Raw genomic sequence first — 131107 nt, forward strand, 5'->3', positions numbered from 1 at the left:
TTGTCTCAGACCCATTAACAGCCAACAACTACAAATTAAAAAAAAAAATAAAAGCAGAGCAGCTGAGAGGCTCCAGCCAACCTGCTTTTCCAGTTCACAGTGTCAACTTTTGTTCATTGAGAGCCAAGACTGGGGAAGGTGAGAAACACCTCCTGCCCCTATAGCATCCCGCTGCCTTTAGTTTCCCCCTGTGGGGGGCAAGCAGGGGAGGGCTCCAGCCCCCACTGGCAGCCCTTGGCTGGTGCTGCTCCAGCTGAAGGCAAGGAGGCAATGTAGGGCCTCGCACTCCCTGCCAAGGACACAGAGGGCTGTGTTTCCTCAGGGTTTGGCAGGTGGAAGGTTTGGATTTGTTGGCACGTGAGTGCCACACGGAGGAGAAGAGACGCATGCACATTTCTGGGAGCTGGGCTCTCCCACTTCTAAGGCAAAAGCGGAGAACAAAACCGGTTTGACAGAGAACAAATTAATTCAGCATGAAGACTTGCTAAAACAAAGTTTATGTCGTTGACACATGAAAAATAGATAAATCCTTGCAGGAGATAACTTTAACCAGGCTGAATATCCATCACAATGCTGAAGATAGGAAGCTTTAAAATGCACGCAATATTCTTACACCCTTAGCTTCAGGAAAGCAGCACAGTTCAGAGACAACAGCAGGGATCCAGCCAGGACTCCTGGCCTCCCCCAGGCTTTGGGGGGATTGCTGTCACCAGAATAGAAGCCCTCCACCTGAGGCTTCATCCTCACCCCTTTGCCCAGCACCCCTCCTCGCTGGGAGCACAGCCCTGTGGCCCTACACACCAACACCATGGGCAACCCTCTTCTGCCATGCTCTGCCTTCTTGGCTATACTGGTCTAGGGTTTGACCTTGAAGCTGCTTCTCTCAGCACCGACATTCTATTGTAACTTTTTAAATGCACACTTAACAAAAAGGACTCTGCCCATCTCCTCAGCAGAGCTCTTCAGATTTTCTATTGGCTCCTTCGGGATCCCACAACCCTGCTCGGTTTGCAGGCTGCCCCTCCACCTCGCAGCTTGCGCAGGTCCCATAGTTAGCCAGGCTCTACCAACCACTGCAGCTGTGACTTCTAACACAGCCCTTGTTTCCTCCTTTCCCCCTGGGGAATTTGCAGCCTCTGTCCCATGCTCTGGCCTCAGACAACCAAGTCCCTCCAGCATAGCCTTTAGCAAGTCCTCTTGCCTTCATCCTATTGCCAGAACAGAGATGTTTCAGGTTCACAGCCTCTGGGAGAGTTTTGTAGCTGCTTTCAAGCAGGGCACATGTTGTGACACTTTGCATCCATATTTATAGCTATCAAAATGTTTTACGTATGTATTCACAGCCTCATTATACAACCAAGGGCACTGAAGGGCAGCACAGGTGCAGGAGATTCATCCAAGAATCAAACAGCAAGACAGCAGAACTGTGAGTGGAAGATAAAGCCTCAGCTTCCAGACCCAAAAAGAGCACCCACGAGCGGGCTGTGCAGGTTATTGAATTGTACAGGCTGCAGTGCATTGTATATGCCACATCCAAGGACTCTCCTATTGTTCAATTACAGTGTTTAGCCTCACATTACAGAAATCCAAGATACCTTAGTAACAGCCCAAAGCCTCCATCTCCCAAACCCAAGTGTAGATCTCATCTGACCTTTGCAGGCATTCTAAATCTGTACTGTGAAGTGCACATTGTATTTTGTTAGGCTCCTGTATGTGTTTTCCATAGACACAATGACACAAAAGAAGCAGAGTCTGAGAGCCAAGCCGTGGAAAGACGGTGGCTTTAAATAGCCTCTTTGTCTCGCTTTTCCTTGCTGAAATATTGCATGTTTAGAATCAAGCTGCAGTTTTATCAGAAACCCTGAAATAGAGACAATAGAGGGCTGGGGGAATTTCAGCATCGTTTTAGCTCTTGAAGTTTCTCATTGCTTTCTCCCCTCACCCCATTTCACCCTCCTTGCAGGATTTGTGCTCACATCCCAGCAGCCAGCTCCAGACCTTCCACGGTCCCAGAGCCCAAGGAGCAATCTCTGCCAGAAAGGGAAGAGGTGCACACAGGAGAAACTGCACCTCTGCAAACCCAGGGCTGGATTGCAAAACCAAAGCTGCTGTCCTTGACGGGGGAAATTCCACAGCTTTAACAGACTTTCAGGCTGGTACCCAGATGAAGTCAGAAAGGGAAGGTTTTCTAAGCACTAAATTAATGGGAAAACTGTCAGGAGAGTAACAGAAGCAATAAACATTTATGTTCCAGTCCAAGGCAAGAGCAGACATTTATAACGGTGCTATTTGAATGTCAAACTCCGTGAGAACTGGAGTCTTCTCTGGTCAGGGCACGGGGATGCTCCTTTTTAGGAATGTGCAGCAGCCTGCAGAGAAGATAAGGTACTTGCCCTGAGCGAAGAGCCCCAGATAGGGGCACACTGGGGTGACATAATGGGAATGCCCTTCTTGGTGTGTTCCCATCTCCTTCAGGGGCTGTAATTAGTCATTTCATCTGGGTCCTGGTACACTTGCCTGTGCACTGACAAGGAAACACGGCATGTATTCCCTCACTACCTCTGTGATAAATGAACAATGGTTATGCAGATTTATCAGGAAAAATACATCTAAGGCTACCATGTACAGCAAGGGCCCAAGGTGCCAGGTGACCTGAACTCGGCACAGCATTTTGTAGAGTGCTGAACTGCAGCTCTGCAGCAGTCTGTTAACATATGGTGCAAAACGACAGCACTGAGCTTAACACAATGAGAATTATCTATTTTCCCCACAGCTAAGTGAGCCCACCTGCAGCCCAGCGTGTGCAGGTTAGCTCAGAAATGGAACTGCTGCTAATCCATGCGCGACAGGCAATGGATGGAAACACAGTTTGTGCAGGAATTAACTATGACACACATTATTTGGGCAGCTGGGTACAACGACTTGAAGTTAGCACAGCCGTGAGGACAAAACATGTGCAAATAAGTCCCCAGCCATGAGTGCAAGACATCAGTCAAACGCTATGCTTAAAAGCACACAGCTTAGCCAGCTTCCCTCTGCTCACCTCATGCGTAGGCCACACAGGTGAGGAAGGAGCACCCGGGACCATGGAGAGGATTTGGGGGGTCTGGTGACACCCAAACACAGGAATGCTTCCTTCACTCTGGCTGTACAGCTTCGCTCAGAGCAAGGGGAGAACAAAACCTTCAGAGACAAAACTCCCTGGCTTCTGCAGCACCAGGTCTATTGCAAGCATCTTCAACAGAAGGAATGTGGGAGATGCAAAAAGCTCCTGCCATGCTGCAAGGCTTCCAGCTGTCCTGAAGGATGCACATTGCTCCTGGAGGACGCTGCATTTGGTCAGTTGCACAGAAGGAAGACTTAGAACAAAAATATATTAAAAAGAAGAGAAAAAAAGAAAAAGGGAAGAGACAGGTGGCATACATGGTGAGCCAGAAGCTCTTTGGACTCTTGCTGAAAGGAGTGTGTCTCTGGATCAAGAGATAATTACTCCCTGGGGACCCGTCTGCCCATTGCAGGCTCTTTTCCAGGAACTAAACCAGACAGTGGTAACGGACCTTCCTGAACAGATCTCAACCCAACCGTCTCATTCAGGCATCAGCCCACAGCCACTTCCATTAGACACCACCCCACGTAAGCATCCAGCATGAGATGCCAAGAAAGGCCCTGCGCTCCGGGCTGAAGAATTAAACATCCCCCCCCAGATGCAACCAGTGCTCACTCCATGAGAGCAGCGAGGCTGCCACAAGCTGCCAACCACCTCATGCAGGCGTAGACACAAGAAATAAGCACCCACTCTCGGGTGTGCCCTCTCCAGGTAGCAGGTGAGATCTCCTCTCGTGGGGACCGGCTGCTGGGTGGCATTTGCTCTCCAGCGATAGCAACCCCTCAAGCGACTGCTTCTCAACGCCCTTCTCCGGGTGTTGATGAAGCTGCTCCTTCCCCTCCCGTCTGGTCCAGTTACACAGCAGCAGAGCTGATATTCCTTTTCTTAATGTCGGCTGCCCTCTAGTGAGAATTGCCACCGTGGCACCTTGCTGTCACCGGGCCTCTCCCAGCCACAACCAGGGAGTCCGGGCCAGCCGTCCCCTGACCTTGCCACCCAAACCTATGGTCTGCACAAGCATCGTGCAAAGCCATATTTATAAATGGTCCCTCGTACCTTAGTGACAGCTCCAGCTCTTATGGGAAATCCATACGAAAGACAGCAAATGTCAAATAGGCACCGACACGCCAAGCTCTACACAGCTGGGGCAGACACACTGCTGGCCAGAGCCTCTCCTTGCACACTTCAGCTCAGAACAAGAATGGCACCAGCAGCCCAGGATCACAAGAGAAGGAGATGCCAGCAGCTGGGATGCGTTAGGTAAACCTTAAAATCTCTCTAACAGAGCTCAGGCTGCAGGAGCCACAGCACACAGCCCCCGTGGAAGCTGTATTACATGAAGGTGGCACAGCTGGAACTTCCGCTATGGGAAAGGTATAGAAAGCAGCTGGAAGTCATGCAGTCTGGGCACGAGCAGCGCTGCTGGCTTTGGAAAGTTTGATGTATTGGTCAAGGGGAGAAATTACTGCATGTTGAGAGTAGGCTGAGAGTTTTATGTATTCTTTCTTTCTCAGTCCTTGACAATTAATTCCATCTTTGTTCTGATATCCAGTACTGGAACTAAATGCATTTATTTATCTTCCCCGTTGAAAAAACAGGAGTGCAGCAATAACTGTTGACACAATGTATTACTGAGGTCTGACTTGCCTGACAGCGCATTAACTTCAAAAACGTTATCTCAGGTGCTGCTTTGCAAAACTGGCTGTATAATCAGGACTTTGGATTTCAAATCAAAACCCAGCATTAGGGAGCACAGTTACATACCAGTTAGAAATAATCTCCTATTATATAGCAAGCAGGTAAATCTAATGGGGACTGACTACCCCAGAAAACAAACACAGCATCGGCAGCTCTCAGGAGAAAGAACTACAAGAAGCAGGGGAACCAGACACCGATTATTGCCCACACCCAAGGCACACATTCACTGGGAATGCAATCAGCACCTAATCCCTGGCGCTAGCAACACCCTGCAGCACAGCAAAGGCCCTCCCTTAGCATACATACATACCTGAACTCAGTATTGTCCCACACACCTGGGAGCAATAAGAGTAGAAAACAAGGATGTTCAGAACATTGGTTCTGTTTCTCGTTCTGCACTGCCTGCAGTCACACATTTCCTGGGGTGAGGAATCTAAATCCACAATAGCTCTCCCAAATCCTGCTCTGCATTCCTTTTTCTTCTGCAGCAGGTGGCACTCAGCATCATGTGAACCTGCCTAACGCAGGACACCTGGACCTCTGCAAATTTGCTATTGAGCAGAGAGGAGAGCAGTGTGACCTCAGGCTCCCAGTTCCTGGCACAGCCCCAGGGTGACCGTTCTCTTTTGTCTTCCCACATACCACACACACTCAGGTGAGAGCATCCAGCTCCGCATCACTACAGAACTTGCATGTTTTCAGTAAATCACAACACTGGCATATTCCCAGTAACCAAATATTTCATTTTCCCTGGAGGAAAATAAAACAGGAGATACTTAAAACTTTTTGAAAGAAGTCATTAAGCCACATTGCCCTGTGAACCCCTGAAAAATCACTCACGTTCCTAACAGTGCAATCAAGAGTCGGGTGTGAAGAATGGCAACACTTCATTTAGAAACGAGCTCATAGCAGGTCACACGCATCTGGAAGCGATATGCCCATCCCAAGGGCACAAAGCCAGGGGGACGTTAAGGAGAAACAAGTTCGGTCTTGTTGAAGTTCGCTGCTTGACAGGAGCAGCAGCAGCAGCGACAAGGCGCAGATTGCACACACGTTACCCGAGGCTTCCCTCCTTCCACCCCGCGTTATTTGCGATATGGAGCGCGGGTTGGCTGAGCTCAGTTATCTGCTCCCTTCAAATCCAGCCAACCAGGCTGCCGGCCTTCTTGGCCGCGCTCAGGACTCATAAAAGGCAACAAAACCTGACACCCGCCGCACAGACAGCGCAAGTCCGAGCGCTTTGCCAGGTCCGTTTCCCAACCGGCAGCTGGGCTTGGCGGGCGGTTTGGGAGGGGAGGACTTTGAATCGCAGCGGGCGGGCTCGGCAGCGGGATGTCACTGCTGCTCCCAACGGGGGGGGGGGGGGCACGGGAACCCCACGCAGGGCAGTCCGGGGGCGACAAGCAAGGACGAACACGAGTACTCGGACAGCAGCACGCCTGCTCTCTTGGCAACGCACGCACAGCTCTCCCGGTCTCTCGGCAGGCACTCTACCCGCCGCCGGCACGAGCGTCACGTCGCGCATCCCCGCTGCCGCGGTCACCGTCCCAGCCCACGCTCTGACGGACCGCGCGGGGCGGCTCCTTCAGCTCCTCGCCCCCAGCCCGCGGCCAGACCCACCCCGAGCGACGCAGGGGCGGCCGCCCCGCACTTACCGATGCTGACAGCAGCGCCGTGCAGGACGGACTCGGCGTTCCCCATGGCGGGACGGGACGGGACGGCGAGCAGCGCGGTGTTCCTCCCGCGCCGCGGGTTCGAAGCTGCCGCCCGCCCCGCCCCGCGCCGCCACCGCCAACCGCAGCTCGCGGGCGGGGCTCGGGGCCGATCGGGGCCGGCCCGTGTCCTCGCGTCAGCTGTTGGCACGGCGGTACCCGCTGCAGTCGCTTCTCTAGCCCAGCCGCACAGCGCGCTGGATGCTTTGGATGCCCGGGCGCCGAGCACGGGAGTGCACGAGGGCTTCTCTGCAATCACCGCACGGTGGCGGTGAAAGTAATAGAGCTGCTTAGAAGTAGAAGGAAAGACGTTCAAAAAGAGCGGTCTGGCAGCAGCCGGCTCTGAGGCGTGGCAGCTTCTAGGACAGGAGAAGGTCGCTGTCACAGAGCAGGGCAAGGATTTCTTCCCGTCTCTGACAGCGTGGTTCTCCCGTGCCAGAAAGCGGGAAGGTTTACAACAGGGACGCTGTTCCCCGTTATCTGATTTGCTCTTAAGTTTTGCACAGGACTGTTGTGGGGTTTGGAGGCAGTAAAAGAGCAAAACAGAAGGCGTGAGATTCCTGAGCGTTTCTCCTGTCACCGCTGCCAGGCCGCCCCGGGAGACAACAGAGAGAATGAAGGAAACGGCAGCAGAGAGGCCACCACGTACCCCAGCGCCGATTTCTGGTTATAGCTGCATCCACACCATGGCTGGATGCCAGCAGCTTCGAATTCCTTAGACGCGGATAAAGACACATCCTGCCCTGAAGACCGAAGACGCGATAACGAGAACACAGCGTGCAGATGAGTGCGCTGCTGCCTTGAGCCAGGGAAAGGGCCGAGTCCTGGAGGATGGGAACGGCAATGTGTTCACAGGAGCACCGCTGCCATCGTCCCCCCAGCATCCCAGTGCCCCTTATCAGACAACGCGGTTACGTGATGAGAGCCCCCCGAGGCACGGATGTCTTGTTTGAGTGTGAGCAGGCACTGCCTGGGACGCGCAGATGCTCCTTATCTGCTAATGCACTTCTTATCTTCTCCATTAGGTGGGAGCAACACGGCAAGGTGCCTATAGCTCCAGCAACCTGCAGGGCTCCTGGCGCTGTTCTCACGCAGCAGTTACAGCCCTCTCACCGCCAGGTTTGGGCTCAGTCGCGCGGTTTGGGTTTCTAATAATAGCGCTTGGAACAGCACTACTAGCAGCAGCAAGACGCAGAACTGCTGATCCTGCAGCGTCCCCAGCAAGCCCGGACTAGCAGCAGGAGGCGAGCTGGAGCCCTGAGTAACTGCAGCAGCGACAGCAAAAGTGTGCTTGGTTCTCAGACTTTCTCAAAGCAAAAGAGACATCTTTCTCTCTTTGTTCCCAGAAGACACTTAGACACGCTCTCATTCCTGAGGAGGGTGAGTAGCACCCTGAGAAGCTTTCCCAGCCCTCTAATAACAGGGAAGTTGCAGCTACCTAAGCAGGTGCAATGGGAACCTGAATTCAGAAGCAGCAAGACCGTGGCTGCCTACCACAAGGCACTACCTCACTGCCAGGGAAATGGGCCCTGAAGCCATCAGCCTGGCATGCTCAGCATGCTTCGTTACTCAGCCATCTCGTTTCCTGCAGTTTAGCCAGAGCCTCAGCCTCTGCAGCCCCAGCGAGTATTTCCAGGTGGATCAGAACAGCCTCCTTTTATCTCCAGCTTGTCCCAGTCCTGCTGGAGCAGCCGGCGGGCTGTCCCTAGGAGGAGCAGGAACCTGGGCAAGCCACTCTCTGCCCGTCTCCGGGCACTCGGGGCAAACTGAAGGGAGCCCAGCACTCTGCTCTGCTCTGAGGACAGAGCCAGAAACCATCAGGGGAGGATGCAACACCCATCTCCACTTAGCTCCATCGCTGACGGAACCGCTGCTGGGACACAGGGTTGCCAGGAGGTTCAGCCACACCTGAGGGTCCTGGCAGAGCTACAGTCTGGAAAGTGATGTTGCAGCTCAGACAAAGGGCTGTCCAGCATCACACTGCCCAAAACAGCCCCCCTGCCATTCTGCGCAGTTCCTGTGTCAGTGTTGTGCTCTGGAAGAAGGCCTGATTAGGGTAAATTTTCATAATGTTTTTCCACAGTTACAATATCACAAAGAGAGCAGATTTCCCGTGCAGATCTGGAGCCAAAATGCATTGATCCTGACCTTTTTTTAATTCTTCTGTGCTTATTCAAGCTCTGACCTTCCTGCTGTTGCCAAGAAGCAGTCTGGCTAGTAAAGACCACAGTAATGATATTTTAAAACATGAACATCTGTCCCCATCGGGATCCAAGCTGAAGTTCACCGGCTCATTTCATACCAAGACCACCAAGCAGCTGTCAGGCAGTGCTGGCCCTCAGCACACATGACTGGACTGGAACCGAAAGCCTTCAGAAAGGCAAGCTTTAGGTCCCATAAGCAATCACACCTCAGCTCTAGGGAAGCAGCATCTGCACCACAAGTCAGCCAGCTATTCCAGCTGCATGGTGCAGCCCACAGCTTTCCCAGCAAAAACCGAGGGGGTTTTGGAGCTCACTCACACACCCAGCCACTTCAGTGCTGCAGAAGCAGGAGGATGTGATCTGTGGGTTATGTGAGGCCAGATCCCCTGAGCAGCAGGACAGTGAATTACCTCAGCGAGTAACTAAACATGCCCTTTGCATTCTTCTCCCCTTAAGCCCTTGCTCTGGAAGCACTGGAAGAATGACACAGTACGCCAGATGAACAGAAAAGAGAGCAGAGCTTACATAAGCAGAGCACTGCAGCTACCGCCCAGAGCGCATCCGTGTTCTCTGTCCAGTCCCTGCAGTTGTGTATGGTTGCACACAGTGTCACTGTGTTGCCTGTCCTTGGGTGCCCATGAACTGGCATGTAGTTGTGGAGAAGTCCTCTTCATTCCTTGTCGCATTGTCCTGCAAGGAGAAATTTTTGGTTCTGTCACGCTACAATCCTGGAAAAAAAAATGCCTATCTTCCATTCTGAAACACTGAAAGCTGTATATACAATAATGATACGAACGCTTAGCTTCTGACATAACAATTTTGTTAGCAGATGTCAAAGCACTCTGCAAATCCTGACCCCCAAACTGCAGAGAGGATACTCCATCCCTAGGGGACAGGAGGAGTAATGCTTCCACTGAGGTCTCCCAGCAGCAAACCCGGTTCAAAGCCCCGTGTCTCCGTGTTGTGGTGTCAGGGCACGCTGTTGCTCAGATCTTCTGCACTACTCCCCCACGCTCTCAGTAAGATGCTGCTGAAGAGCAAAGAGTATACGTTAAGTCACTTTCCATTTTTCAGGGTGAAACTCTGTTAAGGGCCACTTGCAGAATGACAAGAAATTGTTCTTTCCGTGAACACCAGCTGAGTGATGTGACAGATCAGCCTCCCTCCAGCACCTCTTGACCTCCAGCTGACCTCCAGCACCTCCTAACCTCAGACAACTTCACCGGGCAAAGTCCTTCCAGCATTTTCTCCCTCCGAAAGCGCAAAATAACGATAACAAAGAATTCTGCGCTCAGGGTGCTGTGGGAATTCAACAGACACTTATCTTTAAGAACAAAAAGGGAAAACTAAAAACACTCTGCGAGCATTGTTAGAGCTCCATTACATCACCGTTACCCTCCTCGCTGCAGAACGCGGCGATGCGGGGAGCCGGGCCGGGCAGAGCCCCGCACCGGGCTGTGCCGGCAGCTGCCGGGATCGCCGCTAGAGGGGAGCTTGTCCCTACGAACCCGCTGCGAAGTTCTCTAGGTACGAACCGAGCCTGGGATTTACGGGGTGAGTTTGCACTGACAGCCGTCCCGGCCAGCTCTCCGGCAAGTGAGTTTCTCTCCCAGCTTAGCTGATGTCGCTTGGGAGTGGGCTGGTTACATCTGCTGCTCGCCCACAGCTCTGCGAACGCCTCAGGCGTCGCCTCTGCACGTGGACATTGCTGCCCTGCATGCACAGAACCGATGGCAGGACGGCCAGCCCCAGGGAAAGGATGGCATCCTGCCAGCCAGCCAGCCCTCCTCGAAGCCAGACACTTTCACAGTGGTACAGCGTTTTGCAAGAGGGCAAAAACTCGGGGGAAGGTTTCAGTCTGGGGCTGCATTCTGGGTAACCACAGAGCCTGGTGAGAGGACGAAAGACACCGTGTCAGGCAGACGTGCCTTCCCTTCTGCAAACAGTCTGCCCTAGCAGAGGAGAGGGCAGGAAGGAAGGAGACTTCCTTGCTGAGAACACAGCAAACTTTTCAGACATCTCTGGTAGGTCACGCATCTTCACACTTCTAAATGTCATCTGATAAAAGCATGGAAAAACAACAAAAAAAGACCAAACAACCCCACGCGGCTGTAGGCCACGTGGAATGAAGTCATTGGCAGTTCCCTGCTGGTGGTCCCAGGGCTTTGCCCCCCAGACACCAAGCAAGCCAGCCTCTGCCAGCCGCATGGAGTCATCCTCTTCTGTGCCTCGGATCCAGCAGATGGCAGAAAGACATACAGGGATGCAGAAGAACACGCTGCTAATTGCACATGTGGTTATTACTTGTAGAGCAGTACCCCAGACCAGATCCCAATCACAGCTGCAAGTTTTATGGGGCTGAGCATGGCAGGATGATATTTCTATGGTGCTTTTCATCCTAGAGATATTTCAAGGGTGGACATGCATATTCCTGGCCTGGGACATGTGCACTGTGAAATAAATGCTTTTTGAGTCCCATAGCACTGGGGAATATGTGCTGCACGGAGGACTAACATGCCCCGTGCAGGATGTCCTCAGTGAGAGCTGCTCCCTGGACCCATTCATCCTGTTCCCCCTGTCCCCAGCTGCCCACAGCCCCCTCAGTTACATTGTTCTGGCCTAACGACATCCAGGAATCGCAGATGAGCGTCCTCAAATTCAGCATGGAAAAAGATGTCTGTGTAGGAAAGAAGCTACTTCTAAAAAACACCATGAGCAAGGTAGCCGCATTTAAACTCTTGGCAGCTATTTATTTATTCATTCTGCCGCAGCTATTTTAGAGAGTGTTGTATGAGAAGGAAACTAAAAAAAAACCCCTCTCAGCTAATGTGACAGCAAAGCTGGACAAGACAAACCTCTCTGCAGGAGGGATCATGTCCTCTGTGGGTGTGCTGGCTTCCACCCACCGCTTTGGTTTGAAAAGGAACCATGGTTTGGCAGTAACAGCAGTACCGTACAAGAGTCTATGGTAGGAGATAAAAAACCCCAAGTCAAATTACAAGCACTAGGGTTCCCACACGTCTTTCTCCAAGACTGAAAACCAGGGGACGGCATTTTCCTCAGTGCACCTTGAAGACAAACTGTTTACGACTGTTCATCCATCCCTTGATGCCATGAAACAGCGGCGTAACGTTGCAGGTTTCAGAGCAACCCCCAAGAAGTATCAGAAGTTTGACACAGGGCTGGAAGTCCAGATGTGTAAGGTATGTGGCAGCAACTTCTGCTTTGGCTTAGCGTGAATCATTCGGACTTAGTGGCCTCTCTTTTAGAATGGAAAAAAAGTAGTGGAAAATGTGCTGAGGAACATTTCATGGTGTGTGGGAGCTGATAAAAGCAGTGGCAGCTGGTGCCTGGACCTGGCAGGTGGACTCAGGAGACACGAGCCCCGTTTCTCTCTCTCCCCCCAAACACCATTGACTCTGGATGATTTTTCACAGGTTACTTCATGACTCAGTCACCTCTTTCCTCTGTGTAAAGCTGGTGGAGACTCACCTCAACAAAGTACGTCAAGATCTACATTGATGTGACTACTGTCTGAATAAGAGCTTGAGATCACCGTAACTTGCCGTATCTCTGCGGTGGTCACTGTGCTGACGCAATGTCTAACAGAGTGGCTACGTGTCTGCTGGCAAATCAGGTGCATGCACACCAGGTGTAGTCACTCAGCAGTGCTGCTCTGTGGTGACACTGCTGGGGGACCTGCACACCGCCAAGGTTTCCTCCCCAGATTGCCAAATTTGGGCTAAAAACAGTTACCTGACTTGTTTTTGTTTCATTAGCAGGCTCCAGGTGTCCTGTCAGTATCTCAGCATCATCCTCTTAATGTCTCAGCATGGCTTCTGACTGCAGCCCATGAGCCATAATCTGCTTTTCTCCCCTTAGCTCTTTCTGCAGTCTGCATTTGCTTCTAGATTCCAACCATAAAACCCTTGAGTCGTCCTAGCACATGTCTCCCGGTGTCCTGGGACCAGGCAGCTCTGAGACCACACAGATCAGAGCTTTTCGGTGACACAGGTGACATGGGCAATGGCACCACGGGGACAAGTCTCACCCCAAGCTATGTGCTCCTCCTGGGTAGGGGGAGCATATAGCAGGAAGGGGCCCTGCCTTGCAACAGGCACCTGTAAAATCCAAAAACAAAGATCAAGCAGCAAGTAAGATTAGCACTGTGGGCTGCACTTGCTGAGCTGTGAGAGCTTATTTTGTGTGGGAAGGAGAAGTGCTGGAGGTTCTGTGACCAAGGCGTGTGGGAGGAGGCAGAGAAGGAAAGCTAAGCAGTCCTGCTCTGTCTTGCTGCTTCAAAATATGAGACCTAGCCGACTGAGGTGGAAGTTATAAATGGCTGGGCAGCTGGGGTGCAGCGAAAGGAAACACTGTGTCCTGCAGGACTCAGGGAGCCAGAGAATATATGGCCAGAAGGGTCAAGACAGCCAAATTGTGCAAGTGGATTCCGAAAGGCCAGCCTGTTTTGCTAACTACTAATAGCACTGGAAGTTACAATAGCATTAATCTCAGCTCTTGCATCAGCCGATCCATCTGCCTCCCGCTGCCCAGCACCATGTTAGGAGGTGGGCTGGGGCTGGTCATGGTTTCCGTCTGTCCTGTGCCGGATGAGCAGAGGGCAGGACAGTGCTGTGGGTGGCTGGGACCCGCAGCAGTGCTCCATTGGCCAGCTGTGGGTTGGGGCTGGCACAAGAGCTCTACCCTCTGCCCCAGATGTGGGTTTGGATCCCCGCTCTGGAGCTCCCTCAGCACCACGCAGGCATTGCCATGGCTGCTGCCAGGGCCCAGCACTGCCTCAGGCCTCCGCTGAGAGGGCCCGGAGCCTTCAGAGCACCCAGCCCGGCCCACCCTTTGCCTTCTTTCGCACTGCAAAGCTCAGGCAAGCCTGAAGAACTGGTTTGGGTTTGCCCCGTGCTGGTTTTGCTGGCGCGGGTGCAGGCCCTGCTGTTGCCGTTGCTATGTTTTGCGGTGGTTAAGCACGGCGTGCTTCCCACTCCAGGCGCTGACGTGAGCCCTGCTAATCTGGAAGGAGTTAAAGCGGCCCTGCCGAGAGGGACAGCACAGGGGCAGCTCCACTGAGCAGCTCCACGCTGCTCAGGAAAGGCTCTGGCCCAAAAAAGACAGAATTGAGCTAGGAACCTTTCAAAAGACAGTGAATTTGGGGATGAGGGGTTGTACACAGCTCCAGGCTGAGGCTGTGAGCCTGCCCCCAGGTCCGACCATGCACAGAAATGGGCCAAAGCTTTCAGGCTGCTTGCTATCATGGCACGGCAGGCGCCGGGGTATAACTGCTGCATGGAAACCCCCAGGCACAGACTGCCTGAGTGGTGGATGTCCACCGCCCCAAGCAGGAATCTCCAGAGAGAGAGCCTCGCAGTAGTTCACCACCCTTGGGATGTGGGGGGAGAGGGAGCGACGGCGGAGGTGTGGACGCGTCACTCTAATGCATTTGTGTTGGAGAGTCTTGGGGGTCCCCCCTGACCTCATCTTCCCTCTTTCTCTAACAGGAGGCTGGAGGACGCTCTGTCCCCCCCACCCCCGGCCCCTCTGCGTGAGCGGGGGGTGGCTGCTGGGATTGCAAAACCTTGAGCTGTGCCATGTTTGAGGCTGGTTTTTGCCAACGTTACCAGGGCACCGGTGACTCATTCTCTCCGAACTTTCAGTTTCAGCCTCAAGCGCTGCCTTCCAGAGGGACCTGGTGTCTGTTGTGTGAGTAAAAACTCTGAGACATCTCAGCATCGTGGCTCTCTAGGGCAGAAATGTCCATATACAGAAATCGTCCCAATAATCGCCAGTGCTGCCTTGACCCAGCAGGAGCGAGCCTGGCCCCAGGAGGCAGATGTGGAAGGGACAAGCATGCGGTCCCATCACAGAAACCTCGCTGCAGCTGCCAAAGATGTTGGCCAAAAAATCATTAGTGTCCTCCTAAGGCAAAGGAAGGAATGAAACAAAACTGCTGCAAAAATGAGAATGTTCGCAAACACAGAAGTGAGCAAAACGCAGCGAGGAGCAAAGCTTTTATGAAACGTTTTCTATGTTCAAAGTGATCTCTGGGCATTATTTCAACCATGACCAGTCCATAGAAAAAGGGGTGAAGGGCACAAGGACACGGGTGCCTTTCCTCATAGGGACCCCGTGTTCAAGCCCAACCCCACACATCTCCTTGTGCACTTTCCCCAAGCCTTCCTTGGAGCTTCAGGTCTCACCCCACCCCACGCTGGAAAAGTACAGCCCATTCGAGAAGGCTCTGGACAAACTCTTCAAGGGGAGGCGGGGGGGGGGGGAGGGAGCTGTTTCCACCCTCCTATGTGAGAAGAAATACAGACCTGGAAGCGTGCCACGGCAACGGGCTTCAATAATAGCCTGAGCGCCCTGCGGGACGCGAGGGGCCCCGCGCAGCTATGGGAGGAATGTCCCCAGCTCCCTCAGGAACCCGCTGTTCCTTCCTGCCCAGCCAACGTCACCACCGGCCGGCAGGAAGGCTCCCCCGCCCCGGACCCTGCGCAAGCAGCCCCCCTCCAGGGGCCGCAGGGGAGAGGGGCACGCGTGGGGCCACGTGGCCGTGCCCCTGGGCTGGGCAGGACAGAAGGAGGTTAGAGCTGCCCAGCCCAGCTGCACCGGGCACCTGTGGGATGCAGAAAGCGCCAAGTGGCACAGGGGGAGTTGGTGGTCTCACACAGCCCTCTCTGAGGTGAAACTTAACCCCTCAAGGGTCATGGAGGGCTTTCTGACACAGCCAGCACCTCCCAGGGTGCACACAGTTTGGTGAGATGTTTCTTCACTGCCACATCCAACCACCCCCTGTTCCTCTTGGACGCATTGGGCTCTAGGAGAAGGGCTGGGTGGGAGGGGGCCATGCAACGGAGTGGTCACTGGCCCAGCTTGACCCCCCCCCGGCTCTGTGCCCAGCCCCACATGCTGCTCCCTGTCGTGACACGGGGCTGGGGTCACTGCACTCCCCATACATCAGCCATGTGCAAGGACAGCTCAACAAGGAGAGCAGTGATGACACCTTCCATGCAGACAGTGATGCTGGTACAGTCACTGCAAAGGAGGAGCTGGCTGCTCAGCTGACAAGCAGGACCTGCAGCCACCCAGGTATCCTTCACACTTTGCATGAGCTCTGCACCCGTATTGCATAAGCAGCCCCCAGCAGAAGAGTTGGCACAATGGCCAGGCCATCGCTTTTTATAGCCTGTGATCTGTGGGTCCCCATGTGAACTTCGCAGCAGAGGGAACAGCCATTCAGGCAGCTCAGGATGAGGATAAACACATCACAGCAGCTACCAGGCAACGTGGCAAACAGCGCGGTGCATCAATGGCCCAGCCCCACTGCCATGACAAGTGGCAGCTCAGCCATGGCCACTGTGCTCCTGCAGGCAGCCACTGAGCCACTGCTCCTCCAGCACAGCTGAGTCTTGTTTCTTCGCTGCCTCTTGGAGTCCCAGCGCTGTCTTGAAGCGGAATGGGAAAATAAAAAGTTAAAAAAACACAATAGGAGGAGGGTGCAGAACTGGTCAATTTTTCCACTTCCTAGTCCCAGGACAGTTATTTCCCTGTGAAAAAGAGACACAAGAAGAAACTTCTGACATGGTGATATCTTACACCTGCTTTTGCCATAGTGGGAAGGACAAAATGAGAGAGAATCCGTCCACGGGACCCCAGGGGTTAAACTGTCCCTCAGAAGCACCAGGGGGAAACAGAGCAACAATGCAGCCAGGGCTGCAATGGCAGGGAGTGGCTTAGGCAAGCAGTGACGAATTTCTGGCTCTCCAGTGCTGTCAACAGAATCCTTAAATCACCAACGTTAAGATGGCACACGGCTCTGCAATTTTACCTGAACTCAGCTTCACCTTCTGTCTTTATTTCTGCACCTCCCACTTGAATAAGGAATAAATGTCTGGAAAGCTGGAAGTGCTGTGAGACCACGTGCAGCACCTGCCCATGGGAGAGAAACACCAGAGGTAGTTGCAAAGGAGGAATAATCTTGTTGCAGCTGTGCACAGCTGAGCACAGGTCAGTGTAATGCAAATGGAGACAGCCTGGTGGAACAGTCCTTCCCAGGGACCTAGTGGTGCTGGCAGCCCTTGGAGCCAACACATTGCCAAAGCACTCATGCTCAAGGTGCAGGGCAACTTCACACTACAAAGTCAGTTAAGCTGGAGGCAGCAGGCAGAGATCTGGCGCTCAGGAAACACATCTTAGGTCACACAGCTGTTTGTGAAAGGAGATGTCCTAGAAAGGCAACGCACTGCCAGCCTCCGCAGGGCTCTGACACCGAGCAACAGTGATTTTGGTGAGCCTCCCAAAACAGAAGAATAACTTGAAAACAACAGTGCTGCTCACAAGTGCAAAACCCTCTCCCCAAAAGACCCAGCACGACCCAAGTGGTCAGCTCTGAGGGAGAACCCACATTCCCCACCTCTCACCTCGTTATAACCCTTTCTGACCTGATTTAGGTAAGCTGCACTCACCCTTGCAGATTAGAGGCAAGTTTTTTCCCCTTCTGCACAATGGGGATATTTCTTTAAAATACAGGAAAAAAAGCCTTATTTTCTCCTGTCCCTGAGTCCCTGCTCCAACCTGGCAGTGTTGGGAGTTCTCTCTATCACATGTGACCCCCAGCTGCCTGCTCCCAGCTCCATTCTTTCTGCGTCTCTTTCCTTCTCTTTGCCACAAATGTCTTTGATTCATTCATACCACCCCCCCCTCACGTTTCTGCCCTTTCTCCCCCCGTGAGATTCTGCCCAATAATCTTCAAATTTAGCTCACTCTCAGCATCCATTGTGATGGATTTGGCATTCACATTGTGGAGTGTCTCTGGCATCCACAGACTATTTTCTCACTTTGCAGATTCATTCTCCGCTGTACAGTTCTGCCCTCTTCCTAACCCAATGGTTTAATTGCCCCCAGCATCTGCATTTCCCTTGCACTGCACAAACCCTCCTCATTCTCTTATCTGAGCCTCTTTTTCTACTGCCTCACTCCATAGCTCTCCACCTAGGACCTCACTTGACTATGCCAGAGAAAACCACCACCAATAGGAAGCAACCTCCCAGCAAACCAGCCCTCCCCGGCTCCCCTTAAAATACCTAATGGAAAAAGGCTGGTGGGTGTGTGCTGTCACCAGCTGGTCATCTGCCTAATTAAAGCTGACAGCATTAAGGCTTAGCATCTCAGGCTTCACTTCAGAGAAAAGTAAACTGAGTTAGAAAAGCAGGAGGTGTGTTGGTGTAAGTAAACTGCGTTAAGAATCCATGATTTCTGACTGCCCGCTAAAGCACCATCCAAAAATTCTACAAAAATTATATCTCCATCCTTTGACATCTTTCTTCAGAAGTGCCCTTCAGAAGGGCACACATCTTTCGACGTGAAGCTGGGCAGGCCTTAGATTGCATGATCAGAATCGTCTGTTTTGGCCACAGAAGTCAGGCTGTATCTTTACATCTGCTACCACTGGTAACCAGAAAATTCGATGGGAAACATCAGCTCCAGCCCAGCCTGCTGAATCTGCTTGTCTCTGCCTACAAACAGACCTCGTTCTCTTTCTAAATGTTATTATCCCTTCCTTCCTGCTGTTTTTTGGTAGGAGGTGGAAGGAAGTATTGTGCGTCCCTACCTGCAGGAGCCAAGTGATTATATACGAACAGCATTAAATCAGCCCTGATCGGAAATCAGAAAATGGAAACATTCCCTGAGACCATCCGAAAGGAAAAGCTGCCATCAGCCTTTCACTAGGCTTTGGAAATATCAGACGTTTCCACGTGGGATTTATGATTTTGGAAATGATCTTGCTGGTGCACAGGTGAGCGGAGGTGAGAGCAGTGCAGAGCACAGATCTTTGGTCAGCTTTAGTGCAGCAGACACAGCACTGTTGTGCCACCTCCAACCAGGATTGGGTTTGAGGGACATCAGCCTTTCCATGTTAGCTCAAAAATTAAGAAGAATGGCAAAGTCCTGAAAGCCTCAAGGAAAGGAGCTTACATCCTTCTCCATTTTCCCAGATGCCTTTGTGCGCTCAGCAGCCCACATGTGCTGTTAAGAGTAGGAACAATTTCAGACCTCCAGCTTCCAATGTGGGTGCAGGGGTTGTGCTGGCAAAGCACGCAGCCACGGGGCATCGGTCCTTGGCCATGCATGGAGATTTTCACCTGTAGAATAGGTTCCTGCACTGAGCAGGCTGCAGCTTATGGTCTGGTCTATCTGCTCAAGCACCTGGAGGCAGGAGCAGAGCCATTCCCTCCTCTATCCTGTCGACATGACATCCCCACTGTAAAGAAGCCTGCAGCACTATTCAGGGCATCTTGATAGTACTACAAGGCATATAGTAAGCAAACAACTCTTTCTGATTAATTCCTTTAGTGGAATTTCTTTAAGCTCTGGTAAAAAAAAAATAAAATATTCTGCTGCCCTTGAGATTCCGCCAATCTGGAGTGAGATGTGGGTCCTAAATTGGTGAAAGCAACAAGCAAGCTTATGCTCTGCATTTAGCATCCTTGTTCATCCTTTTAGCCCTGCTAAATGTATTGGAATCTGAAGCTCACCCAGCGGCCTGTTTCAAACAAATGCGAAGCCCCATGGTGTCCTCAGTACACTCCAGCTGTAAACCAAACCCAGCGCCTTCTAATTCCTGATCCATGAGCAAATCACTGGCAATGAGCCCCCAATGGTGGCAGCGAGCACCGAGCTCTGGGTAAGACCTCTATAGCCACCAGCCCTCTTTGCTTTTTTTGTCCTTCTCTTCCAGTTGCATCCAGTTGTTTCTCTCCCTGACTGCGTGCCCAAACCCACGCATTTTGTATGAAAAAATCCCTGCATCCCCCACCCAGGAAGATCATTTTGCACCAGAAATAGAGCACGCTATACTTGGGATGCAGCCCAGGCTCCTTAAAAATAGCTTGGCGCGTAGCTCGCAGTGCCACGCGCGGCTCTGCCAGCTGCCTGGACAGACGGACAGGGTGCCAGGGGGCAGGTCCTGCCCACACAAGGCCATAAATGACCATGGTACTCTTCAGCAAACCAATTGGTGCCCAGCAGGGAGAGGTGGTGGGCAGCGTCACGCTGTGTCCCAACACTGCACCTTCCTCCCTCCCATCCCCCATCTGTGTTCCTGCCACTCCTGGAAGGCATCAACAGCAGATAGCAGCCATCGAGCCCAAATGGAGCACCCTGACGTCAGCCAGCCCCAGAGCTTGGAAGGGAAGCTGTACACAGAGGAACAAAGGGCAGTTATAAAAGGCCATCTCCTTTGACGCTGGTGGACAAGAAAAGAGCGAGGGAAGGTGCTGAAACCTGGGGTGTGCTCAGTGCTGTCTGCTGGCAGATATCCTGCAGGGAGGAAGCTCCCCTAAGGGAGCCAGAAGAGCAAAAGACTGGGACCGACAGGGTGGATTTTTCCTCCTTGCAAACAGTTTTGTTCCTTTTGTTCCACCCAGTCGGTAGGAAAGGGTGGGAGCTGTTGTCTGGGGCCGTGCAATGTGCTGCACAGCTGGTTCCTTGCGAGGCCCCGGCAGGACGTCCCATGGCTCCCAGCCCTTGGCAGCAGCAGTCCCACCAGCAGCCACGCTCATGTGCCCGCCCAGCTCCAAGCACCCACTCCACCTGTGCCCATGGCAGCAGAGGTCATCGGGCACCCTCAGCACTCTGCCCGGAGCAAGCCATAGGAGAAGCAGCGGGCACATAGACGTGGCTGTCTGATCCCGCTCAGGCCAGCACACCCTTGTGCTGCGACCGCCAACTGGAAGCTCTGATTTCTTGCAACACCAGAGCAGAGCGCAGCAACGCAGGAGGAAATTCCACATGTGCTCAGACACAGACAGAGTTCGCAACTGCTGCTGTCACAGCCGACATGTGTAGGACTGCTGACTTCATGTTTTGACAGCGAGCAAGAAGAAAACGTCGTCTAACGAAACATTTAAACCAGCACTCGCCCAATAAAAAACGCAACCCGCCAGACATGGTTACTTAGTTCATGCCACTTGCTCATAGGAAGAGTGACCCCATTGCCCGGGCAATGGAAGTGAGAGATGGGCACTCTAAACCAGTAAGAAGCAGAAAAGTTCTCACCTTGCTGGTGAGCGTTTTATATGTACAGGTTGTTTTCAATCCTGTGTGTGTTTGCAATCACATACAATAAATGGCAGATGCAGTTCTAAAACTTTTGTCATGCAGAAGCCTCTGAAAAGTGCCTACAGTCAGCAAGATTTCACTGCAGAAAGCAATAGAGAAATCACTACTTGGTCTGCAAGTTAATCAATTAGTTAATGAACATCTGCTGTTTGTATCCTCCCTGAATTAGAGAAACCTGCCACCAGAACCACACGGTGGTCGACTCCGTGGCCAGGTAATAAAACCATGACAAGATTTAAAAGAATAAGATACTGATGCAGAAACAAATCTACCAGAGGTGATCTTTCAACAAGACGACACTGAAAAGAAATTCCCTCTTTCCAGTATATCAAAGAGCCAAAAATGTTATTTATTTCAGCTGCGTTCACCACAATTACTGGTGGAAGAAAAACACAACCATCCAAACAAAATCAATTAATATCAGAAGTTAGAACTCTAAATCACACTGTAGTTTATTTTCTTTCAGTACAAGTGAGACTTATGTTTGGCTCTAGGAAAGACATATATTTATATACTGCTTTTCAAGTGTCCATATTTGTAGACAAGCGGTTACCAAGTTAGACAGTGACTACATCATATCAAAGCCCTCTGGGACTTCATTTTTAGTATGCCCCATGGTTTGGGAACCAAAAGGTACTGAAATGAGGAGGACTGGTGTCATACACGGCCAGTTTTTGAGAAATGAAGCGTTTTCTGTGGCATTTGGGATAGTCCCTGCATGGATTTAGGAACAAACCAGCTGATGAAGCGGCCGTTCCCACAGACCTCACTCATCCACCCTGAGCACACAGCAAGCCCCAGGTCAGCCAGGGAAATGCGACGGGGATGTTAAAATCTGGACTTAGTAGCTGTGCTCCATCCCCATTTCCACACGACGTACACGAGCATCCCCTCTTTTGGCTCCCTCTGCTAAACGCCCTCAGCCCTCCCGACTCCAGCACGGCACGAAGGGCAGGGCCGCTCCCCAGCAGGGTAACAGTGGTGGAAGAGGAGCTGGAAGCCACCTGTGGGCTGCGCCGGGTGTCTCATCGCACCCACTCATCTGCCTCCCAGCAGCGCCAGGGAGGGGAAGCCCAGAGCGAGTCATTTCTGCCTCGCACAGGAAACACGCAAACGCGGGACCTTGAGCTTGCCGTGCAGGAAACCCCCGGCCCGGCGGCGTCCTGGGGCTTGGCCTCATCCCGTGGGCTGCACCGTGTCCTGGCTGTGCCATGGATGCCCGTGGAGCTGGGGGCACGCACAGCCCCGCAGGTGGGATGCTCAGCCCCACGGTAGCTGGAAACCCTGGGAACCACAATCCCCGCATGGGAAATAGCTCTCAAAACAGGAATTCTTCACCCAGCTCAGTGGCAGAGTAACTGCACCTCTTCCTCCTGGCTACTAGGGCTGTCCCACACGTGTTGCCCTCAGCGTTGCACGGCCTCAGTCTGAGCAAGAGCGGGACACGGAGCTGAGCCAGGTCCCCTGGAGTTCCCTGGCCAGGCTGACATCCTTGCAGCAATATCACATAGCTCAGCAAAGCACTATACCCTACTTCTCTTTCAGCTCTCTCCCTCCAGCTACGCTTTCCTTCCTTTAACACCTTGGTCCCACTTACCCCTAATGAGTACTAACCGTGCCCACCTGTCCTTGGCTGTGCTCTGCACATAGCAAAGAGCACGTAGAGGGGAGGCCACACGTGTCTGCATGCAGTACAGAGCTCAAATCGTTTGTTCTTTCAGCACGAGTGAGTTTGAGCCTGGGCTTTAACTGTTTCCCTGACCTCTCTCCAGCCTTGGATTGGAGCGGATTTGGGGAAGCCAGGATTGCACTGAGATGCAATTTCCAAATGACTCTCAGCGTCCTATCTGCTGCTTGGAGCCAGACTGTGAAAAAAAAACAGGTGCTAAGCGGGCAAACTAGATTTGCCTGTGGAGATCAGGATGTAATGTTCTTTTTCGACTTAAACGCAGAACAGCCTTGTGGCCCCGCTGCTCTGATACCAGGGTGACTAATGCAGGATAGTCCCTAAGCTTCAGCGCACCCAGCGCCTTTCACAGTGCTGATTACAACAGAAAGGCAAAAGCCCTGAGACAAGGGGATTACCCCAGCGCTCTAATCTGGAGCTCTGTCTGTTTGTCATGCGATAACCGGGCACTCCGCATCCCCTAGCACTGCCTTTTACTGCGGGCGTTACGTGCCGCGTCCCCGCGGGGCTCTTGTGCTGCCCCTGGGTCACTGGGACCGTCCATGGGTCCGTGCTGGTGGGAGATGTTGTGGGACAGCTGCGTGGGGCTGCCCTTGCTGCTCTCTGTATGCGCTGCCTTGACATGGGGGTCCCGTCTGTGCCTGCCGGCTGCTGCTTGACTTCAGGGAGAGCCAGCAGCTCTGGCCTGGGAGGAACAAAGCCCAGAGCTGGTTCCTGCAACCACGGAGCGTGCCTTTCTATCACTTTGTGACAAATTGGTTTGTCAGCAGCAGGAAGTGATGTTAGTGCCGTCTCCAGCGAAGGGAAACTCCTCGTGGTTTCCATGGGGACATAAGCAAGTGTATAATGACAGGTTTATATAAGCTGGATCTCTACACACATTTGCTGTGTGCTCAGTTCTGGGGGTCTCAGGCTGGAGAGGAGGGCAGGAGCTCGGCTGAGCCTGGCTCACACGCAGAGAGCCAGGGAAACGGGAGTTCCAAGTTGTAACAGCCACACAGGGTGAATGAAAGAGGGAAAGAAGAGGGAAAATGTCCCTCCAGCACATTCACAGAGAGCTCAGCTCGGCTGTATCCATCCACCTACCTCTCCCAGTGCTGTGGCACTGGTGAGGAGCTCAGCGTCCCGCTCCCACCCTCCTGCTTCTGCTGCTTGTCCTGACCGGGAGCAGCTCAAGCTCTGGGCACGATCCTACCCACAAACAGTCTGCAGGAACCGGGGGCACCGCAGCACTGGGGGCAGAGGGAGGTCACTGCACAGCCCATGAAGGTCACACCGAGCTGGAGGGGCTGTGCCCTCGCTGGTACGGGGCTGTGCTTTGTGCTGCTGCAGCCCTGCCCCCCCGTCAGGTGCCTGCTTAGGTTATAAAAGCTGATCGGCTGCCAGGTAATGAGTTTTATTGTTCCAAGAAACACATAAACAAGCTCCCCCAGCTGACGGGGAGCGGATTTCTGTTTGAACTGTGATTAACAGGCAGGATTTTTTATCAGTTGCGCAGCCAGGGCTGCCAAGGTTGTATTTTTCCACTGAATAAGCTCTGCTTTGCTTTGAAGGTAAAAGTTTGTTCCACAGGTGCAGAAAGGCTCACGTTTTCAGAAAAAGCCTCGTGCACCTTACAGGGAGCGCAGCCCCACGGAGCAGCTCAACGTGCCCAGGGACCTCCACAGGGGGAGGAAAGGGCTTTGCAGGATGGGAGAGACCTGGGAGGACAACGCACTTTGAGATTCTGCACGCTGCAGAAAGATGACTTTCTTACTTTCAGCCCTGGTGCCTGGGGAACATTCCTTGCACCCCTTTGGCTGCTCCGTGCGCTCTATCCCCAGCGTCAGGCTGGAGCTCGCTGGCTGCCAGCAGCTGCTGACGGCAGAGCTGCGCATGTGGTTGTGCTTCCGACGCAGCAGCCCAGCCTTCAAGGGCACCTTGTCCTGCTGGAAGGCTCCTGGGCTTAGCGCTGTCAGTGCTCTGGGTAACGTGCAGGGTTTCAGCAGGAGTTGCACTCAGAGCATCCTCAGTTATGCGATGAGACCGCAGCTGCCTCATGCTTAACAACTCCCACCTATAAGCTTGGACTTTGGATTGTAACTACTAAGCTGCCTTGATTTTACACAAAGAACCGTAACCTGCTGTTGTCTGCCTCAGCAAATCTGTTTTTGATGGGGCAAGCGTAGCACACTGCCCACAAGCTGCCAGCAGCACACACCTGGCTTTGGTTACACTGGATACAACTCCTCACATTGCCTCAACTTAAGCACTGGGTGAAAGCCAGCCCAGTGGGAAGCTGTGGCAAGAGAGTTTATTCCAGTCTGGGTACAAAATTAGGTGACTGCAGGTTACCTGATCTGCTGTCACACCCTGGTTTATTTACAGATAGTACAGTAAGCCAAATATCTCACTGTAGGGATCAGAGGGAGTTTGGGCTCCAAAAAGGAATTAAGAGGCAAGGCAGAAAAAGAAAACACCCTGGCACAACCTCATACATGCTGGAGATCAGTTAGCAACAGGTTAATTTTTAGACTTAACCTTCAAAGCATCCAAAGTAAACAAGCAATAAGGAAGCTTCTTCCTTCCTGGGAGAGGACGCTTTTAAACCCACTGTAGTCCATGCTCAGGTGGTTCCAACTCTGACAGCTCTGTGGCCACCACTACAGCCAGAGCCACCCTACAGCTGAGATCTGGCCCTGGCTGTCTGCCACAGCATGCAATTATGGAGGGACAAAGGGCTCAGGTTAGCAAGCAGCAGAAGTTTCTAGTCAACTATGAAGTTTTTAAAACCCATTTTTCTATCTAGTTACAGCCCTACTTAATTGCATTGCCTGAGGTCAAACTCCATCAGAAATTCAGACTTCTTTCATCTGGAAGCTTCTGAAGTTAAGTTCTGGGATAGTAAAACACACAAGATTTTAAGTATATCCAGCTTTCACTAGAAATATCATAATTTATTCTGTTTGTATAAAAAGTTATAATCATGTAACAAAACTATGTCTTCCTAAGAAGAAATATATTATTTCACATCATAAATAAATCAAACATACAACCCTTGGCAACTCAAGAAGCACTCGCCTGGTGCTTTCGTGTCAGTGCTTGGAAACAAGAAGAGCTGACAGATATATACACACAGGATTACAGTACCAAAAAAATACTGAGGTATTTGGTTTCTCTAGAAATGCAACTTCAGGTTCATGAAGGCAAAACAATGCACTAACGTAAAAATAAATAAATAGGACTGTCATGAAAGGGGACAACATCAGTGTTGCTTTAAGTGTCCAGGAATGGGAATACTGGTGAGCATGCTACTGAACATGCAGCAGGCTTAGGACAAACAGAAGACAAGGGGAACAGCTCAGGAAAACGCAGCGTCCTCTGATCTCTGCATAGGCATCCAGATATTGGCTTCAGGAGTCAGCAATGCACGGAATACTGGTGAGCTCCTCTGTGTACAGCAGCGTTCTAGGATGCATGGATGGTTCCCCACAAGACAAGTGGCTGACGATACTGTCCCCATAGTTATTGCACTTCTGAGACAAGAATTCTGAGTTCTGGCCGTGCTTCCGCCTTTCAGCAGCTCGGGGAGGTGGTGATGGGGCTCTGAAGGTAGCTTAAAGCACTGGATGAGGTGTGAACAGGGATGGAAACTGGAAAGTTAAAGACCGTGGTGGTAGATGCTCCTCTGTCCAATACTGACATAGCAGGGCTCCCAGCTTCCGCTGAGCAGTTGGGGGCAAGGACCTGCGACTCGAACTGCAGCAGCTGCCCCATGAAGCTGAAGTTTGGGGAGATGATGCTTCTTCTCTGCTTCACAAACTCAAAGGCTTCATCCAGCTTGACTCTGTTGGTCCTCATGAGATAAGCAAGGCAGATGGTCGCCGACCGGGAAATGCCAGCCTGGCAGTGCACAAATACCCTTCCTCCATCATTTTTAACAGAATCTGAAAAAATGAAAACACCCAGTTAACAAACGAGTCCCACTGCCTCCGGAGGTGGGAAAGCACAGGCTGCTGCTTTACATCTCTTTGTTTCATCCCCTCCTTAGGAGCCTAATAGGTAAGCCCTGCGCTTCGGAGACAAAGAGCCTTTGTCCTGAGGGAAGCGGCAGTCTAGCTATTCTCATTCTGGGCTCCAATTATACTAATAGCTCCTCCGGGTCACTTTAGCAGTCTTGCAAGATTACTTTAATGCCGATCCGCTTAAATTCACTAGCGCTTTTCAAGAGGACTCATTTCTCTTGATTCAAGATTTGTAACAGATTTGTAAAGCCAAGATTATCTCTCTCTCAGCACAGAGAGGATGATGGGCACATCCCACGAGCACACCTAAATGTGCAACAAAGGTTTCCCCGATCCCAAATGCAGGCTGCGCTGGGGACAACAATGCCCTAACAATCACTCCCGAGGGGACGTTATCCGAGACAAAAGGAACGCAGGGAGAGCTCATTTACCTATGAAATCAATCGCCTCGTTAAACCAGGAGCTGATATCCGCTTTGTGGTTGTCCTCCACCGGGATGCTTTTGTACTGGTAGTGCCCCTCGAAGTGGTTGGGGCAGTTGGCCGACACGTTGATGAGCGCCGTAATGCCCAGCGCGTCCAGCATGTCTTTGCGGGAGGCGTGGTACGCGCTGCCCAGGTACAGGAACGGCAGGATCTCCACCGGCCCACCCTGCAACAAGAGGGGCAGATCCCCGGTTAACACCGCCCGGGGATTTACCGCTCCCTTCCCTCCGCCCGCGAGAGGCAGGGCAGCGCCCGCCAGGAGCCCGCACTCACCTGGTCGTACAGTGGGGTACCGCAGGAGCTGCATCCCGAGTCCGCGCTGCCGGGCGCGCTGCTGGCGCTCAGGGGCAGGCTGAGGCCGGTAGGGGCGGCGGGTTTGGTGCACAGCTCGGAGCAGGCGGCCGAGAACGCTTCGTAACCTCCTGCGGGGCACAGGGGAGAGAGGCGCGGGGTGAGCGCGGCGCGGAGCGGAGCGGGCAGAGCCCTCGGCCGGCGGCGGGGCCGGCTCCGTACCGCGGCGGCTCCCGGGGCCGCGCACTCACCCTTGAGGAAGCAGATGCGGGCTCCGCGGGCCTCTCTGCACAGCGTGCCGAGGGCCAGCAGCAGCGTGCTGTCGCGCTTGGGCAGCTCCAGGTCGGCGCTGCGCTCGTCCAGCAGCACCACGGTGTGGATCTGCCCCTGGCGCAGCCGGGTGCGGAGTTCCTCGTTGGGGACAACGTGCTCCAGGGCCAGCACGCCCTTGGCGCGGCGGCGGACGATAGTGCTGAGGCGCACGTTGCAGGAGCCGCGGATGTGCGCGGCGTTGAAAGAGAAGAAGGAGCGGCAGTCGAGGACGAGGCACTGCGCGGCGCGCTCCTGCAGCAACCCCCGCAGCGCCTCGCACTCCAGCGCGCACACTCGCAGGTTCACCATGGCCCCGCCGCTCGGCTCCGTTCGGCTCGGATCGCTGGGCCCGGAGGGAAGCAAGGCTCTGTGGGTCGCGAAACAGCGGGGCTCAGAAACGGCTCGACGCGGCTCAGCACGGCCCCGTGTGCCCGAGCCCGCCTTATATAGTGGCGCGCCGCGCGGCTGCCGTTTTCTCAATGGGGCCGGGTCACGTGCTTCTCGGGGCAGACGTCACCTTGGCGGCGCGCCAAACAGGGCGCGCCCAGCCCCGCTGGCATGACGTCATCTGCCGCGGGGCCGCTGGAGCGCGCCGGAGCGCTCTGAGTGGGGCGGCCGCGCGCTGTTTCGTGTGTAAGCGTACACACAGACACAGACACACACACACACACACACACACACACACACACACACACACACACACAGACACACACACACACACACACACACACACACACACACACACACACACACAGATAGGGTTACCCGTTACGCGCGCACACACGGCTGAACATACACAGATATACACACATATGAATACCTATAGCTAACACATTTGTCTGTAGACATGCACATGCACACACCGTAGGTGTATACGTACGCAGGGACATAAACACACCTATATGTGTGTGCATTCACATGTACGTGTACGAGCAACAGCAGCGTGAGTGGACACGGGCGTGGGAGCAGGCAGGCTGGTTCTCCTGCAGCACATGCATAAAGATAAGCATACACAGACAGGTACAGGTGCTTGTGCATATGCACGTATTCGTGTACAGACACATCTACACATCAACATATGCACATGTATGCATATATTTGCATATATATGGATAATGTAAACATAGTTGAGAGCTGTTCTCGTGTTTCATATGTAAGGAAAATATTGCAGCAGACCTGCGGAGGTTCATTTTCCGCACAGCAAGTTCCCCAGAAGTCAGGGCAGCCCAGTAACCGGCAGTGAAGCAGCTGGAGCTCTGTTTTTCCCCCCTTGGTAGTGTATCAGCACTTCCCAAAAGTTTTCTTTTCCCCGTGGGCGCCCAGCTTCCACCAAAGCACTCAGCTGTTTCTTGCTTACCGCTTCCCGTCAGCGCTCACTTCCCCTGCCTCCCCGACACTTCTCCCCCGCCTCACGTGCCTGCCCCCAGCACCACCCCTGGCTTCAGCCCTTCTCCCCCAGCCCCTTCTCAGCAATTCCTCTTCCCCTGCACCACCTGCGTTGCTCCTTCCTCTCACCGTTCAGCATCTCCCTGCTCAGCAGCTTTCTCTCATCACTTCCTTTCAGAAGACATCTCGCCAACCACCCCTTTGCCCCAGGTCCCCCCCCAGCCATCCTCTCCCCCCACCACGGTGGTTCCCCAGCCCCCAGCCCAGCAGCCTCCCGGCTCTCAGCCTTCTCAAATTTTCCAGTTGCTTCCCCACCAGTTTCCGCCAGTCTTCAGCCATCCCGAACTAAAACCAGCCCGGCTCCTGATCGAGTCGAGTGCTGCAGGGCTTTCCAGGCTCCCCATGGATGTCAGGAGAAGGGGACACAGGGAAGGATGTGAGTGAGTGAACACCAGCTCCGGGAACCCACTTACTGCAGAGATGTCTCTGCTCTGCAGAGCAGCGTCGGGGTGTTATTTGCCAGAACTGCAGTCTCGAAGCAAATCTGTTTTTCCAATGCATTCTTTAAAAATAAACACTGGATTGTGCTTTTTGTTCTATTTATTTATTAGTGTTCTTTTAACAGCAGGTTGGAAACAGACTGTGGGAGAAATATCCATATGCTTTCAGTGCTGGGAAATGACTTTGCCTGACCACACAGTCACTGCTCTGTTACGGGACACATTGCTGGGTGTGAGTGGTGGGACCCTGGCGGCCAGATGGGTGACACATGTCCCTCCACACCATGGGGACACGGGAGGACCTGCGTGTTCCCCTGTGATGCTCCAAGGCAAACCTTCCCAAAGATGTGATGTCCCTGTGACAGCACATGGCCAGGTTCTGTTGACCTCAAACACCCATCCCAGATTTCTCCAAGGACCAGAACAGTAGGAATTACCAGTGATAGACTGCTTGCCAGATTTTCCAGAAGAAAATGGGGCAGCAGATGGCCACAAGACTGGCCTTTATTCATCAACTTTTCCTACAGAAAATGTCCTCTTGTTGCTGTGGGCCTCAGAGTGGTGTGTAAGCTCACACCAGAACCACATCGCTATCCTGCAGTGCTGTGACATGGGCACAATGTCAGGTGTCACCCCACAGGGACAGCTCATCCGTGGGGTCAGGAGCCGTGTCCTTCTCCCAGGGGATCCCACCAGGATGCTGAGCTCCTCCAGCGAACCCACAGCTCTGTGTTCCATAAGCGGGAGCGTGGGCTGGAAGAGGGCATTCGATGCCTTAATGGAAAGTGGTAACTTAATGGTGCAGTGCCAGCGGTGCCTTGTTGGTGCAAACCAGCCATGGCTCACGGATGCAGGTATCCCTGTGCTGCTGACCATGTTTTCTCTCATAGTCCCAAGCTCTTCTCAGTATCCCATACAGGAAAGCAAACTAAAGGACTGAGATTTTTTTTCCCATTTGGCAACCTCAGTTTCTCCCAAGTTTAAAGCAGCTGCCATATCTGGCACCTGCACAGCAAAGCACGGTGCCTTCAGCAGCTGCCACCATCCAGTTGTGCTGCCAAGCACCCTTGTCCTGACACCATACAAACTGTGGAACAGACACCCCAGGCCAGGTACCCAGGCTGGCGTGTGTCAGCACAGGAGGTGTTCAGCTGTGGCCTTTGCAAAGGGGAATCTGCCTCCATGAGAGTGCACAGCAATGGTTGCCACTCCGGGATGGACTTATTAAACCATGGGACTTTTGTGTCTGCTCTTGTTTACACCCAGCACAAATCAGGAAGAAAATTAATCACATGTGGCAGTGTGTACCTAATCACTTATAACCCTGGACTAGCTATTTCCTTGCTTTACTCTATTTTTGTTTTCTTTTCTTAAATAAACCTGCCATAAGAATGAAAGAAAGGAAAATACAAACCAGGACCAAAGAGGCTTTTAGGAGCTCAGCCTGACCCGAGTGACTTTCTTAAGGGTTTGATTTCCTGTCTTAACAAAAGCCAGGAAACACAAAATTAACCCCTTCCTCCAAAACAAATCCGTGTTTGCTCTCAGGCCACAATGCCATTGTGAGGGTAATAATAGCAGCAGCAGCACGAGGCTGCGCTCGGGCCGGGATGCAGGCAATGCTTTTTCTCAGCAGGTGGGACCCACGGTTGGTGTTGCCCTGGGCCTCCACTATTCCCTGTAAGATCATCCAGTCCAACCATCCACCTACCACCAGTATTGCTCACTGACTATGTCCCTCAGCGCCACATCTCCATGATTCTTGAACACCTCCAGGGACGGTGACTGCACCACCTCCCTGGGCAGCCTGTGTCAGTGCTTGACCACTCTTTCAGAGAAGCTGAAGTTCCCATGTTGCTCTGCCAAAATATTTACATGCCCGCAATGACATGAGAGGCCCATAAGCGTGATCCTCCGCTCATGGGATTCTGGTCATCTTGGGAAACCCCCTCAGTGATGCTGAGCGCCGTCATTGTCTCAGCAGGAGTAGGACCTCGCTGGCTTTGCTCATGGTCTCCTAATGTTTGTCTGTGAGGGGAAGAGAAGGCTGCCCATAGCTTCTGCACCAACATAGTGGTGCCAATTTGTCAGCAGCGTGGTGACAAGCACAGATAAGCCCTAGCGAGGAACTGGCCTATTGCACTAGCCCAGTAAAACTGGCTGGTCAGGCTTTTAACCACTCAACCAAGGCCAAAATCAGCCCTGGACCGTTCCAGCAAACGCGGCGTTACTGCACCGTTGGAGCCGACCCGAGCCTGCGCCTCGCTGCCCGCAGTGTGAGTTCTGCCTCAATGGAGATGCCGAGCTTCGGCCTCAGCCCTTGAGACAGAGCACAAAAATGCACGTGGGAACACTTGGAAAGCGTGCGGGATGCATTTCTTCTGCATGTGTAACATTTTCTCCGAATTCAGTTTCACAACCCAGCATTTCCTTTTGTAAATATTTGGACAGTTTTCACAGAGGCGCAAATGCAGAAGAAACAGAAGGAAAAAAGATGGGAAAGATAGGACAGAGAAAGAAGAGAAAACGGGAAAGAGGAGACAAAGAGAAGGATCAGCCATGGAAGGTCACAGCAAGCCGTGTATGAGCAGCATAGAATTACCGATGAGTCACACAATAATGAAAACAGTATTTTTAATGCATTTAAATCCCAAAATAGAACCTTTTTGCCGGAGTTTGTTGAGCTCAAAGTGCCTCGGGTTCTTGAGTGCGAAAGGACGGTGTACTTGCATCGAGGACAAACCCTGGGTACGGCTGTGGAAAGGGAAAACACGTGGCACCGCCTGGCCTGAAAGCCAAGGGATGGAGAGCTCTGCTGCGGACCGACCCAGGCACAGCTCTGCGAGACGCCAGGCAGGAGCTCTGCTTTCTCCTCTCCCAGTGACTCACCGCAGCGCCTGGGGCAAGTTGCTTAGTGCTGCGCCTTAACGTGATTACAGGCATTAGGCAGCCAGGCTGGGATACCACGGGTTTGATATTCCAAATCATTAACTACCTGCTTCCAAAGGAAAATCGCTGGGAATTAGTGGCACTGATATACTCCTCGGCACCAGGCTCGGCTTAGTAGGGCAAGTGGTTTAAGCAATTTAATCTTACGCTTAATTGACTCTATTAATCTGCTATGAATCATGACATGCACCAAGCATAAGAGTATTTATTCAATAAAATCATTGTATTTGTTAGGCTCTCATACTTCAAGATGAAAGGTATAAGGTATATAATAAAATACACTTATGGGAAATTATTCTTCCTTCTGCCAGAGCGGGTGTTTTCTCACCAGCATTGTCTGATGGCCAGCACAGCAAGGCAGGGCTTCCGTGGGAGGAGGGTGAATTTGAATAGAAAACAAGTGACGTACCCTGCACTGAGAGCAGGGAGAGGAGTGCTCTGCTACCCAGAGCTGAGCCGCGGGGTTATTGCTTGCCATGTGATGTCAGTGTTTTGTGGGCGCAGTGACTATGTATGAGCTTCCAATTCCCAGAACCATCAGCTCTCATAAAGATTGCGATAAGGGCTGCGGAGGCACTGTGACTGGCAGGTGGTTCTGCTGCTCTTATCTATGGGATCTTTATGGGGAGATGGAGGCTTCGCGAGCGTGCGTGGCACACAGCAACCAGCAGAGGCAGGTTGGGTGGATAGAGGTGGCTTGGAAGAACTTGGGACTTTGAGGGCTAAGGCTGTAGGTTTAGCAGTAGGCTCTCACAGTGTGCTCTCAGCACCAATTTTGCCTTACAAGTGGCACTGAAAGGGGTCATTATCTGAGAATCACAGAATAGAGTTGGAAGAGACCCTTACAGGCCATCTGGTCCAATTCCTCTGCAGTGAACAGGGACACCCACAGCTCCATCAGGTGCTCACAGCCCCTCCAGCCTGACCATGGGTGTCTGCAGGGACGGGGCATCACCACCTCTGGGCAACCTGTGCCAGTGCCTCACCTCCCTAGTCGTAAAGAATTTTTTTCTTATATCCAGTCTAAATCTCCCCCCTTTTAGTTTGAAACCATTTCCCCATGTCCTATCACAACAGACCCTACTCAAGAGCCTGTCCCCTTCTTTCTTACAGTCCCCCATTAGTCACTGAAAAGCCACTCTCCAGTCTACCTGGAGCCTTCTCTCCTCCAAGCTGAACAGCCCCAGCTCCCTCAGCCTGTCCTCATAGGGGAGGTTTTCCATCCCTTGGGTCATTTTTGTGGCCCTCCTCTGGACAACTGGTCCACATGTCTCCAGTACTGAGGACTCCACATCTGGATGCAGTGCACCAGGTGAGGTCTCACCAGCACAGAGCAGAGGGGCCACAATTCTCATGTTCTCCGACTACGGAGTAACCCTGTGAGGAGCCTAAAGAGTACACTTCGTAAGAGGATATAAAAAATACAGAACCATATAAAGGAAGCCAAGCATGAAGAAGTGCCAGTGTACACTACATTAACACGCTCCATCTGAGCCTCTCAGCATTCATCTATTTTCCGTGCCTTCTTAGAATGAGCTTCTAAACTGTTTATAGCCGATCTTCGTGTTTAATATCTAACTGTTAAAAAATATCCCCCTATCAGTAAATACAGAACTGCTTATTCATTTTCTGCTATGCAGTTTGTTAAAATATTTGCAATATGACACGATTCTCTCATGTGATAGAGTGAGGTGATGCTTGTGTGTAATAGCGGTTAGTGAAAACACACTATTAGTCATAGCAGAGAATAACACTTGACTGTTTTGAATGTGAAAACCTTTAGGCTGTGGAAAAAAGACCAACTTTGGTCCACTGTGTTGTTTTCAGAAGTACATGAGAACCTATAGGGCAGAGTGAGTCATGGAGTGGTGTCCCAAGTGCCACTTCAGCGGGGACAGCTGTGACACCCAGGGGGGGCACGCACAGACACGCTTCTTAGAGAGAGACACATTGGCTGCCACAGTGTGGAAAAAAAAAAAAAAAAAAATCAGGAAGCCCCCTGGGTTTTAAAGCTGTGCTGAGATGCGCGTTTTTGCGGAGCCTCAAGCGGGACGCAGGAATGAAAATTCAGGTGTTTTCCAGAGCCCGGCCATGAAGATTTCCTCGTGTTCTTATGCACTCCTGCTGCGAGCAGCCAGCCCTCTGCTGCAGCCAGATGAGCCACGATCAGCTCCCAGTGCGCAGCCTGAGACACAGCTGTAACAGGCTTCCTGGGAAACGTTAGGGCTGGGCAACTAAATAGAATGAGGGACTCCTTCAAAACAAGCTCTCTTGGAGTTATCTCTGGACACAATTCCTCACTTGAATGCACTGATTTTTGAAAGCACATGAAATGTAGGCCAGGGGTTGAACTCACAGTCTGGGCTCGGATGGATTTCATAATTCAAAGTCTTCTCCTCTTTTTCTCTCTGTTGGATCAGGCCCAGTTCACACACGGGGTCCCCCAGCGGGGTAGGTGACATCGATCCTCCACTCTGCCGTTTCTTAAAAAAGGGGAACAAGAAGTGAAATTAGCTGGAGGAATCAGGCGCATTCTCAGATGGTAAATACAAGAGGAGCATGAATCATCTTATAGAAATGACGAGAAGGGATGGAAAAGGTAGCGGTTTGGGAGAAGAAAGTTGTGCTCTACATGGCTGATTCAGCTCGCCGGACCGAAAATGAATCATCAGAATATTTAAATCATATTACCAGTATGAACACACACAAAACCCCCAAGCTCTGGAAGCTTTGTTATGAAACAAAGTTGGTAACGGGTAAGAAGAGAACAGAAGGGCAACCCCGTACCGGCACCGCTCTCGGGTCACTGCATGCAGGACCCCAGCAGAGGTGGCTTCACAGCCATTGCAGCAGCTGTGTCCTGGCCATGGCAGAGCCTCACAGCCCCCAGGCTCTTCTTCACCCTCTGGAGCTCCTACACTTCAGCAGTGGCAAAGGTTTTTGAAACAAATGATTTGCCCAATGGAGAGAACAATGTAAGGGCTCCCTGGGATCGTGCCATGGGCTGGGGTGCATCGCGGAATGGACCTGAGTGGGAGGTTTGACACTGGAAACATGGCTCTTCTGGTCTAATCGTGCTTGAACCCAAGGTACGGTGTTAATGAAGCTGTGAGACATCAGATTTCAGGCAGGCTGTGGCAAAGATAACAGATAGATTAAGGATGGTTTAAATCCCGTTGTTTTCCTTCCTATGGCACAGCCGTGCTCATGTGGGATAGAAGAGCCCTGGTGTGGGGATGTTCCATTCCATAGGGAAGGCAGCACCTCCTGCACACAGCACAGCAGAGGCAGCAAAGCAAACCACAGGATTCTTTTACATAACCAGTTGCAAAGGTTTTGCAGGAAGCGTCTGGTTGCTATAAAGTACATCTGTGTATTCCATAACAGTTTGTCATGTTAAAAACTCTCAATACAAAAATAAATGTATCTGCTCAATAGCTGGAAACCTCAGAGGGATCACAATGAGGTAGAAATCCATCTCCAAATATTTTTAGTGTGTTTTCTTGTCTGAATCTGCTAAGTTCCTTTTCACGTACCCGGTTTAGCCTTCGAGCATTAACACTAAGGAACTACAGCTTTCAATCTCCGCTAGCAAGCAAGAATCATAATGAAGATTAGCCAAAATTCTGACAAGCTATTTTTAACATAAACTGTTTTAATGAAAGAATGTATATTACTGAAGTAAACATGGACAGGAAAGGCAGAAAGCGAGAGTGGCAGGCAGAGAGACAAACACTGCTTTGCAAAGCGGCCTTTGGAACATCTGGAACGTTGCAGAGCAATGTTATTTACCGGGGACGTCAGCCAGTCCCCGCGCAGATGGTTCCCATTAGTGTAAGATCAAGAGACCAGCAAGGCTAAAAATATGTGTTTGCTTTTTTAGAAACTGGTCTTCGTTTTTTGCGCCTTAAAAATAATAATCACTGTTACGCAACTTCTGTAACTTGGAACTATTTTCTTGGAATATTGTTTGGCATGCTGGCTGGGCTCAGGCCCCGTGCCATTTCTATTACTCACAACCCTGCTCCCTAAGGACTTCATGACCTGTCTTTTACTTAGAAACAGGAGGATGGCACATGAAGCTGATGCCGATGACTTTTGGTTATAATGTGTCATTGACAAAATGCTGAATTGCTGCTGAGGCCAGATTCTTGCCTGGCGGTAGCGTGTGCAGCTCTCCTGGGGCCCATCCAAGCACACACCAAGCCATCAGGGGACTGTGGGGACCACAGGGCCGTGTCCCCATCACCAGAGCAGCAGAGAAGAGAATGCTGATAAAGAATTATAGAATCTTTAAGGTTGGAAAAGACCACTAAGATCATCAGGTCCAATCCCAACCCATCCCCACCATTCCCACTGACCATGTCACCCAGTGCCCCATCTCCACGGCTCTTGGACACCTCCAGGGACAGTGACTCCACCACCTCCCTGGGCATACGTACGAGCCAGTCTGTGATTTCACAAAAATGACACAACTGAAACAGTGAAACTTTCAGGATTGTTGAGAAGATGCCTCGAGCTCTTCACGTTTAGTGTTTCAAAGCACTTTACACACAGCAGCTGCCTGTATGAAACAAAGAGCTGAAATGTGAATGTAGTCTAATGAAAAATTGTTCACTGAAAGATCTGATCTCTCAGTGGAAATGCTAAAGGAAATTGTTCTTTCCTATGGGCCCCAAAAGAAAATCAGGTTTTGGAAGAATACCTTTGATAAAGCAGTTCCCACTATCATCACAGCTAGAAACCTGCTGGAGCTGTAGGTGTCCCTGTTCATCACAGGGGAGTTGGACCAGATGATTTTTAAGGGTCCTTTCCAATTCAGACGATTCTATGATTTTGTCATTGGTCTTCCAGTGTCACCAGCTCTAAGCAGAAGCAACAGGAATGTGTTCAGCTCACGGGAACTTGTACTAAAGGCAGTGATTTCAGCTGGGAAAGGTCAGGAGGACCCAGAGCCGGGGACATGGGGCAGCACTGTGCTCCCACAGAACCCCAGCAGCCCAGGACTGGTGCAAGAACAGCAAGCAGTGTGGCACAGCCATTGCCCCCAGCCTTGGCCTCAGCCATGGAGCGGCGCAGCAGCGTGACCGCCAGCAAGAGCTGCCCGATGGTGAGCTGAGTGACCCTGTCAGCTCGTTTTGCATCACATCCCTTTTTTAAATTTTATTTTACTGGCACTGCTGACAAGGGAAAAAAGAATACATTTTGATGTGATCAGCATTCCTTTTGTTAAAACATTAATGTATCCAAGATGGTTTCTCAGAAATGCCAACTGCGATGTGAGCACAGAGGATCAGATCCCGCCCCGATCTCCTTCTGTCCTGGACAGGTGCTCTGCAAACATGAGTCTGGGGGTCTTCCTCAGCCTTTTCTGAGCAGAGCAGTGCAGACTGCACCTGCTGGTCTCCTTGTCTCAGAGGAAACCCAATCCAGCGGCCTGCAGTGATGGCAGAGGCATCCTGTCTCGCTGTGATGAAGCAGAGGCAGCCTCAGCAGGCACAGGGAAGCACTTGAGCATATCAGGATGATGTGTGGCCCGCATCCATAGCATCAGATTCACCACAGGACAAGAAACCAAAAGTTCGAGCTAGCAGGAGGGTGGTGCAGAATGAGTAAATGAATCCCAAAAGCATTCAGTGACAAATTCCAAGTCCTCTCGTGGATGAAGCTCTTTCTTTTTGAACCACCACTAAGCGCTTCTCGAAATAACCTCAGCCCCACTGCCGAGAGCCATCCAGGCTCTGCTCTTGCTCAGCAAGTGGGCGACCTCCTGTGCCATGTATAATTCAAGTATCCAATACACAAATGATTGCAGCGAACATGCAAATGATGTCCCACATCCTGCTGTTAGTCATCCTCTGGGGGGAACTCACCCCTACAAAGCCAGCATCCCAGAGCATACTGTTTCCTAAGCTTCACTTTCTAAATGTTTCAACAGCAGCAGAAATCTCACAGCTCTTCTCTTGACAATGACTCTCACTTAGAGCTGCCAGGGTGAAATACTCCAGTGGTTTTCCCCTAAAAATAGCAAATGAATTATCTATGTTTCATTTTACTGCTGCCTAACAATTAGAGGTATTAGTTTAAAATATTACAGCAAATTACATTGAATCTTTCATCAAAAGGGATTAAAGCAGTTTGCAGATTAATTAAATCTCAAAGTAAGACTCAGCTAAGCTTTATTATGGGAGATAGTGAGTTCTGGGGATTCAGACGGGCAGGAGGAAATCAGGACACCTGGCGATTTGGGACACGGGGCTTGTACAATCCCTGCAGGGTCTGTGCCTCAGCTCATCTGTCTGTAGGAGAAGGATACTTAGCTTTGTTTGCAAAGTATAAAAAAAAATTCCTCTGGCAAAAGCGATGCTGATTGTTTATGTGGCAATTACAGTGCCTGGGCGTAGCGCGTGGGCAGGGATGAGCTGACAGACGCATCCAGGAGTCGTGAAGCTTCTCTGTCTCCCATCCAGTTTCCCAGGTGTGACAGGCTGCAGCCAGCACCCTTCCCCAGACTTTTTAAACGCTGGCACTGAGCAGTGCCCACCATTGCAGCCCTGACATCTCACAGCCTTGGGAAGCTGCTCCGTTCACAGCGGCTTCCCAAGATATCATCCGCTGTTCCCGTCTGACAGTTCAGTGCAGTTAAGGTGTTCAGGAGCTGCCAACAGGAATTAGGTGGCAAAGTTCCCTTTCCATTTCAGTTAAGAGGGACCTACAGTGCCGAATTTCATCCATGCTGTCCTGCCAGTGCCATTCACAAAAACTTCTTCCCTTCCCAGGAGAGACTGGAAGGGAAAGCCCACCCAGCTCTTAGCACAGCTCTCTGTGGAGAGCTAACCTAGCGTTAATTTCATCAAGTTATCCCTTTCAGAACACTGACTAATGGCAGCTTATGAAAACAAGGATCAATAACAAATGCCTTAAACAAAGGTCATCTCCAGTTGTACATTATTTAAACAAGCTATGTGGAACCATAAAAGTATCTATGACTAAACCTGAACAGCCCAACGTCACGAGACCAGTGATAAAATTATGAGAATCAGCAACAGAAAAACAACCCCAGAGTGGTGTTGGAGTGGATGGGCCAGCAGCATTTGCTTCTTCGTTGCCAAACACATGAGGAACACACTGAAACACTCAGTCCAACCTCAGGTGCCTGCAGGGCTAGACAGGACAGTGCTTCGCAGAATCAGAGAATCACAGAATCACAGAATGGCTTGGGTTGGAAGGGACCTCGGTCATCCAGCTCCAACCCCCCTGCCGTGGGCAGTGTTAATCTCCATGCAAACATGATTTATAATGTCACTGCTAAAATTTGCTGATTTCTGTTTGCTTTTTAGCAGATGAAGTGGTATTTTGGACAGAGACCTGAGTGCATTGAGGCGTGCCGAATTTTGCTTGCTCTCATACACCAGCAGTACAGGTCCACGTGCTGGGGGAATCTGTGTCTGCCAATGCCTTCTTTTCTCTTTAATGATGTACCCGAATTAAACTCATTTTCCCCTGAAACAATGAAGAAGGGATTCCCATAGCACACTAAGATGCCTCTTGTTCTTCTCTTAGAAACTAGATCTGGCCAGCACCTGGGGAAGGGCAACACTGCTGGTCCCAGTGCACTAGGGCAGAAACGGAGCCTGAGGAGGCGGGTGGCTTTGGGTAGAGCAGCATTTTGGTGTGAAAACACCCTTCTGCAGCCAAAGCAGTGCTCCCCACGGGCTGCCCTCCCTCTTTCCCGGCTGAAGAAGAGGGGCATTGTCAGCAATGCGGCCAACAGAAAAGCCACAAACGTTGCTGCGGCTGTGCTCAGTCACGTTTGGCAACCGTCAGAAAGCCACTTCCCCAGACAACGGTTGTGCAGTTTGGGGCAGCAACGTCCACAAACAAGCCCTTAGTCACACAGGCCTACAGTCCCAGCACCATCCAGAAGCAGCAAGATGTGTCCAGTGACCCTCAGTTCTTCGTGGGACGTGGCAGAGCCCTCTCTCCCTCTTGTCTCATCCTCATGCAAACGAGGCACGGCGTGATGAGCAAAAGCAAAAGCCTGCAAGGCTCTGAACTGCCACTGCCACCACCGTCAGCACTCGGCAGAGCAGTTCTGAGATTTGGCTTGCTAATGTCTGAGGAGCTGAGATGAGAGCGACTATGGAGATCAGAGACAGAAGTCTGGGATGAGTGTTCCTGGATTGCTTCTTATGGTGCATGTTCTCATCGCCGGTCCTTTGTAATTGCAAAAAATGGTGCCTTACAGATACCTTGAAGAGACTGGAGACAGACATATGCATGTCATCATCAGGAAGTCTGTCTTGATAGTCAGCCAAGATCCCAGGGGAGTGTGCATTATTTATTATTATTATCATGATCACTGCCACTAACCTCATTTCCCTAGAGATTTGACTCCAGTATAAATGCTTGAGACAATATCCTGGGGTTCTTACTCTACTTTTTTAAACATTTGCTCATACAAGCCACCTCTGTTGTCTCTGAAAACTTTGTCCACATAAAGAATGGGCTACACACTGGCTAAAGTCCTCTGGACACTGCTCCATCTTTTTTATTGCAAGCTTCACTCAAGAGATGTATGATAGGAATGCAAAAACCTGGATGTGCTGCAAAACGTCTGCAGAGACTGCCTGGCTCCCTACAGACATCAGCTCTATTGGAGAAAAGCAGAACAGCAGAAAATCAATAGCAACAAGCAAAATTGTTTATTTATGCAACCACTGAATTACGAGTCCCAAGCTTTTTGCATATTGCATGTGCAGGAACATGATGTCAACACCGCTGTGCTGCAACAGGAAGCTAAAGATAAGACTTGGAGAACCATCAGCTTCCTGAGCACCAATCTGTCACTATGGTTTTGTTTATGTTTTAGCAAGTACACGTTGGCATTACAGCTGATCTTGGCAACGTTAGTCTTTTTTCTTTTTTTTCTTTTTTTTTTTTAATTTCAGAAACTGTTGGAGCTATTGCAAACACATCTTTTCTTTCAAAATTCTTGCCTCTACGGTTTGTGATGTATGGCCACAACGTAGAAATTCTGACCCTTGAATGGATGACAAAGGGAAATAGATCCCAAAATGAAAAACGATGTGATAGTCCTAATTAGTAGGCATTTCAGAATACATTTCTAGAGATGTTATTTGTCCTAGAGATTCATAGGCCTTCTGCATAATTGTCAGATGACTATGCAAATATTAGCGGTGACATGACAAATCACATTACCTCATGTATGGAAATGAGGCGAAATCTAAATTTACAATCTCTTTGTTTTCATTATTCATCCAACCTTAGTCGCAAGCATGAGAAATGTCGCTGTAAAATCCAGCGAGTGCTTGTTTTTCCTTTTTCTCTAAACCGAATATGAGGGGGCTGTTTCCTTATTCTGACAGCTACCTCAATGTCACACATGCTGCTGGTGGTGTTCTCTCATCCATCACTGCTGAACTGAAACATTCGAGCTCTTGGGGCACTGATGCTTGGCAGCACAGTGACTCCCCACGAGAAGAAGGCCAAGGTGCCCCGCGCTGCTCATCAAAAGGAGCAGCAGCCGGCACAATGGAGCCACTGATTAATGAGAACAATTGCAGAGGATTTCCTATTATGCCAAGCTTCAGAGGAAAACAGTAAGCAACGCAAAGGAAATGAGTGCGTTTGCTCAAAATGAAAAGGTCATCCAGCCACAAATTTTCGGCTCTGATATGCATGTAACATTTTAACTCCCATTTTTATCACAAATTATAGCTTCCCAAGATCTTCAGGAAGTTGACAGAGAGATTGGAAGGTTACTGGGTGGTGTGAGAACGGAACTAACTATGATTTACAAACTTGTCATTGCAGCATATCCACTCTTGTGTGATGAAGAACAAAGCAACCACCCTAATAGCAACCCCTTTGCATCTTCACTTTTAAATAACAGCTTCTGTTGGTGTCAGAGAGACTCGAGCCTTCTCTCCCCAAAATACCCTGCAAAGCCAGTTTAACAGAGCACAGCATGGATATGCAGGAACGGGTACCCTCCTGTGAATTGCAGATTATGTCGCAACTTGACAGAGGTGCTGCCAGATGCTCATTCACACTGACGTCACTCAACGACTGTAATGTGGCAAAATCCTTTAAACAAAATATTGTTCCGTTGAAAAAAAATGTACAGGACTCCTGTGTTTCATCCCCAGTGCTTCCATCGCCTCCCTGTCACCACCTAAACTGCCCCAACCTTAATTCCCCTGTTTATAAAACAGAAATTAATAGCATTTGTCTTTCTGACATGGGACATTGTAAGAACTGGTGAATCTTCACTGAGTGTTTGAAAGATCACCGAATTAGCATTGCTAGAGCAAAAGGACTATATCTACTATTTCAGTAGTACCAATGGGATTAACATTAATTTACATTTGCCCAAGTCCCCTTAGCTTTCATGTAGCCCAGAGAAACAACTGTGAACTATTTGTGTCGGGTGAGAACAGAAGCCAAATGTATCATGATGCAGGTGTAAAGGCAGCTCTGTGTTGTTTTAGATAGGAAGCACACAGCACACAAAGGATGAAAGCACGAAACTATTGCAGTTAGTGGGGATACTCACAGAATATAATAAAATGCAGCTACTAGTACAGCATCTATTGAATCTCACAGGACCTTACTGACACATAACTAAAATTCCAAATTGAAAACTGTATCTCAGGACCAGACTGATAGGACAAAATTTCAGTCTATGGCTCTTGAATTTACAATGAAAATCCATTAGTGACTCACTTTTTCTAAGGATAGAAGACAGCATACCTTATGAGTCAGCCTTCTGCTGAGAAAAAAATAAATGCTAGCTTCAATGGGCAGAGAGATAAACCACTGAAAAGAGAATAATTATCAGCCATTACACTGGGGAGCGGAGTGGAGAACAGGCAATGGAGAGAGCAAAAATATATGAAGGACTTAGCTCATGGAGGAGCTCTTAGCATCACAAGACCGACCTTTAGAGGACTGGTGAGAAATGTGAGCTGAATCAGTTCAGCACCTGTCTGGGAGGTTTAGTGCAGACTTCTCTGGAAGTTGGATTAGTTCTGCAGCTGCCATGCTAGCAGCAGTAGGGCTAAATAGCTAGGACTGGGGGCCACATGCAGAGGCCTGAATCAACTAGAAAAGAAAAGAAAAAAACAGACAGAAGTAAATGAACTAAATATATTCAGCATTATCAAATTAGGATGAGTGTAAAGTATGATCTGTAGTTTTAGTGTCTGCAATGGATTAGAAGAAAAACCATCGAGTTTCAGTCAGACAATACCTTCGGGTAAAGAAACACTCTGAAACGATTTGAGGGAAGCTGCCTATACCTCTCTGAACAGAATGACCCAGAGCATGCAGAGCATCACTCTTCTGTGAACTCGGGGCTAGTGAGAGATGCTTTCCACCTCTCATTTCAGCTACTACATCCTTATCCAAGCAAAACTCCAACTGAAGTCAATTAAATCTTCCTTCTAATTTTAAATGATGTAATGTGCAAGACAAATCCTATCTAGTTAGCATTTTTTTTTTAATATCTTTTGTCTCTGCAGTCCTCTGCAGGAGTTGTGGGTGTGTTTCTATCACTGCGAGCAATATACACGCACATGAGTCATAGCACCCTAGGAATCTAAGGAGGTCGACATTTTGGAGTTTGACATTGTCCTCTCGTATTATTTTCACACCAGATTAATTCCATCATCTTTGGTGAACTTCAGCACGTTTTTTTTTGTGAATGAGTCAGAGAATTTGGCCCTCCACCTGGGCTCCTATTATCTGTGCCTTTGGATAGACACAATTCCACTGCACTGCTTTTTAGGGCTTTCACTCCTCATTGCTCTTGCACAGGATAGCTGCCCATGTGAGGCTGTTGGGAGGGGGCATGCAATATCATGTCACTCAGCAGAAGGGTTTTTTTTTTCATGCTTTGGATAAGCTAAATGAGATGATTAGCTACGTCACAGATGACCCACACATCTTACTAAAAATGACTAAATCCCAAGGAGAGAGCAATCTGCTGAAATTCTTCACTTCCTCCTTATCTGGCTCCCCTTCTAAGTTTACAGTCAGTGGCTCAATCACTTTTGCAACTGACAGCAAAAGGCAGCAGTAAACTTTCTCTAGACATGGCTGCTGGGAAGGAATCTTCAGCCTGGTGTTCCAGGGGTTTCACATTCACATTCACACTCACATTCACTGTTGGTTTTGACCTATTGCCCTCTCTGGGGGAACCACACCGATCTCACCCCACATCCCCACCCTGGCTCAACAACAGAGGGGACATGGGAACGCAGTGTCACTGACGTGAACTTTACGTGGCCTCATTGGTACAACAGGAAGCAACAGAAGATGTTCTTCATTTACATAAAGCTCCAGTCATGAGTCATCTCTATCTTCTACAGCCTGTCACACTGACGAGCCTCGGGACGGTGAGCACACGCACCACGCCATTGCTCAGTCAGATGCCCACAGACGTCGGCCTGGTTGTTTCAGAACATGCACTGGGGAAACAGAAAAATGTAAAATGGGCACAAAAAAATTCCCTGCAGTGTGGGAAACTGGTGTGTCTAGCTTCCCTGCCAGTGGAAGGGAGCTATTTGTTATTTGTTAACCCACGCTGACACAAGTCAATGCCTCAGCTTTAAGCCTTCGGTATCTCCAGCTGAATGCCCATCGGTTGTCCATCTCTGTCCTTCTGGAGGAAAGTCAGATGTTAGTTACTATAATAACATAAATGATTTCCCAAGCAGAAAACTAAGGCCAGAAGGCTGCCTACTCAGAACAGCTTAGAAAATAAGCTGCAGAACTGGGAACAGAATAGAGGGAAGTTGTTCTGTACATCAAACCAGCCATTACCCAGCTGAGAACATCTTTTGCCACATCAGCATAGATGGCCAATACATCTTCAACTGTGTGAATAGATATTTGTCTGCTGTAACTCCTCTGAAGACAAGAATGGATTGCAATCTTTTTAAGATACAGAGTTTTAAGGTCTCTGAATACCCTATGTTTTCTGTGGAGTGAGGTTCCTGCTCTGCACTGCCTATGGAAGAACCCTTCCCTGCACATAGGCTAAGAGAGAAAATCTAGGAAAATTATTAGACTAATGTTAACCTTTGTGAATATCCTTGTAATGTGGTTTTACATCTTCTTGATGCTGTTCATGCTACTGTCTCTAGCAAAAAACATCCACCAATATGGAAAAAGGGCAGCAGGGAAATTCCATTGAAATAAATAGAGTTGGAAACTTCTCTCTTTTTTTGCATAGGGCTGTTCCCATGGTGATTTCAGGGAAGGCAGTGTCTGAGTAAGAAGAAGATGAGGAAGAGGTTGGGAAAAAACAAATAATCTGTTGTACACCCTCAGCGGATGGATAAAATTTGAAAATATTTACCGTAGAATGGAAGCATTTGGGAAACAGAATGGAAGAAACACAAATGCTGATAGACTCATGCTTTAGTGCTGGAAAACTTGTGATGAACAGGACAGTCATCTTTGCTTATGTGTTTCTTGTATCTGTACTTAGAATCTAACCAAAAGCCAAAATATTGTAACCTCGAAGCCAACCAAATACACCAGGTTTATTTCTTTCAGCTTGATACTGTGATAACCAAAACCCATATAGATTTCAGGGTCAGCATAGGCCAAAGAGTTGCCCTGAACATTATCATTTGGGCTGGAAATGTTGTAGGCTGATAAAATATTAATTTCAGGAGCACAGAATATGAATGTTTTCTAGGCCATGTGTTATTACAGAACTTCATCAAATACCAGTAGATTGTACATCAAGTGGTCCCAATCTGCCCTTGTCTCAAACATATTCCCTCTGCCACTAGGGTTGAAAGGGTACAGGCATCTTATTTCACACCATAGGATGCTGCAGAGACAAACTATATTAACATACGGCAGCTAAGATTAATGTTTGGAAGTGGCCCAGTCTCTGAGTCAGACTGATCCTTTCCGTTCATAAACTTTAAAGTGCCAGGAAAAAAGTTAAAAAGCCCAATTAAAATAAAATCCAGATAGCTCCACTACAGGCTTATCATCAGTGCGTGAGGAGGGCAGCATTTTGCTCTTCTTCTGGGACATGCTTGAGCAAGAATCTTGAAGTGGCCTCACAAGAGAAAGGCTGAAAGGGGTCTTCTTTGTTAAGGGTGAGTATGGAGACTGAGGGGCCTGGCTTCCTTTAAAGGTTGGGAGATTTTTCTGTAAGTGTTTGTTGCTTTATTCAGTTTGATTTACTTATTTCTCCTTGTGCACACTTGTTTGAAAGGGCTCTTTTGCTTGAGCTTAGTTTCTGATGAACCAGCTTCCTAGCTCCCCTTCTACATCCCCTGTTAGCTTCTGCCATAGCATGAAACTTCTTATTCTTACCTCTAAGTTCCTGCACAAGCCTGTCTATGTATCTGCTCTCATTTCTTCCCTGTTACCTTCTGATGAATATTGACATCTCAAGCAGTTTCTCTCTTCATTCATTCGTATCTTTCCATGCTGTTTTGTGTGCTCTGTGCATTTACAGCACTTGCTTTTTCACACTATCTCCTTTGACAACAAAAGCCAACCCTTGGAGATTATCACCAGCTTGGAGTCTCTCTTTGGCCAAACAGCAGATTGCTGCAGTCAGCAAGAAAGATTGGATCCCATGACATCTGAAATTGGCCACCCAAAACTAACCCCCCTCCTAATCAGAGGCCCTAACAGTGGTGTTCCAGAGATGCTGAGTCCACAGGCTCCAGGTGCAATCAGTACAAGGCAGAGACAGCCACCTCTGGCTTCATTCTTTAGAGGTTACAAAAGCCTCTTTTTGGAAGATTTTCTCTGGCCACACCCTGACTTCTGCAACAGATTGTTTAGCACTGAGAAAACCTTCCCAATCCACTGACCGTCATCGCGCTGGCAAGCAACCAAAGAAGAGTGATGAAAACACAAGTGTTAGTTGCAGAAGAGGCTGCCTGCTAGCAAATCACAGAAGAAGCAATTAAAAAATCCATATTCTCATGATGACAAAAATGAAAAAGAGTAGGAATCTCTTTTCTGAAGAGTCCCACTGGGCTTATTCAGCTCCCCAAACACTACACAATATCTGGAGGAAACCCCTGAGAAAGCTGATAAGGCAGCACAGACTAGCATGCCAAAAGTAAATTGGTGAAATGCTATTCAACATCTCACGCACATGGCCAGTTCCAATGGATCCTACGATGGATGAGAATGCTAAACTGCAATACCACGACTGAGTGCCCACGGGTTGCTGCAGAAGGATTTGGCAAGTTTTCCAACAAAACATCCCGTGCTTTCTTTGAAAAATTCCTCCTTGCCAAGATTTTGGCTTGTTTAACTTGTTCACTGCCTGGGGGGTCTTTGGGTGGCCTAGTGCTGTTGAATCCTCACATACACGTTCTATTGAAAAATGCCATTTTCCAGGCATTGCAGAGTACAGAATAGCATTCCCTCTTGCTGGGCAGCCACCTGAGCTCAGGCTGACCTCACACGCAGGATGCTCAGTCTGCCTTCCACAGCCCATGCTGAGGACAAACCCACCCACTCTGAGGTCACTCTTAACGCAACAAACCAGGCACTCAGCATCACCGGCCCCCGTTGAGCTCTCACACCAAATCCCCACTGACAGTATGCTGGTACGAGGTCTCTGGGAGACATCCAAAATAGCACTCAGGCACCGAAGTGCAACTTGTGCAGACTGCTGGCGCCGGTGCTCCTGAGAGCAGCCCCGGAAAGCCTGGCCTCCCCTCCTGCAGCGACGTCAGATGCTCTAAGTGCCTACAACTCCTGGTGAAAGCTTCCTCTGGCGCCTAAAGGTCTGCTGCCTTTTTGTGCCCAGAAGCCTCACTGCTCTGCTTGGGCTGAATTCTCATGCCTACTTCTCACCTAAGACCATCCCGAAATAAGGTGGGCTTTTTTGCCAGTAAGGCCTCAAGGACCCAATTTGCTAGGCATGTTGTGACTGAATAGGACACTGAGGATGAGGCTGAAGGGAAGGAACTCTTGGAAGCGCTTATGTGCTTATATCTATTTAACATTAGTAAGTTATGGACCCCCCCCCCAGCCCAGTATCAGCAGTATCCCAGCACCAGTATTACCACTGTTTCCCAGATAAGAGCCCTAACCGGGCAGCGTATTCCAATGCAACAGTTTGCACTCCTGGTTACACAGTGGCTCAGCTTTATGACACTGGACAGAGAGCTCTCTCCTTTCTTCCCCCGAATGCTCGAAGTTTCTCATAGCACTCCCTGTCCCCACAAGTTCAAAGGTCCAGAAGTGGACTAGGGAGTATGTTAAACAGGGGCAGTGGCTTATCTCCCAGGAAAATTTCCACAGAGAACTCTGATTCAAGTGTCTATGCGAAATGTATGACTTACTGTAAGCCACAGACAATCATTTTTGGGTCCCATATCAGGGTTTCATAGGGACATACTCAGACAACCTCTTCTCCCAGGTATTTTCTGCTGGCTGATGCAGACATCTCACCACTCAGAGTACTAGCTATGGCAAAAGTCCTTAGGTTCCAACCTATTCCTCTCCAGTGTACAGGGAATTTAGGCATTCAACTCACTACAGAATATTCCTCCTTTGAATTACTGAATTATTGAATTAATTGAACTCCTTTAGGGGCTAAACTTCAACTCTTCTTTGCTACTAATCGAAATCTCTTTGAGATTTAGCTCTCTGTTTTTGCGTTCAAAGTCCTTGATTACGCTGTTTACCTCTAGTTAATGGTTAACTTGCATCCGGGTAACTCCATCTCCCTTGGCCGTGACCCTGTGCACGATTTCAGTCTCCCGAACTGCACTGGTCACTGATCAGTACAGAGGGGCTGTGTGAGGCAAGGCTGACAGCAGCTGGAACTTGTCCACGAAGTTCATTTCCACAGTGGAAAAGGAAGCAAACACAAAAACTTTCTGTTCACTGTGGTTTTGCCATAGTAAATACCTGACATGCCGAGAAGTAAAGCAAATAAGCAAGCAAAGACAAACTGTATTAAACACAGGGTACATTTTCTGGGGCTTTAAAAGCTGAAGATTTCCACTAGCATTGCCCAGCTCAGTGCTCACTCAATGTCACGGGGCAGGGAAGAGGCAGCGTGGCTGTGTGGGCCCCCTCCCACATACACACACACAGCGGCTGCGGCCAGCCCTGGGATCCATAAAATGATCATGTTGTTACCTCTGTGTACTGAGCAGGAAGAAGAGAGGTGGTTTTTATGTTGTAAGGGAAAAACTCAGACACTCAATGAAGAAGGACCTTTGTATATGTTGAACAAATATGAATTTATTCCACTATCCATTCAAGATGCAGTCTTGTAATAGATTGATAGCTACAGGATATATGATGAGGACAACCACATCCTACACTGCATGAAGACTTAAAGCTCGCTTTTTTGTTCCCTGGTGTTTAGAAAGTGCTATCAACAAGTAGCTTACTAAAACGTTAAGAGGAAGGGCTGAGCTTTCATTACTGATTATACTTAGCACAGCACTTGTATATGAATTCTTCACCTACAGGCGCATCCTGTTCCTTCAGAAATATTTCCTCACATGCTGTTATTTATATTTTTAAATGTTTTATAACTTTTTCTGTTCATTCTCTGAAATGTTTTTTCCTTTTCCTGAACGGCAGTTGTGTTTAATGCTTCATGCAGCCAGAGTCACGCCCTGCAGAATACAACACATAATCAAGTAAACACACCCTGCGAAGCAATGTGCTCACTTAAGTCCCAAACCCACCCTGACACAAGTGCTGCAAACATATCCCGTGAATACATGCACAATGGTAATACGTCGTGGAGTGCATACCCTGTCACACACTGTCCCAAACAAAAAGCTACAGTTCAGCTGTGAGCAAACACCGCTGCGGCAGAAGGGGAGAAGTGAATAAGCACTGCACCTTCCTTAACAGTCACCGCACATTCCCAATTGATGAACGAAATGAAGGTGACCTAAACGATGACTGTATGCACCCTGCTTTACCCTTAGCAAACAATGCTGCTCATGACCCAGTCACAGCACTTGCAATATGTTCCCAGCTCAGGAGTGGTAGCACAACCAGGGGCTAACATAAAGCTCAGCCATGTGTAAGGAATCACAAACAAAACAAAAGAGGAAATCATACAAACGCATTTCAGAATGTTTCATTGTACAACATTATGGTGAATGGGCAAGGCCCTATGTTACTCCTCTTTGGGAACAAGGAAATTTTAACAAGTTAGGGATAAAAAAATCATCACAGATTACTATAAACTACATTAACATGAAGTTAAAAGTAAAGAATAGCATATCACTTAGAAATTGGGAAGATTTAGAAAGACCAGAGAAACAAAATCTTACTCATAAGAGTAAGTTTATAGGCTATCAAGATGATTCAAATAAAGCATGTGTGGGTCACTTGTTCCTAGGAAGGAGGCAGCATTTTTTTCTATGAAGCATGAGTGAGGAATCTTGATAGAGTCATCTATGATCTGATTTATTTGTAAGAAAGTGAACTGAAATCAGGACAATACTCATTTTTGAGAACAGAACTATAAACACAGAATTAGGAATGGGGGGGTGTATTTGCCAATTTTAGAGGTGAATCTGATCTTATTCTGTAGCCTCAGGTCACTCAACTGATCCCTCTGTTTCAGTCTTTTCCCTGGTGAAAGAGTTCTGAAAAATTTTACTTGCTGATTTCAGAGCAGTTGTCTCAATTAATGTTACTAATGCCATTTGAAGAGAAACAGTGGATAAGAAACATTTAGATATAGCGTTGAGAGACATGGTTTAGTGGGGTTATATTGGTGGTAGGTGGCTGGTTGGACTAGATGATCTTGTAGGTCTTTTCCAACCTAGCTAATTCTATGATTCTATGATTCTATGATAATTCTAGGGCTACTCTTACTAGTAAATGTTCATCTATTTCTTACATGAAAAAAAAAATGATAGGCAACTTTTAAATCAGTTGTCAGTATAAGTTTATTTATTCCAGTTCTAATGATATGACAAGCACCTCGAATAAACCCAGGCTTTCAGTTCCCATTCTAATACACAACATGATCTAAGCAGCCGCACCCAGCTGGACTGAGGACAAATTCCTGTGCTTATCTCAGGCTCACTAGAAGTCTTATGTAATTAAACAACATTGTGATGAGGGTCTTATCTCAGGGCATTAACTTCTTCTTCCCCTGGCAAGGATGTAAGTGAGCTGGATCAAATTGGAAAGCTGTCTTGGCGCTGCTCTGGGTCCGTCAGTTTCTTCAGTTTGACCTTTTAGTTGGAAACAAAACTTCCCAGTGTGAGCTTTTACTGCCTTGCATTCTCAAGCCTTGGGCCTGACAGAGGAATGAGTGTTCAAGGCAACCTCCCGATTTGTCTACCCTACAGGTTAAATACTTTTGTAACCACATTAGCACTGCCTTGGCTCCTGAGTTGGTCTTTGCACAAGATGGTTAATAATAGCTAACGACACAGGGGCCTTGCCAGGAGCCCAGACAAGCACTGGGTTGTGTAATTATAACTTGATAGGCACTGTTTTGTTGCTGGGTTTTGGTTTTTTTTGGGGGGAGGGGGTTGGTTTTTTGTTGTTGTTGTTGTTTTGTTTTTCCACTAGATAGAACCCCCCAGCTATGCCTACGTAATTGGTTTGACCTCTTGAGAGATGAGAATTATCTCATTAGTTTCAGCGGGTTGATCAATTTTGGAGCACAATGCACAGTGCAGCAAGGTTTGGTGGCTGACCAGTTTGCAATCTGCTGAATGCACTTGCACAATGCAATTCGAGTAATTTAGATGTCTGAGATCAAAAAGCCAATTAGGCTTCTTTATCTGTTCCCTGAGGGCTTTTGAGGGATTGTGCCTTGTTATCTCACCCCAAGACTCTTCCACTTTATTTTGAAATATTCCCATCAAGAATTATTATATCTTCCTTTGAAAGACTATGGCATTGATTAGCAGCTCTGACTGTTAGATATTTTTCCTCTACTTATTTCAATCTGAATTATTTTTTTTCCAAGTATGAGTCTGGTTTCTGGGTGAAAGGGAAAAAATGGAAAAATGTGAATCTCAAAGCGTGGAGATTATGACAGCAGGTGGAAGAGGACGAAAGCTGCAGAATCAATGTGGAATCAATGGGAGCAGCAGTATGCTTTTCTAAGTATGTATCTAAATATGCACGCAGCATATTTAGATTGCTGCTATTTCCCTCTTTCTTTCTCTTGTTCTCCTTTTAGACTGAGAAGACAATAGTAGCTGTATTCTATCCCCGTGGTATAATCTAACACGCGCAGCATGAAGGCACCATTTCACTCCCTAATGCAATATCGGTCACAGTGTATCTGCAGCAGAGAGTCCCTGACTGATGCTATTACCTGGAGATGTTAAGGGAAGAACCTGTGGCGCAGGATGATGTGTGCAGCAGTGTGAGATTAGCGATGTGCACCGCATTAAATCTGGCAGGGACAGAGTCAGACAAAAGCACTAATGCTACAGGCAAAATGGCAAGACAGCAGATCAGAGGGACTCAGGTGATGGGGAAACGTCTTGCCTGCAAAACAGGGTGTTTTTCTCACTTTAACTCTTTGTCCTCCAATAAAAACGCAGAAAGATTTTCAAAAGAAAGTCAGAGCCATGCTGGCACCAAGGGGGCTCATCCAGCACCTGCGCGGTGCCAGGTGCTCTTCTGACGCGGGTGGGCACTTCGAACCCTGACCCCGGGCCGCGGTGACCTGAAAGGCCGCAGGGGAGCGCGGAAGGCCCGGGCCGAGGCCAGGCGGGACGCGGGGCCGGGGCCGCAGCAGCCCGAGGCCTCGGCTCCCGCCGCTGCCCGTAACCCGGCGGCGGAAGCGGCGGCCGGCCCCAGCCGCCCAATGGGCTGAGCGCGGCGCGGCGGCGGGGCCGTCACTTCCTGGCCCTGCAGCCGGCGGCAGCGAGGCGAGAGCCGGGCCCGGGGGTGGCGGGGCCCTCAGCCTGCCCGGCGCCCGCCGTCACCACCACCAGCACCATGCCCTTTGACTTCAGGAGGTGAGTGCGGCCGGACGGGGACGGGGCCGGGGCCGCCGGCGCCCCACGCCTGGCCCGGCAACCCCCCCTGGCCCTGCGCCGCGGCGGCCTTCGCGCCTCCTGCCCGGGAGCGGCGTGATGTACGGCGGGTGCGGGCTGGGGAGGAGCGGCAGCGAGAAGTGGGTCTGGGCCGGGGCGTGGGAACCCGTGCCCGGCGTGCAATTATCGTTATATAATGGCGTTGTGCAAAGCAGAAGGAGGCGTGAGGAGTTTCGAGCGGCCCCGGGAGCGGGGGGTGGAGCGGCCCCGGGCGGCGGTGGGGCCGTGGGGCGGCGGCGGGGCCTGGGCCTGGCGGGCGGGGTGAGGCCTGCGGGGCGCTGGGGCCCAACCACTCCGTGTCCGCTCCCAGAGCGAAGCCAAGGGACCCCCTGGGCTGCCGTGGGGCTGAAGCAATAACCGTGGGTTTGACCCCTTCCCGATCCAAAGCTGTGTAACTCTCCAGGTTGACGCCTCCCACGTGCAGAATGCGTTCATCTGCAGGAGCCTTTTCACATTGGTTCTACCCGAGCATTAGGATTACCATAAAAATACACTGGACTGGGAACTGAGGTATATGAGACCCCACTTGGGGTATTACATTCATATGTGGAGCCCTCAGAAGAGGAGAGACGTAGACCTGTTTGAGTGTGTCTAGAGGAGGGCCACAAAAATGATCCTGGGGATGGAGCACCTCCACTGCAAAGACAGGCTGAGAGATGGAGCTGTTCAGCCTGGAGGAGAGAAGGCTCCAGGGAGACCGGAGGGCAGCCCTTCAGTATCTAAAGGGGGGATGTAAGAAAGAAGGTGACAGACTGTTCAGCAGAATCTCTTGTGATAGGACAACGGGAAATGGTTTCAAACTAAAAGATTTAGATTAGATATAAGAAAAAAGTCCTTTATGATAAGGATAGTGAGGCACTGGCACAGGTTGCCCAGAGGTGGTGGTGCCCTGTCCCTGCAGACACCCATGGTCAGGCTGGAGGGGCTGTGAGCACCTGATGGAGCTGTGGGCCCCCCTGTTCACTGCAGGGGGGTTGGACCAGATGGCCTGTAAGGGTCCCTTCCAACTCAAATGGTTCTGTGATCACCTGATGTTTTGCAGGACCACCATGAGCCATGCAGAACTGTCCCTTTGAGATGGAGAAAATAGCACAGTTCTGTCATTCTCCCATATAAAAGCTGTGCACTGTGTTTCTGCTGTAACTCTAAACCAGGCCTCTCATTTATACAGGATGGCAGGATCTTGTATGTGATCCGTGAGGCACTGTTGAACATGGAGCAGTTGCTTCTGAATGAAAACTTGCTGAAGCTGGAAACAGCATCTGCTGGATCATGTGGGATCTGGGTCCCAGAGCCCTGTTTCTTCCTTTGTATAAAGCTTGGTAGAAAAACACTTCTCAGCTTCGGAGACATTCTGCCAGCTGCAAGTCCTGTTGCTGTCTGTTTTCAGACTTGTAGAATACATGAACAATGAGGGATCCTGGGTTGTGGCTGTTGCTTTGTAATAGAGAAAATGTTATTTCAGACGTCTTAAAAATGTAATTTCTGTTGGGTCTCAAAATGTGCACGTGGAAAGCAGCTTCACAAAGAGTAATCATCTTAAGAGAAAGCACTGGTGCTTTGCTTCAGAATGGTATAAAGGTGTTGAATAAAAGCTCAGTTAGAGTTTGGATTAATGAGTTACAGAAACATAGAGGCATCAGTTCCCATCTGCATTTAAAGATTCACAGGTGCAAATAAGTTCTTTGTCATCAAGTTGGAGGATTAGAAATAGACATGTCAAAGCACCTACTCATACAGTGTAAGCGTACTGAAGTTCATCTTTTTTTGTAGAGATGAGACTTTAAAGGCTGCACTTGGTGTAAGACAAGAACTTTATTGTACAGAGAAACTAGTGCCGTGTGCAGCAAACTGCTTTCCTCTTTTAGCAACTTGAACAGAGTTCAGGAACAACATTTTTGCAAAGGTTAGAGACGGTCTTTTAGCTAACATGGTTTTTGATCATTGTGCAGTCAGTGGAACAAAATCTGTTGAGGCTGGAAAGTTTTACTCTAGTAGGTGAAGAATGATGCATGCATTAAAAATTTGCAGCTACTTCCTGACAATGATATAACATATAGCACAAGAGGCTTAGAGAAGGGAAGTTTCCACCTGTGGTATGTTTCTGAAGGAAGACATGATGGTTTTTTGTCATTTAAATGCAAGGATTTTCTTTCAGAGATTTCAACTGGATCTTCCCTTTGCAAAGTGTAGTTTGGCACCCTGTCTTTACCACTCACTTTGGAGTGTGTGTTATCCTTATGTATGATTAGAGGGTTAGATTAAAAAAAAAAAATTGCACCGACGTATCTTATAGATTCCAAAATTTAGAGTTTCCAAGTGGAAAGGTAGTTTTTTTCTGAAGGCCTTAGTTTTCACCAGTGACGTCCCTATTCTTCACCATTTAAAGCTGAAGAAAGCATTTCTGGCCATTTGACTAAATCTTTCCTTTCTTGTAGACTTAAGGGTTCAAATTTGCCCCGACTGGAGAACACAAAGTGCTTGGACACATTTCTTGGAAGGTCTCCCTGGGGCAGAGTCTGAGGCATATTGGTTGGTATCAGATGTGGAAACAGCTTGTTTTATTGCTTATGCTGTACTTTTCTTTTTCTGTAAGACTTCTGTTTTCTTGGTTTATCAGCGATTCCTTTGCCAATATAAAATGCATTTAAATTACAAATAAAATAATATTTTTACAGTAAAGTAATTTCAAGTGAATAAATAATTATTTTCTTCTGAGTGTTAGGGTGTTAATAATCCTTAGTACTTGCCCACTGCTTTTCATTTTTCGAAGTGTTTCGCGTGCCCTAATCTCTGCAGTCCTATGATGGTGGTAAGGAGTCAAGTTTTTATTTTGTAGACTGGAGGCTCTGGTTCAGGTTCAGTGCATGTCATGAGACATCAGACATCCTACACAGCTCCTGAATCAGTTTGTATGTATGGAAGGCCTGCTTCCTTCTCAATTTTTAAAACACATTGTTGCTTCTTGCCTTTCCCCTGGTTTGTTAGTGCTCATCTCAGCAAAGCCTCATACCTACTAGAGGATTTTGAGGTGCACACTGAAACAGAGAGGGTACTTTCTCCTCCAGCTCTTAAGACACAGTGTAACCCGTGTATTTGCAGCTTCTGTAGATGCTAAAATCATAATTAGATTAAACAGTATAGCCTGGGTAATCTTGAATGGTGATTGCAGGCCAGAAGGTTTCTCACATGTTACGTGATCTGCTCAGCAGGAAGGCTTAGCTTCAGTGGTGAACGACAGTGCTGGAGTTCAGCTGGCTCTTACACTGGGAGTTACAGGAGTAACAAGTGACTCCTGTGCACTGAAAGCAGACATAGTAGGGAGAAACTTGCTGCAAGTTCAGTTGCTTTTGGATCTAGTGGCTTTTCTTGGCATCTGCCTATTTGCATGACAGAGCTACGGATGGCTTTTTTGCTGTTACTGAAACTTCTCAGCTATTCTGGTAGCTGTAACTGGACTGAGACAAACTAAAATAGACGATTCTGAAATCAAGTTTTTGTTCTAACTGGGGGTAGTTCTCAGTTGTGCCCTGACCACTTTTTCAGCATATTGTAGCAAACATCTGCAAATCCTTATTTTTATATTCAACTAAGCACTTCAGAGTTTATTTCCCACTACTAATCATGTTGTTTTGATTAGGGCTTCTGTTGTACTTTTTTCCCTTATGCCTTGATAGCCTAAATGAAGTACTGTTTTTCACCAGTATTCTGTACCTGGATTTTAGAGGTCAGAAGGAAGGAACCAGGCTTAGAAGGGATTTTGGTTTAAGTGCTGATTTAGAGTGGAAGTGCTTAGTGGCAGACTTATTCCCTCTGCACATTATAACGGGGCCCACAGTCAGCTGTTCTTTGGTAAATCTGCAATAAATGATATTTTCTACATGGATTGAGTGCTAAACAATATTCTAGTTGTTCTGGGCCACGAACAGGTCTTTGCTTTGGTTCCCATTTGTGGGTTGTGTTTTTTTTTTTTTTTGAAGCCCAATCACCTAGTCAACTGAAACTGACACGTGTTCAGCATTATTGCCTTCAGGAGAGGCAGTGTGATTATGAATGTTTTTAATTTCAACCTACGAGGTGTGATGGCTAATAGGCAAACTGATGCCCGAGACAACTGGCCTGGCATAGTTGCGAAACTGGTGATAGAAACTGCTTCAGCAGCATCAGGGAGCTCTGTTTGTCCTCCTTTGATTCCCAGGCAGATTACTGAGATCAAGCTGGCAGATAGTAGGCAATTTGCAGTCTTAAGAGAAAAATCTTTTTCAGCACTAAGCTACCCCTTTGACAACAGTTTCTCAAGCACTTGTAAGCTTAAGAAAAATAGCCTGCTTTCAGTCTTCGGGCTTAAGGAAAGGAGCAAAGCTCTCTCTTATAATCCTACCATTTTTCTTTTGACAGATTTGTGAGGGTCACGACTTAAAAGCTTTCTTGTAACACCTCAAATCTCACTTCAACTTTTAGGGGAGTTGTTCAGCTTATGTGTGAATGTTTGCCAGTTGTAAAGCAAGAGTAGGTGGGATGTTAGGAAGAAATTCTTTACTCAGAGGGCGGTGAGGCACTGGCACTGCTGCCCAGAGCTGTGGGTACCCAAGGCCAGATGGGATGGGGCCTGGGGCAACCTGATCTGGTGGGGGGCAGCTAGCCCATGGCAGGGGTTGGGACTGGGTGTGACCTTTAAGGTTCCTTCCAACCCAACCGTACTGTGATTCTGTGAAAAGTGGTGAGTGACATGCTGGCACTGCCTAATGACTGTCAAATGCTAGTGGAAATGTACATATTTGTTCAGGAGTTTGATTTGCAATCTCTTTGTGAAGTCTCAAGCAGCTCAGTGATTCTCATGGGATCGTAGTGCTCTGTACTCCATCCACCTGCGCTCTCTCTCAGCACATTGTTTAACAAAGCTGTGTTAATACATAGTGGTTCATTTGGCAAAGTTGCTTGCTGAACTTACTTCACAAATGAGCTGTCTCTCCTGTAGAACTACACGCTGGTGATTGCAGCAGGTATCACCTGTTCTTGGCTGAAAGATCGTGGGGAGGACACAAAAGAAGAATACGCAGCCGCAGCCAGCTGGAACGGTTTCTCCTGGTTAGATGAGTTGCGCTTGGAGGTGTGCATGCAGCAGTATCGAGAAGGTTTGCATGTGCCCTGTACTGAGCTGTGCGTGGTCACGCTCGCTTCCACAGCCACAAACCACAGCCATTTATAGCCAGTGGCCGAAACACTGCTCCGTGTTGGTTGGGTAGGTGCCTCTTTACGCTTTGTGGGGACTGCGCTTTTTTGTTCAGCTGCTGAAATGACAGCTGCCAGCCCCTGAGCGACTGGTGGCTCTGCGGGCATGCTCCTGGCGAGCAGCAGCTCTGCCTGGTGAGCGTGTTCCACCTTGCGTGTTGTGCAACGCCGCGGGGAAACAAGGCTTCGTGGGCTGCTGCTGCCTTACGTAACCGCCAGAGCCGGGCTGGTGCCAGGCTGTGCCATGACTAACTGCGTTTCAACAATAGCCCTTTGAGGGCACCTGAAAGATTATTCTGCAGTCACAGCAGTCAGATGGGCACATAGCAGTTGTAAAGACAGAGCCTGTTGATGTCTGTGCCACAAATAGCCAATTATACATAGAATGCATGTGTGTAAATATTTCTTCCTAAGTCTCCTTAATACGTTATTTATCTTAAAATAGCTGGAGTGGAAAATTGTTCTTGAGTCAGTACAGGAGTATTAAATTCTGGCTTTGTAGGAAAGTTTTGTATTGTTCCTTCTGAACTTTAACTGTCCTGCTTTGTTCCCTCATTGATGACACAGATGCTTTCTTCATGGCATCATAGTTCGTTGCTGTGAAAATGACTGAATCACAGTAAACAGAGCTGAAGCAATCCTGCGGAGGGAGAAGCTGTGGAAGCTGTTGAGCTTGTATTTTGAAGTGTTCGTGAATATTTTTTTTTAGGTATGTAATTCAAATGTCAGAGCTGGTAAGAAAAGAGCAGTCTTGCAATGAAGGAAGAAGGAGTGGAATCATCTGTTTTTTTTGTCTTGTATCCAAGCACAAGCTCTGAAATGTTGTCTAGGTATTCCTGTACCAAGCCAGCTGCCCCCGAGATGGAAAATTGTTCTGCCAGAAAACTATTAATGACAATCTTGTTGCGATCTACAGGCCTTCCTTATCCTGAAATGGAATATTTCAGTAGTGATCGTGGCAGATTCACACCAGTGAAGACCGCAGTTAGATGGACTGCTTTTGAACTGAATGTCTTTGGATGTGTTTTGGTTTGCTTTTTTTTTTTTTAGGACATTTGCAAATGTAATGTATCTGGTTTAATCCAGATAAGCCAGAAATACAGATTGCCTTTTAAACAGGAGGCATCAAAGTGCTGTGTTAATGTAGACAGGCATGCAGAGCTACTAGCAGAATTTCAGGCTCTCAGGATTGCTTAGTATTTATTTAATAATCATATCCTAAGGCAGACCACTTGCTTTCTTAATTGCTACCCGTGTCCAGAGACCACTGTGTGCTGTGAATAGAAGGCTGGAGAGCCCACTAAAGCACCAGTGCTGCCAATAATGTAAATAGGACCATATTTTCAGATACAGGTGAAATCTCAGACCTTCACTGATTCCACATCATTAAATCAAATGTGAGCCTACTGAACTGGGCTCTGAATCTGGTTGCTGGAGTGTGGCAAGTTGTATCTTGACCAGCAAGCACTGGTAAACCAGGTCCCAGCTGCATGTTACGGGTGTACATTGTGTCTGTCAGTCACATTTCTCTGGCAGAGTGGGTTCACTATGGCTATTTCTTGACAGCTGAGTCAAAACCAGGAACTTCATTGGGAAGCCAGATGTTACTTTCGAGCTGTACGTACTCGTAAGGAGTACAATTATAAGCATCTAAAAAATAGCACTAAGTTCTAGAAGCATATACAGAAATTCTCTTCTCTTAGATTGGAATATAAATAGGAGAATCTGAACTGGTCATTTTCATGAATTTTCTTGCTGATACAGAAAAATCTGTCACGCAGTAGAGTGTGGACTGGTCTTCGTGCTTTTAGGGGGAAGCCTTATGAAGATGGAGCCATTCTCTTCATTTTTCTTCCCCCTCTGCTTTTCTTTGGCAGAGGTTATTTGTCTTCAGGCAGTTCTGGGTTACGTAGAGGGGCATAGTGCCAATCTCAGACTTGCATGCTGTCCTGGCACAGCTGGGACATGCACCTTTCTGAAGGCAGTGTTCAAAAAGGAAAGGCACAAGGTTCTGATGCTACATCTATCTCACCGTGTCTTGTTTGAAGATGTTCAGCAGCATTAGACAGAAAGAAAGTCTTCATGTTTTGTGATTTCTAGAAACTATGAGAAAAGTATATTTTATTTTTTTCTCCCATGGATGTGTCCTGGTTTTGCATTGAATTCCACATAGGTAATTGCTTGGAAATCTTAGTTTGAGTTTTGTGGAGGTCAGGACTCTGGCTGTGGGGAGAGCTGAGGAGAAGAGGGGATGTGATCAGGCACTGAGGCCAGCAGCACTGGGAGCTGCAGGAGCCGTGGGCCAGTGTGCTGGAGCTCAGGGAGCATGGCAGGGAAGAGAAGCTCTGCTCTGATGGGTCTTTCCTTGGGAAAGGGAGTGAAGTTCAGGACCGAGAGGCTCACTGAGGGAATGGGTGAGGGACAGGGCTGGGGGATGCTGGGATGTGCTGGGGAGCTGCAAGGAGCTGGAGCTTCTGAGCCTAAGGGGAATGGAGGCTCTGCAACAGAATGGCTGTGGTTTACTTAGGGCATTTAACTATCTGGACAACTTAATTAGCTTGAGGAGAACCAGGTATGTTTGATCCTGTTCCCTATTCTCTCTTCCTCCCTCCTCTCTTTCTGATCTCCAAAATACAGTACTGCCACACAGATGTCCAATCTCTCTTGCTTTCAGCCCAGTGAAGGGCTGGGTCCCTTTAAATACCAGTCCCCTTGAACATTTTTTCTTCATGACACTTTTCTCCTGTTTTGATGAAGCAAAGTATAGTTTGCTCACTTTATTAAAAATACATTTCTCTTTCATCCTTCATTTTGACACCTGCCTCGCTGCCTAAAAGGAAATAAAATGCTTGCTGGCAGGATTCCACCATTGAGTTTCTGAGATTATAAATATATTCTTCCTCCTAATTACCTTTGAGATATGCTTGAGACTAACATTTTATTCAGGGGAAAAAAAAAAACAAAAACATGTTATACTGCTTCCTCTCTTCCATTCATCAGTGACATCTAAAACAGTTCTCACTTTTGGCGTATTTCAGTTATTGCAATTGCTGTGTATTCCTGGGCAATAGGGAACAAGGTCCTTAAGCACTGAAAGAAAAAAAAGTACAAAATTTAAACAAGAAGCAGACAAAAAGTAATTATGCAGAACAGGACAGTGGAGTAAAGGGGTCTGTCTGGAGGGAGAAACCAGCAGGAATAGCTCCTTGAAAAGAAGTCTGTATGAATGGAAGCAGAATCTATTCATTTTGTGCCCTCTTTCTGCAAGTGTTTTGGGATTCATAGTCTTTTGTCCTAGAAGTAAATGGTTTTGCTATTTTTTCTGTATAAAATCTTTCCTGTACAAATCCTGTACCTGCTAAACCAGAAGCCCTGATGCCATAATGCCACAGAAGCTGCTGCTGAGCGTGTTTCTCTCGGCCCCTTTCCCCAAATGTCCAGTTACTTAAATGCTGAATTATATAATGAATGACAGTCCTCATGGCTAACCTTGTTTTCTCATTCTCAGTGCTCCTCCTTGTTTCAGAAACTTCCTCTGTTAGTTTCATTATGTTCTTGGAACTCGAATTAAGAGGGAGGAGCTGGCTGGCAAGGAAAACCATTCCCTCATTTCACTCCTTCGCCTTCAAGTGTGGAGGAGAGTCAGCAGGTCAGAAAAAAAAAAAAGTTACTGGAGGATTATGTTTAGAAAAACGGTGTAATGTGAGGATGAAATGTAAGGTATACAGGATTTAAGAGTTCCCGTCTTTTCTTGCTCGTACAACAGATAAGCTAGTTTGAAACTGCATTAGTTCCTCCTTGTCCAGTCCTTTGCGTACCAGAATTGGCTCCAAGTAGATGAGGATTAGACAGTTTCCAGTGTGATTTTGAAGCCTTGTGCGTTTGTGCATCAAAGCTCGACTTCTGCAGTATTTGTGTTAATGCCCCACTGTGTGTAAATGAGGACTAGGTGATTACTTAATGTTGTTTGTGTATTATCTACTGTTACGCAGGTGGTAATCTTATTAAATGTGTTAATAACTGCTCGGTATTTACAAGTATCAGTTTATTAGTTGGGCTTTGAATCTGAATTTGCATCTTGAACTCGCATTCAGGGCCAAACTTTGATAATTATATATTATGTGCTTAATCCCCTTATGTAAACTTACATTAACAGGATCACTTATTTTACTTTACACGTGCTCCAGAGTTTGGGTCCCAATTCAGGAAACTGTTCCTAATCAAGACTGTCCACAAACATGCACTCTAGGTACAGCCCTGTGACTGATCCGAGGCTTGGCTCTTGCACTGCACCTCTACTTTGTTTTCATGAATGCCTTCCTGGAGCTTTCCTTCTGGAGACCTTCAAAGACGTTGGGGCTTTGATTAGTAATACTTCATATTTTTGTAGAGTTTTTCATCTGTTGATTTCAACGTGTTTGGTGGAAAACCGACAGATGTCACCAGGTGCCACTCTGCAAAATGAAGAAGCAAGTCTTAATTGACTGGAGCAGCAATTACACAGTGAGTCAGTGCTGGGAGCGGAATAGAATTCAGTTCTGCTGGCTCCCACTGCTGCATCCCATCCCTGGGATCGCAGCCTGGCTCTGTCCCAGAAGCTGTCTTGAGCTGCTCTCTGCACATTATGTTCTCATCTGCTGTCAAACAGGAAACATAGAAATTTCATTTAAACAAAGAATTAACAATTGCAAAAAGAAGAGTTCAGAGTTGGTAGTTCTGATTCTCTTCCCCTGCCACTGACTTCCTGCAATTGTTGTTCTCTGCCTACAAAAGAGGGTGATAGATTTCTGTTTATTTGGAAGCGGAGTTGCTTCTTTTTAGCTCTGCTGGATTGGGCAAGAGCTAAGTGTTCTTGCAGAGGTGTCAGAGAGGCACTTGCCTTTGGATGGACAGAAAAGCAGTAGCATCTAAAAAAAGGACTTCTGAAAGACATCTTAAACTAATATTTTACCTAAAAATTGAAAAAATAATGCCTTCCCCTACATATATATAAGAAGCATTAGGATAAGGCATCTGTCAACTTCCTGTTGACTGTTCTAGAGTGAATTTACAGGTGTGTAGAAGTTCTTTGTTTGACAGATCTGTAGAACGAAATTCTGGATTTCTGTCTAGAACAGCTACAACCAAGGCTGTAAGAAGTTGGAAACACATGGACCAGTGGAAGTCATTGCTTTTTAGAGTCAAGAGAGGTTTTTACTTAAGAAGGCGTGTTGTTCTCAAAGCTTTTCCAATTAAAATTTAAATTAAAATAGAATCAGCCTTGGCATCTTGTTTGATTTTCATGCTCTTCCCCATGCTCCTGAGCATTCTGACATTGTTAGGAGGAAGTACAGCACTTCACATAGGCTCCTTCTCTGTGTCGGTTCAGGGTCTTGGTTCCTTCCTGTCACTCAGAACGCTCAGAATCTGTATCTTTTCCTGTATCTTTTCTCCTTTCATGCGTTCCTAACACAGGGAATTGCTCTGGGCTGCTAGTCAGAGCAGGTCTGGCTTTGTTTTGTAGCAGCTTTCAGATATCTGGGGTGCACGATCCCGCCCACACGGGTGGTTGTGTCCTTCTGTGTCACCTGCCCAGCCAGCTGTGCGCTCCTGTCTCACCCACAGGAACCTGGTGACGTCTGGGCCCTATCTGGGTCAGTAGGCAGAGGGGAGGCTTGTCCTCCTTGTTCCTTGATGGTCACTGTCCCAGGTACCAGCTCTTCTGGGGTCGTCTTTACTGTTTTGATAATTTCAAGTATGCTGTGGGTAGGTACATGCAGTGAGGTGATTGCTCTTTCAGGCCATCACTCGTGCCCTAGGAGTCAGCCTGCTGTTAGGCTGTTGAATAAAATCAATTTAACAAGTGAAGAGAATAATCTTTTTCTCTCTGGGCATGGTCAGTGGTTCTAGGTATGGTTTTAACAACTGTGAATGGTAACTGTCCCCCCAGCAACTTCAAATGAGTGACTGAGATTTTAAGTAGATGGCTTTTTGTTAATCAGAAGAGCAAACTGTGTGCGAACCTGACTGTGCTGTTTGTTCTACCTTGACATTTCATTTGGCTTGAACAGTCAGACTGAAAACTAAATTGGTGGGTTTATATTTTTTCATTATACAAAAGCAACAGCTTTGCTTTTAGAGATCTTACTGTGAGTGTCTGACGTGCTTCAGAGAAAAGGAACAAAGCCAGAGGGGTCCAGTCCATGTTAGAGGCAGCAGTCTGTTTGTGTATTAGCCTGCTCATTTCTCTGGGAAGTGAACAGCCCCTGAAGAGGTTAAAAGCTCCCCAGCTATGGCTGAATGCATGGCAGCTCATGGCGTTGGCTGGCAGTGTTGGACCTGCTCTTTCTGCCCTGTGCTCGAAGGCTGTTAAGGCAGCGTTATTGACAAGCAAGAATGAATTGTCCCTGAGCCATTATTAGAGAGCAGTGACCCAAGGAAACAGAGGAATGGTTGCTGCCTGTTAAACAGCTTTGGTGTTTTTGGTGGTTGGTGGTTTTTTTTTTTTTTCAGCTCTTAGCTGAGTGATTTCATTTCTTTGTTTAAAATTCTTTTGCTCTTCTAGTAGCACTGGAGTGTCCTGCATATTTTCATTGTTTCTTTTAGTTTGTCTAGCACCTATATTTTGTCTGCCTGTCTCTGTTAAAGGGGCACTGAGATGTAGTGCTCTGGGGCAGCAATTTCTTCCCTTCTTTGTCTTGTGCCTGCAGCCTGAGAATCTGTTGTACTTTGTGTTGTGGAACATGAGGAGGAGGATGGGGCTGCCGGTTACTGGATGTTTCAGTGGGTGCTTTCTGTAACCCAGCATTTTTGCTGGGTTGCTTCCTGAAACTTCTGAAGTGTCGGTGAGCACAGATTCCACAATACCTCAAGCTGCTGGGGAGGCAGGTTTTTTGCTTACATGTTTTGTTCTTCTGATTCTTGTTAGGTGATGGACATCTGTTTGCCCAAGCAGAATATCACAAAGGTGTAAATACTCTGACACAAATCTGGATGCCTTCGGTGGGAAGGTTTCTCTAGAAATAGTGCTGGAACTACAAGAAGGTTATTTCCCTTCTACCATCAGTCCACAGCCTGAATGAGCTTGCTCTGACAACAGTGTACTGATATATTCATTCTGATTCCATGAATTCAGGCAGAAGGTATCCAGTGTAGCCTTTGTATTACTATCTGTTCCCTCTTTCTCCAAGCTGCACTGATGGTAGGGGGCAGAAGGAACTTCCTGAGACAAACACAGTCACTAAAAGCTCTTCTCCCCTCTGTAACAGCAACTTCCTCCAAAATATTCCTGATGAGATAAAATGGAGTCTGTTTGCATGCAGTTGTCTTTGAATGTCAGATGGACTTAGTCCAACTTATAATGAGTGAGTTTCTTCCTGCTTCCCATGTCCTCCTTATAAATGATAAAACATTTCATGCAAAGTGGATTGCAGGACTCTAAGCTGTAAGTGGTATCTCTGGTAAGAGCCTTAATAGCAGCAGGTACTGAGTGAATCATAATTCATAAACTCTTCTGCTGTCTCCAGGGATGCATCTTCCAGAGGTGGTAGCAGCAGTAATGCAAGGAAGGAAGGTTGTGCAGTATGCTTGGCTGTGGACTGGTGGAAAACTCAGTGCGTTGTTCCTGCTCATTTTGTGTGCACTTAAACACGGCTCCTGAAGTGGGGTCGAGTTTGCTCATTCTCTTCTCTCCACTTCACACCTGCCTTGGTTTCATGCACTGCTAATGCAGCTCTTCTGTCTTTAAATGATGAACTTAAAAATAGATGCAGCTACGTAAATCTTATGGGAAGAGCTGGTTGTCTGTGCATCGGTTTTATAGCAGCCAAATAAAGGTGACTGAACCCAACCATCTCTGCTCATTGAATTATATGTGTGTAACACAACAATAAAATAGAAGTTTTTGAGGAGGCAGATGGGTCGACAGTAAGAAGAAGAAAAGAGCATGAAGAGTGATGAATCCCAAGGTTATGTCCCTGTCTCCAGGGAAGGTTAATCCTTCTAGGAGTCCAAGATGGTTTGTCTCTTCTATGGCATCTGACTAAAAATTGTCGGGTGGCTGAATTCACTGATGTCTGCATGAAGTAATTAAAGAGTGTAGTGTAATTCAGAAGGATGCAGACTAAAAATGAGTTTATTTAGGATGTCTCAATAGTAGATGCTTACAAAGAAGAGAGGATTCTAGATGTTTTCTGAACTGTTGCCAGACAGAGCTGCCCTGGGATGACTGTTACTGAAAATGGAGTGGGGGTAGGTGTAGCTGTCCAAGGCAGTTCGATGGCTGCGTTACCCCTTGAGTCCCTTCCCCGGTGTATGCAGTTGTCATCAAAAGCAGTCTGCGGTGGATGTTTTGATCAAACAGTTGTTCCTAGGGGTGCACCATGTGGCAGTTTTCCTACTCATCTGAAAAAAAAGATAGTGAAATCAACAAATAGAGTGCCTTGTCTTCTTTAGATGAAAAGCACCTTCTTCTTTTCTTTTTTTTTCCTGAGAATGAGTTTCTTAGTGTCTAATCTGCATAAGATACCTCTGTGTTGTGTATTTCTTGAACGTACGGCTCAGGGTACAGGGTGTAACGGTAGAAGTTGTCTGTTCTATGTTGTAACCTCATTTACTGGTGAGTATGCAATGAATGAACTTTGTAAGGAACAGGCAAGCTTTGTTGTGCTAGTCAGGAATTGGCGTATGTGTGGAGAAATACTGACATCAAGCCCTCTTGGATTGTTTTTACTTGAGGCCTGTAGCCATACTGTGATTCACTTTTCTTTGGTTTGCAAGAAGGACTTGACAAATAGGAAGAAACAGCAGCAATATTGTACTTGAATATATCTCTCATTTGTAGGAGGTGTGCTACTTAGTGTTCATCTGGGTGAGGGCACTACCAGCACATGGGCAGAACCTTGTTCCATCTGCCACTCTGCTGTTTCTCTGAGTGCTGATGTTTCTTGCCAAGAAGGAAGCAATTAGGGACAGAGTTCTTACTGACCCTAAGAGCTCTCTGGGACAGTTCAGGCTGAGAGGCCTCACCAGCTGGCCTTTTCTTATCTCTTTATTCCCTTTATCTCTTGGGAACCCCAGGGAGCTCTCCCCCACAGCCCTTTTTGTCTCTTTAGGAGACGTTCTATATGATCGGTTACAACGCACCCCGCTCATGTTGAGCCAGTCCAGCACGCAGCGCAGCGCCACCCAGCTGCTCGCTCACTCTCCCTGGGTGGGATGGGGAAGAGATTTGGAAAGGTAAAGCTGGGAACTCATGGGTTGAGGCATTTTACTAGGTAAAGCAATAGCCTTGTGTGCAAGCAAAGCAAGGCAGATATCCAGCCCCTCCCAGGAGAGCAGGGCTCGGCGCACGTAGTGGTTTCTTGGGAAGACGAACGCCATCACTCTGATCATCCCTTCACTTCCTCCTCCTTTTCCTCAGTTCGTATCGTTGGGCACAACACTACATGGTATGGGACGTCCCTTGGACTGGACTGAGTCTGCTGTCCTGGCTGTGTCCCCCCTAGCTTCCTGTGCACCCCAGCCCCTTGCTGGCAGGGCAGCACAAGGAGCTGAAATGTCCCTGGCTTTGTACAGCACTGCTCAGCAACAAATGAAACATCGGTGTGTTATCACCACTATTTTCATCAAAAAATCCAAAGCACAACGTCTTACGAGCTTCTGTGAAGAAAATGGACTCTGTCCCATGAAACAACCATGACAATCGTCCAGCACCGGGCCTCAACATGCAGCATGCCGGAATACAAGCTCTTGCTCTGCAGTTCTTCAGATTTCTTGCTGTAGTAACAACAGAATCTTTAGAGTATTTTCAAAGTTACCTTTCTATATCTATACTGGATAGTCCCCTCTTTGTTTAGTCAAATCTGCTGTAGAATCTTCAGTTGCTTGTCTAAGTAAATAGCAAAGTTACGTTTCTGCTGTTACATGTGTGGTGCCTGCAGGTCGCTTCCAGTGACACTTATTTAATGAAGCAAATTGGTTCAGTAATACCACATTGTTTTTCTTCAACCAGATGTCAAAGCTACTGATGTCTAGTAGAATTAAGGTTGTTCTTCACTGTGCACTGGGCCAGCTATTGGGAGTGAGCAATGTCACCAGAAATTAGTGACCTCGGAATCAAACGTGGATGTGGTGTCTGCTGAAAAACAGGTGCTGCTTCTAAAAGCCAGTTAACATGGGAGGTGGAGGAATCAAGCATTGTTTAAACACCCACATTCTTCTGTGTAAATCAGAGCCTTGGACCCTTGCTGCTAAGATGACCTGATGTGTTTACACCACTGTTGACCTGCTAAAGGTGGAATGTCAGTGCCTTTATCATTTGTTTTAAATTGTCTTTGACATCAGAAATGTCATTTGCTATAATGCATGTGTCCTGTAGACACCTCCCACCTTCAGTATGTGCTGCAAGCTTACCTGTGACAGAGCCAATACGCTTTGAAAGGGAGATTGATGTTTAAATGTTCATTTTTTTCCTGGGGAAAAATACTATCGCCTAAAGCACAAAAATAGTTTTCCCCCATCTGTGAGCATTAAAGCTGAATTTTTGAATCACCTGAGGAGTGGTAAGGGAAGAAAATTAATCTGCTGTTGACTTGCAGTGCCTGAATTTTGTTCTGTGACCAAGTGCAACATGAATGTATTGCATTTTTGCTTGGCTGCTTGGTTAACTGCAATCTGAAGTGCAGTCCCAAGAGCTGCATTCCCTTGCCCCCTGAGTTAAATCAATGCAAACAGACGTTGCAGAAAGGTACATGAAAACATTCCACTGCTCCTAGCTGCAGAGGTCCATTTCAATGCTGCATAGAGACAGCTGAAGCTTACTGTCTCTTTGCAGTGATTCAACATAGTGCACAGGCAGATTTATAAGCTGTGCTTGCAGCGTGTGCCTCAGGTAGTGCGGCCAACACATCGCTTCTCTGTCTTCTCCCTCTTCCTGCCTGGGTGAGAGCTGTCCACACTTGAGGCTTGCAACAAATTCTGTGAACTGAAGAACAACTCTGTCGTTCTCTGATGTTAGCTCCTTTACACATCAAAGTTTCCCTTTGCTACATATCATTCAAATTCAGCTACCACTGAGTGCTTACAAGTTCTGATTTTTTGTATTGCCTCAAGGTTTTTTTGCTTCTTACTCTGGAGAAAGATAACAGCGTCTTACAGAGATGCTGCTGTAGTATTATACTGAAGCTCCTTTCAGACTCCCAAGGTAACAGAAAGGATTATTCTGTTCAGGGAGGTGGTAATCTTCAGCAGAATAATGTGTTCATTACCTAATTTCCTGAAGTATTTCAGCTCCAGACTTGAAGCTGTTGAGGTGCATGTGAAGCACGCCATGGAAGGATGCCCTGCCTGGAGTAGCTCCTGCTGTGGGAGGAAGCTCATCCCCGCTCTCAGGGCAGGCGTTTGAAGTATCCACTTTTGAAGAAAATGCAGTGTTTGGGCAGGCGTCTTCTGCCCCCTCTGTCACCTGTCTTGCACTCTCAGTCAGATAGATTTGAAAGGAAAGCCAGGAATCACCCCAGGGCTGGTGATGTCAACCTGCATCGTTCTCTTGGGCTGACCTACCTTTGCTTCTGCTTAGCTGGCCTTGGACATAATTGCTTGTGGCTGCCCCAGTCAGGTGAGTGCTGCTGCATCTGATTGTGCCTGGAGAAACACTTTGGTGCTGTTCAGGATCTCCTAGAGCCATAGAAACTCAACAGGAAGAGCACATACTTCAATCCAAAGAAAAAATGTTTGAATAGCAACATCTCATATTAGTCCAGATGTAGCTTGAAGTTCATGTGATTTTTGTTGGGGCTTCAAATATGCCATCCTTTCATTTGGCTCCATTGAGGTACACCCATCTGCAGTTTGTGCCACTGCAGTACGATGAGACCAAGACGAGAGGGCTCTTGCACACGCGTCCATCAGGTAGCCCTCGCTCTGCCTCCCACCTCCTTTCACCACTCTAGGGTATGTGGATTCTGTTTGAACCTCTCAAAGAAGAGCTGCACAAGGATCATGCTCACAGATGCTGTTTGACCAGTGCATTGACACTCCTGTCAGGGAGATGAGAAAGTTTCTGGTGGTGTCTTCTCAGCATTGGATAGGAAAAAAACTGTAGCGTTCCCTGACATTAGTCATGAACATTGGTTCCATGGAACTCTGACATTACCAAACAGCCTCTTCTTTTTTGTTTGCATCCATGCTGTCCATTGAAACAAAAGACAATAGATACACTGGATGTGTCAGGAAATTCCTTTGTCACACTGATGACAGCCCAGTGCTATCTTTAGCCTTGTGCTCTGGTACTGCCAGGGCCAGCCTTCCCTTTGTGAGGATCTGTATGATCTGGAGGAAGAGCTTCCCTAGCAAAAACTCCCGTTTTTTCCATCATACAGCTATGTCAGCTGGTGGACTCAAAAATGTTCCTTCACCTTACAAGTCTTGCCTTTCTGAGCAAAGGAAGGAAGTTGCCAAAAGCCAGGTATAAATAGCGTGCTGGCCAGCCCGTGGAAACTGCGCCTGCGTGCTTTGTAAGTGCAAAGTCATGTCTGCCTTTGTGAAAGCGGGGTTAACTGCTCCACACTACTGCCAGCTGAGTTCACTTCGCAGTTACTTGAGGCGATGAACGTGCTGGAAATCTACGCCCTGGTTTCTCGTGGTTGTTTAGGATATAAGCGCAAGAATATCAAAGGGGATATTCACAGTGCAGTACAGTGTGTCTCGCTGCGTTGTGGGCTAGCTGGTACATTTCTGAACATCCAGTCTTCCTCCACTATTAGTAATACCTTCCATTGTGTTGAATGTGCTGGTATCATAAATGTGTAAGGCAGCTTTTGCAATAGAGAGGGCACAAGGTTCCTCTCTGTTCCAGGGTGTAAATACTCCTCTAAGTGACCAATGCTTCAGGAACCTTGAGGCTTGCTTGGAATTTTTCCTGCAAGTGCTTACAGGAACATCTGACCTGAGGGCAAGTAAAACCTGTTCACTTTTCCATGCATGTAACTCCACGTCCTGTAGGCAAATGAGATCCAGAGACTTGCTTAAATCTCTTAGTTGTGTGTCGTGGTCGAGAAGGGCGATGGAATGTAGCGTAGTTGAAGAGGTGGGAAGCAGAATAGCACATTGAGAGGGTGAACAGCCTTTTAAGCACTTAAAGCCAACTGATGAGCTTGGCTGGGAACCACTGATCATCAGCTCTCTGTAGTGCCTTTGCCTGTTCCTAGCTTACTTGCACCATGTCAAACTTAATTTGTTGGTTTTGGGTGTTGCTTACGTGGTTAAAATGGCAGGCAGAGAGGAGAGAAGCATGCCATGACATCAGCTTTGCACTGAGTTAAAAGATGGGATTATTTTGTTAATCCTATGATGGGTCATCATTTTAAAACTAGTAAATATTTCTGATCATAAGAAAAAATTTCCTTTTATAGTATCCGCAGACTGCTGTTTTTACTGACTCCAGTGTGGAGGTATTTCCTATCTCTAATTGTTCACTCTCACTGAAAAGCTCTTGCATTTTCATGCGCTTTTTCTCAGCTCTTTTAGCCCTGTTGATCTATTATTGTGGCCATAGTGAGATGCTGCCAGCTTTCAGCATTTTATGGGCTGTGAGCAGGAAAGATCAGCTACTTCCTCTGCCCTGAGACCATGATGTCACCAGCTGCTCTGGGCTGCTTTATCATCCGCTGCTGCTGTTGCTTTGGTGGATGTGGAAAGAATGTAAACAGCGCTTTCCAGATGTTCTCAGGGCAGCTGGAGAACCATAAATGGATTCTTTGCTTCAGGAATATTACTAATCTATCTAGGCGATGGCAGGGAATAGAGTCCTGAAAACATGTAGCTCCGTGGGCATCCTGTGCAGCGTGCTCTGTCAGTTATATCACAGGAGCAAGAGCTGTGTGCGGTTAGCAAATGCCACTCTGTCTGCCGCTGTGGCCCTGTTAGCTGTGTTTGGAAATACTGCACATGCTGAGTTCATCCTCACGAGACCCTGAGCAGATGTACTCTTTCTATTTTGTAGGTGAAGCAGTGGTTCATCAGGGCAGTTAAGTGATTGCATAGTGAGTTCAGGATATGAACTGCGTAGGTGAATGCTCATGATACCAGCTTTCCTTCCTTCTCTTGTCCTTTCTTCCTCCAGTTTCACATCCTGAATGAAACAGCCGTAGTGTCCTACGCGAGTGCGTATGATGATATATAGGTACAGAGTAAAGGAAAGAATGCCGATGTAGTGTTTGAGCTCTCAGTGTAACATTTTGTGTCTCTAGAAAGTACTGAATCAACGCGGGGATATTTCATCTTGGTGCCATAGAGAGCAGGAATTTGGAAGCCAGTGTCTCTCGTGCCTGTCCAGGACTGGAAAAAGCATCAAATCTCACTTGCTAGTGCTATATCCAAAAAAGCCTATTCAGGGGGAGAACCAGTCACTTCCTTCTTTAGGGTGTGTGTGTGTTTTTAATGCATTAATTAATTTTTATTGAGTGGTGGAAAAACTGATGTCAAGAGCTGCATTGCGGCTGGACATGCAGCCGCACAACGTGGTAGGAAATAATACAGCAACATCATAAGGGCAGTGAAAGTTTAACCATGGAGAGTTTAAAATAGCAAAGCTGAGCCATATGGATATTAAAAGATATGACTGAATCAAAACAACCGTCTAATATTAAATTGGATTTTGCAAACTTCTTGGGTTAATTTCTCTTGTGTATCCAATGTCCAAGGGTCAGTTTCTTGCCTCAACATCATGATTTCTGGCTCTGGTATTGGTGAGCTTTGGCTACCATGGAATACAAAACACAAGTTGAAATGTTGGTTGTGTCTCACTAGTTTTTTTTGCCAGGCCTTTATATTCAGGAGTCTGCAGAGTATCCTTTTCCTTTTAAGGTGGTCTGTAAACTTGTCCAGCATGACTTCTTCCCTGGCACCTGTAGCAGCTCAGATTGCAAAGATCCATGGCAGCAAAGCTAAGCGAGGCGGAGGGAAGTGCTTTGGAAACTGGAGCCCAAAAGCAGAGCAGTTACATAACTGTACAAAAGAAAAAGGACTTTTTGTTTTGTTTTTCCTTCTCATATCCTTCTGCAAACTCAAAAAAATGCTGTTGGAAAGCTGGATGGAAAAAACTTCAGCATCATTCATCCCTGTGGGGACATGAAATGTACTGAAATATTCCACCTGTTTTATGGCTGTTACTTTTCCTCTTTCAGGTTTGACATCTACAGGAAGGTGCCAAAAGACCTTACACAGCCAACCTACACAGGGGCTATTAGTAAGTAGCACTTCTTTTTGCTGTCCTTGCATTCCCCTGAGCTAAAATTAAAAGATCTTTTGGCTTCTGTGTCTTGGAGGATATTTTTAAAAGGATATAAAAGACTGGAAATGATGTCCTTTGTTGCTAATACAGCTCATTTTACCCAGTCCCTAAGGTTTCACTAAATGATGGAGGAATTTGCATGGATTTGGAATGTCGGTATTAGAAAAGGTATCTTGTTATGAAAGGGAGCTCCTAAGAGCTGAAGCTGGAATACCCACTCTGCTAGCTACTGAAGCAGCTGTAGAGTTTTTGCTGGAGTCTTCCCTGGAATAGAAGCTGTGAGACTGCTCGAAACACTGAGGGAGTGAACGACTTGATTTTTATTACCTCTGTCTGATGGGCCTCTCTTCATTGTGAGGAACAGCTGATAACTGTTGTGTTCACAGTTATATTTTTTACTTACTGAAGAGATTTGAAGAACCCAACTGCTGCAAATAGAGAGTACAGGTTTTGGACTCTGGTTGCATGAAGAGCAGAGTGGATGGCAACGTGCAGTGGCCGTCAGAGGGGGTGGTTTGGGAAACAGGTATTTCTGTCACAGTGTACTTCGGGGATTCATCTGACATTGTAGATGGGACTATTGAGCAGAGATCTTATTTTATTGTTATTTGTCATGCTTTTAAAGGAGAATAATTAGTTTGTCAGAAACCACTGATAGTGATCCACTCTCACTCCTGTATATCAATGCATAGACTTCAGCTGATACAAATCTCTTGCCTCGAGCCTCCTTTCCTTCCTTCCTCCTCCTGAGGTAGGCTGTAGGCTGAGTAATGCAATTTCACACAATTATATCCAGTGCGTGCACTGTGCAGAGTGGTAAACATTGATCAGGTTGGTCCTGCCAAGTCTGTAATTAGATGCCTATTGCAGCTTTCCTGTTCCATTGAACAGTGACTTCCTTTGATCATATAGTTGTGCTCAATTCATCCGTTCTTGTAGATGGGTCAGTAGCCTTGTATGTCATTGCTGACGTGGGTGATGTCATATCCCTTGGTGACAGCAGGCACCAAATAGAACTGAGTCAATAGCGGTGAATCAATGGGACACAAAGCAAAGCCTTTTGTGAGCTAAAGGAACTCCTCAGTTCTTACTGTGGTGGCAGTCGAGCCCTGGAGCAGGTTGCCCAGTGGTGTGGAGTCTCCAGCCTTGGGATATTCTAAACAAGTAGACCTGACCCTGTTTTTTGCAGAGGCATTGGATGGGATGATCTCCAGTGGTCCCTGCCAGCCTCAACTATTCTGTGTTTCTGGGAAGATAGCTTGTTACCATAAATATTTACTTTCAGAGAGTCCTTGTCCTCCCTGTTATCCCCACCGCTGAATTACTTGCATGTCGATTCCCTCTTTGGTTTGCTGAGACTGTGAACAAAGAGCTTGAGTAAAACTGTTCAGTAATTTAGAGGTATACCAGATGGAGTGTTTTGAAAGAACACTTTGAACTTGTTTAGTGATCCTACCTTCTCTTCTGTTTTGGAAACGAAGGGTTCCCACACTATAACTGGGCTGCCTTTGAGAATTTGTCTTGCTATGAATCACCTGCAAAAGAGAATGTTTTAGAAACAAAAAACCCATCAAAGGCCATCCAGTAGTATTAGGCTTTCAGATCTGCAGTAAACAGCTCAAGCGATAAGTGTGTTGTGGGAAGGCTTGGAGGCTGTGACTCTTACTTAAAATTATTAGCTGACTTATTTTTCTCTATTGTTAGTTGCAGCTTCTCAGGCTTTGATTTTCTGCTCTAACTGGTTCTCCTTCTTTTTGTCAGAGTGTTTGCAGAAAGGCTGATAGAAGCTTTTGAACCACACAGCCAGCCAGCAACCTGTGGTAGCTTTGCATGTGAGGATCCTGGATGCAGCTTTCCTAATGGATTTTCTGTCTGACCAAGCCTGTGACTTGTAATTTGAAAGTCAGTAATCTTGAGTGTTGTAGGAGGCCATGAATGAGACCAGCCCATTGCCATGGCAGCTTGAAGCCTGGGAAGGTCTCATGTGTTTGTGATAAATGCTTCAGGGAATTCAGTTGTTAACCATAATGGAGGCTTGGAGGTGGGGGAAGGTGCTACTTGGCTTTACAGAGTAGATACAAAATAGCCTGTAGTATCTGACTGTTGCAGTCCTTCCTGTGTGATTTCTGCTGAGACTTCAGAATCTTTTCTGGCGCTTTCTGGAATGGGAGCAGATTACTGCAGGATTCTTCCAATTGTGTTTGTATTGTAAAAACAAGCAAACAAACATACAAACAAACAAAGCAAAAACCCTTTTTGAGTGTGGGTTGTTTTGTTGTTTATTTGCTTGTTTTGGGGGGTTGTTTTTTGTTTTGTTTTGTTTTAGAAGCTTGAGGTTTATTAGAGAGGAAGGAACAGATCATTACAAAAGAAAAGAGATGTAAGTACCAACACTGCTTCCAACCAACAGGGGTAAAGGGGCCAACTGCTAGGAAAGAGGCAGCTCCGAATAAGTGTAAAGGTATTTTGATGGAGAAGAGCAGGCAGTCTTGAATGCAGGCAAGTTCAGAAGCCGACTGGAGGGTTTCTGTTCTGTAGGCTTTTGTAATTTTGAAAGCACACTGCCTATAAGATATCTCGGATCTGTGCAGCAACCCTTCTGGCTACTAAAAACTAGTAGGAACAAAGGAACCAAGAGCAGTCCCCCGTAGTTTAGTGTGGTGGGGTTTGCACAGGGCAAGACACCCGCTGCTGCTGTGGAAGTCTCTGAAATGCAGGCAGTAGTTAGGCATCCCTTGTTCTTAGTAAAAATCTCTTCTTTCAGACTGTGTTCCAGTTCATGTGCCACTAAGACAGTCGTGCTGTTGTTGTCCCTCTTCCACCAGGTGCTGTGCCAGTCCTTACAAGCCTTCTGACCCCGGTGCAGTGTGTCTGTGATGCCAGCACATGGCCATTCTAGCAGACCTGATTAATATGGTGACAAATTGGCCATGTTTGGGTATGTAGGCAGCAGTGGCACATGCCCTGGCTGTCTGACAGCTGGCATCTGTACAGTAGCAGTCTGACTTCTAGAGAGAGGGGCCTGCAACTCGAACAGCTGCTGTAGCAATCCTTCTGCTTAACAGTCAGTGCGGATGCATAGTTTGCATGCACGTCTTTTATGCACACATGGTAACATTATCCAGAAATACTCTATGCTGTTTGGAGGCTGGAGTTTTAAATACACATCAGGAAATATCAGAGTTATGATTCACATGTCATCTGTAACAAGACCCAATCCTTGCACTTCATAGCAGTTTGCTTCATTGTACAATAAATACTATTAATTTTATGCCTTAATATAGACAAAGATTCACTCCTTCAGTCTGTACGTTGTTAAACGGTTTGCATTTCTTTCATTTCTTGAAGGGTGGGGAGGAAGTCAGGAATGTACCTAGGTGGGGGTGTATATCAGAAGGGGTATGTACAGAAGGGTTAGGATGTAGAAGCCAATGTCGGAAAAAAAGTGCTTGGTAGAATTTCTCATCATTTTGGAGTTTCTCAAAACCAGTGTGTTTCAATGTGTCTACAACGAGCAACCTTGGCTATGTGGATCACCTTGTCATACTAGAGTTTTATAAAACCTGTCTTAGATTGTCCTTTAAGCTCTGTGGGAACATTACAGTGCTCTTGCAGTTAAGCTAAGTTAAGCTAAGCTTTATGCATTAATTTTTGCTATTCTATCTGATTCCAGTCTTCAGTCTGCTTTTCTAGATAGAATACAGTTGTCATATGTAGGTGGCTGGAACCATGCATTTGTATGGAAGCAAGTTCAGATCTTCACTATGGAATAAGTAGCTGAAGCTCAATATGTGTAAACTGTTGCACTGAGAGTGTTCTATGTGCCGGAATACAGCTGTGTACACTGAGGAGAGGGTTGCTTTGGCAGCAAGAGACGGTTCAAAGCATAAGGCTTTTGTGTAAGTGTGATGCCCAAGACACCCCCTGCTCTGGAGATGTGTGTGTACAGGAACGCTTTAACACTAGAGCAGCCATGCTAGCAAGGTCACTGCACTCTGTAAGGTGCAGTGTACTCTGCAAGGTGGTGATCAGCAGCAAATGCTGAGGAAGAGCACGAGGATGGGTGAAACAGTGCCCAGACATCCCTCATCTGGCAGCTCTGAACTTCCTGAAGCAGAGGTGGTTCTTTTGTGTTTAGTGGCCATCAGTGGGTTTCTTCTTCTGGGCATGTCCTTTTCCTTTTTCCTTTTCCTTTTTCCTTTTCCTTTTCCTTTTCCTTTTCCTTTTCCTTTTCCTTTTCCTTTTCCTTTTCCTTTTCCTTTTCCTTTTCCTTTTCCTTTTCCTTTTCCTTTCGTCTTTTAGACTTTTCCTAGCATTGAGAAATTTCAGAGTGCCAAGTGTCACATAGAGGAAAACCTCCCTCCTCTTGTTCTAAAGCTCAGCCTTCTGTCACATTCTTGTTCTGGAAGCAACAGTGAGTTGTTGTTCCCCATTCATCTTCTCCACACCTTTCTCGTGTCCACTCTCAGTCATCTCTTTTGCAGGTTGAAAACTGCCCTTGCAGTTCAAACACTGACAAAAATATCCAAGGCCTTTGGAAGTCAGTCCCCGCCAGGTGTTTCAGGACATTCTTGCAGGACTTCTTACATGCAGATTCTTGCAATTTTATTGTACTGTACTTAGTATGTATTGTCACAGGTCTTCACTGGAAGAGCTGGATTGGAAAAGGGACATAAGGGAGACAGTACGTTGTGTACCAGGAAAGGAGGAGGTAATTTGATAATGGAAATGACAGAGAAGAAAGTGAAAAGTTGGAAGAGGAGGAAAGCTCTGGGTGAGAATTGACAGTTAGCAGTAGCGGGCTTGCAAAGAAGTGATGGAGAGCAGAGGGGTCTGTCTGATGCTGTGGAAAACTTTTACAAGATGAGAATAAGGCAAATGGGAATATGGGAAACAGCTGAAAGAGTTGTCTCAGTCATGCATTCTCCCCTGCATACTGCCAAAGATCAGAGATCTTGTGTGTCTGCTGTTTGGTGATTAATGGTGAGAAACACTGGATCAACTAGTCTTGTGCCTGGCTGCTTTTCTGTGTTCTTATGTAGGTGTATATGTTCTCATAAGAATTTGTTGCTGTGTTTTAAGTAGATCTTTCTCCGCCTCCATGACGCACTGTGCTGGTGACTTAGCTGGGTTACAGCCGTGTTGTGTTCTTCTGCATCTTCACAGCCAGGGCTTGGCAGTGACAGTCTGACCAGCTGAGGTTTCTCTTTTCCAATGAATATCCCCTCTGGCTTCCCATTTTCCTACTGATCTTTGACTTCGTTTTCCCCTTTTTCTTCATAAGGGCTTTTTGACGTCTCTTTTAATCCCCCGCACTTCTGAGAGGGTCAGTAAATGAATCCACTCTTGAAATTACTCTGATGAAGAAGGGGAAGCTGTCTATTTCTCTTTCCTCAGAACTACAGGCTGACTAATCTGAAGAAGGAGGCATATGGCTTCAGGTCACTGAAGGGTATTTGCCTGAAGTACCTCCTCTTTCCTTCCCATGCTCTGTACCAAAGGACTGTGGACAGACACAGTAGTTTGATTAGAATTACTCCCCAGCCAGTTGTTGTTTGAGCCTTTTGGAGGAAAGGATATTCAGGCTGTATAGGTCATGTGGAATAAAGTTGAGGAAGAGAGTTTTTCTTACACATTTCTCAATCTTAATTAGTGGCTGTGGTAAAATGGTCATTTCCAAAGACTGCTTGGTCATTGTTACTCTGCTGGGACCAAGGGGTGAACCAGACTGCGCCTGCTGTCATGCCATTTCCCGATTTACTCTTTTGTATAATGATTCATGATGAACTTGGGTATTTTATTTAATACAACCCCGTCTCCTTGAGTTGGCACATCCATGTCTAGTCATCCCTATTCAGTGAGATTCACAGCCATTCCTTCCTTCCTCCCAGCCCCTCCTGTATATGACACCGACTGTCGCTGCTGCATGAATGTCACTGTACAATGTTTGAACCATTTTCTGATGAAAAGTAACAAAAAATACAGTAGTAACTTTTGGCTCCCTTCTTTTAACTATAGGTTGGCTTTCTTAGAAATGACATAGGACTTGTCCAGGTACTTAGCAATGACTTGGCTATGAATTTTTCTTTTCTGAAGAGTCAGTATGTTGACAAATGGAGAAATAAGAGGAGAACGAGGCGTTGTTTAGTCTAGTCCATTGTCACAACAGTCTCTGCGGTACCAGCTATGTCTCACACAGTGCAGGCTGCAAGGCAGCGTACATATAGCCTTAGAACTTGACAAAGAACCAGAATGTTTCCTAATCTACAAAACACCACATAGCTGACTGTGTGCTTCTGAAGCAAGGAAATGCCTATTTTTTTTTTTTACTCTTCTGAAGGAGGTTTTAGCGTAATAAAATTTAGTGTGGAACAAGGGCTCCAAAAGAAGTACTGCTGTCAAGAACTTTTGTGAAGGGGGAGGGAGAGCTGGTTGACCAGTGTAGTGTGTTGGAGGTGAAGAATGCAGGAGCCATGGCAAGATGGAAATCATGGTGGAAAAGGTAGGCCAAGAGTTAAGGTACCCAGCTGGATGCCGAGTGTTGGCATGCCATTGAAGTCACTGCTCTGTGGCCTGGTGTGAGTCATTGTCTCTACAGAAAAATTATTAATTGTTAGGTGCATCTGGGTGGCATGTTTGCAGGGGAAATGATCTGCCTGCATGAAAACAGTTTGTGTCTTCGTTTGAGATATAAACTAACCTTTTCCTCAACTTTCCTCTTTTCCAGTCTCTGTCTGCTGCTGTCTCTTCATACTGTTTCTCTTCCTGTCTGAGCTCACCGGATTCATAGCCACTGAAATGTAAGTAAAATCCGTGTTTTCCTTTGTTTGAATGTATGTTTATACATGATTCTTTACAGATGTACTCCGTTACCTTGGAAAAATGTGCCGGTAATTTCACTAGCCCAGTTAGTTGTCTAGTGGTTTAGGATTCCTTTTGGTTGAGTCAAAATACTCCGTCATTCATTCAGCTTTTTATTTTGCTGAGATAAGCTAGGCAAACTTGGTACTAAAATATTTATATTACAGAAAATTGTTCCAGACCTGCCTGATCCTTTATCAGCTGCACACTGGATTTGTCTGTTGAGCAAGATGGATAGGCCTCCCATTCCTTTTCAGTTCTCTGATAATAGATGGGCATAAGACACTGTGAATGCGAAGAAGATACGTGCCAATCTGCTGCGGCACCTCTTCCTCCTGTAGTTCTTGATTTCTTGTCCTCTTCAGAGATTCATTTCCCATCTCCTCCTGAATACATGCTTTTCTCTGTACTTGTTTATTTTTCCAGATTCACTTTGAATCAGTGTCTTTTTCATCACTGATACCTAAAGTTTAAATGTGTGGTGCCTGCTGGTTGAAACCACACAGCCTGTGCTCTGAGAGCGTGGGATCTTGTTGCAGATCCCTGGGATCTCTGACAACACATTTTATTTTCCCTTAACATCTCTGTGGGTAGAATGAGGATCACATTCTGCCACTCTTCACTCGATACTTTCGGAGACACTTTTTGAGAAAATGGATTGTATAAAAATGAGTGCTTATTACTTTAATATTAATAAACCTTTTTTTTTCCATGCCAGGTAGAACTGAATGTCTGATACATGCAGATAGCTTTACTTGTGGCATGAGTTTTGTCTTCTTTCTTTGTGCCCATTAAGTCTTGCTTGACAATTTAGTTGACAGGTTTTGTGCCTGAAGGGGAATTGTCCCCATGTGATCTCTTTTGGACCTGCTATGAGAAAAATAGTAATAACTTACTCTTTTAAGAATTGCTCATAGAATGAGTATTTTCATTGATCATGGTGGGTTTTTTTTCTGTTCTTACACTCCTCCTGCCCTAAAGTTGACTTTTCTTGGTAACTATTAACTTAAGTACCTTTGTTTGGGGTTCTAGGAAACATTCTCCATAGTCGTACTGACGTGGCAGTGAGCTCACCCACCTGTGATGCAGTTTTCCTGGAGAGTTAGGAAGGGCGGAACTTCTGTCAGACTGGCACGATGGTGCACATAGCCACAGATGGCACTGCCAAGCACAAAAGCTCTGAAATGCACTGGACTCCTATGCCGTATTTTGACCAACCATGCTTTGCATTGGTTCTGATCACCTTGTACCTTTTAATTGTTTTTATGCATCTCTGACTTGGATCAAGAATTAAACTTAAAGAATAATTTTAAACTTGAGTAATGTTTAACCTTAAGGCAATAGTGTAATCTAGCTTTAGCTGATTTTTACGCCTATTGTTCTTTTGTTTCAGAGATGATATCTCATGTTTCTTACTCCCTTACTGTTACTTCGAATTCAATTCCATGCATTTGTTTGTAAAATACTAGGCTCACCTTATCAACCTACTTTTCTCAGGAGCTAACTATGAGAAATTCTTGGTTTTCTTGTTTAAAAAAAAACGGAGAAATCTAGACAAATTGCTTCAAGTAAAAAAGTACTTTTTGTTGCTCTGCTCTTAGAACTCATTTACTTATCTGATTTTTTTTGTTAGTGTTTTGCAAGAGGAATTAGAAATATTTACCTCATTTTGATCAAACGGAGTGCATGTTTCTTTATATAGTGATTGTTTCCTGACTACGGATTTGTTTTTGAACAGCGAAGCTGTTTGATTCTCTGAGGCCTCTTTGTGCTTGTTTCATATTGTGGCATTCTGAACAAGACGATGCATTCTCCACTAAGATACTAGAGGTGCTCTCAGTTCCTCAATACTGAGGATTCTCGCTGAAACCTCAGAGTTGGTAAGCTGTCTTTCCCAGCAGGGACTACTTCGGGAGGAGGTGTTTGTGGGCAGTAAAGCAGTAAAATTTTAGGGAGGATGTCATGGAAGAGACAGAGGCAAATGCAGGAAACCGCTTCGTCACGGACTGTCCAACACAATAGGTCGCTGAATGTGAAAACCTCTTTTTGATGAGTTGTCGGTCATCGAATTCTCTCTTGCTGGGAACGGCTCACCCACTGCATTTGTGAATAGGCTTGCTCCATTACAGCGGAAATACTTCAGAATGTCACATAACAGGTGCTTCCCAGTTCAGCGACTTCTAAAGTAGAAGTACACTCTTCTCTTTCCATTTCTTACTCATTGCTTTCTCTTCTGGGAAGCCCATAGCGCTTTAGGGGTGCTCAGAGATGCTGCTGAGCTCTCCTGCCTCCCTTGAAAATGTGCTGCTGACACTACATTGTGAGGCAGCATCGTCTCGTGGTTTGGAACATGCGTGCAGATGTGTGGAGCTGTATGTGGTCTGAAACAGTGTGAGAACTCTATACCGTCATTATAAACTGAGTGATGGCAGATAACAATGGAGATACTAACTCAGAAAAATGTTTTGAGCCTTGTTTGCCAAGAGCCAAATACATCTCCAGATGCAGAAGATTCCTTTTGTGCAAACTGCTCAATACCCATCACCTTTTATTGCAAGCTTCGAGTTTCTTTTGTATCAAGTTTCTTTTATATCTTTTGTATCTCTTGCACAAGATAACCCTTCCAGCTTGAAATTTCCTAGTGTCAGCCAGAATTTGAATGATTAACTAGAGTGTGCTCTTGTACAGGGTGAACTTTCCTGCTTTGCCAGTGCCAGCTGAATTATGAGACTGCATCAGTCTTTCTCCTCTTGTGTAATATTTCCCCTAAAGCAGTCATGACTTTACAAAGCCAGATTGCATGGGGATAGATGCACATTTTTGATGGCAAGTTGAAATTTAGAGCACCTGGTCTGGTGCCTTACATCAGAGACAAACCAGGTGCACCAATGTGAATTTGTGCTTACCTCATAGCCCTGTTATGCCCAGTAGTAGTGTGTGGTGTGTGTGCATTGATGTCCTGCTTCAGGGCAAGTCAGTAGCAACCTCAACAGCAGTGGTACCCACAGGATTAGCTGTCTGACTCTTACCAATGGGTTTCTTTGGTGTCTGTATTTGAAGAGAGAGATTGGTATGGTTTGCTGAACTCACGTGTTATAGCATGAGAAAATAAGATATGCTCTGCACCACACTGACCCCTAATACTAGCTAGCTTCTCCCCACTGTTGTACTTCCTTCTGCATTCATCTGATTGTGGCAATTTAAAGCCCTGCTATTACTAGAAGTCTGTGTGGTCACTCTTGCCCAACTTCAAATCTGTTTTTGTTTGACCAGCCCGTTGTATTAGTGCTTGCAGTCTCAGCTACTGGAGGCTTGTCTAGGTGGCCAAGGAATTACACCTTCGTCTTGAGGATAGCAGTCATAACACTAAACCCAAACAGGTTATCGATGTGGGGAAGACTGTGCATAACAGTAGGTATGTCATAACTCAGTGTGTTGGCATGTCTGATGAGCACCCAGATTGTGTCCGTGGCAGGGAAGCTTGCTTCAGCTAGGAAGCTGGATTAAGATACTGTATGCATTACAGTGGACATGCAGGAAATTAATGTGGCATAGGTAACACACTATAAATGCACATCCTATTTTGTTGTTTACTAGCTTCCTGTGCAGATGAGTCCAAAGCAAACTAGAAAATTTCTAGTTTCTCATGTCGAAGGTCCATTGCGTGACCCTAACAGGCAGTTAGGAAGCAGCCACGAAGGAAGCTGAAGCTGGGTTCTTAGATGGGATTGCATCCTTTCCAGGAAAAGCACCGTTTAGTGCTGGTGAAGGAAGAGGTTCTCCTTCCTCAGCTCAACCACAACCTATCATTGCAGTAAGAGAAGCATGAACTCTGGAAATCAAGGATATTCATGATTGTTTTTTTCTATCCAGACTGAGAGTGACTGAAGACTTCAGATAAAGCAAGAACTTAGATCTAACTCCTCAGTTCTGTAAAAGACAGATAAAACAAAGGAGGTCCGTGCTTCACATTTGAACATCTGCAAAAATGACAGTACCAAACACACTTGTTCCACTGAGCGAATGACTCAGATGGCTGAAGACGTGAAGCTCAAGTGTTAAACGTGTCAGGTATTTCCTGAGCAGGAGGGGCAGTAGGTTGAGAGTAGAGTGAGGACTAGGAATTGCTTGCCCTACCTTTAACAGCCTTCCTCATTCATCTTGCTGTTATGTTGCAAATCAAGAATGTAGAGATCACCTATCTCTTCTAATTAACCCAGATCAGTTCCAGCATTTAATAGCTGGCAAGATGATAATCCTGCAGTTTTATTACTGTAATTAGGTCATGAATTATGTTCTATAGGATCAATAAGAGTTTTCCAAGTATTCCATCATTAGGAGGAAAGATGTAATTAAGTAATCTAGTCTGCATTGCATCGGCAGCCAGGGGAAGGGGTAGGAGGGTATGAATGTAGTATCTGTGGTATGAATGTGCCTGCTAGACAACAATTCATCTGGCACAGCGTACAGCGTAGAGAGAAGCAGACTATTTCTGGTGGTGGTGGTGTTGTGCTGTGGGTTTTTTGTTTGTTTGTTTTTTGTTTGTTTTAAAGGAAGTAGCTGGCACTGAACAGGCTCAAGTGACAAGTTCGCTGCCTGAAAGTCTGTGTCCTCCTACGAGGCAGTTAATTGTGTAAGCTACAATAAAAATACTACCTGTCAATATAAGCATAACTCATCAGCATTGTCAAAAACAACTGCTCATTTAAAGTGGCCAGGTTATTCACTTAGGATGCTGCCTTGTTTTAATCTTTTTGAAAAATACCTCTGCTGATCTGTGAACATCACACAGCCCAGCTCCTGTGCCAGGGCCGCACCACTTGCAGTACAACTCAGCTGTTTGTACAGGCTGTCAGGTACTCCAAAAGTGGGAGGAAGCAAAAAGCCAGGTGCTTCTGAGTCTAATATTGCTTGATCACGCAGGGTTTGTTTGCATGCCCAAGACCGATCCTGCAGTGACGCAGAATTGTTATCAGACCCTGACATCTTTTCTGTCCCTTAGGCTCTCCAGGGTATTTGCAATGTGTCTTGTGGCTTTGTCCCATGGTGATTTCTCACAATTACTTGTAGGGTCAGGCTGTAGCTGTAGTGAGCAGCATAGGATGATCCTGGTGCAATAAGCATTCCTCCTGCAAGAAACGGTAGCCTTGGAGCATGAGCTGTCTGCACCAGGAACACAGTGCTACAACTTGTGTGTTCTGATCCGGATTCCAGACACTGGGCTGGAGGTGCAGGTTCAGCTCCACAGGCTCATCCAGTTGAGGCAGATGAAATGGTGAAGCAAGTTCGACCAGGGGGTAGAATATGGCCTGGTAGTCGGTGGAGAATGGAAGTTGTAATCCTGCTCTCTCTATGGACTGACCTTGAGACAGACACTTTTCTGTAGGATGTAATGCTTAGCTGACTACCTCAGAGATGCTAAGAAGCTTAATTAATGTTTGCGTAGTAACTTGGAGATTACCTAATAAAAGGTGTTATATATTTGTGTTGTTATGCCATTTGTCCTAACGTCCATGTATAGGTTAGGAGGAAGCGGAAGGTGGTGTCATGATGTCATTTGCAATTTCTGATTCAAGACTACGTTGACGTCTTTGGAAGCCTTCTTCTTCCTGCCTCCTGGAGAGCTGTAATTCCTTCTGTTGTAGGACAGTGTGTTTTCTGTGCTTCACAGCAAAGCCAAGGACATAAAGTGGGACAGAGACCTTCTAAATGGTAAACTGATTGAGATTCAGAGCACGGAAGAAGCTTACAAGTGGCAGAGCAATAGATATGCACAATTTATTACCCAGCAGAGAATGTGCTGACTTGCTTCTTGTTTCTTTGCACAAATTGAGAAAATGATCTTAAAATATTTTTTTCTCTTACATTACGCCTTCTGTTGTTTGGCACAAATGAGGAGGAGGTAGTGCAGCCCTCTTGGCTTAGGATGGTTGTAGCTATGGAAGGTGGATGATGAGATCTGGAATGGGAAGCGGAGCCAAGAGGGCTTGGAGAATTTGCCTGAGAAAGTCCTTTGAGAGAATCTTTGGACTCCCTCAAGAAAGAGTAATTACTTTTCCCCTCAGGCTTAGGGGCCTGGAGAGTGCAGAATGCCTCCTGGCAGTCGGAGGATAAGGTAAAAGGCAGCTTGTGGAGTAAGTGGCTGTATTTTCTATCTTTATGGCTGATGGGTGGGAGGAGGGAGCCTGGCTGTTTGCTGTGAAAGAGAGAGAAAAACAGTTGCAATTTGAAGCAAAGGCCAGGCCGTGGAATACAGGGAATGAACATGATGCACTTAGAGCACCCAGGCAGAGTGTGAAGCCCTGAATGGCCGATGCCTCGTGGCTCCTCTTGCACTCATAGGGCCATGGGCTGTTCAACTGTGGAAGTGCGAAGCGTCTGATGTTAGTGGCCAGGGCTGCTAGGTGGGAGAAGTTACACGAGAAGTTTTCTTTCTGGGGAAACAAAGCTGTTGTGTCATAAATCTAAGCATGGAGAATGAGTCTGTCTCTCTTTAGATAAAATCTTAAAGAAACACTAAGCCCTCCTGCTGCTCTTTGCCCCTCTCGTTCTGTCTTACATACCAGTGCAAGATCTGCAATCTTAGCCAACTCTTTCTGTGTAATGCTACAAGTTTGTAAGCAAACGGGATGAGCATCTATCGCCCAGCAGCATCATTCAGGAATGGGAAATATTTCAAAGTGGCTCTTTCTAGAAGTGAAGCAGATTCTTTCTGTGTGGATCACCACTCCTGCTGCGTACAGAAACTTTCCTCTGTTTCCTTGAAGCAGTGATGGGAGGCCCTGCTCAGGGTGAGGTGCACATTTAAGTGTCCTATTGCCCTATTACATTTCCATAGCTCTGCATCTCGTCTCTGCTTTATTGTACCTCTTTTGTTCAAATGGACTTTAACAACAACCAGTAAAATACCAGTTCCTACTTCCTTGGGGTCTTTGGAGGAGGTATGTGCCATCTCTGGTTTTATAGTATGACCCTATATGCTGCCTCTCTAAAGAGCTATAGAAGCAGCTGTGTTTACAGTGTCCTTCTGCTTGACCTCAGATTTTATTTCCCTTATGACCATCTCATATTCACTGTTAGATACTGTTGCTCTAATCCTGGGATACTTTACGTTCCAGAACAGACAGCAATAAATTAGAGCCAGCTTCTTTTCTTCTGCTGGAGACGTTATCCTTTCAGGGGGAGTTGCTAAAGGTGCCAAATGCTGCTTTCCTCAACATCCCAGGATTGTCTGGTGAAATTATAGGAAGGCTGTGTGCAATTTGGTTTCCTGGCCCTGGGGAGGAGGCTAGCAACTGAGACAAGAGCACTAGTCCAGGCACAGGCAGCAGTGGTTCAGGCGGAGATCCATGAAGTAGCAGCCTTGACCGTGGATGTCTGCTTTACCTGCAAGATTTCGAGAAAGCATTTTGGGAGTAAAATTTTCAGTTTGTTGAAAAAGGATGAATCTTCTTTTGAGGTTTGCCCTGACAGACTTAGCCTGTGGTATGTTCTCGCTGTGCCCTAGGGTCCCCTTCATGAGAGGCACCTTAGTAACAGAGCAGATCAGTGCAGAGTGCAGTTTGGAGCCCCTGCTAAGAAACCTTCTGGGAATGTGGTTAAGGAGAGGAGCAGGGTGAAGAGGAGGAGGAAATAGCTATGAGCCTTGCCCAAGGGGCAGGACCAGAGCTCTGAATGGGAAGCCAGCGTCCCTTATCTCTGTGACTAATGGACTGTGTGACCTGGGCACAGTGGCCTACTTCTCTCTGCCTCGGTGATCCAGTCTGTGACTGAGTGACCTCACCTCTTTGCCTTCCTACGTAAAAGCTTCGAGAGGCTCTGTATGCATGGTTTATCCTTTGACTTCTACCAGGGACCACTTCTTGCTCACTTATCGCTGAAAGGCCCATGGGCATTTGTTCACACATCACGCTTGGGGGCCCATTTTCTGACTTGTTCAGAACTGGAAATTTGCAAATACAGTCAGTGACCTTCCTAGTGTTTTACTCCGAAGAGCTGGGCTGCATCAGCTGAGGTGCCAAACCTGATGTCCTTCTGTGCTAGCTCTGACACAGGTGCTCCCTTTTGTCAGGATCATGGAGTTGGCCGTGGAGCTGGCCAGGCCCCAGTCACACCTGAGATGATGAAAAGCTGGAGAGAAACCAGGTGCTGCTACAAAATGGGCTGGGGGCTGGGAAGGAGGAGAGAGTTGCGGTGCTTTGGAGGAGTAATGCCTCTGCTGGCTGGAGTGCTCCTTGCCACCGTATTTGGACATATGACTTAATCCCAATCACTGCCTAGTCTGCTGGTGGTGAATACATAGAAGATTTAACACATTCCACCTGGAAGGAGAGGGCTCAGCCAAGAAGCTTCTAACTAGGTCGCTGATGAGCAATCTCGCCTCTCCCTCTGTGTCATTTTTGTTAATCACTTGAAAAATACGTTGAGTAATGATTGCAAGCAACTTGTCAAGCCAATTAAAAACAGAGAAAGGTAGGGCTGTGAAGCCGAAGACAAATGCTGTGCTGATTTTAAATGAGTGTCTGCGAGCCTCACTGACCTGGGAGTAATTACATCAGAAAAAAATTGGCAGCTGTGTGTTTCTCAGTTTGAAGACTTGTTTCTTCGGAATCCACGGGGCAGGCAGTTCACTGTGGTCCAGAGATGTATCACCAGAACAGAATCGCTTTGATTCTGTCTTGTTAGCTGCCCTTGGTCTGGTTTGTCTATTAGCATATATACTCTTTGGCAAGGGCTTGTCAAAGGATTTCACATACTTTGAGCTTTAAATAAAAATAACACAGAACACTTAGTAGCAAAGATAGTTTATTTTATGCCGCTTGCTTGAACACAAGCTCCCATACCTTTATTATCTATTATGCTGAAAGATAAATTCTCAAATCTTCTTCCTTGAGACAGAGCAGTGTCAGACTTGGTTAGAGATAGAGCTGTTAGGTACCCTCTGCATCTTCCTGCTTCAGTGTGGTACGCTTTTCTGGAGTGCGTTCTCTAGGACCTGTGGCTGTGCTTGCGTTGGTTCATTTGGTCTATATTTTAGCTGTCAGATAGATTGTGTGTGCCAACAATAAATATTTATACTTCTGTATTCCTTTTGCTCTGTATCTCTATTTTGTCTTCTGTGAAATCTGTTTCATAGCACCCACAGTGCTGGCACATCGCTCCTCTTTGGGAGGCTGTTGCGTGGTGTTAGATCCTGCTGTCCAGGATGTTTCATCCCATCTGTTTCCTGACTTGAATCCTCTTCTCAATTTTAGCCGTTGCTTTTGATTAGAGCTCATAGCCTGAAATGAAATACTAAGGGAGAAAGGTGCAAGTAAGGGAGAAGTGAAAGAGGAGCGCCCTCGCACCCAAAAACAAAGCACTCATGATGGGAAGTGAAGAAAAAGCTTTCATACCTGACATGGTCAAGCACACATGGGGGCTCCTATGCCCTGCGGCATGCCGTGCTGTTTGCTGCTGCTGCTGTGTCAGCTGGGTGGCGATAATAGAGGACAGTTTGTTCCACGAGGAAGTTTTCCTGTGGGATGGCTAGAACAGCCTTTCTCTAAGACTGTTAATGAAATAAGTGGAAAGCACGTGCTTCCTTCTTTCCGAAAAGGAGTCACATGCCAGGTAGCAGAGGGCTAGCAGGCTAGCCTGCCACTTCTCAGCATTGGGTTGTTGTTTTGTATCGGCTGTGGAAGCTGGGGTTAGGGAAAGGAGCAAGAAGCAGACAGGAGAGCAGGACTGCTGTTTTCTTTTGGGACCAGGATGTTGCCTAAAGCCTCCGTATCCTGAACATGTCAAGCAACAAGTAAAATTAAAGTGATTTGTCCCCATGTGGTTGTCCCTCTGTCTTGGAATTCAGGCTGTCACGCAGTCACCTCTGTGCTTCAAAGTTCCTTTTTTGTTTTTTTTTTGCTTCACATCCAAGGCTGGTTGTTTTGGGGTTTGATTTTTGACCCTCTCCTGTGGAAAGTAGCTATGTGCATGAACCCACCTGTGTCTTCTTTCCTCTAGAGTTAATGAGCTGTACGTGGATGACCCAGACAAAGACAGTGGAGGTAAAATAGAAGTGAATCTGAACATCAGTTTACCAAATCTGCATTGTGAATGTGAGTACCTACTTTCTCTTAATCTGTTTTAATTTGTATTTGAAGTACTACTTGGAATAGGCCTGAATTTGTACAGTGCCCCCTCAGTAACAGGATATCACATCACTGCAGCCTTTGCCAATACCCCATTGCTTTGTATTCCAGGCGAGGCTAGGCCACCTGTTTTCCTGGACCCTGTACTCTCTCTGCAGCCCTTGTTAGTGGCTGACCTCCCTTGCTACCTTCTTCTAAGTCCTTTCCCTTTTTACGGTGACCTCTTAGTGTCTGGGAGCCGGAAACCTCCCAAGTTTCATTTGTAACTCTGAGTACAGCAGACATTTGTTGGCTTTTCACAAATCACCTACGTTGTCTACCTGAAGTTTTTCTGTTTACGCAGTTCAGATTGAAGTTAACTGGCAGAGTATAGGATATGTGTTTCTGTCAAATAAACAGTCTGAAAAGTTCGGTTACAAAGTTCATTCTGGTATACCAGTATTTGACAGATGATGTTATTTTATTAGCACACTTTGGTCAAGTGTCAGGGAAAATTATGTGGACTTTTTTTCCAGTAAAAGTTGTGTGCTTTTCCTATGCAACCTTTCTGGTTTTTTTTCTCTTGATTTTTTTTTTGTCTCCTCTCCTCCCTCCCATGCAGTAGTTGGACTAGACATCCAGGATGAAATGGGAAGGCATGAAGTGGGTCACATAGACAACTCGATGAAGATACCTCTCAATAATGGGGATGGCTGTAGATTTGAGGGACATTTCAGCATCAACAAGGTGAGTAGGAAAGATGGTGAGTTTGGGTTGGAAATGCTTGTGAGATCTATTTGTAAAACGCTATGAAAATGTGTGTGTCTGTGTCTCCCCTTCAGGGAGTACATTTAGGGAGTCGCTAATTAATAGGTGAGGTTGATTCTCTTGGTGCTGCAGAACAGCATGGGGAGAGGAGGCTGTGTAGTTAGAGTCACCAAGGACACGTTAGATCAGGCTTATTCTTATCATTCTCCAAAGCAGGTAACTCAGATAGCATTCCTTAATAGTAGAGTGGCTCTGTGATGTCTCTTTGAATGCAGCAGCCTAACATATAGGGGACGTATGAGCTCCTAGTGAATGCTGAATGGCTTCTGTGTTCACTCGTCACAACTTTTGCACCTCCAAAATGTGACTCACTACGCAGAGGCCTTTGGCAGTGTCTCTATCCAAGCGCTCTTTAGTTCCAAGAGCTGCAGAATGACAGGAATGTTCCCTGCTAGAGGATGCCAGCATAACAGGAACGGCTCCATGCTGAGATGTTTGGAATACGTGCACGAGGCCTGTGCGCATGCTTTGTAGGGACGCTTTGCTTCTGCCTCAAAGAATGAAAATCCAGGCCTGGAGGAGGCTCCTCTCTGGGATGGGTGTGTTCAGGATTGAATAATCTTGCTATGTAATGCTGGAGATGACTAGATGGGGTGGGGGAGGCAGTGGTGGGGCCCACTGATGTCCTAAGAAGGGCGCACCCTTTATTCACGCCTCCTCATGTACCACAGGCTACAAAATCCTACTTCCTTCTTCCCCGCCCAGGTCATGTTAAATCTCATCTAAAAATAACAGGCAGAACCTCTTACTGATTCTGTGACATGGAAGGGATTAGGGATTAAAAAAATGATGTTTCTTTCCTCACCTCTAAGTCACCAAAACTACTGGCAGCTGGTAGTCCACAAAACTGGGAAGGGGATTCTAGAAAGGTAGGTAGTTCTCATTCTGCTAATCCCAAAAGTGCAGTGCTAAAACAGTTGGGGCTTTTTCTGGTGTACATGGTGCATTCTGCTCACCAAAACTACTCAGAAGGGGGCAGCCATATGTGAGCATGAGAAGCTCCCTTCTCTGCTTCGTTTGTGCAAAGCCACTAATGGTGTGGTCTCATATAGTGGCTGGGTATAGAAGGAGGGAACTTACTCCGGGACTTCTGGCGATGAAAATCTGAGCCTCATGTCTGAGGAGAAAGAAAGTCTTCAGTCCCTTGGCAGGAATTTTACAGGCTTCTGTATGAGCTAGCATCTAGAGTGGGATGCGGCCCTGCTTTGAAATGTGACTGTGCGTTGCTGTTGGACACTGTTCTGTGGGACTCTAAGCTTACATAACAAAGACACACCCCTTTTTAAAGAGCTTATGTGAAGTTAGTGATAGGAGTAACTCTTGGCTTGATTAGAGCCTGGGCATATGGTACTACATGGCAGGGCATCAAACCTGGAGAGGTAGAACGAGGTAACGTTGTGTGTACTTACTGCAGACTCTGCCACCCTGTTTACTGAGCTTGTGGATGACACAGCTTATGCCCATGCCTGAAAGTGTTCCCAGAGTGCACTGTTGCACATCAAGTCATTTAATTTCGCTTTCCTGAAAGCACATGTAATCAGCATGTGGCCTCTCTTGGCCCTGACATTGAAGCTCTACAGTGAGAACACTGGGCACCTGATATGTAATTGTTGTCCTGCTGTTGTCTGAGACTGTGTCAGGTTGATTCTTAGTGTTGTTAAAGGGTTTGCAAATCAAGACCATTTAATTTCCAGCCCTTTTCTCCCTAGGAAAAAAGTCTTGCACTTCCTGTAACAGTGATGGAATCGAATTTGTTGAAAGACTTCACAGTGTAGGGCTGGTGACCTGAAAACTTCATGCATGCTAGAGTTATCCAGTTAGAATGACGCCAGTGCTCATTTTTTGCCTCGGAATTGGGTCCTTACGTGAAATCTTTATTTTTTCAAAACTGTGTTTCTCTGAATTAAAACCAAAAAAACAAAAACAAAATCTTGTACTGGGAGAACCAGGAGCTAAAAGCCAGCTATGGGCCAGGGCTAGAAGATGAAGATCTGGCTTTGCTTTATAGGATGCCCCCAAATTTTTGTGGCTAAGAATGAGTTTTATGTAAAAAGAAAACCACCAATCTTCTGAAATGTGAGGTATCTCACGATTGGTACTACAGTAAAAAAAATATGCATAGCTTTCTTAGGATGTTCTGCAACAGCGGGCCCATTTACAAATGTGAGATGTGGGAGTAAAATGTTAAGCAAGTGCTTACTGAGAGACTTGAATCGTATTTTAATGGGGAAGAAAGGCATAGCCTTGAGTGTTAGGAATCTTAGAGCTGGGAGTGATCCACTCATCACTTCCTGGTCAGCAGCAGAGAGACTGACTCCTGGGATGTAACAGATCTCTGCCCTGCGTGCAGTATGGTGGTGTTGGTCAAGTGCAGGAAGGTATTTCAGAGCCTCTCTCCAACATTCCAGAAGTTGTCCACTGTTATGTAGATACCGCTTGTTAGGCTGGATGGATCCAGGCATTTCAACTTCGTATCACAAAGCCTAGCAATGCCTTGAGGGATAAAATGAGAAATCCTGTCTTCCTTGTCTTGACTAATTTTAGGTCCCTGGTAACTTTCACGTGTCAACACACAGTGCCACTGCGCAGCCTCAGAATCCTGACATGACTCACATCATCCACAAGCTCTCATTTGGGGACAAGTTACAGGTGAGTTTGCTTCCCTGAAAATTCCCTGTCTCTAGGGGATTGAATGCAACTACAGTAACTTTGATATTGGATTGTTTGGTTTTATGGAAGGGCCATGTACAGTGTGGGGAGGACAAGAATGAACTGCCTGGGTCCATCCCATGCATTCATGCAGTATGCATTCAGTCCAGAAGAGTTTGCAAACTTTACATGCCACCACTTCAGGGAAGAGCAGTGTTCGTCATAGAGTAACTTTGCTTTCTCCATCTGAAACTGAAAGAGCCTTTGGAAAACTGTGGTTATGTTCCTGCTAGGAGTGGCTCTGTAAAATACCATGCAGTACTGTTTTTAGTATTAATTTAGCAAATATATCTTGACTTTCTTTGCAGAGTAGCAGCGAGTATACTGAGGGAGGATATGTGCTCTCTACTGTCTTTACCATAGCACCTGTCAAGTTCTTTTTAATGTATGTCACTGTACTTCTATAGCAGACACCTATTAGTCAAATTTGTTCTGTGAAACACAAGTTAGACTTGTGTTTTACCAGTTCCCAGCTGGGAAGAAGCTGAACGCGTGTACTTGCCCTGTGGATAGAGTTTCACCAGGTGTTGCAAGTTATGTAATAATTCCTGATTTCTCAATGAGGACAGATTACAGCACCTCTCTAGCCTACTTCCAAGGAGCTAGCATCACAGGTGGGAGTTGTATATGTGCACACCCAGTTTGCGACTCACCCAAAACATTGCTTACCCATAGTCTCTCTGTAATCTTCTTTCCTCAGCATAGACGTCTCATTAGTCTACTTCTTGTACACCCACTTCCAAAACCTTTTTTCATGCTAACAAGTCTAAGCGTTGCTTTGTAGTCTTCTGACTCTGCTCCCGGCTTCTTTTAGGAAATATCTTGTGTGGGAACGCTGAAATATTAGCATATAAATAAGCTTGGCTTAATGTCTGTAAAGCACACTGAGATTATGAAAAATATTAGGTAAGTGCTAATAGGGAGTTCTGCAGTTTGTGTGGGAAATCGGTGCTATAAGGCACTGTTCCCATTGTTTTATCGTGGAGTCCTTGAGCAGCACAGCCCAATTCATGATGTAGCTTTAATTCTCCGTGCTGCAAGTCAGCATCACTGAGATGAGAAACCTGGACAGTTGGGGGCAAAGGAGCAAGCGTCTTCCATGCTGGCAGTGAGAAACCTGTTCTGCAGCCATCTAGTTGACTCATGATTTGAACAAGCTCTGATTAGTTTTTTCAAAGCCCAGAATAACTACTCATCATCTAGCATGTAGGTGCTGCTGATCCTGTAGGCAAACATAAGTTTAACAGCACAAATTAAAGAAGGCTGTGTTCACTGAACAGGTGCTATCAAGACTCAGCAAGCAGTGTAGAGAGCCAGCAAATACAGAGAGCTTTAAAGCTATGTAGATACATCTTTAAAAATTTTGCTTTGTCTCCACCTGCTTTGATGTAATATATGCTCGTATTTCTTAAAGAGAGTGAGGAGTTTGTCTCATTCACTTGTGTCAAATGCTGAGACCTAGTTCTTTGTAGGATGTTGCTTGCCCTGTCAGAAGGATCCGCTAAGGGACGTACTGTGTTCTCCAGAAAGAACAGTCTGTTTGAAATAAAGATTCAAATCTTGTCTGGCATTGAATGAGCTTCAGTTCTTCATAATAGCTAGTGTATAATGGTGGCAGGCTTCTTGTTGATTTTTTCCTAATGTAAACAAGACCTAAAGGTTATTGCATGACCAGTAACCAAGTAAAGAAGCATGATGTTTCTTTACTTGAAGTAGGAGGTCCCTTCCAACCCCTGAAATTCTGTGAAATTGTAAAATTCTCTTGAGTGCTAGATTTCTGTGTTGAATAATAACAGTTTTTAACCTTTGCAAGAGGTCTTCCCTTTATAGTCGTATTGTTGCAAGTTGTTTTAGCCTGCTGTTGGACTCTGCCTGATTAGTCAAGTTGTATGTCTTTGAATGCCTTTGTAGAGGCTAAAGTCTGAGGTGCTCAGGGGCCTGGCAAGCATCTTATGGAGGTCCATCTCATGGGCGGATCAAGTGTTGTCTCTAATGAACAACTGATACACTTCCTTTGCTTCCATTACTGCTGCTCAAAGCACAGGATTTGGCCTTAGCGCCGCATTACAGTCCTGAGAACGTCTGGCTATACACCCTTGCTTGTTTTCTCTTGCAAAGCAATTTTGTTACTGTGCCCTAAGTTTTATTGCTTCTTGAAGTCCCTCCGGGTACTTAACAAGGTACAAACAAGTTAATGTTCCCCCAAGGAACGCACCTGTGCGCTTTGTAGTGCAGTGATTAATTAGCAATCTATGGCAGCAAGTACTGTAATGGGAGTCCAGAATATTCCATGAGGAAAACTGTGGTAAAACGACAGGCAGGGAGTTACAGATGCCATCTGTGCTGCAAAGGCAGGAGAGGCAGGTGCAGCCAAGGACCTGACGACACAGAAGCAGGCAGCTGTGGAGATGTCTGGTGGCAGTGTCCATGTGGAAGCCCTGTAACTTGCAGCTTTTCAAACTTGTTCAGGGAGACAACACAGCGAACAGCTCTTACATATAAACAGGAGTGTGGACGCTGGGGAGCCAGGGACTAGAACATGAGCCCAGATATACACGTACCTCGCAGGACAGACACGGCTGTTTACTGAGCAGCAACTCAAATATTTACTGTTCGAGTGTTCTTAGGGATCCTTAACATCTCTGGCCCAGATACGCAATAAGCTGCTTACTTCTCAGCAGCACTGAGAAAGGAACTTAATACTGTAGCCCAGTCTGGCGGCTTCTCTTTCTTTGTAAGCTTTTTATACTGACATTGTCCATGTATACACAATAACCAAGTAAAGAATATATGGTCTGTAAGTGTAGTTTGGAAATGGTTGTGTAAAATATTTGTAATCCCTGCAGAGTGGAAGGTACTGTAGAAGGTTCTGCTGATGCTTTTTCTCTGTGCCTGTTACCAGCACCTTGCAAGTTGAACTTGCTGTTAGTTTTGTGTCTTTAGTTTAGTTTTCTGTGTGAGTAGAGAAACTAGGTCGGTTGCTTCTTCCTCCAAACCATCACCTACTCCATTGCATTCAGAACAGGAAAATAGGCATTAGGATGAAAGAAATGTATCCGCATGCTATTAGTTGTTTCGAGGATCTAGGAAGGAAATACTTGTGCATTGTCCTGTTGGTGTGTTTTACAACATGACAACTCACACATTCGTGACCAAATACTTCTTCTGAATGTTTCTTCCCCGTTTTCTAGCTTAAGGACAGGAATCTCTAGGTTGTGGAGGTATTTGTCCTTTCTCTGTAGCTTTCTGTATGTTTTGTGAAAGATGCAACTTCTAATCTACAGCTCTTGCTGTGGTGTTTTTGTTGTCTAGAGAGTTCACAAATTGATTATTCTGTTGGTGGATGCTAGATTCCAGATGATCAGAGTATGTGAAAGGTATGGGGTGGAAATGCTGTTATTCTGGGTGAACAGATACTTGAATGCCTGGGACCAGCTGCAGGAAAAGCTGAATGGATGGCAGTGCTGGCATGTGACCTTCTCACCTCCAAGGACATATTGTGCATGGCGTGAGGGCAGGGCTAATGAGTAAAGCTGTGCAAACCAAACTGCTCTGACACGAGCTACCTTTGCATGAAGACTCCAGAGTTTATCCTGAATCTGATTCCCATTTATTTCCCTTCAGCCCGATAGGTGAGTTTCACAGTTAACTATGCAAAGCTCTTAAGTAATATCTCCAGTGAAGTTTCACAACTGGCCTCTTCCAGCTGCAATTCCTTTAGCTTTGGAGTGGCTTTGTGGAGTTTCATCTCGTAAAACATTGTGAAATCAACTTTTTTTCCCTGGAACCAACCCTGGCTTGATGGTCACTGAGAAATATTTCAAGTCATCCTCTACTGCATTGAGGCTTTGTTTTTGGAAAGGCTGAATCAGGCTGATGTCCTTGTAACAGGGTAGGGTAGGGAAGTGAAGGTCAAGACTGCCAAGTTAGAACAGGACTCATTCATGTGTCTTTCTTCTTTCCAGGTCCAGAATGTTCACGGAGCATTCAATGCTTTGGAGGGAGCAGACAAACTCAGCTCAAATCGTACGTATTCTTGGTGATTACAGATCTGAGCTGCTCTCTTCACGAGGGAAAACAAGGCTGTTCATGCAACGCTGGTGTGTCCGGAAATCCTTAATTCTCTGTAACCAAAATGACCCAGACATTACTGAGTGTCATTTACATTTTCTCTAGCACTAGAAGAGAAGTCTTGGGTCCAAAAGGTCCTTTGCAGTCCTTTTGCTATCTGGATACTTTCTCCAGTTCTAATATAACCATCTGCTGTAGAATACCGATTTTTTTAAAATCCACATTATATTCTTATAGCTCTCCTTTACTCTAGCAACTACAACTAAAACTTTTCCTCGTTCTTAAGTTGTAAGTTTGCTCTTGCCTGAAGTTCTACCCAGAGAATGGGAGAATAGATTTTTTTTCTTTGCCCTTCTTCATGACCAGCAACAAAAAAGGAAATTTCCAGCGCCTGCCACAATTCAGACTAGTTTTTCTCCTTAAATTCTTCAGGTTTCTACAGGATTTTAGTCTTGTCCATTTATTGGAACAAAATTTCTGTGGCTGCTCCTGAAGCTAGGCAGCATTTTTTTTTTCTTTTAAGTGTCATTGTGTTACACTTAACCAAGGGATTCTGCAGAAAAATAATTTAAATTCTGTTTTAAAACTGTTTCAGCAGACATAAAATTAAAAATGGCCCTAGCCACTTAAGTAATGAAAAAGGATTGAGTAGTTGTTATCAGCTGCGGGAGAAGGAAGGAGAGAAAGAAATAAAGTTGGATGCTCAGAAGAAATGGGACCACACAAGTCGTGGTGCCTCAGCACTTTCTGTCAGAAGCAGCAGAGTGAGCTGCAGTTCTAACCTGAGCTAGTTCTTGATCTAACCGGGACAGCTTTTTGTGGTGCCAGTCATTTATAGCTGCAAACAGGTAGGAATTTTCAAGTGACCCAAACTTAAAAGATAGGGAGGAAGGAGCGACCTTTTCTTTGTGCTTACGTGTTTTAGTTGATTTCCCATGTTTACTTTGAAATGTTATGGAGGCTGCGATTCCTTTCTCTGAATGCTGATTTATACTTTCCTTTTCTGACCACAGCTCTAGCCTCTCATGACTACATACTGAAGATAGTCCCAACAGTGTACGAAGACATGAGCGGCAAGCAGCGATACTCCTACCAATATACGGTCGCTAATAAGGTAAAGAAGCAGTTAGTTGTCCGAGATGCTCCTCATTGCAGCCCAGTGGATGCATGGAGGATCTTCAGTCATCAGTCTTCCTCTCTCTTACACATCTGCTCTACAGCCGTGTACATTTGTCTGTAGGTGAGCAGTAGCCTCTGCTGGGAGAAGGAGGAACTGAAGCTCTTGAGAACAGGGCTTGCTGTTGCTCCTGGTGTTGGTGCTTACTAGGATTGGGGTTGTGAGGGCAGTACAGAGCAGATATTGGTCTTCTTTTAGTGCACAGTATTGTTATTCCCAATTGTCTCATGTGTCAGATTGGCTAACATAGATTTCTGTAAATTATGTGGAAGATTTCCACGTGCTGCAGGAGTTCTTGTGATTCGAGTCAAAAGGGATTTGAATGGAAGTTGGAATCCTGCTGAGCGTACTTCCTTGTAGTTTTGTTAATAAAACAGTCTCAGTTGTGATGGATGTGTCAGGCAAATAAATTATCAAAACGTGGGACACTGAAGCTGGCTTACAGAACTGTCAGTCAGTTTAGCTGACCAAGGGAGCAACTTTCTTAAAGATTTTACCACTAGTGGATCTCAGCTTTTTACATAAACATTTTTAGTGCGTTTCATTAATTTCTCAATTCTCCTTTTTTAACTCAGAAGATAGATTTATATAGCTACTTTTATATGGGCTAAATGTAGAAGGTAACACTCTGAATTAGGAGAAAAGAACATTGTTGTTCAGAGATTTTAGCATTTTACGAAAATTGATTTCTGAAACTTAAACAGTGTTATCTGCAGCATCAAATGTGTAACACTTGACTAGTTCATGTCACCTGCTTTATTGTAGTGGATTATGATAGTTGTTGTAACTTTACAATAAATAGATATAAGTAGATATAATAATACAGTGTGTTGGGAGGCTGGAGGGGAGAGACCCTATTTACTTATTAAGGTAAAATTTCTCATTCAATTAAAAACAATGTGCCATTCAGGTGCTAAGTGAAAGTCTAGAATCTTCTTCTAGTGTCTAATGACTACTAGTGTGTCATAGCTGAGATTCAAGCACATGATCTCGGGGACTAGTTCTCAGATTAGTGTTCCTGTCTTGCAGCTTTGGGGTTTGCTTGTACAGTGTGTCCCAGTGACTTGGAGATCTCTCTCTGTTCAGTATACAGTATATTTTTTCTGCTTAATGTCACCATTGCTATTGTGATAAGACTCTTGCGACACAAGTTCTGAAAGCAATCTGGAAAACAGACAGCAGGAGCTTTTGACACTTCTGTGATTATGGTTGCAAGTTCAGCCAAGACTGACTCATTGCGGCAGAACTATTGGTGGGGAAAAGGGGAGAGGAAAGAAAAAATGAAGCCAGTTCTGTCAAAATGGAAGCATGGAAAAACAGTGCTGCTTCTGCAGTTTCTCATTAAAAATAAAATGCTCATACAGCTGTGTTTAGTCTTTGACTCTGGTACTTATTAGTGGGAAATGGAAATTGGAAGCCATTAGAACAGTCTGCCATAGATTGGCTAGCGTGACGAGATGAAGGAGGTGTGACTGGCTGCTTTCTCTCCCCCTTTACCTTCTAGGTCTTCTGTTTCCCCACTTGCCCAAGTAGCCACTATCTTAACATACTCTGCAGAATGTCTGCAGTAAGAGCCCCGAAAACACTCAAACTGGCATTTCAGCACAGTTCTTCTGCTTTTATTATCTTTGAGGAAAAAAAAAAAGACTAGAGGGAAATTTGGGAGTTATATGTGATCAGTTAAGGAGACTGATGCTGTTTCATTGGTTCCCTCTGAGCTCATGGAGAGTAAAGTCTTTTTTGTATCGTGCTCGTGGGTGTTCTATTGTTTGTCATTTCTTCATCTTTTCAAAGTATATGAGCTTGTCTTTGCCTCTGCAGGAAGGAGAACTGAAACTGAAAAGGTCATCTGAGTTGGCAATCCTGTCATAGGGATAAAAGAAGGGAAGAACAACTGGGTAAAGATGCAGGGTGTGCTATGCACGTGCTGCTGGCTCTGTGCTGAGTCCTCAACAGATTTTTATTATTTTTCTTGTCTGTTGAAATCAGTGCCCTAATCTTTGAAATTGAGAGCACAGACAAAATATTAGCTCAGAATGATGTGCCAGATGATGCCCAGCTGATGTTAGTGTTTGTTCTACATTAGCGTTGCTCTTAACAGGGTATTGTCCCATTGCTGATACATTGCACTGTAGCAGTTATTACAGAAGTGGAGTAAATGAGATTATCACTGGAAATCTGAAGATGTCTGTCTTCAGCCAGCTTGGAATATTTTTGGAACCTTTGCCAGTATTTTTCCGTATGCAGTTGCATTCTGGTTTTCAGTGTGATTTTTAAATGTACGAAATGAGTCTTTAAAGGATCCATTTTAAATTGCTCTTCTTAATTCATACCGAGTGGGCAAAGTGTTCACATTGTTGGTTCCAGTGTGAAGGGGCCTCACAGACAGGAATTGCTGACTGCTATTCAGAGTGCGCAGGCAAGCAGGGATTTTCATGTTCTTGAAAACTAAGTTCTGTTTGTTTGATGTTTTTTTTAATCATTTACATACTGACAGTACAAAAATTTCATCTACAACCATTTACAGACTCCTTGCATTTAAGTAGAGCAGATCTACGCTAGAGGAATCGGTGACAAGCTGTTCACTACTAAGCACCATCACTCTGTTCCCAGCTGTATCGCAGTCAGAATACGAAGAAATTGCTTTCCTATTTGATAAGGATAGGGAAAAAAGCGTCATACCAGAGTTAATTGTTTACTTCTTCAGTTGATCTTTAGTACAGAACAGTAAATGAAGATTCACAGAAGCGTTTTTATTGCAGACGCTGTATGCAGAGTGGGATTGTTCACACTGTGTCATTTTTCTCCGCTTTCTTTTCTAGGAGTACGTAGCCTACAGTCACACTGGCCGCATTATCCCAGCTATCTGGTTTCGTTATGATTTGAGTCCCATCACAGTGAAATACACAGAGAGGCGGCAGCCTTTGTACAGGTTTATCACATCGGTGAGTTACTCTCAAGTTCTGGTTCTTCTTTCTCCTCCATGCTTTCCATTTCTCTTCGGAGCCTTACTTTCCCAGAAGAACTGAGTTTCTGCTTCAGAGCATTGTGACATGATTGGAAGCGAACAGTACATCGCCACGCTTGTACTGAAGTGTAAGTGAGGTAACTGGCTAATCCTACGCTCTTGACAATTTGATTTAATAGTTAAGCACAAGAAGAAAGAAAATTATCCTGTTCCAGAAGCACCAAACTCTGTCTAGGCAGAGAGAACACGATTGCAACATGCCAGAAACTAGTAAACTAACGAGGTATGCAGTAAAGCAGGCTGTGGTAAGCTGCCTTACTAATGATGAGGCCTAACTTGCAGAGAAGGCAGGGTGGTTGTTTAACTCAGTATAGCTGTGTGGTTTAATATGGATATGCCAGTTCCAGGTGTGTCCTCCTAGGCAGAAGTGGAGAAGAGCTGCATCATAAAATACCAGAGGTGTTTTCCTGACCAGCTATGTTCTGATCCATCCAGATAACATCCTGCAGTACTGATCTCAGTATCTGTAACAAAGCTGTACTGCCCAAACTGCTAACTAGACGAAAAGTTATTTCAAGATCTTCCAGATATGTAAAAAAACGTGTTCTGAGGAAACCAGCTTAACATTTAAACTGCAGTCTGTTGTGCCAGTAAGGCATGGTAGAATGTGAAGTAGCTAATAAAGTGGCTGGAATGATGACCTCGGACTTTGATTTTTAAACTGTTTGAATATGTTAATAGGAAGTAACATAAACAGTGTGGCTATGTTGCACTTAAGGATTTTGATTTTACAGCTTCTGATGAACACTAAGTTCCTTTCACTTAACATCAGAGACGTGTGTGATCTCTGGGATATACAAATACCAAGACAAAGGGGCCTGAAGCAAAACCTAAATGTCACAATTTAGGACTTTCTCAGCACGTCTGCCTGGCTTCAAAACATAATCCTAAAAAAGACCAAACATCAGCATTTTATGACTTGGCATCTCATACTGCCTCTACATCTTTCCCTAACAACATACTCTCCTAGGTTTCTTCAGCTTCTTGTTGGGGGTGGAAGTGTGGAGGTGTTTTTATCAGGAAGCAGCATTTAGAAGTCAGGAACGGCTGGCACTATTTTCGGTCATGTCTGTTGCTGGCATTGAATGCATTTAGATGACATCTTTGTTGAATGTGATGCCATGCTTCAGAATTCACATACAGGGTTCACAGGAGTGGCTTTCCTCACTGATTGCCACAATGACCTTTGGATTTGATATCACCCAGCTAGAGCTTTGCCTTGTCCCATCTGTAAAGTTAGGCAGTTGTGTGCTGCCTCCTCGGCTGCCAAAGAAGTTTTAGAATTGTTTGTTATCTATGTTGGTCTTAAATGGCTGTAATCTGAAGCAGCTCACTTGAGGCCGTTCCAATTTAACATCATTCCTACGGAGACATATGGATGACAATATCTGCAGTAGCTGTTACACTGTGTGTCATACGGTTTTGCCAGGCCCCTTTCAGAGGCGTCTGACGTAGAGGCAGATCCTTGTTACATATATGCTGTAGCATGGCTAGCAGCGTGGCTCATCTGGTGCAGCAGATCCTCTCTTGCACTCATTTAGGCTGGGAGTGCTTTATGCTAGGGCAGCCTTGGCTTGGTGCGTGCTGCACTTTAAACTTTACAGTATTCAAGGTGGCCCTGACAAAGCTGAAGGGAAGCGGGGCTGCAGGGGATTAACGCACCTTTTGTCCTGGGTTTCCTTGCCCTGTTTTGATGACATGATATGCTCTGTTGTCCTTTCCACTGCTCTAGCCCCTTCCTGTGTCTCCAGTGTGGCCTTTTGCATCACAGTTGCTCTGGAGACCAGATCACAATCAGCAGCAGAGGATGCAGCTTCCTGGCCCAGGAAGAGATGTGCTGGGGCATCTGGAGTCATTGCCCAAGGAGTCTATGGGAACTCATCATCTATTTCTGAGCAGCAGCTGCTTAATTTAGAAAAGCACACAAACTTTGAGTGGGTGCTGTGGCATCTTTCATCGAGCAGATTGTTTGCTAGGGAACCTGTGTGACTTTCAGCAAATTGAAATGTGTCCTGGGATGTGGGAGACTCCTGTGGGTTTAAAAGAAGCATTAGCAGGGTTGGAAATGCAGCACAGCGTGTGGCTGGTTGCCTGTCAGGGTCAACAGCATTGATATTGGAAGGACGCTGAGAAAGGGCAATCCCACATGGAGCAGTCAGGTGAGATGGGTATTGATAGATGAATAGAGAGCCAAAGGAATTTCTGCTGCAGGGAGGGTTGTCTGATGCCCTTTGTTAGTATTATGTTTGCCTTCCAAGAAGTTCAGTGCTGCTCAGGACGGCATGCCTAGTGCTGGTCCCTGGTCTTCTGTATTCCCAGCTGAACCACTGTGCTGTGTGTTCCAGCACTCAGACTCATATCTGCTCCATGGCTTTCATGGTATGGGGACTTATTCTCATTTTCTATACCATGCTGGGGGTGCTTCCTGTGCAGGACAAAGGCATTAGTTTGGGATTGATTTTACTTCGCATGTCAGGCTTTAAAAAAATTCAGTACTAAGTGAGAATATTGCTTGTAAGTCAATGCTACCACTGATGCCACATGGTGAATTTGCCATGGATCTTGAGGTTAACCACACTCAGCTGGCACAGTGTTAAACGCAGGAGTTTGTGCCTCTTAAACCATACTGCTTAAAATTAAGGTATTTCCCAGTAAAGAGAAGTCATTCATGGACTTGTGGTTGAGGTTATGGAGAAAGGGAGAAAGTTTTGCTGCTGAAAATTCATGAGTTCATGTAAGTGGCCCAGCTGAAAGACGGGTTTTATCGTGAGGTTGGTGTAGAGGCTGGATGGGAACAGCAGGCTGAAAACAAGGTAAATCTCTGGTGAAACATTCAAAATCCAAGACAAGAATAAAGATTTTTTCCTGATATGAGAGGACCGGTCAGCCCACTGGGTATGAAAGAAATTAAGCTGGAAATAATTGGAAAAAATGGTTACAGGGAGAGTTATTTCCACTGTGGGGCTTATTGCCAACAGGTAGCACAGGTTCAGTCCATGGATTTTTTACAGCCAACATAGTGATGTTCTACAAGACGTGCTGCAGGTCGGCCAGAAATCTCTAGGTGGAATTCTGCAGCTTACCATATCGGGAATTACTTGGTGCTCCTACAGGTCTCCTCTGACCTTTAAAATCCTCTTCAGGTTTTAAAGCATCTCATAAGATGAGTTCCACAATCACATGTCCCGCTTTTGTCTTTCTGTCATCTGTCTTGCTGCCTTTCCTCCTCCATACCCACTGGTGTCCTTCAGCCTGCGCACCAGCCACTACACAAAAATAATACTCTGTTAAGAAGCCTCCTGTGTATCCCACGTTGCACGGTCTCTCCGTTCTGTAGTTATTACATTTCACTATTCCTTTCCTTCCTCTTTTAATGGTTAGGCCTGAGTCAAACTCATGGGGCCAAACACACATCATTCCCAGTGTAGAACTCCATTAAATATGAATGAGTGCACGATGCCTGCCTTCCTCCCGCGCTGCGAAGGAGCGGCGCTCTGTGAGCATTCAGATGGCGATGACTGGGAAATGTGACGGTGCAGCTTCTGTGCTGACCTAGAGACCAACCCCAGCGCTGCCTTTTTTTGTCACAACAAAGCAGAGCTGTGTGCGTGCTGGGAGGCAGGCTCCGAGCAAATGCCAGGTGTGTGTGAGTCATAAACACTGTGCACTACAGAGTGGTACAGTGCAGATGAATATATATTTTTTCTGTTCCCCCCCGCTTGCAGTGCCGCACTGGAATCAGATTTTCCTACCATATGATGCAGAATCTTAGTGTTGGACAGTTTTTCTGTTTGCGGTGTAAATATCCTGTCAGCTGAGCTGCCCGGAACTGAAATAACCCAAGTCCATTGCTGTCATTTTCCCCAAAAAGTCACCCTGCATCACACAGAGGGGGACAGCAGGTGGAGGGGGGCACAGAGGGGAGGAGCTGGACTTGTCCCCTAAAATTACTAGCTTTGCCTTGGGCTGGTGCTCTGGTTTCTGCAGCCTTTATCTTCTGGAATGCCAACCTTCATGCGAAAGTCATGTTTACCTTGCCTTGCTATGTCTGCTGCTTCTCCTCATCACGCTGCACTCACTGGACACAAATATCGTAGTTATAAATACACGTGTAAATGAGGGGTGTACTTCTTGCCGCTGCTGACTCCCTGCTGAACCCAACGCTCTTGCTCTTCTGTTACTCTTTTCCGTGTCACTTGGCCCATGGATTTAGTGTTCTGTGGGGATGCACAGTAGGTCCAGTGTGGCTCCGCTTCCCCTCTGTGCTAGCTGTGTTGAATTTCCCTGCTGCTCTAGCTTACTAATCTGGGCTTCCTTGCTCTCCCTCTCAGCTTCTTGGTCACAGCAAGATCCCCTTTCCCAAGGCAGGCCCTTCTCAGGAGATAAGCTCTGCGTCTTGCCCTGCCCTCACTGGCACAGTGTCTCTCACTCTCAGAGCCACCTAATCCTACACAGTGAATTACGTGTAGAAGACCAAATTCAAAGAGCACAGCAATTATGAAGGCAAAAATGTGGGCGTTATGAAATGCCAGGTCTTGTGTAATTTTAACTTGGCTGTTAAATGTTATTAGGTTTCATTACTGTATATCATTCTTTCCATGTGAGCATAGTCTTGTTCAGTGCACGCAGTGGGGCAGCACCCTGCGAGCAGCATTTCTTCCCATCACTCAGGGTTTGCCTGCTGCCTTGTTACTGACAGGTGCTTTGTATGAATCTGGTCCAGCACACAAGCTGTGTGTATCCACAAGGACTTAGAGACAGCTATCGTCATAGTATTAAACACTTCAAATGCATTTTCCTTCACAGTTTCCCTGGGAGGTAGCTATGTCATTGTCCTTATTTCATAGCTAAAAGAATGGAAGCAGTGTGTTGCAAAGTCTGAAACTGGTGCCCTCTGGTTTTGGGTGCTCCAAGCAGAAGTACCTTTAGTTTGAAATGTCATACTTTGGTGTTCTTCTGTCATTCAGGAACTGACTTCAACTGTTACGATAATCAGGAGACTAGTTTTTTTGCCTGTCTTCTTGAAAATGATTCTATGTTTTTGCTGATTTTTTTTTTTAAATCATTCTACCCAAGACATCTTGTATGGAAAACTTTGGCCCACAAACAGTTAAGTTGGCAGTGCTTTAGTAAGCAGTGCTTGTAATGGAAAGTGTTAGACAGGCTTAGCTGTAGGTGTTGTTGGTAGCTATGCTTTTCTATTAGTCACTGTCCTTAACATGCTATTTAAGTGTCTTTTGCCTGCCTGCTAATGCTGTATCTTGTGAAATAGGGAAAAGACTACAAGGCCGTGATATTTATAATAGAAAACAGAAGTAGGAATACATGAGCAACACAGGGCTTCTAGAAAGCTCTGTTAGGTGGAGTTTAGCCTAGAAAGGAACGGGATTCATTCTGTACACTCTTAGGAGCTGGGTTTTATGATTGGCTTAGGCTACAATGATTCCAGATAGCACTAAGTTATTCCACTGCAGAGAACAGTTTTCCTGAATGAGTATCACGTAATTACATGCCCGGTACCGTTACCCAATTCTTACTGTGCTTCCAAAAGACACCCTACAGTAGGCAATATCTTTCCCCTCAGTTTCAAGCTGCGTAAATGTTTGCCTCATCACTGACATTTGTTTCCTCTATTGTACTTTTCAGATATGTGCCATCATTGGGGGAACATTTACTGTAGCTGGGATCCTCGACTCCTGCATTTTCACAGCATCAGAAGCCTGGAAGAAGATCCAGCTGGGGAAAATGCAGTAGCAGTGAAACTCTAAACTAGTCTTCAAGGACAGGAGCAAAGATTGAGAAACCTACCACTACCTGTTTTTGTCTTTATTTTCTATTTGATTGAATCAGTACGTTTTTCTCTAATCAGGCTGTTCAGTGAAGACCTCTTCAACTAATCAAAGAAATCGCCGTGCGTTTCAGAGCTCTGAGAGCAAAACAACAAAAATTAATGCAATCATGTCTTGGATTTCGATTCTCTACCCCCAGAAAGAGAAGTTGAAATGCCATATATGAAATACACTGTCAGATCCAAGTAAGGATAATAGCGTCTTCTTGAGGAGGTTCCTATGGCAGTATACAAGCTAGGTAGTAGATTGCAAAGAGTTAAGCTGTCTTGTGGCACTTTTTGGAATTTGTTGGATTTGCATGATTAGACAATCGACTTACATATAAAGTAAAATTATACATTAGGAAGAAATTCCACCCGTGGTGCCAAAAAGGTGATGTATCTGTTGGTGAGGAATGGAAAGTGTTAGTTCCCTTAGCAGGCTTTAGAGACAGAGGGCAGAAATAACGTCAAGAAATGTCATGTGCTTTTATGGAAAGCTCTTTGGTTCAGATATGACCTTTTTAATGAAATGAGCAAATTTGAAGAGGAGACCATCCCCCAGCTACCTTTTCCGAGATGATCTGTGATCCAGGCAGAGGAGGGCCTTTTACTCTGGATGTAAAAGTAATTTAATTTCTTCCCAGAAACTGAATATCCAGTCTTGTGTTTACAGGTGGCATGAAGTAAAAACCAAACTGAGCAACACGGTTTTATGTGGCCTTTGCTTTGAAAGGGAGTAGTTGTCTTTACAGCATTAGCTTTTATTCTTTCATCTGTTGGTTTTCTTCTTGTTTTTTATTTTTAACACAGACCACACAGAAATCTGGACTCTGCACTTCTGCATTATTATTATTGTTGTTGTTGTTGTTGTTATTTTGAAAAGCAGTTTTCCATTCTGTGTGTTCAGAAAAAAACGGTGCAGTCTTCTGGGTGAATGAGCACAGCTTACTGTCTTGCTTTGTGTGTGTATATTGAATACACCTGTACAACACACAGGTCTGTCTTTTCATGGTTCGAGGTGCCTACCTGTTTCTTTACAATTCAGCCAGGCATCTTTTCGGAGCCCTGCACTGACACTGCTCACCCACAGGTACAGCGGTAGCAGGGCAGGCATTTCCACAAACACCCCTGCTTCTTGTTCTGTTCTATTCCTTAAAACGGTACCTGAACTTCCATGCCCATTTGTTCAGGCCTTGTCTTCTGAGCCCTCCAGTAACTGGAGGTGCAAGGGGAGAACTGTTGCCAGCTGTGGCTTGCATGCAGCGGTCGACGTGAGTTCGGTACTAAGTAGACCAATGCCCACTGGTGCATTTTCCATAGCCTCCTAGATGTTCCTTGGTTAGTAACCGTCTCTGCATGCTTTGTATGTGTCTGAGCTGAGGATACACGGATTTTAAGCGTTCCAGAATGGATAAAAATCCTTAATCAATGCTATAAATTCTATGACGGGTGCAGGATTTCTCTCGGGTGGTATCTGCTGTCCATTGCCCTTTCCTGGAGGCAAAAGTATCCAAACCTCGTGTTGGAATAACATGAGTCTTTGAATGATCAGTGTTAATGCTAGAGTCAGATGCATTTCAAAAGTATTCCTAATACATGTCTGTTGAAATTGTCTCATTGCTTTGGAAGTAGGGAAGGTCTCCAGTTTTATCCGCACACACACAGCAAAAAACAAAAATAAAAAGGCCAGCAACCCCTCATCCCCCAACCCACCCATTCTCTGCCCTGTAGTGACCCCTGACAAGTTACAGCATTGGAATTTTTCCCTGTTCTTATTATGGACTGATTGCTGTTCCTTTAGGTGTAAACTGGATTGTGTAACTTCCTGTATCTGTTAATGTATGGATAGATTTTATACATTTTTTTCCATTTACAAAAATCAACTTGAAAACGAGATGCTTGTCTTCATTTCGGTGTGTGCGTCCGTCTGTCCGCGAGCGGTACCCACGAGGTGGCAGCGATGCCTGCTGGCAGCCTGGGGTTTTTCCATTGCAATTCCTTCTGCTGCTGCCTGAAGGATTTCCTCCAATCCACTGCCACCAACGGAAGCTTAAAGCAAAAACGTCCTCGTTTTTTCCTCTTGAATTTGTTGAATCTTTGCTCATAGCTTGCGAACCTGGTGGATTACAAGGATGTGATTTTAATATTGCTGTAGCACAGTGGGTTGTGCTATTAGTTTCCTGAAGTTTTTTCCGTTAGAATTTCTTCAGAACAAACCAGCACAGCTGGTTGCAGATTTCTCTGTGTCTCGTGCCCCCAGTGTGCTTTTTCTGCCCTCCTCCTCCTCTCTCCAAATGTAACGCTGCCTTCTGTGCGGTCCAGGCCAGTTCTTTAAACCAGATCACTGAGATTGTTTGGCTTTTTTTGGAAATAACAGATGCATACTTCAGTGCGCTTGCTTTCTCTGCCAAAACGTCCACTGCAATAACGTAATAAATCACTTTTTTTTTTAATTTTTGCTAAATGTGGAAATCAAATTGTACTCAAGTTCTGGCAAAAGAAACAGCCTGCACCTTAGTTTTCTGAGCCAGGGCGAAGCCTTTGAGTACTGCCAAGCCAAGGCTGACTTCAGGGTCTGCTGTACATTGCAGCACGCTCGTCCTTCGGATGCGGCCGGCTGGATCACGTAATGTTGCTGTACCATTTGTTTACAGAGAATTTCACTCTTAATCTCTCCAAATGTGAAGGCGCAGTGGTTACTGCTGTAGCAGTGCTGCCCCATGCGTACACGTGTCACTACGTTTCACTTTTAGCCTCAAAACACTTTCTAGAGACAAAATGAGCGTAGATACACTTTTAAACATCAATGCAAGCAGAAACATTTTCAAGCCATAGTGGAAGGGAAACCACTGTTCGTAGATGTTCATCCATATGCTTGAATTTGCTCTTTCAAAACAGTATTTTGACAGAAGCATTTGTGGTTTTCCAAGAGAGAGAACCCTGTAGGAAGTAAAATGCGTACAGCTTGTGTATATTCTGGTTTAAATAAAGCTCTCTGAAGCTTCGCTCCATCGTGCCATGAGAACGTGCGGCGTAGGATGCTTCGCAGTGGTGGAGTTAGAATTTTAGCCGTGGGGAAGCTGCAAAGCTGTGCTTTGGTGGGGTGTGGGCACTGTGTGGGCTGCCAGGGAGTTGCTGGGGAAAGAAAGGAAATGGGGTGAAAAGTAAAAAATGGATCTGTGTTTGTGAATGTCTGATCTATCAAATGTTTGCATTCAGCTACTGCTCTGTAAAAAGCAAACTCTGCGGTGTAGATGGCAATGGTTAGAATTAATTTTCTGCTTATTTCTCATTTAAATTTGCTTTTTATTTGTGTGATACGCAGACTTTTGGAGCTGGAGATGTCTGCAATGAGTATCTGCTTTAGAACAGCTGTTTGGAGGTTCAGCTGGAGTCTGTCACTGTATTTCTCAATAGTCCTTGGAAGAAGGGGGAGAGGGGCAGGGTTTGTTGTCCTGTAACATGTCAAGGCAACGTGTAAAGCACAAGTCTCTTGCATTTTTACAGTGGAGTTTATTAAGGAGTCCTCGCATTTTCCTTTTAATTTGCCACCTTATGTTAATAAACTATTAGCTTTTTTAGTTCTGTAATTAAAAATAAAACTCTTCTGTGTTTGGATTGGCTTCTTGTTGCACCGCCATTGCAAAATCAATCTGAAAGGGTTTTTTGGTTTGTTTTTAATTATTATTTCAATGAACTAAGCGTTATCACAATGAAATCACTTCAGGCCAGGTCACCCTGCAGAAAGTTGCCACGAGGCTCTGTTGTAATCAGCGCTGAGTCATGTCTGGACATCCAGTGCTGGGTTTGAACAGCACCAAGTGTCCTAACCTCTTGTTATTATTTATTTTTTTTTAATGAGGTGTGTGAATTGTGCTTGGAGCTTGCTTTTGGCTTCGCTCACCGTGCAACTTGGTATTTAAGTAACCCCTTTTTGTCCTCCCTCTCTTTAATTGCCTTTTAGCGTTGCTTCACAAAGTACACAGAAATGCGTTGAGGCAATTAGCAAAGATTAAATACTGAAACGTTCCACACAGTGAATTTGGGCACCACATCGCTGCCACCCGGAACGGCTCCTGCCTGCCTCCGGGAACCCAGCCCCCCCCGAGGTGCAGTGCTGCTCCTCCCTGAGGGTGGTTTGGTCATTTCTGCCAACACCTTCTGCCGTGAGATAATTTCTTTGAAAATAAATTAACTTGTGCCCAGGAAGAACAGCAGCAAAGTAATGGCGCAGTATCTGTCGGGAATTCAGGCAGTGCGTGCAGGTACGCTGGGTGAAGGCGGTGGTGGTAGTGACAGTGCACACAGTTACCGCAGTAGGGGCTGGGCTGAAAAATTTGAACCCGAGTGGTTTCCAGCAGGATGCCCGGCTGTGTACCGCAAGGTCATGCCGCCTGGGACCGCGCAGCGGCCGGCCGGGTACCAGCAGCCCCACCCCCTGCACAGTTGACCTCCGGCCGCGAGGGGGCGCAGCTGGCTCCGGCTCCGAGCTCGGGCCCGGCGGCCACTTGCGGAAGCGGAAGTGATTTGTCCTCCTCTTTCCGGGCGACCGTCGCGAAGGCAGCAGCGGGTGAGGTTTTTGCGCCCGGGCCGATTCTTTCCAATCCGTCGCCATCCTGCGCGGGGCGGCCCCGAGCTATTCCCCGGTGCCTGAGGCGTGGTGGGGGCTCCGCGGCGGCCCCTGTGGGGCCCGATCGAGGAAGCGGGAAGAGGACGGGAGAGGGCTCGGTCGCCTCGGGCCTTATTGCTGCCTCCGGGCGGACCGAGCCTTCCCGGGTGCTGCTGGTGCGGGGAATGGGCTGGGCCGCGCTTACCGCCCCGGGGTAAGGCCCCTGCGGGCTTCCGACCGGAGGCTGCGGGCGGACCCGGCACGACCCCGGCCTGCAGCCAGGCCGAACTGCGCTCAGGTGCCGGTTTGGGTTGCAGACTCTGAACGGATCTCACGTTCCTCCGACACGTCTCTGCTAATGGGTGATTGCCTTAATGTAGTGTGGGCAGCTGCCTCTGGTCTTAGGTTTGCAGTGTGTCGCAGCGTGCTGTGCAGCCTAGCTGGTGTGGCTGGGCAGAAGCACCTGGCGCTACCTGTGTCAGTTGTGTGTAGCTGTCACAGGCCAACACTGGCCGTTAAGAGTTGGAGAAGACCACGTGTGCTCTGTTACGTGCTGCAAGGCCTGGTATTACACGCTGTTGGAGATCCCTAAGCTTTGTGAGCATCATGTCAGTGTAAGTCTGAAATAAGCGTTCACTTCTTAAATGAAGTAGGTGTAAAACAGCGTGAAATTAATGGTAGTCGGTCAGGTGTCCTCACTTGCGACTACAGGGAGCTTTGCATTACAAAAAATGGTCTCATATGCACACAGCACCTTTGTCAATCCACAGAGTCATGGTCACTCGTGGAAGGCTTAAACCTTCCTTGAAATCTAAATTGTACAGGTATACAAATTGGGAATTAGAATAAAAGCATTAAACTCCATTAAAATGCATTTTTAATTTTCGGCTTACTTTGCGTGCCCAGATGATAAGCAGGAGTTACAAGTCTCTCGAACTGCTGCTTTTCTTCCCGCAGCCAAAATGAAGTTCAATCCGTTCGTGACCTCAGACCGCAGCAAGAACCGCAAGCGGCACTTCAATGCCCCCTCTCACATTCGGAGAAAAATAATGTCCTCCCCGCTCTCCAAGGAGCTGCGGCAGAAATACAACGTGCGCTCTATGCCCATCCGAAAGGATGATGAAGTCCAGGTAGCTCTGCTGTCTTTCTTTTAAGTCTGTTGCGTGATAGGTTTTAATCATATTTTGGTTTTTATGACCGGTTTAAGTTGATCGTAGAACTTTTATCACAACCGTTGTAAGAACCGTAATTGATGCAGTCATAGATTTGTCCTGTTGAGTGTTTCTTGACCTCACATCAGTGAGCTGGAAGATAAGAGAAACCCAAATTGCTGGCAGCAGCAGGACTTCTGCTACATGCATTGACTATCACGCTGGGTTAAAGACTTTGAACAATAAAGCACAAAAGAAAAAAATTATGTATAGACTGTTTGCTACTTGTGATATGGGAAAGATCAGTTGAGAAAGCAGTTCAAGTTAAGTGGCTTTTTGTTTTAAAATACTATGATAGTGGAGAAATTAAGATGAAAAACTCTTTATCTTCCTGGTTGAAAAGATCTGAAGTCATTTGATTAGAGTTTACTGCAGGCTAAATGAGGAAAAAGTACAGTTCTGATCTGTTTCATTTTCCACGATCACTTAAATTGTCCAATAATATATCTCTTTCTGACACAATTAGAGTTTGCATTTCAACCTGTGCAGTTGTGGTTTTCTGTTGGGATAATTGTATTGTGTTCCTGAAGGTGTGGTAATTAATTGCTCCAGCAGTGTTTTGGATGTACACGGAAGGAATACGTTGTGTCTCCTTGGTTAGGTTGTCCGGGGACATTACAAAGGGCAGCAGATCGGCAAAGTGGTCCAGGTGTACAGGAAAAAGTACGTCATCTACATCGAGCGCGTTCAGCGTGAGAAGGCCAACGGCACAACTGTCCACGTGGGAATCCACCCCAGCAAGGTACGGTGTGTAAAGTGAGCTCTGCAGGGCGTTAAGAGACCTTGCTGGCAAATGAAGAAACTTGCATGAGTAGAACCTCGTTACTGCACGTGGAGTAATGGATTGAGATTGTTTAGGATGCGCGTTAATAATAAACAAGGATGTTTTAGATGTCGTGCTAGCAGGGAAGTAATGGCTGCAACCAGGAGCTTTCTGAGGCTTATTTGGTGGAGAAATCGTCACAAACTGGAACGTTCCAGCAATACTTTTTGGAAGAGGTTGGAGTTCCCAAAGCATGGGTAGTTTTTTAAATTGATTGTTTAGAGAATGGATCATTTAGAGCAATCCTTCATCATTGCTATATGGCGTTTGCACTGATTTAGGAAGTGTTTGAAATGTTTAAACAGATGCTCAGAATGGTGATTTGTTATTGCAACGTTTGTGCACTAATCTTGTCTGAATCCGGTTTCAGCTTGGAGTGATTTCATGGAATCACCAAGTTTGGAAAAGAGCTTTAAGATCATCTAGTCCAAATGTGCACCTGTTGCCAATATGTCCCCCCTGACCATATCTCTCAGTGCCACGTCTGGACAGATCTCAATCACATCTGACAGTGACTCAGTCACCTCCCTGGGCAGCCTGTCCCAATGCCCCGCCACTCTTCCTGAGAAGAAATTTGTCATTGTACACAACCTGAACCTCCCCTGCCGCGACTTGAGGCCATTCGCTCTCATCCTGTCGCTAGTTACAAAGGAGCAGAGGCCAGCCCCCACCTTGCCAGAACCTCCTTCAGGCAGTTGTAGAGAGCAGTAAGGTCTCCCCTGAGCCTCTCTAAACAATCTCAGCTCCCTCAGCTGCTCCACATAAGCCCTGTGCTCCAGACCCCACAGCTTCATTGCCCTTCTCAGGACACGTTCCAAGGCCTCCATGTCTTTCTTGTAGTGAGAGGCCCAAAACTGAACACAGCACCAAAGGTGCGGCCTCACCAGAGCTGAATACAGGGGAACAAGCACCTCCCTGCTCCTGCTGGCTGCACTGTTTCTGATACAAGCCAGGATGCCATCGGCCGCCTTGGCCACCTGGGTACGCTGCTGGCACATGTTCAGCCAAGCACTGACCAACACCCTTAGGTCTATTCCTTCCACACAGCCCTCCAGCCACTGCCCCGAGCCCGTGGCGCTGCTTGGGGTGGTTGTGGCCAAGGTGCAGGACCCAGCACTTGTTCTTGGTGAACTTCATCCCATTGGCCTCAGCCCAGCCATCCTGCAATGTTTACAGTGTTGAGAGTTAGTGAAAACCCGGCAAAGCCTGTTTAGACCATAACAGCAAATCATTTCGAAGTAAGCAGAAAAACCAGCCAAAAACCTGGTTTGAAGCAGATGAAATTAGCATGCTTCAGACCTGTTGTGTGGGCGTGTATACTGAAGTGCTGGTTGTGGTAAGTTTTCTGATTTAAATGGTTGTTTCTTAGTGGCAGAACAGAATGATTCCAAAACAGCAGTCGTTTGTGTACAGTAATAACATTTGAGGTACAAGGTGACATTGTGATGGAGCCAGGGTACATATAATTGGATATTACTTCTGTGGTAAATAGCAGTGGATAAAATTGAGGTTTGTGCTGCTCCTTCAATTCTGTGAATGCTCTGCTGCACTGGAAATTGGATTTTGAACAAGCTTTATATGAAGATTCTGGTTATTAATGCAAGGGCAGTGTGTCGTTACAAACTTGCAGAGGGGTGAGGTAGGTAGGAATTAATGGGAGTTAATTCCTGAGAGCTTACTGTGCTAGGGAACTGAGCAGGAGCATGCAGCTGTACCGGAGCCTATATGGATTGCTGGTTCCTTTCAGTAATACAAAGTTTCTATTTCTTTGCCAGTTCCATGGGTAGAGAAAAAACTGAAGGGTGTCCAGGGGCTGAAAATCAGTTTTGTTACAAACTGTCATTAAGGAGCTAGTAGCAAATGGTTTGCACTAATTATCCTGTCTGTCCCTGTTACTAACCTGATAATCAGCTGTCCACCTTCAGCTGTCCATTAGCAGGTCCCGTTCTTGAAGGTGATGCCCTTGTGTGAGTCAGAGATGTGCGAAGTCTGTTGCTCACTGAGTTAAGCTGGATGGGCTGGTGATTCCGAGCAGTATTGTGGTGATGTGACCGTGAGCAGCAGCAGTGTGCTGGTTTTCCAGCGCTCCAAAATTTAGTGTTATTTAAAACATGGACAAATTAAAATAGACTTAGATTCATTTGGGTTGGAAGAGACCCTTAAAATCAAGTCCACAACTAAACCATACCCCACATCCCTTAAATACCCCCAGGAGGGGTGGCTCCACCAGCTCCCTGTGCAGCCTGCTGCAATGCCTGACCCTTCTCTGCGTGGGGAAATGGGTCCTGATTGCCAGTCTTAAACCCCCCCGCCGCAGCTTGGGGTGTTTCCTCATGTCCTCATGGTCCGTTGTGCTCCTTGTGGTGCTGGGAGCAGGCATCAGCTGTATGCTGATACATTATCCACCATGATCGAGCAGCACCTGGTATAGTGGCGAGTGATCTGATGAAATAATGAAATCAGACTTACTCCAAAGTAATTACTTTGGAGCTGGGTAGAAATTTGGCAGCTCTTCAGTTGATTAAAGCGTTGTGGCTGGGCATGTAAGCCACCGTGCTTATATTCTGATTCTCTGACTGTACCTGGCGAAGTTGTGAGACCTGTGGGCAGTTCAGTCCCCTCATTCTTCTCCAGCAGAACTGGGCAGCCCGTTGCCGCGCTGTTGCTGCTGTCGGGTTCTGTCGTTTTAACGCTGAAGAGGCTGCGTTCTTTCCCTTTCTGCAGGTGGTGATCACAAGGCTAAAGCTGGACAAAGATCGCAAGAAGATCTTGGAGCGTAAAGCAAAGTCTCGCCAGGTTGGCAAGGAGAAGGGCAAATACAAGGAAGAAACAATCGAAAAGATGCAAGAGTAGATGGTTTTCTATTTGACACCATTAAAGAACTGCTAAAATTCAACCCGTTGTCGTGTGTCTTCTCCTTTAGGAAGTTTCGGTGCAGTATGTTTGGTCAGCGTTGAAATACTTTCTCCTGTTTTAAAGATGGCTATCTCAAAAATGCACTGAGCCAAAAGCTCTGTCAGCCTTTCTGACGTGGGAGAAAACAGACTATCCACGTGACAGTGTGACTTAGCTAAAGTTAGAGTGTAATAGGGGTGGTGCAGTCCTGAAAACCTACATCAGTGGATGTGCCTGTCTTTCATCTGGTGTCTAACGCTCACTCAGAAATGCCCACGCTTTAAAATGAACGTGTTAGTTCTGCATACTGCATATATTTCACATTTTACCTTGCAGTTGAAGATGGCTGTTCCTGGCCGTGCATCATTTTATGTAATCCTCCTAAGTTACATTTTTATCCAGCTGCCACAGGACTTTGAGAGCAAATGGTGACGTTTTAGGAGTCGGCTGGGCACGTTGTGCCCCACCACTGGCACTGGATTTGCTGCTCAGCATCCCGGTCCCTTCCAGCGGTGCCACAAGGAGGGCTGCGGGGCTGCGCTTCGGGAAAGGGAAGGGGCGAAGTGCTCGGCGCTGCTGCTAACGCTGTGCTGGGAGGGGGCGAGGCGTCAGCTCTGTGAGCGCGGCTGAGAGCTGCTGCTCTGCCATCGGCTGAGATCCGCGGGTGCTTTCCGACCGCCACCAGAAGGAATCCAGCCGCTGCCTGAGCAGGGCGGGCTGAGCTGCGGGAGCGGGCACCGGCCGCACTGCTGTCTGAAGGCTTTCCGAAGCGGCAGCGCCGTGCCCGCTTTAACGCGCCGGCTGTGAATGTCGTTTCTTTTACGTGGGACCGACCAGAGGCTTTTATCCCTCGCTGCTCCCGCGTGCAGGCATGCTGCTCCATGAGGTATTTACTTTTAACCCCGAGTTGAGGCGTCCTTCTCAGGAAGCAACTCGGGATTCGTGCTTTAGCGCATTTCCCGAGGCCGCTCCGAGCCAGCTCCCGCCAGCAGCGCCTCCCGCACCGCGCCACCGCCCCGCCCCGCACCGCGCGCTCTGGTGACGTAGAGGCCGCTGATTGGCCGACGGGGAGGGGCGGGGCGCCGCTTGGCGACGCCGGGAGGGGGCACCGCCCGCAGCTCCGCCGCAGCCCCGCCATGGCGTACGGTGGCCTGACGGTGCCCATCATCGTCATGACCGTTTTCTGGGGGGTGGTCGGCGGCGTCCTGCCGTGGCTCGTGCCCAAGGGGCCCAACCGCGGGTGAGTGGCCGGCGGGCGGCGGGGCCCTTCTCCCCTATTCCCGTAACCGCGGTCGCGGGCCCGGCCGCGCCCTTAGCGGCCCGTGGGGCTCCGGCCCCGCGCTTCTCGTGGTCGCCGCCGCTCTCCTGCGGCGCCGGGCCCGGGCCGCCGCCTCGCGCCGCACGGCGGGGAGCGGGGAGCGGGGCCGGAGCGGGGCCCGGGCGGCCCTGCGGGCGCGACTTCCTCTTCCCTCACGCTCCTGACCTTGGCTTTCCCGGCCCGCAGCGCCGAGCTCGCCCTGGGGGGAAGCTGCAGGAGCTGCTGGGTGCAGCCCCGCACCGCGGGGCCTCAGAGCGCAGCGCCGGGCGGGGACACCGCTCCCTCGGCGGCCGGGCGGCTCCGGCAGAAGCAGCCGCGTTCTGTCCCTCTCTTTTCCCTAGGACGCCATGGCTTCTTGTCGCTTCCTCTCTCTGACAATCCTCCGCTCTGCAGGTACTAACGTCACTTTCTCTCCGCTGTTTACCTAAACCTGAAGGATCTTTCCTCAGCCCCGGCCCTTCGGCTCGGCCGTTTGCTGCCTCTTTCGCACCTGAAGTGGGTTTAGTGCCTGGAAACTTCTCTGTTCTCAGGAATGTCTTTGAAGCATCTCCTAGATGCGTCCGGAAGCATTGGAAAGTAGGGAAGGGACTGCAGCAGATGATCTCCAGTTCTTCCCAAATTTGATCGTTTAACAAACGTGCCTAGAGCATTGCTGTCTCCTGATGCCATAGTAACACTGGATAAGCTGGTAACTTTTCGTATTAGAGAAGAAAATCCAACCAGAAACACTCCCAACAAGCTGCGCTGGATCAGGCTGGTTCATTTGCTAGCAGAAGTCAATGTAGATCTTAACTGGCCTGTGGCTTTGCGTTGCCTGGGTTCAAGTTTCCAGGCAGTGTCTCCTGTCCGTGGCACTGCCCACAGAGGGCTGCTCCTGGAGCTCCGTGCAGGCTGTGCAGCCCTGGAGGCTCTGTTTGGAAGCAGACCAGTAGGTTGTCAATAGGTAATATGTGAGAATTCTTTCAGACTATGTCACAAGAGATCTGAACATTGCTGTCCTAGCAAGAGGTGTTGCTACTCAGTTCAGGGGCAAATATGTAGAGGGAAATCCCTTTTTAGAAGGAAAAAGAAAAAACCTCCATTTTCCTGCTAAGTTCCAAAGGCTGCACAGGCCCCTCAGTATTAGAAAATCTCATTCACTTCCCTCCCAGATCAAGATCATTTGTGTGCAAGGCTGCAGATTCACCTCTGTCAGCCTCAGGAGCTGAGCTGCTCGGCTGTTCCTTCCTCTCACCTTCGTGGTGGTTTCTGTCTTTGTTTTCTTTCAGCAAGAAAGGAAGTGCTGTTCCTGCAGGTAAATCCAAGGGGCCTTTGAGATGTTATTTTGTTTACCAAAAAAAAAACAAAAAAAAGCAGAACAAACTTATAAGATTAAATTATTCTGTAAGCAAAGTTTTGCACATGGAGAAAACAGTTTACTGTTGGCATCAGAAAATCCAGCTTCAATAACTCACTGGTGCAGATGGCTGTGAGATGGGGCAAGGACACTTACTGCATAAGGTTTTACTCCTGCTGTACTTCTGCCTGGCCAGGCCATGCCAGCTCTGCCCAGCCCTGGCTGCTGCAGCTCACTCAGCTGGGAGAATTGAGAGCGCTGCTGTTGAGTCAGTTGCATGTGATCAAAGTAGAACCCGTTCCTGGTGGTTCTTCCTATGTATCTTGTGGTCAGTCATAACATGAGACCTAACCAGCTGTGCCTTTCCTTCCTTCTGCAGTGTTATCAACACAATGCTGGTGACGTGTGCCGTTTGCTGCTACCTGTTGTAAGTATAACCAACGCTTTGCCTCTTACTCAAGGCATGTTTCCTTTGCACAAAATTTAGGAGGAAACCTGAGCACGTTAGTCAGGTGTAGACATACGCTGTTCTTTGACACCTGCCAGCACTCTCCGTTCTAAAGACCTCCAGTCCTGCTGCAGGAAATGTTTTCATGGTGATGGAGACTGCATTCAAATAAAAGGGAATCCTTGCTGGTGCCCTGTGGCGCGTTGAGCAGCGCTCCGCGTTGATGCGGTGCTTCTGCTTTCCAGCAGACGGCCTGACCGGCTCAGGCACCAGTTGCAGAGCTGGTGATTCACAGCAGGGCGATGGCTTCTTGCCTTTTTCGTTCTTGACACCCTGACATTGATCTCTGAGGTGACACTAATTTAAGCCTACTGGGGAGTTTTGCTGCTCTGTGTTCTTTCTTTGGATGCTTTCAAACTCTGGTAGCACAGCGGGTAGGAACTTTTATATCTGATATGCCGAATAATTTGTCACGCTTGTGATACTTTGATATATTACTAATTTCTGTTTAAGTGTGACCAGTGTGTTCTGAGGCTGCCTGCTTTCTCTGTGTGAAAATGAATAGACATGCAGAATGACTTACAGGGAGCTCCTCATAGCGTGCATTTGCCAAGAGCTGAGCCAGCTGTGCCCGGAGTCTGCGGGAGAACACGGACTTCTTCCTCTGGATTTTTTGTGGCATGTTCCAGGGGAAGTGCTGGGTTGCCTGCAGCCACGTGGACGTTTGATTTACGTTCGTTATGTGATATTCAGGCTTTATATAGGCTGGGAAGGCCTCCCTACCCTGCATGCCAGTTATTCAGCAAGCTCGTCTTGTGCCAGGTCCCAAAGCTCATGTAAGTGTGGGCGCCTGGCTGCTTGTTTTCAGGGAGCCGCAGGATTTTGCTGGCGGTGCACGGGGGAGTGCTTTCTTTGCTGGTGTTTAGGTTTGTTTCTCACTGAGGTTTTTCCTTCACTGTGTTTTAACAGCAATAGCGACCTGCTCTTCCAAAATCCTCTGAGTTTAGGATTTGTTTTAAGCTTTTTTGTCCTTGTTCTTTGAGGGTGGGTGGTGTCTGTGAAGTCGGGGCCGCGTGGCGACCTCAGGATGCTGTGGGTTATGGTGTGGAATTTGTCACGGAGCTCCTGAAGCATTTCACTGGTCAGTTCGGTGATTTTTGCACTGGAGCAGATTTGTTACACATCTCGTGCCATCAGCGTGATTGATGAGGGATTATCAGTCTGCTTTTACCTGCCAGTGGGTGGGGGCTCCTCTGTCTTCCTTCTTCATCCTGTGGGTTGTGTTTCTTTTCCCCTTCAGTTACTCCCTGAAAAAAGAGAAGCGGCAAGGTCTTACTAAGCTGTCGATAATTATACCCGAGTATAACACCAGTTATACATAGGTTGCTCCAAAAGTAATGCCTGCTCTTGATTTCCATCGAAACAACAGCAGCTACAAATAACACTCTTTGATAGAACAAACGCTCAGCTGCAAAACACCACTTCTCACCACCATTAGCTATGTGTTCTCACCAGCAGTGAACAAGAGCTGCATGCTGCGCTCATAGAAATCAGACTCAATTTCTGTTAGCTGAGTCACATTCACCCTGCGTGTATTTCTGTGTTTAGATTTAAGGGATCATTTTGAATAACTGCACTGATTACGTGGTATTAATTTGCTTGTTCTGTGCAAAGGTTTTCCACATGTGTGAGATCTGTGTACAGATGATGTACCCAGCACCTTCTGAAGGAGAACAGACAAGCCTCAGGAATCTGATAGAAGAAAACTCAAAGTATATGGAGTTATTGCTGCAGAAATCCTGGGTTGCACCGTTTTGCAAGGTGCTATTAAGGTCTGAATCTAGTTTGCTGTTTACAAAGCGGTGCCTGAAGCAGTGCCACGATATCCTGCTGACAGAGGACAGGATGTCTGAGAAGTGATGCGGTTCGCTCCTGATTCGTAGAGGATTAAAACACGCTTGCCCAATTTGACATTTAAACAGAGATAACAGGACCTTAATTTGTAACACGCGGCACAGACAGATGGCAGCTATGGCAGAAAGACCTTTCAGAAATCTTTCTGGTAGAACAGAAGGGACTTTAATTTCCTTGTATGAGCTGGGTAATTAACAGCAGCAGTTGTAACCGGTATCCGGCGGAGCTGAAGGACCTGTGGGTGGCTCGAATGCCATACCTGATTTTAGCAGCTCCGGAACATGAGATGTTGCATGCCGAGGCTCGCTTTGTTTCGCTTCGAACGCTGTGTTTTGTGTTGTGTTCTCACGATGAATTGCCGTATCGAGCAGCGTCACTGAAGCAATATGTAGGGAAAGCTTTTCCCTGGCTTATCTTGAGTGCCGGGGAGCCACGGGGCTCGGTGCCTGGCTGTGCTTACAGCCCCTTGGTGCCAGCAGAGCGGGGAGGAGGCGTGTGCTGTTGACCTGTAGTGCCATTGAGCTTGGGCACCCGGCGCGGCCCCGACAAATGGCTTCTGGAAAGTGCCCAGCGCTTGCCTGGAGCGTGGCTGTCCAGCTGGGTCGTGCCGATATTTGGAATGTGCTTCCAGCTCGTTTAATTCACAGCCGTGCTGGGCTGATCTGTGGAGGCATGGAGAGGTGAGAGATTGGTGCGCAGAGTTCCTTCCTCCGGTACAGCGGGGAAGCGAATAATGTGCTTGAACAGGCTTCGGTGTTCCTGTCCTCCTCCCACTGCTGTTAGCTCCGGACGCTGCAGGCAGATGGCACAGCGCTCTGGCACCCCTTTTTATTCTGCCTTTAATTAACCATTGCAACATAAATTCCACGTGATTCTCAAGAGCTAATTTGCTTTCACCTTAATAGCAAACCTGAAGGCTGGCAGCCTCACGGCTGTTGCCTGTTCCCTTCGGAACCTCGCTGCTGCTCTGTGAACGCTGCTGTGCATTGCAAGGCTTGCGCTGCCGATAGATTGCTGCAGGCTCCGCGCGTCGTTCGCAGGAGTCCTAACTTGTGCAAAACTAAAAGCAGCGTAGAAAATAAATGTTTGTCAATCGTGAGAGGATGGATGCGTTTTCTTTAAGTCTGGCCGGCATCCTTGCCCGTGGCTGTTCCAGCCGCCTCCCAGCTGACCTGCGCTTGGTTTGCTGGTCAGAGCATCAAGGTTTGTGTGGAATTTTCCATGACTGCCTGAGCGCTCTGATACATTTGTGGCAGCTCCCATTACAAAGCCGCTCTGCTTTTTCTCCTCCTTACAAAGCGTTCTAGAAATAGCAGATAGATGAAGCAGTGTGTGCACTAAATGTGTTTATACAGTTAGTATTTAATGTAGATTTAAATCCGTGGAAGCATTCACGGCTCTTTCTGAACCTTGTAATATTTACAAAGCAAATGTATCTTGTAACAGTGGAGTATTTATTTCTGTTTAGCTTTCCTGGATGTTTTCCACAGGCTGCATTCCTCTTGCTCTGGGTGGTGGCCGCGGCTCCTGCGGTGCTGCTTTGTGAGCTGCTCTGATGACAGGATCCCTGGCTCTGACCATCGGGGTTTGTTGTCACATTGATTGATTATTATTTTTTGTTCCTGTGTGTTTTCGGAGTACTCCTGCTCCAGGCTTGCTGGGGGGGGGCAAGCAATACACTGAAAATAACGGCAAATGAGAAAGAGGAGTTTTCTCTTTTCTGTCCTTTAAAGGATGCTTCAAAGGCTCTAAGGAAAGGGCCAACTCTTTCATGTTTCTGTATTCTGAACCCATGCGTTTCACGTATTTCCTGGCAAAGGGAAAAGCACATGGGAGAAATGCTGTCAGGTGGTTCTATGCTGCTGCAGGCTGATCAGGACCACTTGTATCAGGTGTGGAATGGTTTGGTACCAGGTCTTCATTGATGGTATCCAGTGTGTGTATGAGCTGGAGCACGACTTTGCTCTGATACTGTACCTTCCAAAATACTGTCTTTTCCCCTCTGGTAGTACATGTGCTTTGGCCCAGGCTTCCCTTTACCGTAAGCTGTGTACTTTGGCTGATGTGGGGTTGTTTGGTTGTCTTGCAGTTGGCTGATTGCGATTCTGGCTCAGCTCAACCCCCTCTTTGGGCCGCAGCTGAGCAATGAAACCATCTGGTACCTTAAAGTTCACTGGCCTTAAGGATGGCAGTCCCCGGCTGCGCTGCACTGCACTGACTAGGTGAGTATGGTCAGATGTGTTGATGCATTTGCTGTGTTCAGTGGCTGAACAGCAGTGCAAGCAGGGGGTTCAGAATTGCTGGGGTCTTGGGGAGGAGTGACCTCTCTTTCTAGTGACTGCAACCAAACAAATGTTGGCTGTTAATTTTGGCCGGACGCTGTGGAAAGCTCGGGCTGAATTCTTGTGCAGTTACTGCCTCTGCTGTCGTGTCATGGAGCGCTGCTTTCAGTAAACAGGTGCGTGTAGGGAAGACGCTACATTTCTTCGCCCCGCCAAAAAATAACTGGGAGGGAAGCACTCGCTGATCTATGAACAGCTAGCGAAAGTGGATTTCCTCATCTTTGCTAATGAAGCCCCTCTCCCAGCCTACCAGCAGCTCATCCAAGAACCGGTTCCCAAGGCAGAGTGCAGTGTCCTTTGTTCAGCGGGGAGGTTTGGGTGAGCATTGCAGCAGTGCTTCTCGGTCTCCTGGCGATGCAGAGCGCTAGCACCCAACCTGCAGGTGGCTCTTTTATTTCTCATGGCAATCTGAGCGGCTTGAATCACGGATGAGCCTGCTGGTAGCGCTGCTGGAAGGCCACTGTGGCGTTTCTTTAGGCCTCTCCTGGCGTGACCTGTTCTGTATTAAAAGCAGCACGATGACTTCGGATATTATCTCAGTACGGGCAGCATTTAGAACTAAATGTTCAAACAAAGGTTTAGTTGTGGAAAGAAGGACCCATGGTTTTAGTTCTTACACTGGTAACACTAAGTAATTCAGCACGCTTAGCTTTTTTTACCTGTCTTGTTTCTGTGGGTTTTTTTCCTGCTTTTACAGTTTAATTGCTTGCTCCTTTGCTCTTATTGCTTTAACTTCTGTTTGCAGCAGCAGACAAATGACAATTGACTTTATAGTTCAGTTAAATGCTGGCTGTAGAGCATTCTGTAAATCTACCCTGAAGCAAAGCTCCGCAGCTTCAAAGTAGGGTCATCTGAGCTGTGGCATTGTCAGACTGTGGCATGTGTGTATGTTTGCATCTTTTTTTAAGCAGCAAGCAGAAGCCAAAGGTAGACCTGGTCCTGCTTCGGGCAGAGGCTCTGTTTAGGAACATCAGTCCAACTGAGTTTCCCAGGTGCATTTCCACTGCTTGTGTGTGTTAACACAAAGTTAGTTAGGAGAAGCAGGGAGCAATCTATTCTGGTACTGGGCACACAGATCCCTGAATCCCACGGTTCCTTGAGACCTGAAATTGAACTGTAGTTATCTGAACGAGTAGGTGCCTTGGATTTTAAACGTGGGCTTATCTGGCTGATAGATGAACTGTGTGTTGCTACCAGCAAAAGCGAACGGGAGTTGGGTTACAGTGTCTGTAGACTAAATGTCTGCAAAGAGGATGGGGGCTTACCCTGCTCTGCTCTCAGCCCTCTGAGAGAAGTGTTTCCCAGAGAGCTGGAGTATGTTTGCACTGAGGAAGAGAGGGAACTAATGCAGCCTGGGGTGGACAAAACAGTGATGAGAGGAGCTGAGATTTTTAGACTTTCTAATGGAGAAATCAAGTTGTACGTAGCACTTGTTGTGTGATATGAAGTAGTTTGTTTTCATCTTAGATGTATGGTTTCGTTGACTTAATTTGAGAATAAAATGAAAGCTCATTTAATTGGGAAAAAGAATGCTTAACGGAAAAAAACAAAACGAGAAGAAGCATACAGTGATGCTCCATGGTTAGATACCGTGTTCTTTCTTGCCTTGAGGTAGAAATAAGCTACTGCTGTTGATGCAGTGCTCCATGGTTGTATTGGAGTTACTCGTGCAGTGCTGGCTGAGCCTCGCTGCAAGGAGGGGCTGCAGCGCCTGGCACTGCTGTGTGCTGATGCACTTAAAGGCTCCGGCTGAGTTTCTCACTAGACAGGAGCTGTCAGTTAGATTACATCTGAAGGAGCTGCGTTACCTCTGACACTGCACAGCACTCCGTAAATGCACCCACCATTTCTGGTTTTGTCCAATTATTTTTGGCTTCTAAGGCGTGCTTTTGCAGCATTCGCGTTGCACACGCTGTATTCTTTCCTGTCTCCAATCTCTCTTTCAGCTGAGTTGTGGATGGATTAGTATGGGCAGGTTGGAGTTAAAGAGAATGAAATGCTAACTACGAGAGACTGTGCTTAAAAAGGAAGATAAGTATAAGCAGTCCAGTTTCGTTTTCCCAATAGAACAGGCTGAAAAATACTTGTGGGATGCTTACCACGTCCTAGAGAGGAGCACCTACAGATGCTGACTTGTTTGGTCTTTCTCTGTGGTCAGTAACCCTCTAATTTAGATGATGATGATGTATGAGATGACGGTCTGTACAACCCTGTTTGTGGCTTGGGAGCAGTATGTAACAACACGCAGACTTCTTTGGCTGTGCTAAATATGGGCTATAGCCTCTTTCCTTGTAATCAATGAGATGTAATGCCTGCTGTTATTCTGAAATAATAACAGCAGTCTGTATTCTCAGACCAGGAGCTGCCTTTATGCAAGTGCAAGAAGGTCTATCATCTAGGTGACTGGATGCTCTTACAGCAGACATATTTAAACCTCTCTAGCAGCATAGTAGCTCTGCCAGCTTATAGTGTAACCAAAACTACATGCAGTAACTTCGGAAATTAAAGCATGAAGAAAGCAAGGAAGTAAAGATTCATCTCCAAACCCCATAAATTACCTACAGTTCTTGCTAATTTTTAGTGCATTTGTGGGACGCATGTAGTTGTGGATAACGCAGCAACCAGGTCTTCAACTAGTAAATCACCTCCGTGGAAGTGAATAATTCAATTACCTTTTGCTTTGCAGGTAAAGAAGAGATTTCCTTCAGATGAAAAACCTCCACAGATCCAAAGATGCCCTTAACATATCTGGTTGGATACCAGTCCTGCATTAATGCCTTAACGCATGTGTTGTGCTTCAAATGGCTTGTTGAAAGCCCTCTATTTTTCCTACTTTGCTATCTAACAGTGTGCCTAATCTAACTCCTCTTCAGTACTGTACGTTTTTTACCTGTTAACTTCAGGTATGATTAAAGTTTCTAAAGTTTTTACGGGAACGTAGCCAGCTTCCCTGTGCACTTTACTCGCTCTGTAGGAACGCTGTATCCCAGAGGTTTGTCTGCAGCCGTTCATTCCTGTTCTGTTTGACTGCACTTGAAAAGAAATGTCTTTAAAAGAAACGAAACTGTATGAGGAGAGAGAAACAATGCTGCCACATGTTGATGGCATTTCTTTTTTAAAAGGAGTTGTGGTTTTGGGAAATCTGGTCTGAAATTTCTCATACCGGGAAATAAAACGAATCCTCTGCTTTATATGGAATGTTCTTGTGCCATGTTTAACATTTCTGTTGTTTCAAATATGCAGTAGTTAGCCGGCGCTCAGCTGGGGTCTGCTGGCGTGCTGGAGGAGCACACTGCTGCCTGCACCCACACTTCTCGGGTAGCTCTAAAGCAGGAACAAAATGACGGCCGAGGTCTGCAGGAAGCAGTGAGTGCTCGCTCGAGAGCCTCTCCTCCATGAGCTTCCCATTGCCTGATCCCAGAAGGGTTTAACTAGAGAAATGATGTGACTGCTTTGAATGGAGCGTAAACCGTGGTTTTGATAGGAGATCATGGAGGACACATATAGCAACGCGCAGTGTGGACTGAGCAGAAGTTGCAGCAGTTGTGTTAGATGGAGTGATGCTTGTGCGTGGGATGGCAGGCCGGGGAGGCACGTGGCAGGGCAGAGCTGACATGGAGAGCTGCCGTGGCTCTGTCAGCTGAGCCCTGCGCTCTGGGAATGGATCAAATCAGTCCTTTGCCAAGGAATAACTTCAGAAATATAAATTCTGCTTTGTGCTCGGGGGTCATCGTGTATACTTTGTTACCTCCTTAAATCAAGTCCAGATAAATAGCAGTTATGGCTTGCTTTGTTTCATTGTTATGCACAGGGACATAACATTTTTTCCTTCTGAACACGCTGTTAACTTGTTCGGTGGGATGGTATTCATTACCATACAGGAAATTCTGAAATCCTTACAAAAGGCAGCGACACGCCGTAATCAAAAACAGACAGCATGAATTGCAGAAGCAATGACACTTGCTATTATAAATAAGTATAATGACTGTTGGGGCTGGAATAGTGATTTTTTTTTTTTCCCAAGTTACCTAATACTGAAAGCCGTGTTCTAACATGCAAGAAGTTGTACCCCATCATGCTACATCGTTTGTGACAAAGAATTCCTAAGAAAATCAGATCTTGCAGAAGCGTAGGTGTCTTTTAATTGTGTGGGGAGGGGGATAAGATATGTTGAAGCATTTCTCCTTCCCTCCCTACATGATGTCAAGACGTTGTTGAGGAGTTTTTAAATACATTGATCTGCTGTCAGATTTAAAGTCAGGCGAGACAAACCAAGAAGGAAAACATCCAGTGACGAGAAGTGGCATTGTTACATTGGCGTTTTAACCTTTTCTTTCTTTTAAACAAGCTTTCCATTTTAGGTTTCAAGCTATCACTGTTGAAGATACAGGAACAGTAAACCAGTTCCCGGGGTGTGTTTTGATGTTTTGCTGCTGGTGAATTTAATGCTAAGAGCTAATCAAAGCCGGGACAAACAAGCCGTACTTGCATTTATATTTAGATGCTTTCCAGATAAAGGAAAATTTCTTTATCTGAATGCTTAATATTTCCTCCAGAACAGATGCCAGCAAGTAGCATGATTAAATAAGTTACGAGATTAATGCTTTATTTCTGTTTTGCTGAACGTTGTGCGTCCTGTTGTCTGCATCGTGATCGTCTGCTGCATGTGTGCCAGGAATTAACACGGCTTCTGATAAGTTTTTATTTTGCATGGCTGCAGGAAATTGGAACAGACAGATTCAATCGCTGGTGTTTAACACACAATGCAGGTGTCAAAGCCTGTGACGGTTTCTTGCTTTGTGACAACAGAACACAATGCAAAACGTTAAAACATACATGAGGGAAGCTTGCTAGTGCTTGAAATAGAAAGCCAGCAGCTGCAGGGGAATGGTCTGACTTCCAGATGTTTAAAATATGGAGGGTTAAGGAAACAGACTCCATAGCAAAGTCTTGAAGACTTCAGGTCATAAACACTGCTGGCCTCCTGAGTAACGGCCACGTTCTGTGCTTTTAACTTGTTTGGTCAGAACTGTTTGGGAAATTCAAACACCTGCACACGAAAGTGCTCTGAGAACTCTACGGGCGTTTGCTTTCTTCCATTGAGAACGATGGCAACACTTCACTCCTGCGAAGGGCTGTAAGTTGCCAGAGCTGCCGGCTGCTCCCGCATCTTTCCAGAACAGGGGGAGCACAAAAAGTATTTTGTAGCATCAGGCACAGGTGGCTTGGGGTACAGTGGGAGGAAATGGGATCAGCGTGGATGAATGAAGTGCAGCAGCGTATTTAACACAATCAAAAAATATAATCTACAAATAGTAAGAAAAGAAAAACTGGGCTTTTCTTTCCTTTGTTTAGTAATGTCTTCTGTTGTGTGTAAGTGACTGAAGCCAAACACCTGTCACTGAGCAGCGTGTCCTTGCCTGTATCTATAGACAGCAGCAGAGCTACAGCGCAGTGCTGAGACCATGCCCGGATACGTGTGTAAGTACCTAACTCTGAGCAGGAGTCTCATCCTCCTGCCTGGACGTGTTCTCCCAAGCTAGATGCATGGAGGG

The 131107-nt window shown here is 46.9% G+C and overlaps 5 protein-coding genes and 2 long non-coding RNA genes across 8 annotated transcripts in view; 3 read left to right on the top strand and 4 right to left on the bottom strand.

Annotated features, from left to right (window-relative positions):
* The window catches only part of NEURL1B (neuralized E3 ubiquitin protein ligase 1B), a 115456-nt gene extending 108876 nt beyond the window's left edge, over positions 1 to 6580 (bottom strand). The window contains exon 1 of the mRNA XM_021410311.1: positions 6460 to 6580. Within this exon, the coding sequence (XP_021265986.1) occupies positions 6460 to 6505 (46 nt within the window). The 5' untranslated portion in view covers positions 6506 to 6580. The remainder of the gene's footprint in view (positions 1 to 6459) is intronic.
* LOC110405578 lies at positions 15005 to 19125 on the bottom strand. Its single transcript, XR_002442962.1, has 3 exons — positions 17198 to 19125; positions 16561 to 16661; positions 15005 to 16279 (listed from the first exon to the last, which is right to left on the bottom strand). It is a non-coding gene; the product is annotated as an uncharacterized LOC110405578 (long non-coding RNA).
* DUSP1 (dual specificity phosphatase 1) lies at positions 25438 to 28075 on the bottom strand. The gene is made up of 4 exons (XM_021410653.1): positions 27571 to 28075; positions 27302 to 27450; positions 26975 to 27194; positions 25438 to 26465 (listed from the first exon to the last, which is right to left on the bottom strand). Exons 1-4 carry the CDS (start codon positions 27938 to 27940, stop codon positions 26095 to 26097), a joined length of 1110 nt encoding a protein of 369 aa, XP_021266328.1. The 5' UTR covers positions 27941 to 28075; the 3' UTR covers positions 25438 to 26094.
* Positions 53283 to 112274, top strand: ERGIC1 (endoplasmic reticulum-golgi intermediate compartment 1). Of its 2 annotated transcripts, none has more exons than XM_021410452.1 (10): positions 53283 to 53465; positions 73940 to 74001; positions 80774 to 80846; positions 90907 to 91001; positions 91636 to 91760; positions 94386 to 94490; positions 98516 to 98576; positions 99635 to 99735; positions 102621 to 102743; positions 108473 to 112274. In XM_021410452.1, exons 1-10 carry the CDS (start codon positions 53446 to 53448, stop codon positions 108578 to 108580), a joined length of 873 nt encoding a protein of 290 aa, XP_021266127.1. In that variant the 5' UTR covers positions 53283 to 53445; the 3' UTR covers positions 108581 to 112274. The 2 variants fall into 2 exon arrangements, with proteins under 2 accessions (XP_021266127.1, XP_021266126.1); XM_021410451.1 differs by lacking the exon at positions 53283 to 53465 and adding an exon at positions 58584 to 58785.
* LOC110405277 lies at positions 93237 to 104576 on the bottom strand. The gene is made up of 3 exons (XR_002442777.1): positions 104489 to 104576; positions 95220 to 95385; positions 93237 to 94334 (listed from the first exon to the last, which is right to left on the bottom strand). It is a non-coding gene; the product is annotated as an uncharacterized LOC110405277 (long non-coding RNA).
* Positions 113090 to 118195, top strand: RPL26L1 (ribosomal protein L26 like 1). Its single transcript, XM_021410454.1, has 4 exons — positions 113090 to 113226; positions 114223 to 114395; positions 115078 to 115218; positions 118024 to 118195. The coding sequence occupies exons 2-4, from the start codon at positions 114228 to 114230 to the stop codon at positions 118150 to 118152; spliced, it is 438 nt and encodes a 145-aa protein (XP_021266129.1). The 5' UTR covers positions 113090 to 113226; positions 114223 to 114227; the 3' UTR covers positions 118153 to 118195.
* On the top strand, positions 119272 to 128750 carry ATP6V0E1 (ATPase H+ transporting V0 subunit e1). Its single transcript, XM_021410455.1, has 4 exons — positions 119272 to 119434; positions 121228 to 121275; positions 125300 to 125432; positions 128239 to 128750. The coding sequence occupies exons 1-3, from the start codon at positions 119331 to 119333 to the stop codon at positions 125391 to 125393; spliced, it is 246 nt and encodes an 81-aa protein (XP_021266130.1). The 5' UTR covers positions 119272 to 119330; the 3' UTR covers positions 125394 to 125432; positions 128239 to 128750.

Source organism: Numida meleagris, chromosome 12, assembly GCF_002078875.1.
Source record: "Numida meleagris isolate 19003 breed g44 Domestic line chromosome 12, NumMel1.0, whole genome shotgun sequence".
NCBI classification, from domain to species: Eukaryota; Metazoa; Chordata; class Aves; order Galliformes; family Numididae; genus Numida; species Numida meleagris.

Coding starts and splice junctions, on each gene's coding strand:
- DUSP1 (XM_021410653.1), bottom strand. CDS start 27,940: ATGGTGAACCTGCGAGTGTGCGCGCTGGAGTGCGAGGCGCTGCGGGGG. Junction 27,195..27,301: donor GTACCCCACTGTACGACCAG/GTGAGTGCGGGC, acceptor CTCTTGTTGCAG/GGTGGGCCGGTGGAGATCCT. Junction 26,466..26,974: donor CGAGGCGATTGATTTCATAG/GTAAATGAGCTC, acceptor TCATTTTTTCAG/ATTCTGTTAAAAATGATGGA.
- ERGIC1 (XM_021410451.1), top strand. CDS start 58,637: ATGAGTTGCGCTTGGAGGTGTGCATGCAGCAGTATCGAGAAGGTTTGC. Junction 91,002..91,635: donor ACCAAATCTGCATTGTGAAT/GTGAGTACCTAC, acceptor CCTCCCATGCAG/TAGTTGGACTAGACATCCAG. Junction 94,491..98,515: donor CATTTGGGGACAAGTTACAG/GTGAGTTTGCTT, acceptor TCTTCTTTCCAG/GTCCAGAATGTTCACGGAGC.
- RPL26L1 (XM_021410454.1), top strand. CDS start 114,228: ATGAAGTTCAATCCGTTCGTGACCTCAGACCGCAGCAAGAACCGCAAG. Junction 114,396..115,077: donor GAAAGGATGATGAAGTCCAG/GTAGCTCTGCTG, acceptor CTCCTTGGTTAG/GTTGTCCGGGGACATTACAA. Junction 115,219..118,023: donor TGGGAATCCACCCCAGCAAG/GTACGGTGTGTA, acceptor CCCTTTCTGCAG/GTGGTGATCACAAGGCTAAA.
- ATP6V0E1 (XM_021410455.1), top strand. CDS start 119,331: ATGGCGTACGGTGGCCTGACGGTGCCCATCATCGTCATGACCGTTTTC. Junction 119,435..121,227: donor CCCAAGGGGCCCAACCGCGG/GTGAGTGGCCGG, acceptor TTCCTTCTGCAG/TGTTATCAACACAATGCTGG. Junction 121,276..125,299: donor GCCGTTTGCTGCTACCTGTT/GTAAGTATAACC, acceptor GTTGTCTTGCAG/TTGGCTGATTGCGATTCTGG.